This window comes from Tachyglossus aculeatus, chromosome X1 (assembly GCF_015852505.1).
Source record: "Tachyglossus aculeatus isolate mTacAcu1 chromosome X1, mTacAcu1.pri, whole genome shotgun sequence".
NCBI lineage: Eukaryota > Metazoa > Chordata > Mammalia > Monotremata > Tachyglossidae > Tachyglossus > Tachyglossus aculeatus.
This window is the reverse complement of record NC_052101.1, coordinates 86,433,099-86,577,277: the sequence shown is the minus strand read 5'-3', so window position 1 is coordinate 86,577,277 and position 144,179 is coordinate 86,433,099. Positions and strand designations below refer to the sequence as shown.

Below are 144,179 nucleotides of genomic sequence, written 5' to 3'. Positions count from 1 at the left end.
AGAGAACTTGGGGGGCTTGGCTCAACCCAGGACCACCCTTTAATGGATGCAAAAAGGTCATGAGTCAGCCCCTTTGCTTCCTGGCTAATGATGTAGTTTCTTCTTTCCTTCTCTGCCCTTCCCTTGGCAACCTTCAACAGGACCTTTGAATGTTTCGAACAAACAGAGCTCACATCAAAACTGACCATCATACAGCACATTTTTAAACAAAAGTTTAAAAATAATTATCAAAATGTGGCTTGGGATAAACTAATATTTGAAAAGTTCAGAGGCATCTGATAATCATAGTAGACACCTAGGTAGACACCTAAGAAATAATTGAATCAAGTGGTCAAAATGAATTGCATGCTTCACTCTTATACTTAGAAAAACTGACACCAATTATTACTTTCCAAAAACACTTTGAAAATAATATTACATCAAACTGAACATTATTGTCATCAGAGGCTTAAGGGAGCAAAAGGAACTTTCTTTAAATGTTCCTCAAAACCAGAGTCTATGTTGCGCTCATGAAAATACCCCCTAGCACTACTTTAGTCATTTTAGTCATAAAAGAGTTTCCAGAAGTTTTGCTTTCAACATTGATTATTACAATTAAGAGAAATCCTCCTTTATCAGTTAAAGTCTTCTGGAAACATTCATCTTTAGCCAATTCATTTTTATATATGCATGCATGAGATTAAAATTATTAGGACTACATGCAAATGTGGATGAGCACATTAATTTCAAATTTGCAGTCCATGTGTTAAATACCTCACCTCAGGACCAAGAACTGGATAATGCTCAATTCTGGATTTGTGCTGGAGTCTGATTCCATAAAAATTAAGCAGTGGTCAAAACACCAACAGGTAAATGGGATGCCAAGTGTTTGTTTAGCCATTTGTTGCATTTGCAAACAAGGGAAATGAGTAGAATTACTGAAGCAATACTTGTCATGCAAATAGATGTGAATCATGAAAACAAAAGCAAAATAAAACCAAAAGTGTTCAAATAGATGGTTTTGAACCTGTCTTTACCAAAAATACTTTCTTTGGGCATCTCAGACAGAGATTTTGCTTGTATGCTTGCTCACAGAACCCTCTAAATGATCAGCTACTACTGGGATCCACAATAAATGAGATGTGAAATTTTGAGCCTTTCAAGGCACACAGATGCAGAGTTCCTGTTACTTACTTTTTTATTCTCCAAATCAGCAGGGATTAGCAATTCAGGACGTTTCTCTATTACACTAATTTTTTCCTCCAAATGGTTGGCTTTAAAAATCTGAGAGAAAGAAAGGAAAGTGGATGATTTTCTTCATTTTTACCGTCTCGAGGTTATTTTTTTCTAAGCTATTTTTTAGTTAGCTGCCTACCCTTCCTCTAAACTGCAGGGACTAAAGCTATTTAATATAAAAAGATCATAATGTTTTAAGAATGAGACTACCATATTATTCATTCATTCAATTGTATTTATTGAGCGCTTACTGTGTGCAGAGCACTGTATTAAGCATTTGAAAAGTACAAGTTGGCAACACATAGAGACGGTCCCTACCCAACAGTGGGCTCACAGTCTGGAAGGGGGAGACAGACAAATAAACTACTTAAACTCAAAAAGAAATATAGCTCTTGCAAGGTCTGAAGCATAGAATTTACTGGACATGGCCACGGTGGATTATTTCAGGGGTTTTAAGGGCGGCAGTCCTGGGCTCCAGAATAAAGTGTGGGATTAGGAGGATGTAGGCTGTCACACATAGGGTGAAAACCTGAGAGGGAAATGGGTGGCACTGGAGCTGTTCCCTCTGATGTTGTGCAACCCTGCCCAGCTGAACACAACCCTGGGGATGAATCAGCATGTCCAACCCATGCCAGGTGGTTGCCACTGTCCTGCCCGGGCCAGTGTGTCTCATCCCGGGCCGGTGACACAGGATGGTAAATGAAGAAGTAAGAGGGAAAGTTAATAGATATTTATACCCTCTTGGCTTTGTCTGCATCTTCCGCCAAGCTGGGCGCCGTCTCCTGACCTGCCTTGTCAGAGCCGGGTGGGGAGAGGTTTAAGCAATACCGAGAAGAGCCTGGACGTCCTCAAGAGCTTCTGGGGATCGGGTATGGTCGTGGTACCCCCCCCTCCCACTATTCCCCCTTCCCTGGTCGTGCTGTAATCTGTCAAGGGGCGGGGATGGGGTCCTGGAGATTCTGGGGATGGGTGGGGATCAGGTGCAGGCCTGGCGAGCTCTAGCTTTTGTCAGCGGGGATCACTACCCATACCCAGCTGCAAGAAGGGGTGGTGGGGCAAGAAAGCTGCTCTGGCAGCGAATTAAAAATTACAGAGAGTGGGTCAAGGGCAGGGCAATGGTGGCGTGGCCTTACCAAAGAAACAAATCAAAGAGCTCAATACTGGATGCATTTTCTCCCAGGGCAATGATCTTTGCTCCTGGTTAACCATTCAAGTTCACTGATTATTTAATACCATTTATCACTTACTTTTTTCATGAGTCGATGAGATACCGCTGAGTTCTCTATTGTAAATACCTAAAAGAGAATGCTGGGTCGTTGGTCACAAACATTCACTGATCAGAATTTGGAAGATAAATTAGAAAGTTGGCCATAATGAAATTGTTATAAGATCATTACCTAAACACAAGTCGTCTAATCACCAACTAAAGTGTACCTACCCATCCCAGTATCACATTGCTGTTCATACACGCTGCAGAGACTATTTTCCCCCATTTCACAGATGGGAAAAATATCCAGTGAAAACCAATGAATGACAATAATGATGGTATTTATTAAGCATTTCCTCTGTGCCGAGCTCTGTGCTATGGACTGGAGTAGATTCAAGTTAATCAGGTCGGACACAGTCCCTTGTTCCATCCGGGACTCGCAGTCTAAGGAGGAGGGAGAATGGGTATTTTATCCCCATTTTACAGATGAGAAACTGAGGCACCAATAAGTTAAGAGTCTTACCTATGGTCACACAGCAGACAAGCAGTGGAGCCAGGATTAAAGCCATGCTCCGGAGCTGTGCTCGTTCAGCTTTAAGGGACTCCATTAGCTCTCCCCCTCCTCCCTTACCTCGCTGGTCTCCTATTACAACCCAACCTGCACCCTTAACTCCTCTAATGGCAACCTACTCACCATACCCTGAGCTCATCTGTCTCACCACCGACCCCTTGCCCACGTCCTCGCTCTGGCCTGGAACTCTCTCCCCCTTCATATCCAACAAACCACCACTTTCCCCACCTTCAAAGCTCTCCTAAAATCACATCTCCTCCAAGAGGCATTCCCCAACTAAGCCCTCGTTTGCCCTCCCTTCTGCACTGCCTATGCACTTGGATCTGGACCCTCTAAGCACTTGATATTCATCCCACCCTCTGCCCCCTAGCAGTTATGTACATATTCTTCTACTCTGGCATAGCCTTATCTGTAATTTACTTTAAGTTCCTTGTGGGCAGGGATCGTGTCTAGAAACTCTATTGCACTGTGCTCTCCCTAGCGTGTAGGACAGTTCTCAACACACCATAAATGCTCAATAAATACCACTGAGCTCTGCTTAATAATCACAACCCTAAAACTGCCTAAGCAGAAAAACAAGATTTACATTTGGTGCTGGGGGTTACAGTTGTTAAAGCTGTCAACATTACAAAAAATTTCCTCCAAGAAAAAAATGTACCGTGAGTAACTTTGGAAAATGTTTCCATGTAGCTGTCAACCTCAACATACAACTGAACAAGAACAAACAGGAAGAGAGCCAGTTGGTTACCTGTTCTGCTCCTAGACAGTGAGCCAGGACGGGAAGCAGGCTGCCATCACTGATGCAGAGACAAACACTGTCTGTTTTCACCACCTAATGGAAAAACTCAGAAAAGTCGTATCATTTCCCTGAAGATACAGTTTCCCTGAAAATACCATGTAAAGGCAGTCACAATCCAAGGCTTTGAAAAAGAAAAAAAATGGCAAAAAGAAGGGACGTGGATAAAGTCAGCTGTGAAAATGTACGCCTTTTCCCTCAGAAGACACAGTTTAGAAGGTCTTAGTGCAACTGTATCAGTGCAATTCATGGCATCCTCCATGGCTCTTAGGACAGGGCATTGTGCTTTTGAACCTTTTGACTGAAATCACCACAAGCCTCCCAATAGCTCTTAATACTGAAGCGGTACGAGCTAGTAGAAAAAGAATGGGACTGGGAATCAGAGGGCCTGGGTTCTAATACCAGGTTCCACCACTTGCTTGCTGTGTGTCCTTGGACAACTCACTTAACTTCTCTGTGCCTCAGTTTCCTCATCTGTAAAATGGGGATTCATCACTACCCATTCTCCCTCCCCACTTAGGTCATAAGCCCGATGTGGAACAGGGACTTTGTACAACTTGATTATCTTATGTCTAAGCACTGTCTTCCACAGTGCTTAGTACAGTGCTCGGCACACAGTAAACACTTAAGAACCACAATTATAATTATTACTATTAATAATAACAATAAGGCTCACAACAGTAAGCATTTGTAGACAATTTCTTCAAAATGGGTCTACCTTTATGTAACACCTATGCTTCCTTGGGGTTCTGAGATTAGGGGATCCTGCCCAGATTGTGTTTGTCCAGAAACGCTCTGGGCATGTTACTCCCCTCCTCAAAAATCTCCAGTGGCTACCAATCAATCTGCGCATCAGGCAGAAACTCCTCACCCTGGGCTTCAAGGCTCTCCATCACCTTGCCCCCTCCTACCTCACCTCCCTTCTCTCCTGCTACAGCCCACCCCGCACCCTCCGCTTCTCTGCCGCTAATCTCCTTACCGTAACTCGTTCTCGCCTGTCCCGCCATCGACCCCCAGCCCACGTCATCCCCTGGGCCTGGAATGCCCTCCCTCTGCCCACCCGCCAAGCTAGCTCTCTTCCTCCCTTCAAGGCCCTACTAAGAGCTCACCTCCTCCAGGAGGCCTTCCCAGACTGAGCCCCTTCCTTCCTCTCCCCCTCGTCCCCCTCTCCATCCCCCCCATCTTACCTCCTTCCCTTCCCCACAGCACCTGTATATATGTATATATGTTTGTACATATTTATTACTCTATTTATTTATTTATTTTACTTGTACATATCTATTCTATTTATTTTATTTTGTTAGTATGTTTGGTTTTGTTCTCTGTCTCCCCCTTTTAGACTGTGAGCCCACTGTTGGGTAGGGACTGTATATGTTGCCAACTTGTACTTCCCAAGCGCTTAGTACAGTGCTCTGCACACAGTAAGCGCTCAATAAATACAATTGATTGATTGACTGTACCCAGGGTGAGGAAGGGATGGAAAGGGGCCAGGAGAAAGCACTAAGGCAGGGGTCTAACAAAGTTCCATCCCCAAGTCACCTCCTTCTAGACAGTAAGCTCGTTGTGGGCAGGGAACGTGTCTGTTGTATTGTTACTACAATACTCCCTAGCACTTAGTACAGTGCTCTGCATACAGTAAGCACTCAATAAATGCAATTGACTGACTGACTGACTGACTCTCCTATGAGTCTAGGCCAACTACCCCTTTGTACCTCCCTTCTAGTTTTGTCTCACTGCCCTGCTGAGATTAGAAATGAATCCGAAGAGAGATGAGGGGAGAAGGGACTTTGCCATTCCTGACCCCTAGGCAAATTTTCTGGACACCTCAGGGCCCATTTTTCTGCTGAAAGGGCTCTACCAATTTCAAATCAATCCTGTTCCTGACTCCATCCTTTAAGATTCGGGAATGGCACGAAAGTGACACGGAGACCAATTTCAAAACCCTCAACCCATTCCCTAAGGACACAGAGTGAGAGGAGAAATGGTTAGGTAAAACCAGCATCTTAAATTAAGGCCTCCCTTTCGCCACCTCCCCAACATCCAATCTTTCTGTACATAATTAATCCTGTTCAACTAAAACCAACAAAACTAACAACAAAAGTAACTACAAAGGCTAATGAGGGAAGCAGCAAGGCCTAGGGGACACACCACGAGCCTGGTAGCCAGATGGACTGGGTTCTAATCCCAGCTCTGCCACTTGCCGGCTGTGTGACCTTGGGTAAGTCACTTAACTTCTCTATGCCTGTTTCCTCAATTGTAAAATGGGGATTCAATACCCATTTTCCTGCCTTCTTAGATTGGGAGCTCTATGTGGGTCAGGGACTCTCTCTGGACTGCTTAACCCCAGCGCTTAGAACAGTGCTTGACACAAGGTAAGCACTTAGCAAATACAAAATACAAATATCAAGCGCTTAGTACAGTGCTCTGCACACAGTAAGCACTCAATACGATTGAATGAATATACAAAAAAAATGAGTAAGAATGAGTTTATATCTTGTGTGCACCTTTAGTCCCCCAAAATCCAATGCTGCACCATTTAAATAATCTGAAATAAAGGTTTTGAAGCACCATAATCTAGGGCAGAGGTTCCCCAAAATAGAGGGGTGGGATGTGGAGAGGCAGACATGGTCAGGAAACAGGTCACAATGCTGCAGGGTTCATGATTACAGGCAGTGGAGATGAGGAAGGAATAATTTACAAATTTGAATTCTCAACTATCCCATTGATACCCACCCCTCAAAGCCCAAACTGGCACAGAAGCAACTCAAATTGAGAAGCAGAATGGCTTTTTGGATAGAGCACGGGTCTGGGAGTCAGAAGGACCTCGGTTTTTCTCCCAGCTCCACCACTCGTCTGCTGTGTGACCTTGGGCAAGCCATTTAACTTCTCTGGGCCTCAGTTACCTCATCTGTAAAATGGGGATGAAGACTGTGAGCCCCATGGACTGTGTTCAACTACCCCAGTGCTTAGTACAGCGCCTGGCTCATAGTAAGTGTTTAACTAATACCATTAAAAAAAAATTTGGAATTAAATTACATGTACATTTGGTCCTTTGGTCTTGCCATAGTGCATATTTTCATTACCCATTTTGTATTCAACGCATTGGCAGAATTAGACATTCTTCCAACAATACACATCTGTCTGGATACAATGAGACACGGCATAGTACGAAACAGTTGTATTCGTGTGTGGGAAGCAACAGGGATAGGGTGAGTTCTACGGTGTGAACTTTCCATATCTCAGGGTTCCACAAGAATGCAACCCCCTAGCTAGCGATATTAGGCTCCTGATTAACTAGGCAGTCTGCAGGAGAGAAAAGCAAATTTGCCAAACACAGAGAGAGTCTTTAGAAATAACACTTGGTTCACCATGTTCACAGTAAGTTGAAAGCTGCTGAAAATTGAGCTCTGATTAATGGAAAATCTTTTTCCCTCTGGTTGACTCAAAAACCCAAACTTGTGGGTTCCCCACAGCAGCAACTTTTTTTTAAAAAACCCACATTCTTCCACCTCATTTTTGATGCTTGCTCTCCTGTTCCTCCCTTGTTGATCACTGACGTTTACTGAGCATCCCCTTCATAAATACTATTAATACTATTATCAATTAATTGATATTTATTTATATTAATGTCTGTCTCCCCCTCCAGACTGTAAGCTCATTGTAGGCAAGGAATTTGTCTGTTTATTGTTATATTGTACTCTCCCAAGCGCTTAGTAAGTGCTCAATAAATATGACTGACTGACTGAATGAATGAATGAATGAATCACTCAAGAGTTTGGATATGCCTTTGGATACACAACCCCGTTGTTAAGGAGGGCCCAGTGAAGCCTGCAGTTCAACAGTGTGTGTTGCCAATGGCCTTGGGGGAATTGGTTCCCTACATTCCCTCAACTGTTCTACCTTCTCAAACTGCCAAACTGCATAACTGAGAGTGCAGACTGGTATTCTACTGGGATGGCTTCTTTTTGAGACAGTCACAGAGTAAATTCTCGGTATCTGGACAAGGCAAGAAAAGCTAGGCCCCCGAGGAAGAACCTGTAGGGAAAGATGGCAGCACAATCCACTCCCACTTCCCTTATGAGGAAAGCGTGAACTACTCAAGAACACTGATGAGGGGAGACTCACCGTCTTTAAAGCCTGGACATACTGGTCCGTCCTGTTCTGGTCATTGAGCTCTCCAAACCGAGGCCGGTTCCAAAGCAAGTGAGCCTGACATTCACACACTGGGCGCTCTCCGTGGGAGTCACTCCTGATTGCTTCATACCTAATAGAGACATGAGCAATGGGAACTTGCCAGGCACTTTACCCCTTTTATATCTGGTCTAGCATGTTCCATGTCAAATTTTACAGGTCATGCTTGGCTTTGATTACGCAGCAAGCAATTAACCCTACAAGAAAAACCCCACTTCCTGATGGGGAGGGGTTTGGTAATAGTTTGTACCACACTATTATTATGACCTCTTCCAATGTACTGCTTATCATGCATTTCTGCTCTCATACATAATGACCAAACACCTAAACTTTCAACAAACTTCTTCGGGCCCAAAGCCACCTGGGCAAACACACATTTGGCACCAGAATCATGCTTACACTAGCTAAGCTTGATGTTTTTATGGACCAGTAGTAATAATAATGACGGCATTTGTTAAGCGCTTACTACGTGCGAAGCACTGTTCTAAGCACTGGGGTGGATACAAGGTGATCAGGTTGTCCCGTGGGGCTCACAATCTTAATCCCCATTTTACAGATGAGGTAACTGAGGTAAAGAGAAGTTAAGTGACTTGCCCAAAGTCACACAGCTGACAAGCAGCGGAGCCGGGATTAGAACCCATGACCTCTGACTCCCAAGCCCGTGCTCTTTCCACTGGGCCACACTGCTTCCGCTGCTTCATAAACATTCCCTAGGGCCTAAAATGGGAAGTCAATCATTTAATCAACCAATTTATGGCATTTATTGAGTACTTACTCTGTGCAGGGCACTGTACTAAGCGCTCCAGAGAGTACCATACAATAGAACTGGTAGACATGATCCCTGCCCTCAAGAGTCCTTCCAATCAATCAACACTCCATCAATTGTATTTATATAACGCTTACAGTGTGCAGAGCACTGTACTAAGTACTGGGGAGAGTACAGTATAACAGAGTCGGTAGACAAGCTCCCTGCCCACAGTGAGTTTACAGCCTAGAGGGAGATGCACATATTAATATAAAGTACAGATATGTACATAAGTACTGTGGGGCTGAGGGAGGGGTGAATCAAATCCAAATGCAAAGGCGATGCAGAAAGGGGTGGCGAAAGTGGAAAGTAGGGCTCTGTCGGGAAAGGCCACTTGGAGGAAATGTGATTTTAATAAGGCTTTGAAGGAGGGGAGAATGATCGTCTTTCGGATATGAAGTGGGAGGGCGTTCCAGGCCAGAGGCAGGAAGTGGGCGAGAGGTCAGTGGCAAGATAGATGAAATCAAGGTACAGTGAGTAAGGATGACATTGGAGGAGCAAAGTGTGCGAGCTGGGTTGTAGTAGGAAATCAGGGAGGTAAGGTAGGAGGGGGCAAAGCGACTGATTACTTTAAAGCCGACGGTAAGGAGTTTCTGTTTGATGTGTAGGCGGATGGAAAGCAGAGTGAAGTATGGACTGGAGTTTGGAGAGACAGGAGGTAGGAATCCCTTGTCTTCACACTCTTCATAAACACTGACTCTGAACAAGCACAGGGATGCTAAGCTCTGCTCCTCTCTCCTGGGGGAATGGTTACCTGGTTTTCTGCAGGTTGTACCACACACAGTAATCATCACGCTGGGCAGCCAGGTAGAGTGTCTCATCTTGGGCAATCAAATCCTCGCGTGGTAAGAAGTACACACATTGCATCCAATGATCACGCCACTAAAATAGTTGAACACAAAAACAAAATGAACCAAACACCCTGAGAGCTTAACAATAAAAAAGCTGTTTAGGGGAGGTAAATGACAAAAATGAGAAGCAGTGTGGCCTAGTGGAAAGAGCACGGGCCTGGGAGTCAGAGGACCTGGGTTCTAATCCCAGCTCTGCTGCTGGTCTGCTGTGGGACCATGGACAAGTCACTTAACTTCTCTGTGCCTCAGTTTCCTCATCTGTAAAATGGGGATTAACTTCTACTCCCTCTTGATTATCTTGTATCCACACCTGCACTTAGAACTGGGCTTGACACACACTGAGTGCTTAACAAGTGTATTTATAATTATTATAAATTATAAACGGTTACTAGCAACAGGAACAATTACAAAGTCTCTCAAACAGACCCTACCAAAAATTGATCAATGGTATTTATTAAGCGATTACTGAGTGCAGAGCACTGTACTAAGCGCTTGGGAGACTTAGAGAAACAGCATGGCTTAGTGGATAGAGCACAGGCCTGGGAGTGAGAAAGACCTGGGTTTTAATCCCACTTGTCTGATGTGACTGTGAGCCCACTGTTGGGTAGGGACCGTCTCTATATGTTGCCAACTTGTACTTCCCAAGCGCTTCGTACAGTGCTCTGCACACAGTAAGCGCTCAATAAATACGATTGAATGAATGAATGAATGTGTGACCTTGGGCAAGTCACTTAACTTCTCTGTGACTCACTTACCTCATCTGGAAAATGGGGATTAAGATTGTGAGCCCTATGTGGGACAGGGACTGTGTCCAACCCAATTACCCTGTATCTACCCCAGGGCTTAGTAGTAATAATAATAATAATGGCATTTATTAAGCACTTACTATGTGCAAAGCACTGTTCTAAGCGCTGGGGAAGTTACAAGGTGATCAGGTTGTCCCATGGGGGGTTTACAGTCTTAATCTCCATTTTACAGATTAGGTAACTGAGGCACAGAGAAGTTAAGTGATTTGCCCAAAGTCACACAGCTGACAAGTGGCGGAGCTGGGATTTGAACCCATGACCTCTGCCTCCAAAGCCCATGCTCTTTCCATTGAGCAACGCTGCTCAGTACAGTGTCTGACACATACTAAGCACTTAATACCACAATCATTATTATTATTATTACCCCAATTCAACAGAGTTGGTAGACACGTTTCCTGCCCAGAACAAGTTTAAAGGCTAGAGAATGAATAGTATGCGCTATCTCCCCCGTTCTAGTTCAGTCTCTCTCTGAATGGCCCATGGAGGCATGTAGAACGATTAGACAGGCATGCAGGAGCTCATTGTGGGCAGGGAATGCAACTGTTTATTGTTGCATTGTACTTTCCCAAGCACTTAGTATAGTGCTCTACATACAGTAAGTGCTTAATAAATACAATGGAATGAATGAGGAGCCCTGGATGTTAGCTCCAGTCCCAGAACAAGCCAGTTATGTGATATTCCCATCTCACTTAATACCCCTAGGCTATAGTTTTCCCCAATCTGTCACACGTGAAGGAAGATAGCTTCTCCTCCCTGCCTGCTGGAACAAGTGAGACTGCACTTTCAAACCCTTCAGTGAGCTAGCAGGAAGGCCAAGCAAACTCTCTGCTTCTAGGAACCCTCTTCCCTGCAGAAGGGGTCTTGCCTATAAGTTTGTTGCGGGCAGAGAACATGTCTACCACCTCAATCTGCGCATCAGGCAGAAACTCCTCACCCTCAGCTTCAAGGCTCTCCATCACCTCGCCCCCTCCTACCTCACCTCCCTTCTCTCCTTCTACAACCCAGCCCGCACCCTCCGCTCCTCTGCCGCTAATCTCCTCACCGTGCCTCGTTCTCGTCTGTCCCATCATCGACCCCCGGCCCACGTCATCCCCCAGGCCTGGAATGCCCTCCCTCTGCTCATCCACCAAGCTAGCTCTCTTCCTCCCTTCAAGGCCCTACTGAGAGCTCACCTCCTCCAGGAGGCCTACCCAGACTGAGCCCCTTCCTTCCTCTCCCCCCGTCCCCCTCTCCATCCCCCCATCTTACCTCCTTCCCTTCCCCACAGCACCTGTATATATGTTTGTATATTTATTACTCTATTTATTTATCTTACTTGTACATATCTATTCTATTTATTTTACTTTGTTAGTATGTTTGGTTTTGTTCTCTGTCTCCCCCTTATAGACTGTGAGCCCGCTGTTGGGTAGGGACTGTCTCTATGTGTTGCCGACTTGTACTTCCCAAGTGCTTAGTACAGTGCTCTGCACACAGTAAGCGCTCAATAAATACGATTGATTGATTTTATACTCTCCCCAGTGCTTAGTGCAGTGCTCTGCACACATTAAGCTCTGAATAAATACCATTGATGATGATGATGACATGATGAGAAGCAGTATGGCCTAGTGAATACAGTTCGGGACTGGGAGTCAGAAGGACGTGGGTCCTAATCCCAGCTCCGCCAATTGTCTGCTGTGTGACCTTGGACAAATCACTTCATTTCTCTGTGCCTCAGTTACCCCATCTGTAAAACAGCAATTAAGACTGTGAGGCCCATGTGAGACAGGGACTGTGTCCAATCTGATTATCTACCCCAGTGCTCAGAACAGCACTTGACACATAGTAAGCACTTAACAAGTATTATTGTTATTATTGACAGCCCAATAAAGTGCAGAGGAAAAAATGATCAGACTGGGGCTGTTCAGGGACCCCTGCCCACCAGAGCATATGCAGGGGGCTCCAGTATCAACCTGGTGGTTTGGGTAGATCCAGATTGGCCCTAGGGAACAATAATAATAATAATGTTATGTGTTAAGCGCTTACTACGCACCAAGTACTGTATTAAGCACTGGGGTAGACACAAGAAAACTGGGTTGGACACAAGGAAACTGGGTTGGACACAGTCCCTTGTCCCACGTGAGTCTTACAGTCTTAATCCCCATTTTACAGATGAGGTTACTGAGGCACAGAGAAGTTAAGTGACTTACCCAAGGTCACACAGCAGACGTGCGGCAGAACCAGGATCGGAGCCCATGACTTTCTGACTCCCTGGCCTGTGCTCCATCCACTATGCCATGCAGCTTCTCCATTCGAGGGAGGCGGCTCCAGGGTTCCGTAGAGTTTTAGAATGGCTTGCAAGGCTCTAATAATTGTGGTATTTGTTAAGCGCTTACTATGTGCCAAACACCTTATTAAGTGCTGGGGTAGATAAGAGATAATCAGGTGCCCCATGGGGCTTACAGTCTAGGTACGACGGAGAATGGGTACTGAATCCCCATTTGTAGATGAGGGAACTGAGGCTCAGAGAAGTGAACTGACTTGCCCAAGGTCTCCCAAAGCAGACAAATAGCAGAGCCAAGATTAAAACCTAGGTCCTCTGACTCCCAGGCCCAGGCTCTTACCACTAGACCACACTGCTTTTAAAGAGGGCCTGGTGCCAGCCAGGTATCCAGAGTACCTCAGAATTTCCATAAAGACCAGATTCCCTCAACCTCTGTGGCATTCTCCAGATTCCAGTGCTCTGCACCCAGTAAGCGCTCAAGATCAATTGACTGATTGATTGATTGATCTGGACCAGCCCGACCCTGGCTAGATTATCCAGGGCAGTTGCATGCCCTAAGGTGCATTTCCAGAGCCAACCTCAACCCTGGAGCGGCCCCAATGCGAGAAAGTTGTCCCAAGACTTTGAAGTTGAAGCTGGGGTGCCCAACAGCTGAATCTTTGCCACTAACATTAGGCAACCCGTCAGTTCGACTGAAGATGGTGAAATAATGGGCAGCCCCTGGGAGGAAGTTGTTCGTGAGCATGTCTCACTTCAGCTTAAAATTGTGGGCATCAGCAACAGCTAATGACTGAAAGTAATCTGACAAATAGAGCATTAAGTGCTATTTTTCTTGGTAAAATACAGGAAATCGCTCCATTTAAGCACAGCACTATCTGAAAAATAGAGACTGTTCTTGTAATGCTAACACTCATTCCACTGAGAGTTTCAGTAACATAGAACAATTCAAAGACATAAACTGTGAAATGAAAATCCAATCCTTGAAATACTCAGATGCTTAAGTGAGGCTAAGGCTAACTTTCAGAAAAAAAATAACCCTTGATATGAAATAAAATTAGGAATTGGATTTGGGGGGGGGTTAAAAAAATTTGCTTTAATTTGGAATAAAATCAGGTCTAATTTTTTATTTGTCTTTTTTTAAATCTCTCTCTTTCTCTCTCCCTCTCTCTTTTCACCCATCCAGGAGACTCAGGGACAGGATGGCACCAATGCCTGCTACCAGCGGTTAGGCTGATGGAAGAGTTGCTGGTCTTATGCTGCCCAGTCATCTCCAACCTGTAGCGACTCCATGGGCACGTGTCTCCCAGAACGCTCCAACTCCATCTGCAATCATTCTAGTCATGCATCTGTAGGGTTTTCTTGGGAAAAATACAGACATGGTTTACCATTGCCTCCTTCCACACAATAAACTTGAGTCTCCGCCCTTGACTCTCTCCCATACGCTGCTGCCCAGCACAGGTGAGTTTTGACTTTTAGCAGATTGTCTTCCACGCACTAGTCACTGCCCAAGCTAGGAATGGAATAGGTAGGCTTCTGCTTGACTCTCCCTCCCATAGTCGAGACAGGTAGATTAGTCTCTACCAGTAGTGGGCTGGCTTTAGAGGAGCCAAGTGTGCGAGATGGCTAAGAGTGAGACAGGAGTGAGGATAGGTAGGAGGAGAGCTGATTGAGTGTGTTAAAGCCAACAGTAAAGAGTTTCTGTTAGATACGGAGATGGATGGGCAACCACTGGAGGTTTTTGAGGAGTAGGGCGAGGTGGACTAAGCTCTTTTTTGATTAATAACAATAATGGTAATGATGATATTTGTTGAGCACTTACTATGTGTCAAGCACAGTTCTAAGCTCTGGGTGGATACAAGGAAATTGGGTTGGACACAGTCCCTGTCCCACGTGGGGCTCACAGTCCCAATCTCCATTTTATAGATGAGGTAACTGAGGCATCGAGAAGTTAAGTGACTTGCCCAACGTCACAGCACACAAGTAGAGGAGTCAGATTTGGACCCATGTCCTTCTGACTCCCAGGCCTGTTCTCTTTCCACTGCTTCTCATTAGAAAAGTGATCCAGGCAGCAGAGTGAAGCATGGACCAGAGAGGGGAAGCCTGCAAAGAAGCTGATACAGTGGTAATAATAATAATAATGATGGCATTTATTAAGCGCTTACTATGTGCAAAGCACTGTTCTAAGCGCTGGGGAGGTTACAAGGTGATCAGGTTGTTCCACGGTGGGGGCTCACAGTCTTAATCCCCATTTTACAGATGAGGGAACTGAGGCCCAGAGAAGTTAAGTGACTTGCCCAAAGTCACACAGCAGACAATTGGCAGAGCGGGATTTGAACCCATGCCCTCTGACTCCAAAGTCCGGGCTCTTTCCACTGAGCCACGCTGCTTTAGCGTGGTAGCAAACAGCAGCAGCAGAGCTAAATGGAGTTTGGTGGACAGATCTATACAATCCAGATTTCGGGGAGGTTAACCTGAGTTTTTAGAAGAGTGGATTGGAGGACAGAAAACAGGGGTAAAATGGGATAAAACACCAAAAGTCTTAAATAGACACAGTCATTCCTGCTACAAGGTGAGAGCTGCATTCTTGAAAAAAAAGCCCACTAGCTAAACCAAGGGTTAAAGGGGGAAGATGGAATGCAGACAATTGAATCAATTCACTGGAGGAAGTTCAAGGTATCCAGGATTCTGTCTTCCAAGTTTTTTTCCAAACTGTCTGCATAGTTCTGATTCAAAAACATTGTGCAAATTTATTAGCATTTTACAGGGAACTGATCTGCAAAAGCTTAAAGTTCAGGGCTTCCAGTAAGCATATGGGAAGGGTGATCTTTAAACAATTACAATCCAATTCCTATACAATGGCAATGAAGGGATACAGAGATTCCAAGAAGGTTGCATCAATCCATCACTGTTAATTACTGAATGCTTACTGTGTGCAGAGCACTGTAGTAAGCACTTGAGAGAGAACAATACAATAGAGTTGGTAGACATGATCCCAGCCAGGCTGTGACCAATTCATGGCCATAAAGGCATTATGTTCCCCTATTTTTCCACCCATGTTCTATCCAAATTGCATAATGAAAACTGCCTTAGAGTCAAGATGACTCTGTGTGTGTGTGTACATACATGCACATGTGCTTTTAGAGCGAAAAAGACAGGGTTGCCTTCACTTTAAAGACAACACTGCTGTCGATGAGACTGTGTCCATGGGTGTGATTGTCACACTGTGGATTACTTGCACACTGGGCCAATGAAAATGCGGTAGTGTGGCTTTTTTTGGCCCCTTGACAATTCATCCTAATACCTGCTGAGACTCTCCTAGAAAGAATCTGTCCTTTCAGGATCTGAAAATACAGAAATATCCTGAGCCCACAGCCAGGTGACCTTGGCTGGAGCCTTGCCAGATGAAGGTGATCCTAAGGAGGATCTTAAGTCATGGTAGTGATTCAGGGAAGCGGCATGGTCTAGTGGAAAGGGCAGGGGGCTGGGGAGTCAGAGAACATGGTTTCTAATCCCGGCTCTGCTGCTTGCTTGCTGTGTGACTTTGGGCAAGTCACTTAACTTCTCTGTACCTCAGTTATCTTGTCTGTAGAATGAGGACTCCCCTCTCAGGGTCGCACCTGGAGAGTTTCCAGTACTCTACCAGTCACAACTACAGGAGGGAGAGTCAAGCAGAGGCATACCCATTCCATTCCTAGCTTGGGCAGTGGCTAGTGAGTGGAAGGCAATCTGCTATAAGTCAAAACTCACCTGTGCTGAGCAGCAGCGGCATGGGAGAGAGTCAAGGGCGGACACTCATTTACCGAGCGGAAGGAGGCAATGGTAAACCACTTCCATATTTTCAACAAGAAAACCCTATGGATACACTACCAGAACGACTGCAGATGGAAGTGGGGAATTCTGGGAGAGACAGATGTGTCTATGGCGTCGCTATGGGTTGGACACGACTCGACAGCATAAGACAACAACAACAACAAAATGGTGATTAAGATTGGGAGCCCCCATGGGGGACAGGGACTGTGTCCCACCTGATTAGCTTGTATCCACCCCAGTGCTTAGAACAGTGCTTGGCACATCGGAAGCGCTTAACAAATACCACAATTATTATTATTATTACTATTCAGGAAATGGTAAATCATGTCCTCGTTTGATGCTACGACTCCCCCTTCTAGACTGTGAGCCCATTGTTGGGTAGGGACCCACTCTATATGTTGTCAACTTGTACTTCCCAAGCGCTTAGTACAGTGCTCTGCACAAAGTAAGGGCTCAATAAATATGATTGAATGAAAGAATGAAATTCTGGGTGAATAAGGCTAAAAGATCTATAGCACTTCTCCTAAGAATGCAAGTATTAATCCTGCTGTCCTGGCCAAGCCTCTCTAACTTTTGCTAACTCTCCACATAAATTCTACCTGAAGGTCTTTACTTTCTGACCTAACCTGTCGGGGAAACATGGCCCTAGCTTTCAAATTCACCAAGGAAAAGAGGATGGTGGTGGTAATTGATGAAAGGCCAGGCTAGAAACCCAGAGGGGCCTCCAATAAATTTGACCTTCAAATCAAAACTAATTCTACCCTCTCATCTTTTGTTACTTTTGCCAGCAGAATATACTGCTGTTCTAAAATGAGATTCCTGTGGCAGACAATGCCTGAAGTACCCATTCTCAGTCTTTCCGAAGAGGGTGATAGTAAAGAGGGAACAAACCCAGTTAGTCTGTCGGCTTCACACTTGAAAACGCTGCTGCCGCCTAGGATATGGTTTTTCACTAAGTTTAAATGTGGCTGAGAAAAGTGAACTGAGACTGAAAACCCCTTGCATATCGACTGTATGCAACCTCTGACTTGACCAAGGATTAATCGGTCAATATTGGCCCAGCACTCTGAATTCCCAGGCAAGTGTAAACTATGCTTCAATTTCCCACTCTCATTACTTTGACAGTAACGACAGTGCTCTAAAATTGTTAGTCCTTAAAGACCTCGGTCACAGAGAGGTTCAGTGTTGGGCAGTGATGAGAAAATCCTTGTGGCCTAATTGGAGAAATGTAAGGACCACAACACCCAAGATCCACCAGAGTTAAAAAGACAGCTGTTGCAGAAAAAAATGAACATTACCTCTTGTCTCTTACCTGGATATTTGTAGGGTCAGAATGAACCCAGTAGGGAGCCATGCTGCACTTTATCTTCCCCTCGGGGTCCATGTCAATATCCCACCACGACAGAACCACCTGCGCTTTGCCAGATCCTACTGACTCAAACTGAACAACGTGGCAGGCTGGCTTGCTATGGACTTGTTTGCTGAAATCCACACTGTAGAAGAACATTCCATGAGCTCTATTGTCTTTCAAAGCCATAGAACTCCTTCAATCATCTGCACATACTTGCAGTGTCTACTCGCAGAAATCCAGCAACAGAATTAGACACTTAAGTCAAAGAATGACTCACCTTCTCTGTGGCTCCTGCCACCTGGCAGAACCTTTTCCCCCTTATTAAAACAAATCTAGAAGCGTCCTCAAATTCTGTCTTTGAAAGCATACTGCTTTAATTATGCCCACTGCCGATGCAAAAGGACTGGTTTTACTTATTTCTCAAGATATCCGCAAAGGTACCCACCGGCTAACGAGTAACAATGTAATGGGTGTGCTGAGATACCATTTGTAAGGGGCAAGCTGGCTGAACCAGGCTGAAGGGAGACACTGCAATTTATTTCACTAATCACGCAAGCGTCGTTAGTACCTGAACATTGTCAGTACATCACTGAGGATGGTGAAGTCATCCCTTGGCACCTGGTTCAGCTGAATGTCATAGACCGAGGGAGCACCAGGGCAGTTCTCCATTTCCGAAGGGGAGAGAAGAATGCTCTGATTGTCGCCTGTCTGGACGTGAATGGGAAACAACTTATTCCAGGACCACATCCTTCTGGACTCCACCAGTTGAGCATACACAGTTGCCCTATGAGGCACAGCCTCACATTCTGCCTAAGTGTTGGAAAGAAAGAAGGAGAAAGCAAATTCATGTAGAAAATGGGAAGAATAGGCAGGTCTCCCTGCAGGAGACACAGTGAAGAACTGAATAAAATGAGTCAGGAGGACCTGGGTTCTAATTCTGACTCCCGCCACTTGTCTGCTGTTTGACTTTGGGCAAGCCACTTAACTTATCTGTGCCTCAGTTACTTCATCTGGGGATTAAGACTGTGAGCCCCACGGGGAACTCAGACTGTGTCCAACCTGATAAGCTTGTATCGACCCCAGAGCTTAGTATAGTGCCTGGAACACAGTAAGCACTTAAATATCATAAAAAAATTGAGCATGATTGGCACTCACTAATAACTTCTGATGATTAACGAGTCATTCTTTCCCATTCATTCTTTCATTCACTCAATCGTATTTACTGAGCGCTTACTGTGTGCAGAGCACTGTACTAAGCGCTTGGGAAGTACAAATCGGCAACATATACAGATGGTCTCTACCCAACAACAGGCTCACAGTCTAGAAGGGGGAGACAAAAATGATGACATTCGTTAAGCGCTTACTATGTGCCAGGCACTGTTCTAAGCACTGGGTGGGGGGGATACAAGGTAATCAGGTTGTCCCACATGGGGCTCACAGTCTTCACCCCCATTTTACAGACGAGGTAACTGAGGCACAAAGAAGCTAAGTGACTTGCTCAAAGTCACACAGCTGACAAGTGGGGGAGTCAGGATTAGAACCCACGACCTCTGACTCCCAAGCCCGTGCTCTTTCCACTGAGCCACGCTGCTTCCCCATTCACCTGAGAGGCAGGTTTGTATCTTCCCCGTATAAGGAGGAATCTGCATCCCATAAAGACTAAATGACTCGGAATCAGCAGGCATTTTACTCTATTTACTCAAGACTGTAAGTTCCTCATGGGCAGGGAACTTGTCTGCCAGCTGTCATACTGTACTCTACCAAGAGCTCAGTAAAGTGGTCTGCCCAAATGCACACAGTAAGTGCTCAAAAAATGCAGGTGATTGACCATTTTCTTACCTCTACCAGATGCCTGTGGGCGTGTTCATAGGATGGTAACGCTCCCTCCCCAATCAGCTCCGTATCAAACAGCTCTGTTACCAGGATGTTTGCACGACACTGCATGTCTCCATCTGAAAAGCAAAATGAACAGAACCGATAAAGGGCTCTTCATGGTAGAGATGGGACATTCTGGAGCTGCCTTGGCAATGAACTTATAAATTTGTATAAATCACTTAGCTCATCTTCTAACAAATATCACTGGTGAAGGTTTGGGCCCTTTTATTATTAATCAAAATGGTATTTATTAAGTGCTTCCTAGGCACTAAGCACTGGGGTAGATAGATATAAGATAATCACATCAGACCCAATCCGTGTCCCACTCAGGGTTCACAACTTAAGTGACAGGGAGAGTCATGGAGGAGCCTGAAACCCAGAGAGGTTAAGTGACAGGCCCAAGGTCACACATCAGGTCTGAATCAGAGCTGGGACTAGGACTCAGGTCTCCTGACTCTCCACTCCTGCTCTTTCCACTTGACCATACTGCTTCTGAGAAACAAAGAAGGCAAAGAGAAGGTAACAAAGTCTAACAAAGGTTAAAAAATATGTTCAAAAAGATGGGGAGAAATGGAGAGGGAAAGAAAAGAAAGGTAAAGGATGAGCAAGAGAAGCAGTGTGGCCTAATGGATAGAGCGTGGGCCCGGGAGTCAGAAGGACCTGGGTTCTATTCCCATCTCCACCACGTATCTGCTGTGTGACCATGGGCAAGTCATTTCACTTTTCTGGGCCTCAGTTCCCTCATCTGTACACTGGGGATTACGACTGTGAGCCCCAGGTGGGACATGGACTTTGACCAACCTGATTAGCCTTTATCTTACCCCAGCACTTAATACAGTGCCTGACATATAATAAGTGCTTAACAAATGCCATAAAAAAGACAGACCCTCTGCCCAGGAATCAATCAATTGCCATCAATCAAACTCCCTCCCCTGAAATTTCATCTCATCTAGGGAAAAATGCAACTCCCTATTCCCCTGGATACCCATTCTAGGGCAGACCACCACCTCCTACTGCAAGACAGCGGGCAGAGTTCCGAGGTGGTTAACTTCAGAACGATATTTTAATGGAGGGGATTTCAAATTTTCAAACTTTTCCTCATCACCCTGACTTTCTCCCTTTGCTCTTCCCCTCTCCCAGCCCCACAGCACTTATGTACACATCTGTAATTTTATTTTATTTATTTGCATTGATGCCTGCCTCTCTCCTTCTAGACTGTAAGCTCATTGTGTGCAGGGAATGTGACTGTTTATTGTTGTACTGTACTCTCCCAAGGGCTTAGTACAGTGCTCTGCACCCAATAATTGCTATAAATATGACTGACTGAATGAATGAATGAATGAAATTTCTGGGATTAGAAAACAATGATGGAGAACAGCACCATAATGATTAATTATTTCCTTTAATTTACTGTACTGCCACAGCTCTGGGGAAAAAAATTGGGGGTGTATTTTTACATTCTTAAAAATCACTCCATCCTCATCCAGGGAAAGGTGGAGTTTTTTTTTTAACAAAATGGCCCAACATTCTTACCTTGCCCTACAGTAACCTCAGTAGAGTGCTTGTTAATGATTTTAATTTTGTCGCTTAAACCATTTTTCTCCACAATCTTCACAGCAGCATCAGCCATAGGCTTGAAAACCTGGAAACCAGCACAATAAGTAACCAACTGAAACCAGCAACTACTGACAGCAGAGGTTAGGCTACACCTAGTCTCCAGGGGTGAACCTGGACAAGTTGCGAGTACAATGGAAAAAAAATGGGGAACCAGTTTAACTCAAGTTGCTAGAACTCCTGCTTGTGCCAAGAATCAGCTGCCTGTCTCCAGGGCCAGTCCTTGCCAGTGCCAAACTGCATAATAATAATAATAATGTTGGCATTTGTTAAGTGCTTACTATGTGCAAAGCACTGTTCTAAGCGCTGGGGGGGGTTACAAAGTGATCAGGTTGTCCCATGTGGGGTTCACAGTCTTAATCCCCATTTTACAGATGAGGTAACTGAGGCTCAGAGAAGTTAAGTGACTTGCCCAAGGTCACACAGCAGACATGTGGCGGAGCCGGGATTCAAACCCATGACCTCTGACTCCAAAGCCCGTGCTCTTTCCACTGAGCCACGCTGCTTCTGCCAGGTCTGGGGCATCCAGGCCCAGTCCAAGCCTGGTCTTGTCTGGAATCAGGGCTGGAACTGACATTCAGGGTTCAGACACTTCATTCCTTCATTCAATCATATTTATTGAGAGCTTGCTGTGTGCAGAGCGCTGTACTAAGCACTTGGAAAGTACAATTCAGCAACAAAGAGAGACCTGAAGAGATGTCCTGGAACCCAGGTCGTCTGACTTTCAGGCCTGGGCTCTTTTCACTAGGCTGCACTGCTCCTCTAGCAGAAGACTCTTGGGTTGGGGTGGCAGAGGGAAGAAAAAGAATCTCTCAGTCTTATGCCTGGATCCTGGAAGTGTTTTCATTCAATGACCTCCTAAATCATAGTTAGGGTTGGTGTGTGTTTCCCAAGTGTTGGAGAAACAAAACCCAGAAGAATGTTTGTTAGGTTTCTCCAGGGATTTTTCTCTCACAGGGGGCCAGTTGACAATGCCCATCAGGACAGTCCCACATTTATTTACCTTCTATCTCTCCTTGACGCTGCCAACCTCTTCCTCCACCCCACCTCACCCACTCACCAACTTGGTCATACCCTCGACCTCATCATCTCCTACCGCTGCACTGTGTCCACCCTCACCAACTCTGTGATCCCTCTCTCTGATCATAATCTTCTCACCTGCCTCCTCACTCACACTCCTTTCCCCTGTAAATCCGTATTACTCCCTCACAGAGATCTCCGCTCTCTGGACCCCACCCATCTTTTGGAACGCCTCACACCCCACCTCGCCGCCCTCTCCTCTCTACCCAGTCTTGATGATCAGATTACTGCTCTCAACTCTACCCTTTCTACTCAGCTAGACTCGCTCGCTCCCCTTTCCCTTCGCCGCTCTCGCACCACTAACCCACAGCCCTGGATCACTGCCACTGTCCGCCTCCTTCGCTCTTATGCTCGAGCTGCCGAACGCTGCTGGCGAAAGTCTAAACACCATGCCAACCTCGTTCACTTCAAGTTTATCCTTTCCTGCCTTAACTCAGCCCTCTCTTCTGCCAGACAAAACTATTTCTCCTCCCTTATTGACACCCATGCCCATCACCCCCGCCAGCTCTTCCGTACATTCAACTCCCTTCTCAGGCCCCCGGTTCCTCCCCCTCCTCCTTCCCTCACCCCCAACGATCTGGCCTCCTACTTCATTAACAAAATTAAATCCATCAGGTCCGACCTCCCCAAAGTCTCTTCCCCCCTTTCTCCAACCCCCCGGCTCTCAACATTCTCTGCTACTCTCCCATCCTTCCCAGTGGTATCCTCAGAGGAACTCTCCTCCCTCCTCTCAAGTGCTACTCCGGCCACCTGTGCTTCTGACCCCATTCCCTCTCATCTTATGAAATCTCTCGCTCCATCCCTTCTCCCCTCCTTAACTTCCATCTTCAACCGCTCACTCTCCACTGGTTCCTTCCCCTCTGCCTTCAAACATGCCCATGTCTCTCCCATCCTAAAAAAACCCTCTCTTGACCCCACCTCACCTTCTAGTTATCGTCCCATATCCCTCCTACCATTCCTTTCCAAACTCCTTGAACGAGTTGTCTACACGCGCTGCCTAGAATTCCTCAACAACAACTCTCTCCTCGACCCCCTCCAGTCTGGCTTCCGTCCCCTTCATTCCACGGAAACTGCGCTCTCAAAGGTCACCAATGACCTCCTGCTTGCCAAATCCAACGGCTCATACTCTGTCCTAATCCTCCTCGACCTCTCAGCTGCCTTTGACACTGTGGACCACCCCCCTTCTCCTCAACACGTTATCTGACCTTGGCTTCACAGACTCCGTCCTCTCCTGGTTCTCCTCTTATCTCTCCGGTCGTTCTTTCTCAGTCTCTTTTGCAGGCTCCTCCTCCCCCTCCCATCCTCTTACTGTGGGAGTTCCCCAAGGTTCAGTGCTTGGTCCCCTTCTGTTCTCAATCTACACTCACTCCCTTGGTGACCTCATTCGCTCCCACGGCTTCAACTATCACCTCTACGCTGATGACACCCAGATCTACATCTCTGCCCCTGCTCTCTCCCCCTCCCTCCAGGCTCGCATCTCCTCCTGCCTTCAGGACATCTCCATCTGGATGTCCGCCCGCCACCTAAAGCTCAACATGTCGAAGACTGAGCTCCTTGTCTTCCCTCCCAAACCTTGTCCTCTCCCTGACTTTCCCATCTCTGTTGACGGCACTACCATCCTTCCCGTCTCACAAGCCCGCAACCTTGGTGTCATCCTCGACTCCGCTCTCTCATTCACCCCTCACATCCAAGCCGTCACCAAAACCTGCCGGTCTCAGCTCCGCAACATTGCCAAGATCCGCCCTTTCCTCTCCATCCAAACCGCTACCCTGCTAATTCAAGCTCTCATCCTATCCCGTCTGGACTACTGCACTAGCCTTCTCTCTGATCTCCCATCCTCGTGTCTCTCTCCACTTCAATCCATACTTCATGCTGCTGCCCGGATTATCTTTGTCCAGAAACGCTCTGGACATATCACTCCCCTCCTCAAAAACCTCCAATGGCTACCGATCAATCTGCGCATCAGGCAGAAACTCCTCACCCTGGGCTTCAAGGCTCTCCATCACCTCGCCCCCTCCTACCTCACCTCCCTTCTCTCCTTCTACTGCCCAGCCCGCACCCTCCGCTCCTCCACCACTAATCTCCTCACTGTACCTCGCTCTCGCCTGTCCCGCCATCGACCCCCGGCCCACGTCATCCCCCGGGCCTGGAATGCCCTCCCTCTGCCCATCCGCCAAGCTAGCTCTCTTCCTCCCTTCAAGGCCCTCCTGAGAGCTCACCTCCTCCAGGAGGCCTTCCCAGATTGAGCCCCTTCTTTCCTCTCCCCCTCGTCCCCCTCTCCATCCCCCCGCCTTACCGCCTTCCCCTCCCCACAGCACCTGTATATATGTATATATGGTTGTACATATTTATTACTCTGTTTATTTATTTATTTATTTATTTTACTTGTACATTTCTATCCTACTTATTTTATTTTGTTGGTATGTTTGGTTCTGTTCTCTGTCTCCCCCTTTTAGACTGTGAGCCCACTATCGGGTAGGGACTGTCTCTATGTGATGCCAATTTGTACTTCCCAAGCGCTTAGTACAGTGCTCTGCACATAGTAAGTGCTCAATAAATACGATTGATTGATTGATTGATTGTATTGATGTCTGTCTACCCCCCCCCGCCACAGACTGTAAGCTCATTGTGGACAGGGAATGTGTCTGTTTATTGTTGTATTGTACTTTCCCAAGCGCTTAGTACAGGCTTAGTACAGTGCTCTGCACATAGTAAGCTCTCAATAATTACGATTAAATGAATAAATGTCAGGAGTTTTCATGGGCTGGGCCTGGCCTATGGGTCTTATAGGAGCCAGGCCCCTGGAACAGCCATTTCTGCCTGTTGTCTGTCTGTTGTCCAACTAAGCGGTCACGGAGAGGGGAAGAAGGGGACTAAATCTAGAATAGATATTCTTTGTTTCAATTTTAGAAAGGAAAATGGAAAATTTGAATCTGACATTCCTTCCCCCAGCTGCAGCATAAGCAGCCAGACCTACAGAGCAGTCTAGATGGGGAAGACAGACATCAAAATAAGTAAAGGGGCATCAATAGCATCAATATAAATTCATTCATTCATTCAATCATATTTATTGAAAGCTTACTGTGTGCAGAGCACTGTACTAAGCGCTTGGGAAGTACAAGTTGGCAACATATCGGTCCCTACCCAACAACAAGCTCACAGTCTAGAAAGGGGATGGTCTAGAAGGGGGACGGCTGAAACAGAATGTTTTCATTAATTAGTAACTAACGAAAATATGATTTTTTTTAAGTAATGACGTTTTAAAAGACGTTCTTGGTCTTGGAGTTATCTTCCTCTTCAATGACATGCATACTCAGAGATATAATCTCACCATCAGCAGTGTAGTCTTCAAATTATGCTATATACTTAGTCCACAACGTTTTGGTGCTTGGCAAATGCTGATAGCTTAACTGTTTGCTGAAATATAGAATCTAATTGTTTAATGGCAGTAACTGGGCATTATCTCCAAAAACAGTTCAATGCAGTATGTGAGCCAGCTAAATGTTTGAATCAGTGTGCACATATAAAAATCATCCTCGGCTCTGTTATAATGTTTGATACTTGCAGCAGTCAAGGCAGTATTATATTTTGTCCCTTAATAATGTAATCTTATTAAAACTTCTCTTCAAAATAAGAGCCACCCTATTGCTGATTGCTACCTGCCAGGGTGCAGCACTTTGGTGACTATTTAAATACACAAAGCATGGCTTTATTTTTTTTTCATACACAATGGATTGACAGTCCTGAAAATGAAACACATATCCATGGAAATCCAATAAAATTGTGACAGAAAGGAGGCTTACAAGAGTCATGCCTTTTCTTCTCAGAGGAATGGCTCATTTCAGATAGTGTTTATGAATAATTTCCTACAATGATTGTAAGGAATTCAAACACAAAACTACTGCACAACATCGGCTTTGTTTGGCAATGCACAGTACTATCTGTTAGAAACGAATGACCTCGTCTTTGCCTCATCAAGTCTGGTAAGATTGGTGCGATCAGCTTTCCAAACACAAAAAAGCTGATTTTTTTTTTCTTAATGGCATTTGTTAAGTGCTTACTATGTGCCAGGCACCATACTAAGCGATGGGGTAGATACAAGGTTGGACACAGTCTATGTCCCACACGGGGCTCACACTATTAATCCCCATTTTCCATATGAGGTAACTGAGGCACAGAGAAGTGAAGTGACTTGCCCAAGGTCACACAGCAGACAAGTGGCAGAGCCAGGATTAGAACCCAGGTCCTTCTGACTCCCAGGCCCATGCTCTATCCACTAGGTCATGTAGCTTATCTTAGGTCTTATCTCAGGATCCCTTCAAATGACGGGAGGCAGTGACAATGAGGAGAGGAAGGGGAGGAGAGCTGGAGAGAGGTTAGCCCAGGAAGCTTGGGAGAGAAGAGGCAGGTGATGAGATGCACTGCTAAGGGGACTCCAGCTCCTCTACCAAGCCGTGGTATTACCCAGCAAAAGGAATCTGGGAAAAGGCTAAGACCTTATGACACGCCCTTTATGTCACCCCCTGAAGGGAGCAAAAGGCAGATGTTTGTTGGTTGGAAAAGCCTCACCCATATCCACACAAAGTTTCTGAGAAACAACTAACATCCTTGCTGCAGTAACAGAAACAACTTGAAAAGGCACAAGATTCATAAACAGCTCCTGAAGAAGACGTAGCTTCTACTCAACAGACAGCCAATGTACAGTTGTGTCACTCACCTCAACAGCGTAGCAAAAATCAGCTCCCGCTTTAACTGCCATCATAGACAGGAGACCAGTACCAGTTCCAATGTCCAGAACCGTTGCCTTCTGGCCTCTTCCTTTCACTCTACTCACGGCAGCATGAATACCCTGATAATATTTTACATTCTCCAGGAGAGAAAGAGAGACAGGGATTAGTTTCCCCCATTCTAAAACTACATTATCATTACAGCTGCTCTTCCCATTCGAAAACGACACTAATAAAGTTGAAAGGACCGAGATAGGAGCTTAGATGCCCTCTCCACTCTTGTAGACATAAAAAATGGTTTGCTACTGCACTCCCAACACACAGAGCTTGGCACGGTTTAAAGGTTCTTCCCTTCAGACTCCCTGTCAGCTCCGTGCTAGTGTTCAAAGAAAATGTCACTGTGCTTCTGATCACTGCAGCCTGGTACATCTGCTGACGCTCTCCATACTCTACCTCATCGTAGGGAACTGTGGGCCAGATTCTTGGGGCCAAATTCAGTCAGATACGTTAGCACCAAGCCCTAGCCCCCCAGCCTGAGCCTGATGGGCACTGAAATTTGGAGGGTCTGGTCCAACCACAGACTGGCCCAGGCAGCTGGGATAATTGACAAAAGGGACATTGATCCATTCCAATGGCTTGCTCTGTAGGTCTGGCTGCTTATGCTCCAGCTGGGGGAAGGAATGTCAGATTCAAATTTTCCATTTTCCTTTCTAAAATTGAAACAAAGAATATCTATTCTAGATTTAGTCCCCTTCTTCCCCTCTCCGTGACCGCTTAGTTGGACAACAGACAGACAACAGGCAGAAATGGCTGTTCCAGGGGCCTGGCTCCTATAAGGCCCATAGGCCAGGCCCAGCCCATGAAAACTCCTGACATTTATTCATTTAATCGTAATTATTGAGAGCTTACTATGTGCAGAGCACTGTACTAAGCCTGTACTAAGCGCTTGGGAAAGTACAATACAACAATAAACAGACACATTCCCTGCCCACAATGAGCTTACAGTCTGTGGCGGGGGGGGGGGGGGGGGTAGACAGACATCAATACAGATAAATAAATGTGGGACTGTCCTGATGGGCATTGTCAACTGGCCCCCTGTGAGAGAAAAATCCCTGGAGAAACCTAACAAACATTCTTCTGGGTTTTGTTTCTCCAACACTTGGGAAACACACACCAACCCTAACTATGATTTAGGAGGTCATTGAATGAAAACACTTCCAGGATCCAGGCATAAGACTGAGAGATTCTTTTTCTTCCCTCTGCCACCCCAACCCAAGAGTCTTCTGCTAGAGGAGCAGTGCAGCCTAGTGAAAAGAGCCCAGGCCTGAAAGTCAGACGACCTGGGTTCCAATTCCAGCTCTGCCACTTGCCTGCTCTGGGACCCTGGGCGAGTCACTTCACTTCTCTGTGCATCAGATTCCTCAACTGTAAAATGGGGATTCAATGCCTGTTCTCCCTCCTACTTAGACTATAAGCCCCATGTGGGTCAGGGACTACATTTGACCCGATGAATGGAGTTCCAAAATCCTTTGGAGTTTACATTCACTTCACTAACACCAACCCACTCACTGTACCTCGATCTTATCTACCTCGCTGCTAACCCCTCGACCATGTCCTGTCTCTGTCCTGAAACTCCTTTCCTCTTCACATCCAACAGACAATCACTCTCCCCACCTTCAAAGCCTTATCAAAATCACACCTCTTCCAAGAGGTCTTCCCCATTTACGCCCTCATTTTTCCTACTCCCTCGCCCTGGCTCTTGGATTTGTATCTTTTATTCCACCCCATCCTAAGCCCCACAGTACTTACGTATGTACCTGAAATTTATTTTAATATCTGCCTCCCCCTCTAGGCTATAAGCTCCCTGTGGACAGGAAATGTATCTACCATCTCTGTTATATTATACTCTCCCAAGCACTTAGTACAGTGCGCTGCACACAAGTCCTCAATAATTGATTGATTATCACTGATTGATTGACTGATTATCACTGATTGATTGACTGATGGACTTGTATCTACCCCAGCGCTTAAAAGAATTCTTGACACCTAGTAAGCACTTAATAAATACCCTTATTTTTAGTCTTCTAAATTTTTCTCCAAGATACTTCATATCCTGACCACATTCAGTGACTTCTTTTTAAAGTTTGGTAGGGAAGTCTTACGCGACTGCCGCACTCCACCAGGTATGAGCCTGCGGATGACCTAGCAGACCCAGCCGGGCCACTGGGTGACTGCCCGGCACCCCCAAACCCAAGTGAAACTTCAAGAGCACTAAGGACCATGCCACGATTGGCTCAACTGGCTGTGGTAAGAAGAGGAAGTGGGTCACATGTGCTGAGAAGAGGGTGTGGGAGAGAGAGAGACGAGGTAAAGAAAAGGTATAGAGGACAGAGCAAGATAGACTTTGCTGACTGATGAAATACTTGTTCCTGGCTGAATCGCTCCTTCCTGCCTTGCAATATGCCAAATGGTGTCCCTCATCTAGGCTGAGCACTTAAAAGTACTTTCTTGGGGAAGAGAATCTCAGCTTATCTCAAAGGACAACAGACAGCACAGAAAATGCATACAGCTAATTAGCAGAATGTAGCATTCAATTATCAGCTGAAAAGAGAGAGCCATATGTTTGCTTCTTGCACAAACGATTTTAATCTTGAGGTCTACCGACCATTTCACCCATTTCCATCAGGTTAAAGCACTAAGAATGGTGTGGCAGAAGTGTATCTTGCCTCGATCTGCTTAACGACCATGATTTAGGCATCTGTGACTGTCACTGAAGGAAATAACTACAATCATATGAAAGGGAAATCAGAGGAGAGAAATATTTTTTGTTGCAAATGCGGAGGCAATATTTGTAGCATTTTTTTAAATTAAGTTCCAATTCTGGGATGGGAACCTAAAACTTCCTCAGTTGAATTGATCTTTTCCATTGCTTTCCCCACAAAACTAACATTGTCATGAAACTGACTAAACACTATATTTTCTTTACTAGACCCTCTTGGAGTATTCTAGGGTTCCTTGCCTGATATCACTATATCATCCCTCTTCTCCCCAACCTGGCTCCTCTCCCACTGCAACCCATCCTCATCATGGGAGAAGCAGCATGGCTCAGTGGAAAGAGCATGGGCTTGGGAGCCAGAGGTCGTGGGTTCTAATGCCAGCTCCGCCACTTGTCAGCTGTGTGACTTTGGGCAAGTCGCTTCACTTCTCTGTGCCTCGGCTCCCTCATCTGTAAAATGGGGATTAAGACTGTGAGCCCCACGTGGGACAACCTGATTACCTTGTATTCCCCCCCCCCCCGCCCCCCAGTGCTTAGAACAGTGCTTGGCACATAGTAGGCACTTAACAAATACCATCATTATTATTATCATCATCACCAATGGTATTTATTGAGGGCTTATTGTGTGCTGAACACTCTACTAAGTGATTGGGAGACTACAGACCACACTCTTGGCTCCTCTAACACCAACCTACTCAAGGAAGCCTTTTGTTTTATGGTATTTGTTAAGCACTTACTATGTGTCGAGCACTGTTCTAAGCACTGGTGTAGATACAAGTTAATCAGGTCAGACACAGTTCCTCCTTGTCCCACACAGGGCTCACAGCCTAAGTAGGAGGGAGAACAGGTACTGAATCCCCATTTTGCAATTGAGGAACCTGAAGCACAGAGAAATTAAGTGCCTTGCCCAAGGTCAAACAGTGGGCAAGTAGCAGAGCCGGAATTAGAACCCAGGTCCTCTAACTCCCAGACCTGGGCTTTATCCACTATGTCATGCTGTTTCTCTAATTACCTCTCATCTCCCCACCCTACTCTCCTTCCCTTCTGCATCACCGCTGCATTCGGGTTCTAAACACTTTGATACTCACCCTACCTCCACCACCCCTATGTCCATTCCACTCAATCAATGGCATTTATTGCGTCATTTTGTGCAGAGCACGGTACTAAGCGCTTGGAAGAGGACGATACAACAGGGTTGGTAGACACGTTCCCTGCCCACAACGAGTTTACAGTCTAGAGGGGGACACAGACATTAACATAACATAAATAATTTATAGATGTATACAAAGGAACTGTGGGGATGAAGGTGGGGCAAATAGCAAGTGCCCAAAGGGCACAAATCCAAGTGCATATGTGATGCAAAAGGGAGAAAGAGCCAGGGAAAATATGGTTTAATCAGGGAAGGCCTCTTGGAGGTGATGTGACCTTAATAAGATTTTCAAGGTGGGGAAGAGTGGTGGTCTGGCATACACAAAGGCAGGATATGGGAAAGGAGTCGGCGGCAAGACAGATGAGATCCGGACACAGTGAGCAAGCTGGCGTTAGAAGAGAGAAGTATGCAAGCTGGCCTGTAGCAGGAGATCAGTGGGATAAGGTAGGAGGGGGCAAGGAGTTTCTGTTTAATGCAGAGGTGCATGGGCAACCACTGGAGTTTCTTGAGAAGTGGGAAGATGTGGACTGAACGTTTTTATTTTAGAAAAATGATCTAGGCAGCAGAGTGAAAAATCCTTATACTCAACTGCTTCCCCTAGCAGTAATTTATTTTAATATCTGTCTCCTCCTTGAGGACAGGGACCATGCATTCCAACCCCAAAGTACTCTCCCAAATGCTTAGTTCAGTGTTCTGCATATGTTATACACACATGCCAATCAATCAATCGTATTTATTGAGCGCTTACTGTGTGCAGAGCACTGTACTAAGAGCTTGGGAAGTACAAGTTGGCAACATATAGAGACAGTCCCTACCCAACAGTGGGCTCACAGTCTAGAAGGGGGAGACAGAGAACAAAACCGAACATATTAACAAAATAAAATAAATAGAATAGATATGTACAAGTAAAATAAATAAATAGAGTAATAAATATGTACAAACATATATACAGGTGCTGTGGGGAAGGGAAGGAGGTAAGACGGGGGGATGGACAGAGGGACGAGGGGGAGACGAAGGAGGGGGCTCAGTCTGGGAAGGCCTCCTGGAGGAGGTGAGCTCTCAGTAGGGCCTTGAAGGGAGGATGAGAGCTAGCTTGGCGGATGTGGGGAGGGAGGGCATTCCAGGCCAGGAGGATGACGTGGGCCGGGGGTCGACGGCGGGACAGGCAAGAACGAGGCACGGTGAGGAGATTAGCGGCAGAGGAGTGGAGGGTGCGGGCTGGGCTGCAGAAGGAGAGAAGGGAGGTGAGGTAGGAGGGGGCGAGGTGATGGAGAACCTTGAAGCCGATGCCAATGACTGATTGATAGCATCTTTCAATAACAGAAAATTTTAAATATCTTTCTGACATTTTAACTATCCATGCTTAGGTAGTGAGGTCTAGCAGAAAAAAGCCCACTTGCCTATGTGGCCTTTTATGCTGTTTTAGTGTCTTTACTGTTTAATTGCCCCTGGTGTCCGGCTCTGGTTTCCTCCCCCGCTTACATTCCGATAGGGACCCCCTTTAAGGGACAGGGTCCGTGCCCAATTCCCACCTGCACACTCTTTTTCAGAGCTTAGTACAGTACTCTGCATACAGTAAGCTCGTAATAAATATGATTACTACTACTTGACTTCCCTGTGCCTCAGTTTCTTCATCTGTAAAATGTAGATAAAATCTCCATCCTGCTTGGACTGTGTCCGATCTGATTATCTTGGATCTACCACAATGCTTAGCAGAGCATTTAATAAGCACTTAATAAATACTGTCATAATTGTACAATATACAATAGGCACAGGCTAAAAGTCGATTTAAGTACATTGTCCTCCCCCTGGTAAAAGTCTAGGCTAAATTCTTCAGTTAAACAAGTAAGTCCTTAAACCAAGCTATTAGATTGGGAGAAGCATTTTTTTCAGGCACATTACTTGTCTGCTTGGACCCTGTCATGTAAAGACTAATAACTCCTCCACCTGAGTCCCATTCTAATGAAACTACTACAACTGCTATTTTTCATATGCATTCTTTTGTTTCTTGATAACTAGCATGCTATTTTCATTCATTCATTCATTCAATCGTATTTATTGAGTGCTTACTGTGTGCAGAGCACTGTACTAAGCGCTTGGGAAGTACAAGTTGGCAACATATAGAGGTGGTCCCTACCCAACAACGGGTTTACAGTCTAGAAGGGGGAGACAGACAACAAAACAAAACATATGGATAGGTGTCAAGTCGTCAGAACAAATAAAGCTAGATGCACATCATTAACAAAATAAATAGAATAGTAAATATGTACAAGTAAAATAAATAGAGTAATAAATCTGTGCAAAGATATATACAGGTGCTGTGGGGAGGGGAAGGAGGTAGGGCAGGGGGGAGGAGTGGAAAAGGGGGGCTCAGTCTGGGAAGGCCTCTTGGAGGAGGTGAGCTCTCAGTAGGGCTTTGAAGGGATGAACACAGCTAGCTTGGCGGATGTGTGGAGGGAGGGCATTCCAGGCCAGGGGGAGGTCGTGGACCGGGGGTCAACGGCGGGACAGGCGAGAACAAGGTACAGTGAGGTTAGCGGCAGAGGAGCGGAGGGTGCGGGCTGAGCTGTAGAAGGAGAAAAGGGAGGTGAAGTAGGAGGGGGCGAGATGATGGAGAACCTTGAAGCCGAGAGTGAGGAGTTTCTGCTATCTGAGGCACGTTTTTGGATAACATGAAAGCAAAACACACTCCTCAAGAACTCTGGGTACAGGTGCATATTCTCCAGAGAGATGTATAAAAAAAAATAGCTCTCCAAACAGCAAGGGAGTTACTGTCTTACAGACGCCCATGTTCAGGAAAATTTACATCATAGCACTCATCTCATGTCCACAGCCATCAGCATAAGCATTTCTTCCAATACGGCATCGCCCTGATGCCAGAAGAGAGTTTCCTGACTCTGCCATCACGTTCCATCCAAAACACGTTGTGACGTTTACAGATTTATTTTCACCACACCTCACAGATTTGTCAACTGCCAGTCTTCTTCCCCGTATCTAACAAGGAGGGAACACAGACACAAACCTTGCTGGATCATTTTCAAGAGATCCAAGAAAATTGGATGCAGTTCCCAAAGACTGTTGGCTGGTGTTACAAGGAGAGTCTTGTGAATATTGACAGCTGCTCAAAAAAGGGTTAAAAATGTACTAACAGAAGGTAGCTCAAAAAGAGCTGAGAGATTCTGAAGAGGATCTTGCATATTATCTAGTCATCTGGAAAGAAGCCCTGTCCCTAATCTATTTTAATTGTGTTCATTTACCAATTTCCTCAGTACCACAGTGCATCCTGGCACACCTTGTGGGACTCATTCCTTTGCAACTAATCAATGAAAATGTCACGTAGGACAGAATTAAAGGTCTTCTTGAAATCTAGAAAGATTACACCAATTATTTCCCTTCACTCTACAGAAGAGGACATTCTCCTCCCTTCATCCATGCAGAGTACCACACAATCAAGCAGACACATTATGTTTTCCACCTATTTCAAAAGGAGCAAGTGCCCCTTCAGACGATCCATCACTGATTTCTCTACCGAACACATTCAGGCTTTTTCCATAGTTTGAAATATGGCCAATTTCATAAACCTTATCAAGTACCTCAAAACTGCTTTTTGGATCAATATGCTGTAGACTGTAAGCTCATTGTGGACAAGGGACGTGTCTACCAACTCTGTTACACTGTACTCTCCCAAGCACTTAGTACAGTGCTCTGCACCCAGAAAGCACTCAATAAATACTGATGATGATAACGATGATAATGATTGGATCAAATCTGGGTCACAACCACCTGTGAGCCCCACATGAGACAGGGACTGTGTTCAAATCAATTTGCTTGTATCCACCCCAGTGTTTCGTACAGTGCCTGGCAGATAGTAAGCTCTTAACAAATACCATCATTATTATTATTACTATTATCCAGCCCAATGCTTCAGACTGGTTTTCAGCCAGCTGCTTCCACTCCTGGTGGCTCTTAACTCACTTGATTCCAGCCACAGAATAATGGCTGGACTTTCCATGAGGAAATGAAGGAGTGTAGATTAGGTGCAAGGTAGTGCTGGAGAGGTTGATTTGAGTGTCATCGACTTAGAGGCGATAGTTAAAGCCATGTGAGAGAGTCAACTCCCCAAGAGAGTGAGCACAGACTAATAAGAGTAGAAGGTCAGGAACGGAGCTTTGTTGGACACCCTCAGTTAGGGGTGAGAGGTGGAAGAGAAGCCAGTGAATAAAACTGAGAAGGAATGCTCAGTGAGGTAGGAGAACCAGGTGAGGACCTTATCATTATTATTACTATTATTATGATTATTAATGATACTGGTATTATTAATGATACTGGTATTGTTAATGATACTGATATTAATGATATAATGCTACTGGATATTATTAATGAGTGGTACTGGTTTGGTGCTTACTATGTGCCAAGCCCTGCACTAAGAACTGGGGTCAATACAAGATCATCAGGCCTGACACAGTTCCTGTCCCACAGTCTAAGAAGGAGGGAGAACCGGTATCTAATCTCCATTTCACAGTTAAGGAAACTGACATTCAGTGACTTGCCCAAGGTCACATAGCAGACAAATGGCAGAGGCAGAATTAAAACCTAGGTCTCGTGACCCTTTCCATTAGGGCACGCTGCTTCTAGACTTCATCTGTAAAACCGAGGGCTCACAGTGTTTCAAGGAGGAGGGAATGAACAGTGCTTGGTGTCAAAAAAAGCAGAGAGGTCAAGGAGCATTAGGACAGCATAGAATTCATTGGTTTTGACAATAAGGAGGTCCCTGGTGACCAAGAAGAGAGCAGTCTCAGTGGAGTGAAGATTCCAAAACCCCTGCTCTTCACTATCTGCTAGCCCAAAGCTACTTAGCTACACAGTCCATTTCTCATTCTGAATAAACTACTCTCCACCTGAAATGCTCAGGCATGGATTTTGTTGGGTTACAAAAATCTAGCGGAAAGAGAACAAGCACGTGAGTCAGAGGACCTGGGTTCTAATCCTGGACTTGCCAAATGGCTGCTGTGCAACCTTTAGCAAGTCACTCCACTTCTCTGTGCCTCAGTTACCTCATCTGTAAAATGGGGATTAAATCCTACTTTCTCCTACGTAAACTCTGAGCCCCATGTGGGACAGAGACTATTTCCAATTTGATTCACTTGTATCTACTCCGGTGCTTCAAACAGTGTTAACTAAGCACTGAAAAAATTCCATAATAATTTATTATTATTCCTTGAGAAGGCTGGAAGCAAGAGATATCATTTTTACAGTCTCTTCCTGAGACTACTAGCTACCTACTTCTTCCAGCAATTTTACTTCTCTTCTTCATGTACCATCAGAGAAAAAGACTGTGAATTTTTCTAAGTTGGTATATTTGTTGCACTCACTACCAATCCTCTGATATGGTCACTATTTGCTACTACTGTATTCCTCCCTAAGCCATCTTGGAACAGAAAAACCTTATGATAAAAACCCGGCTAAAGAGGTGGATAAATATAATTTTTATGAAAGTCTCTACTACCTACCACACTTCTTCCAGCCAGCTTTACTTATACTCTTTGAGAAGCTTCAGAGGAAGAGGCTGGGAATTTTTCTGAGTTTGTATATTTGTTGCACTCTCTAGCAATCCTCCTTTATGGTCAAAATGTACAATTACTGTATTCCTCCCTAACCCACCTTGGAATAGAAAAACCTTACTATAAAAACACAAATAAAGAGATGGACGAATATACTTTCTACAAAATTCTACGTGATTGTCCTTGTAAAATGCAGCCTAGAGTGCCCTCTGAAGGTTTAACAGAAAATTACTAATTTGGTTTTAAGTAAACATAAAGTACCATAGAGCGACGTAACTGCATTCATGGAAAACACCATGTATTTTGAAATCATATCTTCTGAATTATTAAATCAGTGGGAATCAGGGGGTTAAGTTCTTGCCCTGTCGGGTGTCAGAGAAGCTGGAGACCAAGTGTTAAACCAGGTCTTCATATCCTACTTCTGAAGCAAACTCCAACTGTGGCCAAATTGGGTGGGAGATGAACTAATTTTAGCTTAGAGATCCAGTATCAACCTGGGTTGTGTACCCTCCCTGGGAATAGCTCACCCTTTGATATTGGCATTCAAATTAGCCTAGATGCTCCATTTGATCTCGGTGCAGCTGAGGACTCAACTGTCAGAATGGATTCTGAGAAGGGCACCAGATGTGTCTCTAGGTAATTAGTGCATGCCACCTTTTGGAGAATTTGCATTTTCTGAAGATGTGGTATGACTATGGTGAACTTCCTCCCTTAGAGAAGGTCTTCATATCCCACTTCTGGAGCAAACTCCAACCGTGGCCAAATTGGGTGGGAGATGAACTAATTTTAGCTTAGGGATCCAGTATCAACCTGGGTTGTGTACCCTCCCTGGGAATAGTTCATCCTTTGATATTGGCATTCAAATTGGCCTAGATCTTCCATTTGATCTTGGTGCAGTTGAGGACTCAACTGTCAGAATGGATCCTGAGAAGGGCACCAGACGTGTCTCTAGGTGATTAGTGCATCCACCTTTTGGAGAATTTGCATTTTCTGAAGACATGGTATGACTATGGTGAACTTCCTCCCTGAGAGAAGGTTAATTGTACTAACTATTAAGAAATGTACAAGGTAACTGTATCTGGAACACAGCCAATCACAGGGAAGGACTGGGAAAGGAGGAGGTGGGGGCAAAGGGTCTTGGAAAGTGATCCTGTTCTCCATGTTGGGGTCCAAAGGTTAGGCTCCAAACGGAGTGAGGCGCCTACCCCTTAGCAGCATGAGGACCAGCAGCAGAGGTAGCCTGATACCTGTATGAACAGTGTGGTGGTATCTGTGGTATTCGTTAAGCACTTACTATGTGCCAGGCACTGTACTAAGTTCTGGGATGCACACAAGCAAATCAGTTTGGACACAGTCCCGGTCCCCCATGGGGCTCACAGTCTCAATCCCCATTTTACAGAGCAGGTTACTGAGGCACAGAGAACTGAAGTCACTTGCCCAAGGTCACATAGCAGACAAGTAGCAGAGATGGGACCAATGGTAGTGGTCTAGTTGAAAGTGCAGAACTGGGAGTCAGGAGACCTGGGTTCTAATCCTGGCTCTGCCATTTGTCTGCTGTGTAACCGTGGGCAAGGCACTTAACTTCTTTCTGCCTAAGTCCGCCATCAGTAAAACGGGGATTCAATACCTGCTCTCTCTCCTCTCCTAGACTGTGGGCCTCATGTGGGACAGGGAATGTGCCTTATCCGATACTGTATCTACCCCAGTGCTTAACACAATACAATCCACTAGACAGTAAACTCCTCGAAAGCAGGGATCATGTCCACTAATTCTATTGGACTCTCCTAAGCACTTATACGGTGCTCTCCACGCAGTACAGGTTCAATCATACCACTGATTGATTGACTGACCCATAGCTTAACAAATATCACCACCATTATTATTATCCTATGGGAAGAATTCAAAGGATTATGAGAAGCAGCATGGTGTAGTGGATAGAGCACGGGACTGGGAGTCGGAAAGTCATGGGTGCTAATCCCGGCTACCCCACTTGTCTGCAGTGTGACCTTAGGAAAGTCACTTCACTTCTCTGTGCCACAGTTCCCTCATCTGGAAAATGGGGATTGAGACTGAGCCCCATGTAGGACATGTATCATGCCCAACTTGATTAGCTGGTATCTACCCCAGTGCTTAGTACAGTGCCTGACAGATACTAAGTGTTTAACAAATACCATGAATATTCAAAGGAGGGTGAAACTGGAACCTAAGACACCCCACAAGAGACGAGAGGACTAGACCAGAAAACTCGGTGCATGAGAATACTTACAGGAAAGTAGAAAGGGTCCTGGGGAGTGGGGGAAAGCGTTAGAGGAAAGGAATAGGCAAAGTTTTGGATCAGAATTCTGTTCTATTTGTTGCCTAATTAACTCATTAATAATACCTTCACTTTATTAAAAACTCATTGCGAGGTGTCACATTTGTATCTGCCTGAAGTAGGGGCTCGGGTAGCTCCTGGGGGCCCAGGGGACAGATCTGCCTGGTAAACTGAGGGCAGGGGAAGAAGTTCTTTCTCCCCCAAGCTTCTTGTGGTAAACCCTGAGAGGGACAGTGCCTGGCTAGATTTGAAAATATCCCCTTGACATTCAGAGAGATGCTTGAGAGACAAGGGGGGTGAATTACCCGGGGAACTGGGGTCCCCGGGGAGGGAGCCCCAATTTTGTCCATCCCTGGAAGGGAAGAACTGGAGGGTGTTGGAACCCAGCAGACAATAACAGGGGTCTGTTTTCTCTAAATGACCCTGAGGGCTGTTCTGGATGGGTTTCAGAGCTGAGAAGTCCCTCGCTCAGCACGTGTGGTGACCAATGGCGGGAAAGAACCGACTGCCAGGGAATCTGGGGGTCCACAAGGTGCCTCTCTGGCAACCCATGGTGCCCCACCACATCGACCCTGAGGCTTCAATCCTGATCTGCCTCGCTCCATCCCGGTGGGAAGGACAGAAGCCGTAGCAGCAAGCTGCCGCCACAATAAACAGAACGACAGGAAGGTCGTGACTGTGGGATTCTGAGCCATGGAAGCCAAAAATTCTGCTTTTCCACAGCTTTTAGAAAATAGTATTTTTGTACTCATCCCTGTCCTCATCTTTTATGTTGAGTTTGTGTTCTTACAGATTTATCTTTCCCTACAAGTCTGTCACCAGTGCCTTCTCCCCCAGTTACTCTTAGGGCCAGGGATCATGTTTAATTCTCACCCACTTAGTACAGTGCTTTGTACTAAAGAAGAGTATAATAAAAATTATTACTACTATCATTACTAAAATGGCAGCACTCTAGACTGTATGCTCGTTGTGGGCAGAGAACTTGTATACCAACTGTACTCTTCCAAGGGCTTAGTGCAGTGCTCTGCACACAGTAAGCACTCAATAAACAATGACTGATTATGAGCCTGGAGTCAGAGGAACTGGCTTCTAATCCAGGCTCTGCCACTTGCCTGCTGTGTGGCCTCAGGCAAGTCACTTAACTTCTCTGTGCCTCGGTTTCCACAGCTGCAAAATGGGGATTCAATACCTCTTCTAGACTGTGAACCCACTGTTGGGTAGGGACCGTCTCTATATGTTGCCAACTTGTACTTCCCAAGCACTTAGTACAGTGCTCTGCACACAGTTAGTGCTCAATAAATATGATTGAATGAGTGAATGAATGTTCTCCCTCCTACAGAGGCTGTGAGACACATGTGGGAGAGGGACTGTCCCTGACCTGACTGTATTTTATCTATTTCAGCATTTAGTACAGTATTTGGAACATAATGAGTGCTTAAAAAATACCACAATTATCATCATCAATGGTATTTATTGAGTGTTTAGTGTGTGCAGTACTAAGCGCTTGGGAAAGTACAATACAACTGAGTTGGTAGACACATTCCCCACCCACAAAAGGCTTACAGTCTAGAGGAGACTGTATTATCATTATTATTATTTTAACCCAGAAGTAGAGTGCAGTCTGCTCTGGGGAGAGATAAATACGTTTAAAGGTGATATCACAAACGGCAAGTAGAGAGCAGCAGAGGATAAGCTTTGCAAAAATCCTGCATAAAGCTTCTAGAGGGTAGCAGAGAACCTGATTACAAAGCTGGCAAGGTATTTTTTTTTCCTCCTGAAAGCTGTTCCTTCTCAATGCTGAGCTTCAGAGTTTTTCAGCTGGAGAAAGAAAAATTCTGAAGCCCGGAGATACCGTTCCCCAAGAGGTTACCCATGGGGGAGGAGCAGAATGAGAACTTTAAACAGCCAGAAACGGCAATGGAGGAGACCTCAGTGGCTGCAGAGGTGAACACAGTGGGTGGGAGAGATTTCTCTCATTCACCTCACTCTGGCAGAGGGAAGAGAAAGGATTCCGTCTACTATATTGTACTCTCCCAAGCTCTCACTCGGTACAATGCTCTGTGCAAAGTGGATTGTGGGCACCTTGAGGGTAGGAATTGTGACTACTAATGCTATGGCACTCTCCTAAGTCCTCTGCAGAGTATTGTACCCTCCCAAGCACTTAGTACAGTGCTCTGAATTCCTGAGCAACCCCCATGCCCCATCTTCCTGGACTTGTTGCATTCTCCCAAGCACTTAATACAGTGCTCTGCACACAGTAAGTGCTCGATAAATATGACTGACTGACTTACTAACTGGAGGGATTTTTTGGAGAATTTTTCCCCAGACAGTTCTAGGGCTTCGGAGCAGCAGACGGATATCAACCGAGGGGGTGCTGAGTGGTGTTCGCTGGTTATGGGCAGGGAATGTGTCTGCTAATTCTGTTGTGTTGTACTCTTCCGAGCTCTTAGTACAGTGCTCTGCACAGGATAAGTGCTCAATAAATACCACTGACTGACAGCAGCAGCTGGAAAGCATGACTGCCAGGAGCAAGCTGATACTGAGGATCTGACTGCAGGCCAGCAGGGACAGCTTGAGGTAATGGGGTGTACACTGGGGCCATGCTCCACAATGCTCTTGGATGGGCAGGGGGAAATCTGAAATAATAATAATACTAATAATAATGATAGTAATAATAATAATGGTATTTCTTAAGTGCTTACTATGTGCCAGCCACTGTACAAAGCTCTGGGGTGGATACAAGCAAATCAGGTTGGACACAGTCCCCCTGTCCCATGTGGGGTTCACGGTCTCAATCCCCATTTTTCAGATGAGGTAACAGAGGCCTAGAGAAGTGAAGTGACTTGCCCAAGGTCACACAGCGTGACCACAACATGCCCCACACTGAACTTCCTGATTCGTTCATTCATTCATTCAATCGTATTTATTGAGCACTTACTGTGCGCAGAGCACTGTACTAAGCACTGATTCCTTGAGCATCCCATAGGGCTTGTCCTTGGGGGGGGGGGGGGGGGGTCCATCAGAGATGGGGACACCAACGGGATCAGCTCCACACAGGGAGGGCTTGGCTGAGAGCAGAGAGGCTGAAACTGCTGAGTTCAAACAGCAGACAGTCCTAGAGGAAGGAGTAGGTGTAAAATCTACCGGCAGTATTGAAGATTCTCAGGTGCGAGGGGGCTTCACCCCTGACCAGACTGGAAACCAGCCTTCACTTGTAGTGGGAGGTGTGGAAAAGCCGGTACTTGGTCGGGGGTGTACTCCCTTGATTTTGGGGAGGGCTGAGCACCCACTAGCTTTATCCTTCAAGTCCTGAATGGGGGTTGGGGTGCAGGTGCTCCACTCTTCCCTCAAGTGATTAGCATAACAAAGGCCGCTGTCAGTCAGTCAATCGTATTTATTGAGCACTTACTGTGTGCAGAGTGCTTGGGAGAATACAATATAAAAGACATATTCCTGGCCCACAATGAGCTTACAGTCTAGAGGGAGCTTCCAACCTGCGCTGATCAGGCAGATGAGAGAGGTGCCTCGATTTCATTGCTGGGAACAAAATCGCCTGACAACTGAGCAAAGCAAACCCCTCAGGTAAGGTTACCTGGAAGCCAGGGTTTCCCCAGGAGACCCCAAGAGAAAGGGGTGAATAGGCCTAGGTCTACCCAGGGCCCAAAAGAGGAAAAAGGGTTTTGCAGATTCAGAACAGAAGCAGAATCCGCTGGGAAGCACGGATTTGTTCCAAGCCCACAGATGAAGGACTAGACTTGGGAACACCTCTCAGGACACAGGAAGAATGGTCAACCGTGGGCCCCCCCCCCCAAAAAAAAAGGTTTAATAATAATAATAATAACAATAATGGCATTTATTAAGTTCTTATTATGTGCAAAGCACTGTTCTAAGTGCTGGGAAGGTTACAAGGTGATCAGGTTGTCCCACAGGGGGCTCACTGTCTTCACCCCCATTTTACAGATGAGAGAACTGAGGCCCAGAGAAGTGAAGTGACTTGCCCAAAGTCACACAGCTGACAAGTGGCAGAGGCGGGATTTTAACCCATGACCTCTGACTCCAAAGCCCGTGCTTTTTCCACTGAGCCATGCTGCTTCAGGAGCAAGGATGAGGGGACCCTGCAAGAAGCAGCTTGGCTTGCAGAGCAGCAGCACCGGGGAGTGAATCACTTCTTTCAGGGAAGCGGTGGCTATGGCTATAGTACAGTGCTCCGCACACAGTAAGCGTTCAATAAATAAAATTGAATGAATGAATGGCCTCATAGGTATTGGAATAAGTAAGCGTCCAGGACAGGGATCCCTCCTCTTCCCAAACATCCTGAGGGAAGAGAGGTGTCCACGCGGGGTCACTGATCCAAACATTCACCAGGGAGCGGAGATCCCTGCAGGGATTCTACACGCATCACAGCATGCAATCACCAGAGGACCACAGTCCTTTCTCCCCAAGCTTCCTGCAGCCAACCACTGGAGGGAGGACAACTGGCTAGAATTTTAATGATCCCCTTGCTGTTTTTTGGAGATAGTCTCTGAGGCGAGGGGTGGATGGGGCAACCAGAAAGGATGCAGAAGTGGGGTTCGCTAGGCCCACCACAACTTCTTGCTAATCAAAGAGTAATTCTTTACCAAGTTATTTTCCTTCTATACTCACTCTGTCTTTGTCGTGCAGCATATCTGCATAGGATGATCTAAAAACAAACAAAAAAGCCAAAAGAGTTAGAGGACTTTGGCACATAGAATCCATTCCAAAACCAATTAGAAAACAAATTCCCCATTTGGACTCTCCCACCCAAGGTTCCTGAGGGCACGGCAATGCACCTTTGTAAGCTGCAGAGAAGTAGAGAAGAATGAATGGCCTCATAGGTACTGAAATAAGTAAATGTCCAGGACAGGGATCCTTCCTCTTCCCAAACATCCTGGGGGAAGAGAGGTGTCCAGGCAGGGTCACTGATCCAAGTCTTCTTTACAGTATGTTCCCTCCATCCCCTCTTACTCTTCATTTGAAGTAAGCACAGATATTTTCTCAGGCACAGACCCCCAAAGCCAACAGAAGTAAAGGCATCCACTCCGGTGGGGGGGAGAGCCCTACCCCCATGGGACCGACACAGAGGAGAAAGCCAGTAACACTTCACCAACAGCTTTGGGGGTAGAATGGGCAACTTTAGCTAGCTTGGTCCCAGCCCCGGAGCCCAGTGAAGACAAGCCATGTGTCCACCTCACTCCTGCTCTGTCAGCACAGACAGTCTGAGGGATGCTCCGGGGACAAAGTGAGTACTGGAAATCCAGAGCTCCTGCTCCACTTCCCAGTGCAGATTAAGCTCTCTGGGTTGGTCTGTCTGCCCCTCTAGACTGTAAGCTCCTTGTGGACAGGGAATGTGTCTACCAACTCTGTCATATTGTACTCCCCCAAGTGTTTAGTACAGTGCTCTGCACACAGTAAGCATTCAAAAAATGCCTTTGACTGATAGCCATAATTTACTCATTTGGATTGTCTGCCCCTGCCTCCCATTTAGACTTGTGGGCAGGGAACGTGTCTACCAATTCTATTGTATTGAACTCATCTAAGTGCTTAGTACAGTGTTCCACACACAGCAAGCACTCAATGAATACCACTGATTGACTGATTGAATAGAGGTGATAAAACACATAATAGATGCTCAATGAATGTCAATGGTTAACATCAGGAGAGCTACCATTTCAGCTATAGCGAGAGACGCTAGGTGATCTTTTAGTGTCCTTTGCCACGACCACCACCAATTTATTCAAAGTCCCTCAAATCTACTCCCGGGCTCCTTTCTGTTCTCCAGAACCAACATTGTTTATTCATCCTCTTTTCTGTCCTACCTCCTCTTGGGGTCACAGTGAAGCTTGGACAAGGAAGTTTACAGATCGAAGTCTTCTTTGGTATGAAAAACACCCTGGGACCCACACTAATCCTATTTTATGATTTTACATAATTTATGAGACTTCAGCAGTCCTTACAGAAACCAAAACAAAATGCATTTCAAAAGATGATTGGCTTTTTCCATTAAGAGCAGGCTTACCCATAGGCTTTTAAGTAGATTTGTTTTGAATTTGTGACTATATATACCAAAGAATCTCACCCCACCCGTGTTCTAGGTTGTGGAATTCCAAGTGGACTTTACAATCTGTGTGGAATTTGCCAGATTTGCCACCTGAATGATAATAATAATGATGGCATTTGTTAAGCGCTTACTATGTGCCAAGCACTGTTCTAAGTGCTGGGGGAGATACAAGGTAATCAGGTTGTCCCACGTGGGGCTCACAGTCTTAATCCCCATTTTACAGATGAGGGAACTGAGGCACACAGAAGTTAAGTGACTTGCCCAAATTCACACAGCTGACAAGTGACGGAGCTGGGATTAGAACCCACAACTTCTGACTCTGAAGCCCGGGCTCTTTCCACTGAGCCACGCTACATCCCCCCAAATCACTAACCAGGTACCCTTAATAAGCATTCGCGACAAAATTCACCAAAAAGGACATGTATGAAGCAAAACTGACACCTTTTGCAGAAAAATATTCAAAAACACAGTCTATATCTTGTACTGATGCCCAAAGCTTTAGGGTTTACATTCAGAAAATAAATCATGCTATGTTGCAACCATTGGGACTACATTATTAGGACTAAAGTATATTCCTCTGTTACCTTGCGATTTCTTGATGGTAATCATAGTGCTCATCTTCCTCTAGCCATTCCACGGCTCCTGTCGTTGGATTTGCTCTTCCACAGAAGACTTTCATGGCAACGACCACAAGTTTGGTTTACAGTAGCAATAGCAGTAGTTTATGCGTGGAAAAGCTGGGTTCAGTGGAGGGAGCTTCGGAACTGGATCAGCTGCGAGAAACTTAACCCTACATCCCCCTCCCCCCCCGAAAAAAAAAGAAAGCAAAGAAAAATTAATACAGTGGAAAATATTTTTCAAATTTTAAAATACAATGCCTATTTCAACACTAACTGGTCAATCAACAGTATATCTAGTTGTCCTTCATATACAAAGTAGACACCACTGATGGTGAAGTTCACCTATGAGTGAGTATACGTGTGGCTGAAAAGGCCAATGCGGGATCCACGGTCCTGGCCACATTGTTTTGCTTAATGTTTGCAGTGCCTGGTGCTGTTTTCTCTTTTGGCTACTGGTCTCTCCTTCCAGACGAAGGTTTTATTCAAAGACCATCACTCTCTTCTTGATAACAGTGTGCCACACAGGACTGTCCTCAGCAACTAACTCCCGGTTTTCAGTTGGGATGTGTCATTGTTTGAGGCTTTGTTTTACCAAGTCCTTAAAACGCTCCCTCTGCCCCCCTTGCTTTCGGTTTCCCAACTCCAACTCTCCATACAGCAGCTGTTTGGGCATCCTGCTATCACTCACTCTCTTCACGTGTCCCACCCAGCATAGCTGTGTTAAGATGTGCATAGCTTCGATGCTAGGAGACTGACTACATTCCAGAACTTCATTGTTCATGATTTTGTCTTGCCATTTGACATTGAGTGTGGGCCGCTAAATGACCCTAATGGAACTGCTCAAGGAGCCAGATATGGCACTTGGGTGGAGTTCAGCCCTCACAAGACATAGAGAGGGCTGTACAACACTACAGCTTTGTAGTCCTTTAGTTTGATCTGGTCAATCGTATACAATCATGCACAAGCAATAGAATTTTTATTGAGCACTGTATTAAATGCTTGGGAAAGTACAATGGGATTAGTAGATACAATCCCTACCCTTTCTATCTGGCAGGGGAGACACACATTATAATAAATTACAGATAGGAAGAAGCCAAAGAGTATAAAGATATGTACATGGTGTAGCAGGGGCATAGTGTATGAGTACCTGATCTCCTGGCCTCCAGCATCTCCTCTCTCCAGTCCATACTTCACTCTGCCACCCGGATCATTTTTCTAAAATTAACGTTCCGTGCACATCTCCCCACCCCTCGGAAACCGCCAATGGTTGTCCATCCTTCTATGCCTCAAAAAGAAACTCCATACCACCGGCTTTAAGGCACTCAATCAGCTCATCCCCTCCTATTTAACCTCATTAATCTCCCATTACAACCCAGCCTGCACACTTCACTCCACTAAAGCCAATCTACTCTCAGTACCTCGATCTCGTATCTCTCACCACCGACCCCTTGTTCAGTCCTCCCTCTGGACTTCATATCCAACGGACCACCACTGTCCTCATCTTCTATTCCCTACTAAAATCAGATCTCCCGCTATTGGGTAGGGACCGTCTCTATATGTTGCCAACTTGTACTTCCCAAGTGCTTAGTACAGTGCTCTGCACATAGTAATCGCTCAATAAATGATTGAATGAATGGATGAATCTCCTCCAAGAAGCCTTCCCTGAATAACCTCTCATTCCCCCACTCTATTGGCCCTCCTTTCTGTGTTGCCTGTGCACTTGGGTGCTACACCTTAAGCACTTTGATATTCACCCCACCCCCACAGCATTTATGCATTTTTCCTTATACTCTGCCACTTCCCCTATGTGTACTTAATTTTAATGTCTGTCTCCCCGACTGCATTCAATCGTATTTACTGAGCGCTTACTGTGTGCAGACCACTGTACTAAATGCTTGGAAAGTACAATACAGCAATAGAGACAATCCCTGCCCACAACAGGCTCACAGTCTAGAAGGGGGTAAGGCAGGGATCATGTCTACCAACTCTGTTGTATTGCACTTTCCCAAGTGCTTAATACAGTGCTCTGCACACAGTAAGTGCTCACTAATTACCACTGGTTGATTAGTATCCAAGGGCCTAGGGGAAACAGAAGTGGCAGTTGAGGGAAACATAAGGAGAGGATAGGAGAGATTAATTAGAGACAGCATCCTGGAAGAGATGTGCATGGAGAAGCAGAATGGCCCAGTGGAAAGAGCACAGGCCTGTGTGTGAGTTAAGTGACCTGGGTTCTAATCCTGTCTCTGCCACTTGCCTGCTCTGTGACCTTGGGCAAGTCACTAAACTTTTCTGTGCCAGTTTCTTCACCTGTAAAATGGGAATTAAATACCTATTCTCCATCCCCCTTAGTCCATGTCCCACATGGAGCTCAGTCTACGTCTGACCTATCTTGCATCTACCTCAGTGCTTAGCCTAGTGCTTAGCCCATAGTAAACATTTAAATACTACCATTATTAAGTTCATTGTTGTCAAGGAACATGGCTTACAACTGTTACAGTCTACTCTGCCAAGAGTTTAGTACACTGCTCTTCACAAAGTAGGAGCTCAACATATATGATTGATTGATTATTATGTGATTTCAAAAGGATTTTGACGATGGGGAGGGTAGTGGTCTACTAGATCAATCAATCATATTTATTGAGCGCTTACTGTGTGCACAGCACTGTACTAAGCGCTTGGGAAGTACAAGTTGGCAACATATAGAGACAGCAGTGGGCTCACAGTCTAGATGGGGGAGACAGAGAACAAAACCAAACATATTAACAAAATAAAATAAATAGAATAGATATGTACAAGTAAAATAGAGTAATAAATATGTACAAACATATATACATATATACAGGTGCTGTGGGGAAGGGAAGGAGGTAAGATGGGGGGATGGAGAGGGGGAAAGGGGGAGAGGAAGGAGGGGGCTCAGTCTGGGAAGGCCTCCTGGAGGAGGTGAGCTCTCAGTAGGGCCTTGAAAGGAGGAAGAGAGCTAGCTTGGCGGATGTTGGGAGGGAGGGCATTCCAGGCCAGGGGGAGGACGTGGGCCGGGGGTCAACAGCGGGACAGGTGAGAACAAGGCATGGTGAGGAGATTAGCGGCAGAGGAGCGGAGAGTGCGGGCTGGGCTGGAGAAGGAGAGAAGGGAGGTGACGTAGGAGGGGGCGAGGTGATGGAGAGCCTTGAAGCCCAGGGTGAGGAGTTTCTGCCTGATGCGCAGATTGATTGGTAGCCACTGGAGATTTTTGAGGACGGGAGTAACATGCCCAGAGCGTTTCTGGACAACGACAATCAGGGCAGCGGCATGAAGTATGGATTGAAGTGGGGAGAGACACGAGGATGGGAGATCAGAGAGGAGGCTGATGCAGTAGTCCAGATGGGATAGGATGAGAGCTTGAACGAGCAGGGTAGCGGTTTGGATGGAGAGGAAAGGGCGGATCTTGGCAATGTTGCGGAGCTGAGACCGGCAGGTTTTGGTGACGGCTTGGATGTGAGGGGTGAATGAGAGAGCGGAGTCGAGGATGACACCAAGGTTGCGGGCTTGTGAGATGGGAAGTATGGTAGTGCCGTCAACAGTGATGGGAAAGTCAGGGAGAGGGCAGGGTTTGGGAGGGAAGACAAGGAGTTCAGTCTTGGACATGTTGAGTTTTAGGTGGCGGGCAGACATCCAGCTGGAGATGTCCTGAAGGCAGGAGGAGATGCGAGCCTGGAGGGAGGGGGAGAGAGCAGGGACAGAGATGTAGATTTGGGTGTCATCAGCGTAGAGATGATAGTTGAAGCCGTGGGAGCAAATGAGGTCACCAAGGGACTAGATGAGGTCACTAGACGTGAAGGGAGAAAGAGTTTCAGACAGAAGGGAGGGCATTAGCATGAAGTAGGCAGTGAGAGAGGCAAAGTAAACAGGCTAGCTTGAAAGGAACAAAGAGTGCAGCCTGGGGTGTAGTGTGAGAAGAGAGTGGGTGAGGAGTGGACAATTATTAGAGGGCTGAATGAATTTTAGAAAACTGGTGACACTTCTGTGAGAATCTAAATGATTTGGGCTGCTTTATATAATAATAATTGTAATATTTGTTCAGGGCTTAGTAATGTGCCAATCACTGTACTATGCGCTAAAGTAGATATGACAAGTGCCTGGGCCAGCGTGGTGGATGAAAATGCTGTGGAGAAACCACCAACAGGATATGGTGACATACTAAATATAGGGAATAATAATAATGGCATTTATTAAGCGCTTACTATGTGCAAAGCACTGTTCTAAGCGCTGGGGAGGTTACAAGGTGATCAGATTGTGCCATCTGTCAAATGGGAATGAGATACCTGGTCTCCCTCTCTAGTCTTCCCAAGCGCTTAGTACAGTGCTCTGCACACAAGTGCTCAATATGGTTGAATGAATGAATGGTCTCCATGTGGAACAGAGACTGTGTCTGACCTACTTATCTTGTATCTATTCCAATGCTTAGCACATAATAAGCACATAACAAATACCACAGTTGTTATTTCCGGTCCCCTCACCAGTTGGATTGTGGGCCTGTTATCTGGATTATTATCCTAGAATGGAGGAGAGGCTCTGGGAGGGAAGATGAGCTCCGTTTTATACAAATTAACTTTGAGGTGATGGTGAAGAGAAGAAGGAAACTTGCAAAGGAGAGAAGTTGGGACTGGTGCTTAAGGCAGAGCTGGGTACAAAGTATGCTCTGGACACATGCAATAACTAGGGGTGAAAATCAATCAGTTATTCTGCACTTACTGTGTGCAAAGAACTGTACTACGTGACTGGGAGAGAACGAGAACGATACATGGTCCCTGCCCACAACAAGCTTACAGTCTACAAGGAAATACAGACATTAATATAGAGTACGGATATGTACGTAAGTGCTGTGGGACAGTCGGGTGAATAAATGGTACAAATCCAAGTGCATAGGTGATGCAAAAGGGAGAAGGAGTAGGGGAAATGAGGGCTTGGAGAAGGTGGGAAGAGTAATCATCTGTCAGATTAATTTATTCATTCATTCAATCATATTTATTGAGCGCTTACTGTGTGCAGAGCATTGTACTAAGCACTTGGGAAGTACAATTCAGCAAATAGAGATAATCCCTCCCCACAATGGGCTCACAGTGGAAGTTCCAGGCAGGAGGCAGGATGTGGGAAAACAGTTGGTAGCATTAGAAGAGCAAAGTGTATGTGCTGGGTTGTAGTGAGATATCAGTGAGGTGAGGTAGGAGGAAGCAAGGCCCCTCCTAGCCTCACAGCACTTATGTACATATCTGTAATCAGAGAAGCAGCATGGTCCAGGGGAAAAAAACCCGGGCTTGGGAGTCAGAGGTCGCGAGTTCTAATCCCGGCTCTGCCACTAGTCTGCTGTACGACCTTGAGCAAGTCACTTAACTTCTCTGGGCCTCAGTTCCCTCATCTGTAAAATGGGGATTAAGACTGTGAGCCTGGTGTGGGACAACCTGATGACCTTGTATCTACCTCAGTGCTTAAAATAGTGCTTGGCACATAGTAAGCACTTAACAAATACCATAATTATTATTATTATTTATTTGTTTATATTAATGTCTTTCTCCCCCCTCTAGACTGTAAATTCATTGTGGGCATTCAGGAATGTATCTGTTTATTGTTATATTGTACTCTCCCAAGTGCTTAGTACAGTGGTCTGCACATGGTAAGTGCTCAATAAATGATTGAATGAATGAATGAGGATGATACTGTTAAGCACTTACCATGTGCCAGGCACTGTTCTAAGCATTGGGGTAGATACAAGCTACTCAGGATGGACACAGACCCTGTCCCACTTAGGGCTCACAGTCTAAATCCCCATTTTACAGATGAGGTAACTGAGGCACAGGGAAATTAAGTGACTTGTCCAGGGTCACAGAGCAGACAAGAGTTGGAGTCAGAATTAGAACCCAGGTCCTTCTGACTCCCGGGCTTGTGCTCCACCTGCTGTGCCATGTTGCTTCCCCAGGTGATTGAGTGTTTTAAAGCCGATGATAAGGAGTTTCTGCTTGATGTGGAGGTGGGTGGGCAACCACTGGAAGTTCTTGAAGAGTGGGAAAACATGGACTGAACGTTTTTGAGGAAAATGATCCAGGCACCACAGTGAAGTGTGGACTGGAGTAGGGAGAGATTGAAGGCAGGGAGGTCGACGAGGAGGCTGATGGAGTAATCAAGATGGGATAGGACAAGTGCTTAGATTAACGTGGTTAGCAGTGTAAGGGTGGTGAAGGATGAAGAAAGGGGAGGAAAGTAGTCATTCCTTCAGTCCTATTTATTGAGCGCTTACTGTGTGCAGAGCACTGTTTTAGGCACTTGGGAGAGGACAATAGAGCTATAAACAGACACATTTCCTGCCCAAAATGAGCTTACAGTCTACAGGGGGAGACAGACATTAATAGAAATAAATTACAGATATGGACGTAAGTGTTGTGGGGCTGGAAAGGGGGAAAAGTAGGGATGGGGGAGAGTAGAGAAAGGGGCAGGGGGAAGGGTGAGAAGCACCGTGGCTTAGTGGAAAGAGCCGGGCCTGGGAGTCAGAATAATAATAGTAATAATAATTATGGTATTTGTTAAGCGCTTACTATGTGCCAAGCACTGTTCTAAGCACTGGGGTAGATACAAGGTAATCAGGTTGGCCCAAGTGGGGCTCACAGTCTTACTCCCCATTTTACAGATGAGGTAATTGAGGCACAGAGAAGTTAAGTGGCTTGCCCAAGGCCACACAGCAGACAAGTGGCAGAGGTGGGATTAGAACCTACGTCCTCTGACTCCCAACCCGTGCTCTTGCCACTAGGCCACACTGAAGGTCATGGGATCTAATGCCGGCTCCCCCACATGGAGAAGCAGCGTGGCTCAGTGGAAAGAGCATGAGCTTTGGAATCAGAGGTCAAGGGTTCAAATCCCGACTCCACCAATTGCCAGCTGTGTGACTTTGGGCAAGTCACTTAACTTCTCTGGGCCTCAGTGACCTCATCTGTAAAATGGGGATTAAGACTGTGAGCCCCCCGTGGGACAACCTAATCACCTTGTAACCTCCCCAGCGATTAGAACAGTGCTTTGCACATAGTAAGTGCTTAATAAATGCCATTATTATTATAATTATGTCTGCTGTGGGACCCTGGGCAAGTCACTTCCCTTGTCTGGGCCTCAGTTACCTCACCTGGAAAACGGGGATTAATGACTGTGATGATGACCTTGTATCTACCCCAGCGCTTAGAACAGTGCTCTGCACATAGTATGCGCATAATAAATGTCATCATTATTAATACGGTAAGAAAGTTGGAGGGGGCTAACCTCCTGCCCTCTCAGCCTTGAGCTGGAGGTAGCACACTACCACCCACAATCACAAACCCCGACCCGCGAGCCCTGAACTTAAGCAGAGCAGCGCATGCGTCAGGTTTGCTTCTCGCGCATCTGCGCGTTCTATCGGCAACTACCACAGGCCGCGCGCGCCACAATCGCCTCACTCACCTCTCAAAACCGTCCCCGACGACTTGGGGGAGCCGCCGCCATTTCCCGGCGCCGCTCTACCCGCGTGGCGCAGAGGGCTCGGATCGGGCAGAGGCAGCAAGAGGGCGGGGAGGGGGTGGCCGAGCGCCAGCCTGGCCTCCTTCCCGCCCCGCCCCTGAGCCTTAGAGGCGGTGCTACGAGCGGGCCGGCCTCCCGACGACCGAGGTCTCTTTCCGGCGTGCCCCGGCACGGCAATGGCAGCGGCAGCGGAGGAAACCTCCGCCGTGCTGCGGGTGAAGCGGAAACGCGGAGTGGACCCGGCCGAGGCGTTGATTCTATCGTGTAAACGACTCCGGAGTGAGAGCGAAGCCGGCCCAGAGGCGGGGACTTCGGCCAAGTCTCCGGGAAAGGAACCGGTGGAAGACCATGTGTTTAAACTGGCGGCCACTTTGTCCTCTCAGGTATCCTGTGCCAGCCCCCGGGGTCGTCCTGGTGTCACTCACTTCTTGATGGCTGACCTCGTTCCCGCAGATTTGCCCTGACCCCAGTGAGATGCCCCCATGACCTCGTTCCCTCAGACTTACCCTGACCCCAGTGAGATGCCCCCATGACCTCGTTACCTCAGACTTGCCCTGACCCCAGTGAGATGCCACCCATAACCTCGTTCCCTCAGACTTGCCTTGACCCCATTGAGATGCCCCCATGACCTCTATCCCTCAGACTTGCCCTGACCCCAGTAAGATGCTCCCCATGACCTCGTTCCCTCAGACTTGCCCTGACCCCAGTGAGATGCCACCCATAACCTCGTTTCCTCAGACGTTTTTGTGTTATTTGTAAAGCGCTTACTATGTGTCAAGAACTGTTCTAAGCATTGGGGCAGGTACAAGTTAATAGAGTTGGAACGGTCCCACTTGGGGCTCCCAGTCCAAATAAGAGGGAGAATGGGTATTTAAACCCCATTTTACATATGAGGCAACTGAGGCCCTGGGAAGTGACTTATCCAGCATCACACCGCAGACACTTGATCGAGTTGGGATTAGAATCCAGGTCCTCTGACTCCCAGTCCTGTGCTTTCCACTAGGCCACTCTGCTGATTTGTTCCGCCCTCAATGAGGTGGTTGTGCCCCTGAACTGTAACCCTTCATTTACTCTATCAATCCTCAGCCATCTCCATTCAATCAATCAATCAATGGTTTATTTAGTACTGTGCTAAATGCTTGGGAGAGTACAACACAATAGAGTTGGTAGACATGATCTTTTCCCTCAAGGATTTTATAATCTAATGAGGGAGACAGACACTAAAATAAATTGACACCAAAATAAATTATGAGTAAGGGGAAAAAGGGATGTGTGTGTGTGTTTGTGTGTATACATGTATATGCAATAAATGGTATTATTGAGTGCTTACTATGTGTAGAGTACTCTACTAAGCATTGGAAAGAGTACAGAACAACAGAATAAACAGACACATTCCCTGCCCACAACAAGCTTAGAGTCTATGAGTTAGTGCTTTAAGTAATGGGGTATGCAAGATTTGTTTGGTCTCTCTGTCAACCCTCTGCTCAGGTTCGTTCATTCATTCAATCATATTTATTGAGCACTTACAGTGTTCAGAGCACTGTACTAAGCACTTGGGAGAGTGCAGTATAACAATAAACAGACATATTCTGTGCTCACAATAAACTTACAGCCTAGAGGGAGAGACAGACATTAATATAAATAAATAACAGATATGTACATAAGTGCTGCAGGGCTGTGAGGGGATGAATAAAGGAAGTAAGAGCCATGCAGAAGAGAGTGGGAGAAGAGGGAAGGAGAGCTTAGTCAGGGAAGTCCTCTTGCAGGAGATGTGCCTTCAGTAAGGTTTTGAAGTGGGGGAGAGTAATTGTCTGCCATGCCCACTCCTCTACCTAGAGTTCCCCCTTCACATCCTGTAAGCCAGTGCTCTTCCCATTTTCAGTGCCCTTCTGAAATCACATCTCCAAGGGGCCTTCCCTGGTTAATCTCTCATCTCCCCATCCCCCTACTGCCACTCAAGAACTTCTGGATCACCTAAGCACTTGGGTACCCCACTTCTCCCCGCCCCCCCAAAAAAAGTTCTGCCCTACCTGTAATTTATTTTAGTATCAGTTTCCCCCACTAAATTGTAAGCTCCTGAGGGCAGGGATCATGTCTATGCTTAGTATATAGAGTAAATGCCCAATAAATATCATTGATTAAGATGTGCCTATGGGCTAAGGAAGACTGAGTTCTGAATCCTTAGCAAAAAGGTGCTGAAGTAGAAGTTAGGGATACAGTAATTATTATAATTGCAGTATTTAAGTGCTTACTATGTGCTCAGCACTGTACTAAGTGCTGCCAAGCAAATCAGGTTTGGACACAGTCCCTCTCCCACATGGGGCTTACAGTCTTAATCCCCATTCTACAGATGACTTAACTAAGGCACAGAGAAGTTAAGTGACTTGCCCAAGGTCACACAGCAGGCAAGAGTGGCAGAGGCAGGATTAGAACTCAGGTCCTTCTGACTCCTAGGCCTGTGCTCTTTCACTAGACCAAGTTAGCTGTGGAAGGCCTCGTAGGGGAAATATGATTTTTAAAAAAGGCTTTGAAGATGGAGAGAGCAGTGATTTGCTTCATATCAAGGAGGAGGGAATACCAGGCAGTATAGGGTGATGTGAACTAGTGGCCAGTGATGGGAGAGAGTGTAGTGGGAGAAGAATTGATCAGTAAGAATGTAGGAGCTGATAGAGTGTCTTTAGGTTAGGACTTTCTGCTTGATATAGAGAGGGATGGGCAAGGGAGGTTTTCGAGGAGTGGGGAAAAGTGCAAAATGGCAGGTTAGAAAAATGATCTGGGTCGCAGAGTGTATTATGGACTGGAGAGGGGAGAAGCAGGGAGGTCAGTGAACTGTAATAATAATAATGATGGCATTTATTAAGTGCTGCTGTTCTAAGCGCTGGGGAGGTTACAAGGTGATCAGGTTGTCCCACGAGGGGCTCACAGTCTTCATCCCCATTTTACAAATGAGGTAACTGAGGCACAGAGAAGTTAAGTGACTTGCCCAAAGTCACACAGCTGACAATTGGTGGAGCCGGGATTTGAACCCATGACCTCTGACTCCAAAACCTGTACTGTTTCTACTGAGTCATGCTGCTTCTCTGTACATGTACATTATTTATATTAATGTCTGCCTGCTCCTCTAGCCTGTAAGTTTGTTGTGGGCAGGGAAAGTGTATACCAATTCTGTTGCACTTTCCCAAGCACTTAGTACAGTACCCTGCACAAAGTCAGTGATCAGTAAATACCAGTGATGGATTGATTGAGGCAGTAAACATCTCAGGTCCTTTCCCCTTCCCAGTTGGATCCTAAAGCCACTTTTATCCTTGCCTTAGCCTGTGGTACCAGTTCCTCATGCATTCATTCAGTCAATCATTCAGTCATATATATTGAACGCTTACTGTGTGCAAAGTACTGTACTAAGCACTTGGGAGAGTTCACTATAACGACAAAGAGACACATCCCCTGCCCACAACAAGCTTACAGTCTACAGTCGCGACATCATTTATGAAAAGTAGTCTGAGAAAATGAGACTACCCCTGTGTTCAGTGATGTGCTTATTCAGGTGGTTTCCTAGAAATCATCTGGTTCTGTCTCATCTTCAGGATTCCATGAAAAGCTCACATTAATAATAATAATAATAATTGTGGTATCTGACTGCTTACTATGTGTCAAGTACTGTTCTAAGTGATGGGGGTAGATACAATGTAATCAGGTCGGGCATAGTACCTGTCCCACATGGGGCTCCCAATCTAAGTAGGAGAGAGAACAGGTATTGAATTCCCATTTTGCAGATGAGGAAACTGAGGCACAGAGAAGTTACATGATTTTCCCAAGGTCCCAGAGCAGGCAAGTAGCAGAACCGGGATTAGAACCCAGGTCCTCTGACACCCAGGGCCAGGATCTTTCCACTAGGCCACGCTGCTTCTCTATATAATATAATAATGATCGAAGACTGAACGTCTACGCCAGAAAGGCTGCAGTTGGTGTGGCACAAACTCCAGACTTCAGTACTTGGATTCAAGGTCTATGAAGCTCAGTCAATCATATTTATTGAGTGCATACTGTGTGCAGAGCACTGTACTAAGAGCTTGGGGGAGTACAATATAACAGAGTTGGTAGACATGTTCCCTGCTGACAAGGAACATACAGTCTAGGGGAGGAACCTTAAATTGACATTGCCTGTGTGAGATGAGTGATCATTCGTTTTGTACCCTCATATTTGACAGTTATTTAGACTCAGGGCAGTGAAGGGCAACTCGTCTCTTTTAGCCTCACTCACTATATCAATTCCTTTTCCACTCCCTGATGGTTCAGTTTGGGCCTTGGCCCCAGAGAGTCTGTTCTGCACTGAAATGGGCCTAGATCATCCCCAGAATGTCATATTCAAATGTTTGTTGATGCCCCACAGGGTGCTTAAGGTTCTTTGAATGCATGGATCAACTGGGACAGGCACAGTTTAGATGTATGAAAGTCTAGGAAGTTCAGAAAGGTAGGTTAACTGTGTTCTAATATGCAGAGGTGAATCTGCTTCCCCAACTTGCTGTCTCCCTCTGTTCTTGACCACCACCTCCCTTGCCCTTCTTGGACCCTGCTCTCTTTCAGCAGTCCTCTTCCTTTCCCAGCCCCAAACATACTTGAAACATGAGAGGCAAAAACTCAGACTATCAAACAGTGCAAATACACTGGTAAACAAGACCAAAAGTAGCCCGAATAAACTAGATATGGTTAGGAGGGGCCAGATAAATGAATGTGTACTATAAAACCATAGGTCTTGTTTTCCTAATAGCCATGCTCCATTGGTTCAGTTTAACTGCAGGAGTAAGTTATTTAATTCATTTCTTTCTCTCTGCCCCTTAGAATGAACCTGTTAAAAAGTGTGTTCAAGAAGCTATTGCCCGAGAAAGAGCAGCAAGTCTCTTACGCCCATCTTCTGGAAGTAAACAAAGAATCCTTAAGAGTCTCCAAGTTTCCCAGAAAATCAGTAGGCAAGAACGCCGCTATCGCCTCATCTCTAAGCACCGGCCATACTGCATGGAAGAAGAAATGGCCCAACTTAATATAAGCGATAGCGGCAATTCTAAAAATGATGAAGTGGATTCGGAAAAGGCAGAAGAGAAGACAGAAAAAGAAAGTAATGTCGCAGGTGCTAGCTCAACCCATGATCAAGAATTTCAGGTGTTTGACATAATTCATGAAGAAACAGAAGACTCAGAGGGTGGAGCGGCTGCCTTCAAGGTGAGTGATGGGTATATAAAAAAATAAGCATACCAGACTTTATATTCTTTCAGAAATACTTTTCAAACCTTGAAGGTTAGGAATGCCAAATTGAACTCTGACACTGAATCAGTAGAAGAATTTCTCAAACTCTATACCTCAGTTCTCCATACAAACTATAAAAACTTCTAACCCCACCCCAGTAAATCTCCCTTTTAGAAGCAGTATCAAGCTAGGTCCCTGAGATGAAGCTACCAGATATATGAATTAAAAGCCAGCATGAAGAGCTGTAGGCCCCATGTAGTGGTCTTACCCCAAACTAGCATAGGGTCTTTGCATCTCTGAAAATTCATGGTATATAATTGAATCTGCCCCTCTTGTTAGTGTGTAAAAAATAGTAGCCCCTATTGCTTGAAATAGGAGTTATCTGAGCATAAACATGTAACAAAACCATCATGGCTTATATTTTAACATCTGTCGTGGCTAATTCAGAATTAGCATCTCTAAAAGTGTGTGAGACCTTCCTATAAGTGGCACTGTGTGACTTTCCTATTTTTGGAAAAAGGCAGGATCTCACATGGGCATTGCAGCAAGCTTGAATGTGTGCCTTTCTGGGACTGCTAGGGTTTGTATTCACAGCATATGAAGAGGTGCATGTGACTTCATCTTGGTTGCATGGCTTTCGTAGGAACCATGCCATCTTGCCCCAGCCCACTTCCGTATGCCCTGACACAGGCCCAACGTAGGACTTTAGAGTGGTTTTACAAGGTAGAAGTACGCTCTACCCTTTAGGAACTATAAGGCAATTGGACAGTATTGAATAATTATGCTATATTTACACAAAAGGATGAGTCATATTGTATGATGATACATGGGTGTGTGTGTGTGTGTGTGTGTGTGTGTATGTAAACAGTGAGGCGTCAGAGCACCCTGCATGTTCTGACTAGTAGTAGTATTCTTTGAGTTTATTCTGTAGAGCCTGGTACTAAGTAGTTGGGGGTGAATAGTAAAGTTAGTAAACATGATCCCTGCCCGCAAGGAGCCTACAATTGAACAGGAGAGACAGATCCTAGAATAAGTTACAGGTAGGAGAGAGCAAGAGGGGGTAAAGTAGATGTACATTAAGTGCAGCGGAGGATGTGATTACCCAAAGGCTTAGGTGATGCAGAAGTGCTGAAGTGGCAGTTATGGGGTAGAAATAGGGTGGGGAGATGAGAGAAGGCCTCCTAGAGGTGATATGATTTTTAGAAGAGCTTTGACGATGAGAATGAGCAGTGGTCTGTCGGATATGAAAAGAGAGGTAGCTCTGGGTAGAAGGGAGGGCATGAGCAAAAGAGAGTGAGATAGACTAGAATGAGGCACAGTGGTTGGCTTGAGAGAAACCAGGCATGTAAATTGGAGTGTGGGAAGCATACCGTGGAGATGATCTGGGGCTAGGGGTGTGTGAGATTGACAGAAGTCAAGGGAGTTGGGTTTGGTGGAGACAGCAGAGTTGGGCTTAGATTGGGGCATCAAGAGGGGAGGTTGGGTAGGGAGTGCAAATGGGGTAAGGTGATCTAGGGTAAGTGGAGGGATTCACAAGATCGAAGGTCTCAAGCGAGAGAAGGTGGGATTTTAGAAACTGTTTAAGTGAAGGAAAGGGGCATTGGAATCAGCCTGAGTTTGGAGGTGGGGAATTGGATGATTTGATAAAGGTACATTAAGGAGAATATGCCCAAGAGGAGGAAACAAGGAGTGAGGTGAACAGGGCAGTTTGAGGCAGAGCATAAGGACCAACACCAGAGTATGATAGGAATCCCCATTTAAAGGACATTTGGCATCTTGGTCACTAACCATTTCTCTGCAGATCACATTTTTGCTGCCTTTGGCTGTTCACAGGTATTTGAGCCAGAGCCGATACTTTGCAACTCAATGAAGATGCTGCGTGAGAGCCTTTTAGCTGCAGATTGTAATACAAGGCCACAGGACGAAGAGGAGGATTTTGAATATGATATTTATTATAGAAAGACCACAATTCCAATCTGGATTGATGGTGTCCTTTCTGTCCGCCGATACAGCGAAGAGTGTGAACTGGTAAGAATGTGTTTATAAATCTGCTTGTGGAGTCTTGGGTCAAACCCAAATGCGGGAATGGATTCGTTCCCATAAAAAATCGGCCTTTCTTTTTTTTTTTCTTCTTTTTCTCTAAGCTACCCTAACCCAGACCAAAAAAAAAGTTTGACAGTAATTTAGGACACTTTACATATCCTGGGTATATTGCAAAAGGATTTTTTATAGAAGATAAGCTTTTTTATTATGAAACTATTACAACAAAATTATTTTAAAAAGAATGCTTAGCATAGAATTTTAAAAACCTTATGTGATAAGGCCTTACACTAGTTTAGCCCCTGTGAGGCTAAGTCCCAGGGGTAATCCAAAACTGTAGTGGTGGTCATAAGCCCCAAGGAGGTAAGAGGGACTCTCAAGTGCTGGCCCAAAGGGAAGGCCTGTTCGCAGGAGATTTAGGGATTTGCCCTACTACTTCCATACCCTTTCCCCACTTAACAGCATCTGGATCCATTTTCTCTTGGTGGCATGCTTGCCGCCATCACCACCACATAATCTTTCTCCCCACAGCCTTAGGGTTATGCCAGACACCATCTCTCCTTACCCTGCGTGGACTTACTTGGTAACAACAAGCCGTGGCCCCCGTTGCCCTTACCAGAGAAGTGCTATGTGTGACTTTTCCCATGCTTGCCACTTTGAGGCAGGTTGATGACTACACATGCATCCCTGGATCCAAAATTTTGTGTATACAAATGAAAGTGTTCAAAGTAAATTTTACAAAATATTGCCCCCCAAAAACACATGGTGTCAGCATTGATCAGTTATAGGTAGAAAAGGATCTAAAGCCTCTCATAGCTTTCTTTGCTCTCATCTTTGTTCAGTATGTTCATTTTGCACTCTAGCCTGTGGCAATAGGGTTTTGAGTATAACATGAATGAAGCTGTGATAATAGTAGTGATTTATGTTAAGCACATATGTGCCAAGTGCTGTACAGAGCACTGGGTCAGATACAAGGTAATCAGGTTGGATGCAGTCCTAGTCCCACATGGGGCTCACAGTTTAAGTAGGAAGGGAGAACAGGGATTTAATCCCTATTTTATAGATGAGGAAATTGAAGCACAGAGAAATCAAGTGACTTGCCTAAGATCTGAGAGCAGGAAAATGGGGGAGTCACAATTAGAACCCAGGTCCTCTGAGTCCCAGGCCCATGCCCTTTCCATTAGAACACACTACTTCTGGTCCAGAAAAGTATTTCTTCCTCTTCCAGACTTCTGCTGTCTTCTGGCTACTGGTCTGTAGGGGTTGCCAAGAGGAAACAGCACAATTTGGTTATTGCCAAATGAAAAATCAGGTCCCTAGTGGCAACCTACTATGACTGCTCATGTCAAAACTACCTGTCGAAGGCTCAAAACAGTGACTTATTTTGATTCACACAGATAGATGAGCAAGAACTCGAGGAAATTTTTGACGATGAGGATGATGAAAACAGTGAGGACAATTGGCGCAACGAGTACCCTGATGAGACCATTTTTGAAGACGATGACGACGACTCAGGTGTGTCGTGTCGATGTGCCTCTTGACTCTCAACATTCCTGCCTTTGGGGAAGGAGACTAGAATCCCCTCTGTAATGAGTAGGAGGGCAGTTCTGGGGTAGTCATCCCAGAACAGGAGGGGGTCTTTAGATCTTCTTCCCTTTGTGGGATCTGTATAAGGTACTTACCTAATCTGTGCTTCAGCAAAGAAAAATCACCCCTGTGGTACCAGGAGGTTTTTTAAATAAACAGTAAAATGTAAATGTTGTTTCTCCCTAGGCTCTGATGAAGAGTCTAGAAGTCACAGTGATGAGGATGAAAGAAGTACCCAAAAGGAGATGTGGGATAAATACCATTGTGCTGAGCTCAAGGACTCTGACTCAGACTCTGTCCAAGAGTTGGACCCTGATTGATGGCAACCAAGACCACTTACTGGAGTATTTTCCAGGTCGTGTGTGTATTTTCTCACCATCCTCCAGAAAGAGTTACATTTGCTTTTTCCCCTCATACATTTGAAGTTAAACAGTTCTTGGAAAATAAATAATTTGAAAATCAGAATTAGTTTCAAGCTACACAGAGGTCCAGCCCCAAAATGTCAGACACTTTGGAATTCTCACTTCTGCTAGCTGGAACCCATTATCAGATAGCGGCGGTAGTTTTTCCTCTCCAAACTTACCCCAGGAAAATGCTCTTTTCGGGGACCTTACTTTAACCACTCTTTCCTTTTAGTCCTCTCCTGGAGAGGCTGTCTGAGCTCTTTCAGAGGGCGATGTGAACCAATAAGGAGGAGGGGATTAGTTTTCAGTCCACCAGCTGTAGTGAGGCTCAGGGAAAGGAAGCTATTTGGCCTCCTAGGAAAAAAATTATTTTTTTCCAAAATTCAACTTCTGGGGGTGGGGAGGTTCATTTTGCCACTTTGTAATAGAAGTTGGGCTCCCTCTACCAAAACAGTAGAAGTGTGGGCTGCCAGAGTGCTAGAGTCAAAAGAACAGGACCTTAAGGAAAGGATCACATTTTGCCAGCCCTGGGACACTCCACCTGTAGCTGTCAGTAACATTTCTGGCCTACACCTGTTTATAAAATCACCTAAACCTGCAGAGAGAGGAGAGCAGAATTTGGTAGCGTTCAGCCTTTAACTGAAACCTTTAAACCCCTTTTTGTCTGCCAGTTTCAGAAATTTACATTTCCCAAGTGTCTACACAAGTTAGATGCCATAATAATTATTATTAATTATTACTAAAGAAACTAAGAAAAAAACTCAGAGTTTGAGCCCCACATCCAACTTCCCCTTCTCTTTTTTCCTCTTGCTTCTCCCACCCAAAAATGAGTCAGAGGCAGTCAAATTCATTCTATTACATAAAGTCAGAAGAATAGATAAATCCACATGACTTAGATGCAAGACAATAACTATATCCCAGCTAAGGAAAATTGTGTGTAGACAGTCTATTATAAAAGGATCCCTAAATGTAATTCTAATGAAAAGGAATTTCATTTATTCAGTAGAGGTTATTAAACACCAGCTGTGGGCACAACACTATTCTAAGCTCCAGGAAAAGGTACACACATGAGACAGACATGACCTGTGGTTCCCCAGGGACTCAACAATCTAAGGCAGAGAGAGTTGGCCATGGAAACAAAAGTTAAGGTCTCGTGTTGTCCTTGTATCCTTACTCTGCCTGGCTGTTGAAGGGGCTGATGAAGTGCTAATGGCACAGGAGCTTGGCACTTTCTATCCTGGGTTGAAGGCCTCTATGGTACAGTGTTCAAGGGCCTGGCTAGGGCTTCTGGTACCAGACGTTAATTTCCAGGTGAATTTATGCACTAAGTGTGTTATATTAAAATGAACTCTCTTTACTCCTTAGTTCCAACCATGGCTACTTTTGATTCCTATTTGAATGCTCAGAACCAGGATCGGAAGCATCAGGTAAAGCTGACTGACAGAGAGGGACAACCACATAAATGCATTTAAGAAAATGACAGAAGCTTTCAATTCAAGGAATGCCAATCTAATCTAATCTAGAGAAGCAGCATGTTTTAGTGGAAAAAGCACGGGCTTGGGAGTCAGAGGCCATGGGTTCTAATCCCAGCTCTGCTGCTTGTCAGCCGTGTGACTTGGGCAAGTCACTTAACTTCTCTGTGCCTGTTACCTCATCTGTAAAATGGATTTTAAGATTGTGAGCCCCACGTGGGACAACCTGATTACCTTGTATCTATCCCAGCGCTTAGAACAGTGTTTTGGCACATAGTAAGCGCTTAACAAATACCAACATTATTATCATTATTAATCGGAGAACATGATTTCTCGGCCTGAAAGACCCCTCCGAGCATTAATTTACTCCGGTTTAGTCATTGTCCGAAAACCAAAGCTAGAGGTGAAACTGCCAAAACAGTGAGAAAAGTGGGAAATAATGCCCGGCCTGTCACTAGCTATAATACAAAAGAAGTACAGGTAGACCAGTCTTCAGGTAGAAGAATGGTTTTAGATATCCTAACAGTGAGAAGATAGTCTGTTAAGACCACCTTAGGTAACAATTTTTTGGTAATTCGACTGTTTCCAGCATGGAACAAACCCTCGTGCAGTAAGATAAGGTAGTTAATGTAGAAGCGGTTAAAGAAAGCTTCAGCAACAATTCCAGGTGCCAAAATAATAGGTGATGTATATTACAGTCTTAAACCCACAGTTTAGAGCTCTTGCCGCTTTGTACTATGAGCTTTGCTCTTAGCTAAGCAGCTTGGTCACCATCAAAAATAGACCCGCTTTGGGTAGTGATACGACTAGCTGTATGAAAGATGTGTGACTGAGTCACAGTGGGCTGTAGAGGTAATATTATTAAATACCTATTGGTGCCTAATTGTGCAGGGAAAAAAAATGGGTGAGAATTAAACTCCGTCCTGGACCCAGAAGGGCTCACAGTGTAAGAATAAGGGGATGGGGTCGTGACAGACGCATAAGGAAAGATGAAACAGCCCCCAATACAAGGACAATGATAAATACAATGAGAGCATTAGGGTACCAAGACTAGGCTAGAGAAGGTACCAGTTTCTCGTGACTTACAGGGTGAAGGAGAACATGGCGATGCCCTGCCACGGTCTTCACCCTTCCTTGGCTGGAGCAGGGGTTGATAGGAAGTCCTGATGGCATGAGGGAAGGGCAGCTTCTTTCCCAGGCTACAGGCCTTGGTGATCCACTGGGAAAGGACAGATAGGGGCAAGCTGGCCGTCAGGAAGACAACAAAAAAATCCTACTTCTGGAAGACTTAATTTGCAAATTTTTTTGCACAGGAGGCCATTTTTTTCTCCCCTTGACATGGGCCAAATGCCCAGGGGGTAGGTAGGGCAGGAATTAGAGCTAGAAGAAGTACAAGGAAGATAGAGCTGACTGAACCTCCCTCTTGTTCAACTGCTGTTCAACCTCTCTCCTCCAGGATTCTATGTCACAACTCAGACTTGGGACACTAAAGTCCTCTGTGCACTGCCCAAAGATATGGACTGTCGCTTAGCCTAATGAGGGTGGAAGGTGAGGTGCTTGGCATTTCTAGGGGCACCTGCAGTTTTAATAAGTCCTTGGACTTGCCTTTCTGCTGCACAACATAGAATTCAACTTAGTGCCCCTCAAATGATGAAACACATGTCTACAGAATTGGCAATCATTATTTGGGGACAGTTGCATTCATTCTCACAATAGCTTTGCTCCCAGCTTTTACTGAACCAGTATGCTCTCACCTTCCCCTCCCATCCCTCCTATCCTGTTCCAACCCCACCAAGTTTCTCTCTCATTCACCCACAGAACATGGCACACCAGCTCTGTTGTGCCACTGCAGGGAGTCAACATTGTGTGTGAGCAAAGCACTGTACTAAGCTTGCACTGTTGCTGACTTGTACTTCCCAAGCGCTTAGTATGGTGCTGTGCACACAGTAAGCACTCAAGAAATACAATTGAATGAACGAAAGACATTGCTGGGGGCAGTCCAAATAGATACTGTGGTGCCTCTACAGGGAGAGTACCCAAGACAACCTGGGATTGGGCCCCCTTTGACACATTAGATATGTACATATCTGTAATTTATTTATATTAATATCTGTCTCCCCCTCTAGACTCTAAGTTCCTTGTGGGCAGGGAATGTGTTTGCCAACTCCATTACATTATGCTCTCCAAAGCACTTACTACAGTGCTGTACACACACTAAACACTCAATAAATCCAGTTAATTGATTGATCAGTGATTATCCCAGGCTCTCCCAGAAAACGTGGTAGTGACAATTGAATGATACCTGTGCAGACTCCACCTTCTCTCCCCACACCACCACTTCCAGGCAGCCCAGCAGCTGCTTTCCTTTCCCAAGCAGAGTGGAACCACTTTGCTTCCCCGCAATCTGCACCCAGTCAGCTCAGCTATTCCCCCAGTTCCCCCTTTCTGCTTAACGAGTCCTTTTATCATTGCCTGACCTCCACCCTTATCTACTCAGCCCACCCACCCCTCTGCAACCTGAATCTGATGCTCCTGCTCCCCCATCCCCTTAGCTCACGTGGGACTTTGCAGTCTCTCACACACACACACATACATAATAATAATAATAATTATGGTATATATATATATATATATATATCTCCACAGGTCCTTGAGGGTAGGGAACATGTCCTGTGCTTCTGTTGGACTCTTCCAAGCATTTAGTACAGTACTTTGCTTTCACTAGGCACTCAATAAATTCCATTGACAGTACAAAAGTACAAAGGCTATGTCTAGCTACACATAAAGAAATAAAGACTGCACTGTTGCCTGGATACAAGTAATATGTAAAATGCACAATGTTCCTAAGCTGCTTTAAAAGAGTGGTTTAGTTTCCTTGGGAGGTGACTTTTCTGACCCAATTAATCTTAGGATTTTCCAGTATAGAAACCAACATGATTAAAAAATACTTAGTGTCCCATTCACTGGAGCCCCTGAAGGGTCCCTAGCTGGGCTTATGCATTCATTTAGATTTTGACAATCTTACATGGCTGACTTCACAACTTCATAAAAGTTCTAAACTCAAGTGGGGATTAGAGCTGTGGAAAAAAGATTTCAGAGAACAACAGCTGCCCTACTAGTCCCCAGAGAAACAACAAACAACAAAGTAAAATTGTAAAAACTCTCATTCATTCATTCAATCCTATTTATTGAGTGCTTACTGTGTGCAAAGCACTGTACTAAGTGCTTGGAAAGTATGTAGACTGAACTCCTTAGATAAAAATTACATTATAGCAAGAAATAAACTAAATAAAAAGGGGAAATTTTGGCTGATGGAGAATAAATAGGACCATCCCAGGAACTTCGAGTTAAACAAAGAAGTGTCAGTGGTGCACATAAGAGAAAAAGGGGAGCTGTCTGAGTGTCTGACTGCAGTTAAACAGCAGGTTTGGAGGGCTCTACCCCAGGAGGGACATAGAATCATCTTCAAAACGCTCTTTGAAACCGTAGTGTTGAATATGGAGGAGGAGCATGGCCTAGTGGATAGTGCCTGTGCCTAGGAGTCAGAAGGACCTGGGTTCTAATCCTGATTCTGCCCCTTTTCTGCTGTGTGACCTTGGGCAAGTCACAACTTCTCTGTGCCTTAGTTACCTCATCTGCAAAACGGGGATTGAGACTGCGAGGCCCGTGTGGGACATGGACTGCCTCCTACCTCTCTTGCATCTACCCCAGCACTTAGTACAGTGTCTGGCACATAGTAAACACTTAACAAATACCATAAAGAAAGAACTAATCTTGTCACCTAGACCGGGGGCTTTCCACCGTTTTTTATAATCTGCTCTCCAACACTGTCATGGTTTCATCTGAAATATCACTGTCAAACACAGAGAAGTGCTCACTAGAATTGGAACTGTGGAAGTGGAGCAGTAACACATACAGCAGGTAAGAGACATATGTCCTCCTCACCTGCTCAGACTGTGGCCGCTGTACTTCTTTCTGGGCACCCTAAGATTATGCCTTGCTAAGGAGCTCACCGAGAAGCAGCTCAGTAACTTCCAAGTAACTCAACTTCCAGTAACTCAGCTGAACTTCCAAGGAAAGCTGGTAGCCCTGGTTGAAAACCTCTAACCCAAACAGCAAATGAATCAGCAATGAGGCCATTAGAGGGCAGTAATTTCCAGTGGTTAGTCCTACAGTGCAGCTTGATCATTACAGATTCTCTTCGGAGCTCAGCCCATGGCCAAACTTCTGAGTGGAAAAAAATAGGGCATTGGACCAAAGCTGAGGGATCAACTCACACAAACAACAGGTTGACAGGCAGAAGCTGGGTTACTTTGAGAGAGATTAATGAGAAGTCCCAGGCTCAGGATGCCAAGTGAAGGTAAACTGGAACTTTGGCATTTGGGAGTCCTGTTTGCTGCTGCTGACATTCGGGGCTGTAATAGCTTAAAATGCTGTGTTAATTGGATTGATGTGTTGATGCCAGGAGACCCCGGGTGAGCTGGGAAGCTGAACTATTGGGGCATGACTCCATAAACTTTAATGCCAGCTCAGCAGAATTAGGTTGGTGCCAACATTAGGTGTGTTCAATCCAGATTTAAGTTAAAAATAAAACAAGGAATTTCTAAAGGAAAATTTCTTTTTCAAAAAATAAGTCTGACCCACACAATCCTAACTTTTAAAATTAGACTTAAGATCCCCCTTTCTAAGTACTGGAAAAGCTCTAAAACCTTAAATTCCTTTTTTAATACCAGGCAGTACTGAATGTTAACAAAAATTCAGCCCAAGCACAGATCACATGTGCTATCCCAGGACAAGATGCAGTAGGAACTGTTGTAAAAAGGCCTATGGCTGGCACAGTGTTATTCCTCCCCGTGCCCTTCACTACAACCACTAAAACCACCATATAGGGTTTAGTGGCTTGCAGGTGCTAAATGCTCCATTACTATCCCACTTATCCTGAAAGCAACAGCAAACATTTAAAACAAACCTGAACTACACTGTTTTTTTGGGAGACACATATCCCCACAAGTCTCTAACCAAGGTTTCATTTTTTTTTCCTCCATAAGACTACTGGCTTTCAGACCAAACACCAAATGCATCCGTCTCTCCTTGAGCACGAGATAAACATGCTTAACAAAGTGGCTCAGTCTGGTGTCATGGTCACTGAGCTCTGACTAAATAAGCTCTTTCTATGAAAGGGACTATGAATGCCCCCGGGGGTTCAGGCAGGAAATGAAATGGAAATTACAGCACAAATCCCAAACCAACAAAAACCATTAGGAGGAATAAAACCCAGGTTGCTTTAGAATAATAATGATGACCTGAATTTGAAGTGTACTTTTAGTTTTCCAATCAACTTTTACATCAATGATCTCACTGTAGCCTTACAACAACCCTGTAAGGTAGGATAGTAAAACTGAGTAGCGTAGCTAGAGGGGCAGAAAGGGAAAGTGTCCATTTATTGTTATATTGTACTCCCCAAAGTACTTAGTAATAATAATAATAATTGTAGCATTTGTTAAGTGCTTACTATGTGTCAAGCACTGCTCTAAGCACTGGACTAAATACAAGGTAATCAGATTGTCCTATGGGGGGCTCACAGTCTCAATCCCCATTTTACAGAAGAGGTAACAGGCATAGAAGTTAAGTGACTTGCCCAAGGTCACACAGCAGACAAGTGACAGAACCAGGATTAGAACCCATGACTTTTGACCCCCAAGCCCGTGCTCTTGCCACTAGGCCATACTGCACACAGCAAACAATAAATACGATTGATTGATTGAATGAATGAATGAATGGAAACTACCTTGGGTTAGGGATTCCTTCTCCAAGGCAATTTATCCAATGAACGTCCTCAGCCAACAGTGCAACTCATGGCTACAGTTTGTTCCTTTAATCAATCAGTGGTATTTATCAAGTGCTTACTGTGTGAAAAAACCCTGTACAAAGCACTTGAGAAAAAATAATAATTGTGGTATTGGTTAAGCACTTACTATGTGCCAAGCACTGTACTGAGCGCTGGGGTAGATACAAGTTAGGTTGGACACAGTCCCTGTCCCACATGGGGCTCACAATCTTAATCCCCATTTTACAGATGAGGTAACTAAGGCACAAAGAAGTGAAGTGACTTGCCCACGGTCACACAGCAGATGACTGGTGGAGCCAGAATCAGAACCCAGGTCCTTCTAACTCCCAGGGCCATGCTCTAACCACTAGGCCATGATGCTTCTGTAGCAATACAATAGAGTTGGTAGGCATGAACCCTGCCCCAAAGAGCTTGTCCAGGAATGTACTAAAATGGGGGTGGAGGGGTGTAATGACATCAGTTGTTCTAGGTGACCCCTGAGGTGGAGGGGGAGGATACTGAACTCCTTGTCTTCCCTCCCAAACCCTGCCCTCTCCCTGACTTTCCCATCTCTGTTGACGGCACTACCATCCTTCCCATCTCACAAGCCCGCAACCTTGGTGTCATCCTAGACTCTGCTGTCTCATTCACCCCTCACATCCAAGCCGTCACCAAAACCTGCCGGTCTCAGCTCCGCAACATTGCCAAAATCCGCCCTTTCCTCTCCATCCATACTGCTACCCTGCTCACTCAAGCTCTCATCCTATCCCGTCTGGACCACTGCATCAGCCTTCTCTCTGATCTCCCATCCTCACGTCTCTCCCCACTTCAATCCATACTTCATGCTGCTGCCCGGATTGTCTTTGTCCAGAAACGCTCTGGGCATGTTACTCCCCTCCTCAAAAGTCTCCAGGGGCTACCAATCAATCTGCGCATCAGGCAGAAACTCCTCACCCTCGGCTTCAAGGCTCTCCATGACCTCGCCCCCTCCTACCTCACCTCCCTTCTCCCCTTCTCTAGCCCAGCCCGCACCCTCCGCTCCTCTGCTGCTAGTCTCCTCACCGTCCCTCGTTCTTGCCTGTCCCACCATCAACCCCTGGCCCATGTCATCCCCCCGGGCCTGGAATGCCCTCCCTCTGCCCATCTGCCAAGCTAGCTCTCTTCCTCCCTTCAAGGCCCTACTGAGAGCTCACTTCCTCCAGGAGGCCTTCCCAGACTGATCCCCTTCCTTCCTCTCCCCCTCATCCCCCTCTCCGTCCCCCCCATCTTACCTCCTTCCCTTCCCCACAGCACCTGTATATATGTATATATGTTTGTACATATTTATTACTCTATTATTTATTTTACTTGTACGTATCTATTTTATTAGTATGTTTGGTTTTGTTCTCTGTCTCCCCCTTTTAGACTGTGAGCCCACTGTTGGGTAGGGACTGTCTCTATATATTGCCAACTTGTACTTCCCAAGCACTTAGTACAGTGCTCTGCACACAGTAAGCGCTCAATAAATACGATTAATTGATACAACACAGTGTGAAGTGGAACAAGGGAGAATGGTGATGTTTCGGGAGCTGGTTATGATTGGGACCTGGGAAGGACGAATGCCTTCTCCAACAATCCCATCCAGTTATGGCCACCACTCTCCCGGAAAAGGGGCAGCAAGGCATCATAGGAGGGATCTGAGGAAGAGTGCACCATGGGAGCTCAACTATCTAGTCCAGCCCTGCTGGGAACCGCAAAGCAAGCAGGGAGATGTTCATTCCCATCTCTCTTTTTATTGAAACAAAAGCTCAACTGTCTACCAGGTAAAGGCAAGGACTGTGCTAAGCAAGCAGGTTCCTGTCTCTAGTGATCCCTACGGAATGCCCTCCCCTCCTCAAATCCACTAAACCACTCCTCTCCCCACCTTTGGGGTCCTCCTAAAAGCCCCCTCCTCCAGGAGGCATTCCCCAACTAATCGCCGGCTTTCTGGTCTTCTCATACCATCAGCCACCTTTAGCACTCAAGTAGAGATTTATTTCATTCGTTTAATTTCTTTATTCATTCTTGGTTTTTGTCTTCAATCAATTTGTATCAGTGTTTTAATTCATGTTCTTAGGATAGATATACAATTTATGTCTGCCTGTCTCCCCGATTAAAACTGTATGCTCCCTGGGGGCAGGGATCGGGTCTTCAACCTTTACTGAACATTTCCAAATGCCACGATCAGTGCTCTGCACACAATAGGCAATGAGGAAATACAAATGAAGAGAACTGTGTTACCTTTCCTTCTGAGCGGTAACATTTTTCAACAAATGCAATCAAGTTTGCACATCAGAAGAGACACCACTCATTCAAGCCAAGAAATATGGCTCTAGCCCTCACCCCAAGTTCTTTTCTGTCCTCCAGAGTCCCTTCAGGTTCGCCTGAACTGGATTCTTCTTTTTCTCTGCATGTAGCTTTTTTTGGTACTCAGTTCCAGGGGGCTGCAGCAGACATTATTGCAGATGAACAAAGGAGCCTATTGCCCAGGAAGGGACAGCCTGGGGCCTTGGCACCAGAGTGAGACAGAGTTCAGCAGGGAAGGGCATCAGTGGTGGTTTTCCGAAAACAGATCCACCGAGGTTTCTGGTTTGTCTCTCCCTTGATCATCTCCACTGTGTGTCACTAGCATCCAAAGGAGAGAACACCAGCAGCTGTGATAATGCCCCCACAAACTCCTGAGCTCTGCTGCTGCTGAGAGAAAGAGAAAGATAAAGAGAGAGAGAGAGGCACTGCCCCTACGCATCCTTAAAAATCAATGCCTTTCAGGAATTAGAGCTGCTATTACAGCTTACTCCCATTTAAGGCAGCCCCCGCAAGCTTCCCCATAGCAGGGCTCTCTCCTATGAGGTAAGTAACAGAAACATTCAGCGTCAGAGGCAACTGACTTGGGAGAACTCCAGGACTCTATGTGAGTATCCCCAGCCAGAAGGCTTCAAGAATAAAAAAAGAAAAAAAAAAGATTATCACTGCAAAACACACGTAAACATCACATTGGGGGCTGGAGTGTAATCACGTTTGTACAAATGTGCACACAAATCTGTACATGAGTGTTACATGGACACACACATATCCATGTGTATCTAGATACTCATTTTACATGAATGTGAGACACTTTTCAGGTCTGACTTTTCAGGTAAGACTTGACAGCAATTGAAACAACATGTAAAAATTTGTTTCATTCGAGGGTAAAAGTTCCAATCTAACCACTTTGTGAGAACGGATTTCAGCCCTCAGCTAGGCACAACACAGGCCAGGGTGGCAGAGGTGGCACCTCTTACACCACCGTCAGTCACCCCAACAGTGCCCAGGGGTGCCTCTAGAGGCCTCGGGAAATTTGCTCTAGGGATTTGGGGGATATTTCCAAATGGTACCCAGCATATAAAAGGCACCAGACGCATGAATAAAACATAACTATTACAAGACCAGTCACATTGGAGAAATAATTTCAATAAATAAAGGGCCAGCAAGCTCCCCTGCATTTGTGACCTAGGGACAGACAGAAAGCCAGAGGCTGGGAAAAGAAGACAATGGACCTTGCCTTAGAGCCCTTAGGTCAGGAGTTTGGACTTGGCCAAAAGAATCCCAAAGGCAAGAACGAACCCTCTTCTGAGAGTTCCTGCCCTTGGTCCCCTGGCCTCAAATTTGGAAACAGTTAGCAGCAGTTCTTAGCCGGGGCCTCCCCTTCTGACCTCTCTGCCCACCTTGCCAGGGTGTGGCAGCTGTGCACATCTGAAAATGGGCTGACTGCAGAAGGAAAGCTCCCAGGCTGGATGGTCCCCAGCATAGTTTTTACATTATTGACCGTCCTGGCCTCCCAAAGTTTGCTATCCCATGTGCCTGACCATTCAGTTCCACTATCACCCACTGGACCACCTCCCCAACGTGTGTGCACACACACACACACACACACACACACACACACACACACACACACACACACACACACACACACACACACACACACACACACACACCCCTACCCCCACCCCCACCCCCAAGCCTGACTGACAGAGGCCCGTAACCAGCCTCACCCAAACGACAGGGAAGAGTCCTCAGGTTCTGGATTCCTGACATCAAAGAGGTCAGCCAAAGGTGAAACTGACAACACTCCATCTCTAGTTTAGGGGAAAAGAGGTCCCATAGATACTGCAGAGTGTCCAGGCACTCAACAACAAACTGCTTTGGCTGTCCTTTTGCTGCCCTGTTTCCCCATTATGCATCATCTGTTCCACTGAGGAACTGGTGTCTGACCCGCCTGTCTGCTGGTGGGGAGGGTGGGGGGAGGGAGAACACTTTTTTTTGCTTCTAGTTGGATTTGCTGTCGGCTTTCTTTTCTTCGCCCGGGTCCATTTCTGTCAATACGCAGTAACAGAGCAGCTGAGTGGCTCGAGTGATGGCAGCTAAAGAGGAAAGGCAGAATGGGAAATCAGTATCTCTGTATCCAATGACCAGTGACAGAAATGGCATCTTAACTCCATCAAAAGACAGGAACAAATGGAGTTTTTCCTGTCTTTGTGGTAGCTGGCTTCTGGGGGTGAGGAAAGAAGGGAAAGGGTGAGAAGGTGGTGGGTATCAGTAAGTGAAGGAGTCTGGGTCAACTCCAGCTCCAGTCATGGATTTCACCCCTCTGGGCCTCAGCACTTCATCTGCGTAAAGGGGACATCCCACACAGACTAAAAAGGCAATGGGTGAGGTGTGATTTCATTTTGAGCTCATACATAGGGCATTCATAGAAGATGGCATTGTTACAGGGAAAGTAACCCCCAGGGATGACACTTTTCCTAAGTGCAGGAAGTAGGCAAAAGAGCAGCTATTTATCAACTCTAAGTTAGATTAAGCAAACAAAAAGGCACATTTTTTCCAAAATGGCTCATCCCCATTAGTCTTTGGCCAAAAGACCAAGGACTGCTTACCACATTCCAACAGGGAATTCAGGCTCACCTGACCTCTTCCTCCTCAAGAAAAGCTCTTCCCCTACCCCCACCAGACTCCCTGTTCTAGCAAAGAATGCAGAAACCCCCCTATCACTCCAGAGAGGCTTACCTATAAGCTTTCTTATAAAGGGAGGCCTTCTGGAAACGGGCAAATAGACTCCCAAGAAGTAGACTGGAACGCCAGACAGAGCGATGGCTATGCCGATCAGGGAGTTAATGGTGTCACTGTAGAGAGGAACGATCACCAGGAACACAGAGCATAAGCAGAAAGTGATCGGGAAAAACAGGCTCAGCTGAAACAAGAGGAAGAAACAGTGAGCTAGCACTCTGACTCTACTGTTCAGACACACAACACATTCATGCAGAGCCCTTGAATGATCATGCTGTCCACATTCAGGCCAGAAGCTTCCACACCACCTCTATAAACCACCCTGGGCAGTGACTGGCTCTTAAAGCACTGTCAAGAGAAGAGTGATCCATGTGCTCAACCACAGGTTGAGAGAACTTGGATGAGAGAAAAGGGCAGGATCAGATCTGGCTTCCATTCCATATACCCACAGAAGTTGGATTCATTGAACATTTCACATGCCACATGCCTTCCTTGGTTGGTTGGGGTTGAGGGGTGAAGAGGGAAGAAAGAGGCAAGGAGAGAAGAGTGAGGGAGTAGAGGGTGGGTGAGACAAGAGAGCAGACAGCCTCAGAATCCCCACCCCAACCTTGCCACCTGCACTCACAGCCCTGCCCCCTGCAGGAGCAGAGGATGGATGAAAGACTGACTTCAAAAACTGGAGCGCTGGTTAATTATCTGAGATGGGAATGAGATCAGGAGATGGGGGTGGGTGGGAGAGAAAAGAGCAAGGAAGTTTACCCTACTGTGCTGAGGAACTTGCTGAGCAGCACTTGTTTTATATCTCAAATGTTTAATGTTAAATTGTTAATTATTTCTTTGTTGGCCTCTGGCCCCAGATACACCCAATCCTCTTATACCGCAAGGATTGCATTCTTGAAAAACCCCACATTCAAAGGTAATGAAAACGTCTGTGATGGCAGAACTGACTATATTTGTTTCTGCCAGTTGTTTCCATTAGGTTTAGCCCTTGGAGTCCCATGTGGGAGTGGGACTGTGTCTGATATAATAAGAATAGTTGTAGTTATTAGGTGCCGAGCGCTATACTAAGCACTGTTGAAAATACAAGATAATCATGTGGGACACAGTCCCTGCCCACACAGGGATTACAGTCTATGTGGGAGGGAGCAAGAACTTAGTACAGTGCTTTGCACACAGTAAGCACTCAATAAATACAATTGAATGAATGAGCAGGCATTAAATCCTCACTAAAGCTGAGGAAACTGAAGACAGAGAAGTGACTTGCCCAAGATTCCACAGCATAAAGGTGGCAGACCTGGGATTAGGCTCCAAAGAAGCTGATTCCCAGGCCCGTGCTCTTCCCACTAGGTCACAATGATCTGTATCAACCCCAGCACTTAGCACAATGTAAGTGCATAACTAATACCAGAATTGTTCTAAGGGACCAATCTTCTTTTGCAGCATCTAGTCCAGTGTTCTGCCAGAGTAGGAGCCAAATCAATCCCGCCGATGCTGGTTTTGTGACAGTGTGTGATCTGAAAATCCAGTGATGGCTTCTGACTGGGGTGATGGCCAGGGAGGGGTAAATGTTCCCAGAGGCCCCCCTCCAACCTTTGACTAAGCTTTCCTGGCAGTACTTTGCACCAAGTCGAGGGGTAGAAGAACAACACACTGACACATGCCAGTCACTTGGTGGCTGGGACATCCCTTCTGGGTACCCGCACCATCTCTTTCTGGAGAATCCTCACCTTGAGAGGCCTGGGCCGATCCGGCTCCTTCCAACGAAGGTATAGCTGCCCAGCGATCGACAGACCCACAAAAAACCAGTAGCTGAAACTGAAGTAGTTGATGAGCAGGAAAACATCTTCCACAATCAGGTAAATCAGGGCCATGCCACACTGTGGGGGAAAAGGGGGCCATGAGTCAGAGTACCACAAGGAGCAACCCCAGGCCAGGAGAACCTCCTTTTCATTATTTCCCACTTCCCATTAGAGATCCCTCTCACTCAGCACTTTCCACGCCAGTGCACCAAGGTTTAGGCCTCCCCACAGCCCCCACCATACCGGTTTTTCACCTATTTGAGCTGAAAATGTAATTTCCTCTATAATAATAATAATGATGGCATTTGTTAAGCACTTACTATGTGCAAAGCGCTGTTCTAAGTTCTGCCTCTATATTTCTGGGGAGACTATTCCATAAGCCAGCAGCTCTCCTCACAAGCCCCGATCACTCTTTATATTCTGTATCACCTGTCCTGCCTTTGCTTCCCACTGCTAGGCTACAATTCTTCTAATTGGAGTTTCAAGGAGTCACCCTTTGGGGACCCCAGCTTAGCCAGTTAGTCCATATTAACTCCTCAAAACTTCCCCTGTTTTCTCTCACCAGGCCTGAGGGAGCCAAATCTACTGATTCTCCCAGCACAGGAAGAGGGGGCTTGCTCCAGGGTACTATGGCTCTTGGGTTGAACAGCCCCCAGACTAATCAATCATATTTATTGAGCACTTATTGTGTACACAGCACTGCACTAAGTGCTTGGAAGAGTACAACACAATAATATAACAGACACATTCCCTGCCCACAATTGAGCAGTAGCATGAGAAGCAGCACGGCCTAGAGGAAAGAGCACAGGCAGAGTCAGTGGTCCTGGGTTCTAATCACAGCTCTGCCACTTGTCTGCTGTGTGACCCTGGGCAAATCACTTCACTTCTCTGGGCCTCAGTTACTGCATCTATAAAATGGGGATTAAGACTGTGAGCCCCATGGGAGACAGGGATTGTGTCTAACCTGATTATCTTGTATCTACCTCAGTGCTTAATGCAGTGTCTGGCTCATAGTAAGCGCTTAACAAATGCCATGAAAAAAGAAAAAAACACATTTTCTTTGCCTCAGAGCAATGTGGGGGATCAAGTTAGATTTGAATTTTGTTTCCTAATAAGAGCTGAGTGCTGACCTCCTTCACAATGGACTTCCTTTGCTTGACAAGAAAGTGAAAGACCTGAACAACCCAAAGACAGTATTAGAGCCTCAGCCAGCATACCGCTCCTTAATAAAACCTCAAACTCAAAATAAGCAGATGTTATTGGCAGCCACCCCCTCCACGGGAAAGTGTGGCACCAACCCATCCCAGATTGCTGATTGTTTTTTTGTCTGGGGCAGTGACCTGGATGGCCCCATTCTCAAACCTGGCCGAAGGAATAGCAGCAACTCACATTGAAAAGGAGTGCGGGCACCGGAGTGAAGCGTTTTATATGGATCATGGACAGCAGGTCAGGGAGGTGACCTTCACGGGAGCCTACAAAGAAGAGTCTGCCAAAAGGACAATAAATGAGGTCAGGTGGATATATTCACAAACATTTAGACAACTGAGCATCACACACACACACACACACACACACATCCATGCACCCACAAATACACACACATAGGAAAGAGCACAAAGCTCTCTGCATATTTCAACCTATCATGACCCAAACCTCACTCTGAAGTGATTTTTCTCTTGGTGGGAATCCCCAGGTCCCTGAGGTCATCAGAACTATCTGGCAAATGTAACCCTTTTGTGATGCAGCGGCCCCCATCAGCCACCAGGCCTGTTTGCCCTTGAACTGGTTTCCTGCTGTCATGGCCACTGAATTGATAGTCGTAAGAGCTGCTCTATTGTTCTCACACTGTTTGTGTTTCAGAGCAGCAACAGTAGCAAGGCTCTACACTGGCTCTAGAAGGCCATTACCAGCTGACTTGCCAGTGGAAGCCCTTGGGCATTCCAAACAAAAACCAAAAAGTTCATAATCTTCAGGGGTTCCTGGGACCTAACCCCAGAAGCAGCATCTAGGGTCCAAATGTGTTTACAAGCTTTCAAGCCCCAGTGTGGATGTGTGGAGAGGACTAGGAAGAAATGGAAGAAGAGAAAAATCAGTCCTCCATTTTGGTTCAGGTCACTGCAAAGCCCCTCAGTCCCTTCCCAGCAAATCTGCAGAGAGCAGCTAAAACGATAAGCTCATTGTTTTGCAGTAAGCACGGAGAATATACCCTCCAGGTCAGCAGTGAGCATGGCTGGGTCACATCCAAGTCAACGAACCGTGCAGGCTGGGAGGTAATGAAATAACAGGTCTGGCGGGTGGCCCACTGAATTAGAATGAGCTCCATATGCTCACTCTCACCCTCTTGGACATGTTGGGCAAGTACAAGTAATGTAATGAAGTCAGAGGGTCTGGGAAGGGTTCCTTAAAAGTTAAGTTTCAGTCCTGCAGAGAGAAAGGCCAATTCTAGGACACTTGAGGCCATCGGCACATCAATGGAGAAAAAGACCCAAAAGGAGCTTGTGGTGTTGTCCGTGGAGAGGCGTGGAGATGAACTACCTCGATGATGCAAAGATGGACGCATTGAGTCCTCCAAAACACGAAAAAGCCACCGCTATTGGGATCGTCCAGTTGAATACTCCAAAGGCCTTGTCAGCAAATGTCTGACAGATGAAGAAAGAAAGAAATGTTAACATGCCAACAAAAGACAAGACGGACATGAGAAGATCATTGCTACAAACGCAGTCATTTAAAAAAAGATTTGAAAAATATTATGACAAACCTTAAAAATAGCAGTTATTACAGTACCATCCACTGTGGGAGCCTTGAGTTTTAAGGCTGGTCAAAGGAGCCTCAAACAGTAACAGATGAAATCTACTACATGGAAACCTTATATCAGGGGGCTAAATATCTACTAACAGATGATTCTCCACATACATACAGCAAACATCAATGTGGAAAATATTTGCATAATGCTTTCACTTGCTTGCTTTTCAACTCTCTTAAATCATTCCTTCTTCTAAAAATGATCACCGACTTGCTGTGTAGTTTTTGGACTTTCTTAGACTGGGCCTTCTGACTTCTTTTTCTTTTGTCATCCTCACATTTCACCAGACCCAGCCTCACTGCCCCAGCTTCCATTATTGTCCCAACTCTGTAGAAAACCTGACCCTCACAACAGCTGCATCCTCTCAGAGTTCAACTGAGGTCCGTCACATCATGTTATTTTTTAGATTATTTAACCAAGTGTCATGGTAGAGCTAGCAACAGCTGCTTCTACCTAATGGTTCTGAATCTTAGCTGTGGGTTTGCTGCTGCTCACCACTTACCCTCTAACAAATAAATGGGGAGCTCTTATATGGAACGGAGAGCCCATCTAATTAGGATAACTGAGCAGGGGCTTGGCTGAGGGACCGAGGGTCAGTGCCAAAGCCAGGAAGTTCAGTGGCTGAAGCAGGCAGATGGGGAAAGGGCTTCTGGGTCCCAGGCAATGACAAAAGACTAAAGCGTGAGAGAAGAGATCATGTAACCAAAAAGAAGCCTGATTGAAGCGAGTCAACAATCATTCTATGGGTCTGAGACCAATGGATTTGGACCAACTTTAAAAGGTTCAGGTCTAAGACTGGTCAGACTGAGTGGCCTCTCCTCTTATCAGTGGTACCAGTGGGACTGGGCAACCAATCTATTTCAACGAGCCCAGATCAGTTCAAGGGATCTACTTGCGGATGTGGACTCAACTTTTTGGCAGGCCCGGGATGGCCAACCATATAATCAACTGACTCAACTGCTATTGTAACACAGAAGTGGCAGATACTTCAAGAGGTCAACTGGTCCAGTCCCCTACCTCCAGGCAGGAGAATGTTTTAAACCATCCGAGATGGACAGATACCTCTCCTTGTTTGATATTCTCTGGGGATGTGGCCCATGAAACCTCCTGTAGCCTATTCTATTTTGCTTCCCTGACAGTCTAGGTGTTCTTTCTTATATCCAACTGAATGCTCTCTCGTTGCAATTTAAGACTATTTTCTCTTGTTCAATTATCCTGTTGTTTGTTTTCAGCTCCTCTCTCTCTCTCTCTCTCTCTCTCTCTCTCTCTCTCTCTCTCTCTCTCTCTCTCTCTCTCTCTCCTAGTGACTTTAAAAGGAACTGGGAAGGTCACTAAAGTTACACTTTCTGGGCCATTAATAATAATAATAATGGCATTTATTAAGCGCTATGTGCAAGGCACTGTTCTAGGAAAGTGAAAGTTCAAGATGGGATTTGTGAACAAGTACAAGGGCACTTATCCTTTCGACAATAAACTGGCTCTAGTCTGCCCTGCAATCTTACACTTTTTGCTGGTGGGTTTCTGATTGATTCTCTAAGTTCTCTACTGTGCCACTCTGCTGGCTTCCCTGATTCCTCAGAAAGAAGAATGAAGATCTGGCCCCACCAACAGGTCCCAGCAGAGAACTCTCTAGAGAGGTGAGGGCCTCTCTACTGGGGCCTTTCTCCACCCAACCAGATTATTTTGCTCACCTAAGCAGACCCTGAAAAGCAAGTTGGAAAACTTGAGAGGCTAAAAGTGGCCTCCTTGCCTGGGATAAACAGCAGCTCATCCCCCACTGGTCAGGAGACGAAAGTCACCTTCCCAAAGAGAGCAGTTGTTCCAGATACCCAATGATGTATTTTGTCCTAATGCCTGGGAATGCTGACAGATGCACAAAGAGGGAAATCACATCCTAACCATAAAGTGCCAGAACTGGGTGGAAAGGAACCAGAGTGTCTCAGAAAGTAAAATTCACCGTGACTTTATGCTATGGAGAAAAAGGCGGAGGGAAGGAGAGAAATAAGGAAGAATGAGAAGAAGGCTGGGAAAAAGAGAGAAAGAGTAAAATGAAGAGATAAAGAGGGCGAGAGATTCATATTCACCAAGTTAATGAGATGATGTGCCCCCGCCGTGCAAAAAAAAAAAAAAAAAAAAGGAAAAGTTGTTCTCTGGCTTGTCTTCCTCTATTCTATCTCACTTCTAATGAATCATGCAGAAAAGACCCCTGCAAATTCCCAGGATCTACTGGAATAGGGGCCAACTTTTCATTTTGAGCATGGGGATAAAAAGGGGTCAGGGATTATGGCAGAGGAGGGTGAGGACTGGGAAAGGACAGACATCAAAAAGCTAATAAGCCAGAAAGCCTCTATTTGGGTCTTTGCAAGCCCTGATGGAAAACTCTCAAGTCTTTTCAGAGATCTGGGGTGAGCAAGGCTGGGAGTCCACTGAGTTGGCTGGCACATAGGCCTCCTGGTATATTTTCCTTTCACAAATGCAGGTAAACCAGAATGAAATTGGATTACTGAGAACCCTAGTGGATGCTAGCCTCCTCTCCCAAACCAAAAGTCCAAGCAGTACCAAGAGATGCCTAAAGCATCTGCCGTATCCTCTGTGAATTTTTTAATAAATGAAACTGCTTACAAAACTAGTCAACAAACCTATATAATCCTCAGAAGTCCTGGAGGAATGTAACAGATGTGTTTTTGAGAGTGCTACAATCACCAAACACATATAATATGTAGCAGATGCAACAGATGTAACTAAGCAAGTTCCACTCAGCAAAAGTCCACCCAAAGATGGGCCAGAAGCAGGCCAGGTCAAGTCAGAAGACAGTGCTCTGTGGGAGCACCTTATAAACAGCCATTTAATTGGGGGAGGAGGGAGATGCACTGAGATGCAGGATGCTAGCACTTCCAGCAACACTAAGCCTAAACCTAGATGGGGATGGAGAATTAACTGGTAGAAAAGGAATCCTAACAATCATCCAGTTCACCCCCTGCCTTTAAGCAGAATCCCATCTAAACCAACCCAGCCTGAGGCAAGTATATTCTGTTCTTAAAAATCTAGAAAGAGTCTTCAAGCTCAATTAGTAGCATTCTCTCAGTAACTCAACGCAATTCCAGAAAGTTCTTCCTTATATCTAATCCAAATCTCTCATGTTGCAACTTATACCCCTCCAGAACACTGGTCACTAGCCTCTCTCTAATAATGCCCCACGATCTTGAGTAGCATCGTGGGCCCCCTTAGCCTTATTTTCTGCAGGCTAGATAATCCTGGGTCCTTTAGACTTTCCTGGTAGATCTCAATTTTGAGCTCTTTTGTGCCCTTCCCTGACCCACCACCAAATTGAGAGGTCTATCAGCTATTATGAGATTCCCGCCACAATCCTCTTACTGAGGGGAGGTAGGGACTCCAATGTATGCACCCCTAGGTAACAGCATGTAAGTAAAATACAGGCATTCTGGGGACCTTAGCATCTCAGTGCAACAAAGCAATTACATTCTGACTAAAGAAAAGATATACCTTTTGAGTTTGGAATTTTCTCTTCCAAGTAGGGGAAGGAAGACCTGGAAGAGGTCATATAAACTCCACCAGCTTCCCTCCTCCCCTATTCTCCATCATCCCCTACTCCTGCTCCTTCCCCTCTCCCCCACTCTCCCCAGCCTACAGCTGCCAAGTGAGGGAAGGGCCTCAGGGCAATCAGGAAGCATGGCCTGGCATACTTTTATAGGGGAAAGAAGTCCCTGTTTATATAGCTTTAAATATTTTTTAGTTATTTGAGACTGAATGACAACAAAAACTACGGTTGTCTAGTGAGGCAGAATACACTGAAGCCTTAAGACATGTGGGACTGGGAAATTTTTTCAACCTGACTGTATATCAGCCCTGGACAGACTCAACCAATGAGTACAGGAGCCCCATTTTTCCTCTCTCCTCTCCAAGGGGAAAAAAAACAAAACCAACCTTCCTCCCCCTCCCACCATCCACCACAAAAAAATGGCAAAAGTATTTCCTCCACGTCTTCTAGAGTTACAACATATGGTCTGGGGCTGAGACAAAGCATGTCCTGTGGGTAAATCCTTAGGGAGAAATTTTAAAGGAAGAAATTCCAAAAGCTGGCTTACAAATATTTTCCAGGGAAAAGAAGACAGGGACATGTCAAACGTACAAACATATACACCTGGGAATTTTCCATCTTTGAAGAAGTTCAGGACTGTGCTATGCAGTTTTTCCTTATCATACAGGATTTAAGTACCAAAATGTACCTGCTATTAGATGCTTCCTTGCTACTAAACAACCTCTAGCTAAACACCTATGAATCTGCTTTGGAATACATAGCATGCCTTGCACCTTAGCACCAAAAGGTCTTTGCCAAACCTGAGTCCACCAGCTTGATTTTACCTGGAAGGAAGCTGAAGCCCAGGATGGTCAAGTGACTTCTCCGGAGTCACTTAGTCCACACATCAGTAGCCCAGCAGCAGCATTAGAACACACACAATAAGTGCTACTGCTACCTACTGTTTACACCATAATTCAGAAGGGCCAACCAAAACAGATTCCTAGAAAAAACAGAAAACAGCTCTTCCACCAAAGACGAGCCAGGCTTGAAATCTGTGCCCGCCAACACAGGTCTGATCTCTTGCATCCATTCCCTCCTGGAGAAACGGCATATCTTGAAAAACATTCTTGGGAGATCCCAGAAACCATGTAGGCTTTTTACCCCGCACATCTCAATGCTGTCAACAGGAAGCTATAGTGAATTTTCTAGAGTTGAACTGAAAGATGATAGCACCCCAGGGCCTTGAGCGCTTAGCTCTGAGCCAGAGACTAGAAAGCCTGCCACCATAGTGCTTAGGATAAAGGGAACAAGGCTCCAACAATCACTGGTGACCGTAATTAAATGAGGTGGGGTGGCAGGGAAGGAGACAAGGGGAAGCTGAGGAAAATCTATCAGCATTCACTTGGAGGACTGAGACTACGCAAACCTCTGGAGCTAGCCCTCCCAACTCCAACTCCACCTCACTTCACCTACCACTGCCTGGGCTACATTCTGGAGGTCCTGAGGCTCAGAGGTATAAAAAGCAGTGGCGAAGGAACTGGGGTGCTTGCGGGCATGTGTGGAGGGTGACGGTACGCCTACCTGGAGGCAGCTAAGACAGAGGCATTTAGTCCGCCATAACAGGAGAAGGCCACTGCTAGGGGGATGGTCCATTTCATAAAGCTCAGCGTTTCTTCTGAGAACGTCTGAAGAGCAAGAAGCATTACAAAATTAAACAACCATTCTTCCAGGGCTTTGACAAATTCTACATCAGTTTGGTCCAACTACACGTTGCTCTGTCAGCGGAGAGTTGGAAAATGAGATGGCTACAAGGTATTGTAATCATTGTGCCTTGAATCTGTGCTCATCCTAGAAAAATGGGCATGAGTGACTCTCCACATACCCTCTCCTTGAATCTCACCTTTCCTTCTGAACAGGCTTAAATATCAGAAATCTGTTATTCTTTGGATAATGAATTGATCAGGAATAGAAGCTTTTGAACGATCTCTGACAATGGCATTATTAAAACAATGGGATTTTTTTTCATTTCCCAATCCAGTGCCCCACTGGGTGTTTACTGCCTGATGTACTGCCAATGAGTGTATACCAGGAAAGCTGTGGGTGGATGTCTCACAGGTTTGGAGTGTTTGCTAAAGTGTTCCTGGTCTGTACTTTATGGTGCCAGGCCAGTTCTAGAGCCTCCATGGCCTCTGGGGGTTCAAATCCATGGAGAAGCTGGGGGAAAAAAATCAACTCTGCTGCTCCCCTAGGATATTGAGCCCAGTCTGGTTGGCCTGGAGATTGAATCCAGAACCCAATGGGGGTTCTGTTTTGCTGAAGGAGCATCTTCTTCCTCCTATCCCCAAGTGGATTAAAACTTCAGTTGGAGCATAGAACCAGCCATAGGTCTGGGGAAAGTGGCTTGGAATACCCATTAGCCTAGTCGGCACTGGCTGCTATTCACAGGGGAATGTGGGGTAGTCCAGTGGCCAGTAAGTACATTTAGCTGCCGGGTTGCTGTCTGGGTTTTATATTTAAGCACACAGATTGCCTGGCCTGCTATGGATTTATCAGCCAAGCTCTTCAGGACGATGACCCTGTGAAAGGTGAAACGTTTTGTTCCACTAGGGGGCCGAGGCAAAAAGAGCTGGGAAATAAGCCAAAGCCTCCCCAAATTTCAGTGTGTTTCCTCCACGTGGGATTGGCCTGTTATTTTGAAGGACCCTCCCACTGTCTTCTGGGATGCTTGGCACGATACCAGTCACTTCACTCGGAGTGAAGAGGGTCTTGTCCAACTGGGACTGATATTATCCAGCAGGCCAAAGGCAACCTTACTGGACAGTCTGTGATTTCCAGATTTCAGGGAGCCTACATAATGATGCATTAACAGAAGGAAAGCTTAATAATAATAACTGTGGTATTTGTTACATGCTTTCTATGTGCCAAGCACTGTTCTAAGCACTGCGATAAATACAAGATAATCAGGTTGGACACAGTCGCTGTCCCACGCGGGGCTCACAATCTAAGGGGGTGGGAGGACAAGTATTTTAGCCTCATTTTACAGTTGAGGAAACTGAGGCCCAGAGAAGTTAAGTGACTTACCCAAGGTCACACAGCAGGCAAGTGACAGAGCTGGGATTAGAACCCAGGTCCTCTGGCTCCCAAGCCCAGTGTCTTTCTACTAAGTCATGAGCTTGAGAAAAAAGGGAGCAATGATTTGAAATGCCTGTTTGAAGAGTAATCTGCTCTTAACTTTTCATCTCTTGCCTATCTTTCATTCATTAAGTACAGTCTCTTATACCCAGTCTCTGTATAGCTGGAAAACTCAGTCATCTAGACTGCAGAATCTGGATATCTGAGCAATGGGTGTACTTGGTTAAGATAACCCGCTGCAGGGACCTTGGAGTCAGCAGCCTGACCCTTGGGGAAATCTCAAGGGGATCCCTAAAATACCTCAATGTATATATGATCCTGATCTCCAAACAGCAGCTGAGTTAGGTTTAGGTGGGACCCCAAGAGAGTCCCCCTAAATCCCAACAATAATAATAGTAATAATAATGACTGTGGTATTTGTTAAGCACTTACTAAGTGCCAGACACTGTATTAAGCACTAGTGTAGATACAAAATAGGTTGGACACAGACCCTGCCGGATCAGAGATAGTGCTTCACACATAGTAAGTGCTTAACAAATGCCATAATTATTATTATTATTATTATTACTATTATTATTATTATTATTATTTGACCTCAAGAAACTCCTAGGGCCAGGCAGTTCCTCAATTATCTGGAGAATTGGAGTAACCAGTCTAGTTTCCAACCCATGCATCCTGAAGAATTAAGTTTACCGGCCTCCCTGCCCAGCAGAATGCACCTTAGGGGAATTTTAAACTGTTTGCCTTCCAAATGAGAACTAGGAAAGTTTTTTCCTCACCATTAGTCTCTCATCTTTTGAATATTACTTTCCAAAAGTGAATGGGGAGACTAACGTTTAGAATAGCATAACTAAAACAGATGAGCCCCACTCCGCCCTCACAGCCCCCCCACCCCAGCCCCTTCTTTCTGCACACAATACACCTGCCCTCGATCCCTGACACAAATCTGTGAGTGCTGTGTGTTCCCAAAAATCCCAGTGCTGTTTTTATAAAAAGGATCTAAGCAACCTGTTTATCTTAGATGCACAATCCTAAGGTAAGAAATGGAGGGTTCTTGAACAGGCAATGATAGGGTTTCAAAGATTTCCAGACCATTTCAACTCATTTCTAGCTCAAGAAAGCATAAGCATTAGGAGAGGTTTTCAGTCTGACTCACTGATTAAGAGCTATGATGAAACCACAACCGTCATTTGGGGGGAAAAAAGAAAAAAGCCTTGCCAGGAGCAGGTAAAAGGCTTCAATTCCCTTTCCTATTGTTTGCCATCACCCCATTTTGAAGCTGTACAGTCTTCAAGATCACTCTTCACTGCTCCCACGCCTGGAGTGGCACTCTGAGAAACTCTTTTCTGTTAGAGGAGCAGCAGCACGAGAGACATGTTTGAGGGCCTTCAAGCAAGATGGAGGGTGAGCAACCCCATTCCTCTCTTGGGAGAGAATCTGATTCACAATTCGGCTCCCAACCCCTTTCCCATGATTCGACTCATCTTCATTCAACGAAGAGGGAGGGCCATGTGCCCCATGAGTCAGAACAGTAAACTTTGTGAGGGAATGTACGTATTCCCACAGTAGGATAAAAACCTGGTTAACAGAAAAGGATGGGATTCCAGGGCACACATTGGGAAAGTTGCTAATGGCAAACGGAGTCTTCCTGTAGACTCAGGTAGACAACACTGGCCATCCGGTGTGGAGAGAGGAGAGACGGGCTCGGGCTGTTTTCCATAATAGTGCAGTAGTGCTGATGCCCAGAGCAGACAGGAGAACTTCAAATACTACTGCAAGAAGCATTCCTCAACATTCTTCCCAGTGAGCAAGGGGTTACATGAATGATGGAGGAGGAAATGATGATAAAGCAGAAGTTAACAGAGAACAATTCATGAAAAGTTGAAAGGAGTTTTACTTTAAATAGGACAAAGGGCAGATATTTAAAAAAAAAGATAATGGGAGTTGAAGTGGAGATCATAAAGACAAACAAGTCTAAACTCCCATTTTTTTTTAAACAGACCACTGAGAGGCTTAAAAGATGATTGCTTCTGGGTAGCTGCAGCCTTTTCAGAAATAAACCGAGAGCTATGCCAGCAAAAAAGGATTTGATTTCACAGCCAAGACCTGGATGCATGTAACACAACGTTCTGCTCTAACCCAGCCCATCAGTATTATCAAAACCATGCCCGTAGTGAACAGAGAATATAGGATTCCCAATATCCATCTTGAGGTGAGACCTACTAAAAATGGGAAAACAATTTAGCATGAAAGGTGCAGAAACCTTCCATTACCTCTGGCTCTGTACCCTCTTATAGTATTATTGAAAAGGCTTGTTGAATTGGATCGCCCAAAAAGGGAAAGAAAAACAGCAGCCAGGCTTACTTGTAGGTTAAGAATTCGATAACCTCCTGAAAAGAAACTTGAGGAAGTTGAAGTTTACAGATGTGTTAACGAACTTCCCAAAAGAGTGATGGAATAAATGAGCATCGCACCAGAATAAGAGCTAGGATCCAGCAGGTGGGTGAGTAAAGTTAAATGGGATTCTTCCATTTTCCTTAAAGTTTCAGCAGGGCTTCAAATGCTTCAGGGGGTTAACAGAGAGGAAACCTCATCTGATATTAGCCCTCAGATGATCTCATTCCTATGAAATGTATGTGGTTGCTCAAAAATCACATATGCTCACGTAAGACGACAAGTACGCACATGCACTCAATGCCAAAAAAGCAGATCAAGAACTCCACTGCAGAGGTACAATAAAGTGTTCCTATTGGCAGGCAAAAAACAGCTGAACACAGTGGATGCTAGGAACAGAGATTGGCCGGGGTGGAGAAACAGAGGGGAAAGTGTTCAGGATTTGGAACCATCTCCCACATCGCTAAATTCCACTTCAAGTACTGCAAACAGTTAAAAGGTACAGATTCTATCAGAGAAGAGTTCCACAAGGAGGTGCTTGGATTCCAGAGCTATCATCTCAGTGGGTGGGTCTGTCTCATGGGAAAAGTGGGGAGGTTGCCATATTAATAACCACTTTGGTGAATGAATTGAAAGCCACCGCTATTAAAGATGTGCTGGCCAGTTTGAAGAACTCGATTCTTCTCTGCCCTGTAATTTTATTAGCAGGATGACCAACAGAAAACATGGCTTTGCTTGTTCCACCCAATAATCCACATTCTGCAGGGCAACAAGACATTACACTTTATGCAAGCCTTTCAACTGATGTTATGATGATTATAGAACATCCTTGTTTCTATGGGAAATCAGAGAAATTTTGCCTAGGGGCTAAAGTTAGTTTCTTAGCAAATTCAGTTTATTGAAGTGGGTTTATTACAAAACAGTAAGTCGGCTGTTCAAAACTTAACACCATTAAAAGCTTTCTACATGAATTTCTCTTTGTGATATATACTGTAGTATGTGAATTAATCAATCAATGGTATTTATTGAGCACTGTGTGCAGTGCACTGTACTAAGTTCCTGGGAGAGTACACTATAACAGAGTTGGTAGAATGAACTACTGAGGTGGTATTTGACAAGCAAAGATGACCACAGGAATCAGCGTCCAGTATGCTTATGGAAATAGGGGAAAAGCTGTGGTTCGAGTGCAAAACCCTGCCCTATTTTTGCTGTTTTTCCACTTGGGAACAAATAAGAAAAGAAGTAGTACTGTGCTCAACTGCAGAGGCTAAAACAAAAGCAATATACAATATTCACAGCAGTTTAAATGTCTTGATGTATCAAACCAAATGCCAGGATAGCCATAAGGAATATTTTACTCACCACAGCCACGGCATCACTGCCAAAGACAGCTCTGATATCCAGCACTGCATAGTAAGCAACATTGGTCAAAATATAGATGATTGTCACTATGGGCATAGAAATTGCAATAGCCAGTGGCAGGTTCCTGATGAAGCAAACACACAAAAAGGAATCATTCTACAGTTGACTGTTTCAATGGAATAAAAATAAATTTAAGACCCAGGATGAAATCATTAAAAAAAAAATGCCGTTGGTCTTTTGGTCCCATTTATGGAACTAGTCAAGTTGCAGGCCCCTAGGCCATTAAAGTAACCACCTCTTCATTTCAATCATTTCCAGTGGGGACTTTCTTTCTAATATTAGGACAGTGAATCAACCCCAGCTCCCCTTCAACAAACCCTGATTTAAAGGCACCATAAATGTTGTATAACTAAAGCTAAGAAGCCCTGTGAGACTGAAAAGTTCACACTGGGTAGCCTAGTTGGCATTCTCCAACTGTAATTTCAGTTATGCTGTAGTTTTTGCCAAGAGAACTGTATGTACCAGAATGACACCAGCCTCTAAGCAGAGCCCTCTAAGCTCTCTACAGGATCAGGGATGCTAGGGCAAAACTGAATGCAATATAGCTCTCTGATTAATTCTCTCGGGATCAGGATTTCCGAGCTGGCCAATGGTAATCTGTTTCTCTGCTTCCATAGTGGAAAGCAGACCCAACAAGTAGCCACTTCTGTGCTAATAATAATAACTGTGATATTTGTTAAGCACTTAACTCTGTGCCAAGCACTGTACCAGTGCTGGGGTAGATAGAGTATCAGGTTGGACACAGTCCCTGTCCCACTTGAGGCTCACAGTTTAAGTAGAAGGGAGAGCAGATATTGAATCCTCAGTTTATAGATGAGGTAACTGAGGCACAGAGAAGTGAAATGACTTGCCCAACCAAGGTCATAGAGCAGGCCAGTGGCAGATCTGGAATTAGAACCCAAGTCTTCTGACTCTCAAGCCCAGGCTCTTTCCACTGGCCCACACTGCTTTTTACACTGCTTTCCACTAGGTCACTCTGCTATTAATCCCAATCTTTACAACAGGACTAAAATAGAGACAATTGCCCCACTTTGCAGCTCAGTTACACAACAGTGCTGTAAGAAAAGCCTCTCAATCTGAAAAGAGGATACTGCAAGGAGAAAGGAGGGAAAGTTTCTGAAAGATACCTCTGGTGCTTCAAATCCTTTTTCAAAAGGGGCTCTACCGAATGTACACCTGGAGTTTTTGATTGTCTAGGGGAAAGGAATTCCACATCCCTGTAACTGCAAAAACCTAGCCACCTGCCAGTCAGGAGCCCCAAAGAAAAGGAGGAATCCCAGTGGATTCACTCTCATGTATCTACATCCTCTTTCCACTCCTCCCCCTTCCCCCCCAACCCACCGCCGAATTTACACACACACACACACACACACACACACACACACACACACACACCACCCCCCCACCCCCAAATCTTTCTCAACCTCACTGCCCCCAGGTTCCTCCTAAACCAATGTCCAGGCTTCACTCCATACTCTAATATGAGATTATTACTCTTCATTTTCTCCAACTATAAAATGAACATAACAATCAAAACGTGTCCCCATTCCCACCTTAGAAGATACTGTAAAAAAGAAATAAGTTAATGCTAGAGAGCTGTCAGCATTGATGGTTCAGTAGTGGAATCTTCGCCTGCCACGCAGGTACTGCAGGTTTGAGTCCAATCAGTGCAACTATATAGCAAAGCAGCATGGACTAGTAGAAGGAACCCGTGCCTGGGAGTCAGAGGACCTGGATTCTAATCCCGACTCTGCCACTGGCCTGCTGTATGATATTAGGCAAGTCGTTTCACTGGGCCTCAGTTTCCTCATCTGTAAAGTGGGGATTCGATACCTGTTCTCCCTCCTACTTAGGCTGTGAGCCCCATGTGGACTGTGTACAATCTGATTACCTTCTATCTACCCTAGGACTTAGTATAGTTCTTGGCACATAGTAAGCACTTAACAAATAACCATAATTATTAAAGAGCCATAAAATTACAAGAGTACTGGGGAGGGCAGTAGCGTTTTCAAAATTTTACTTATGAGACCCCATGACATGAGAGTCGTGGTGGTTTCTTGAATGGCTCTCAGCCAGGACTAGCAAAACCTAGGCATGAAATGACTTCCAAGCAGAAAAATGTGGAAGTAAATCATCGACCTTTCTTGCTGGCTTGGCAGAAAACTCCCACCAGGAATATTATTTCTGTGGATCATGCAAGCTGTTAGATTGTGAGCCCCTTGAGGGACAGGAACCATGTCTAATTCCCACTTGTGTGTTTTTTCTCAGCGCTTAGTACAGCACACAGTAAGCATTTCTGTTTAAACAATCCACTCTGAAAAGTCACCAGTTGGTAAAGAAAGGATAATTCTCTTGCCCTTTCTACCAGCCAGACATCCAGTACTCACTGGACATGTGTTAACTGTAAAACAACCCACCACCCACCCGTGTTCAGGGTTAACTAGGTCAATTAATTACAAATTCCCTCCTTTACCTTTCTGGATTTTTGATTTCTTCTGTTACAAAATTAAGGGTGTCCCAACCTGAGTAAGAGAAGAGGGCAGAGTATAGGGCAAGAGAGAGATCTCCCATGTCCCAGGATGATCCCTCAAAGGAGTCCTGAAAGTGATCCGTATGTCCTATATGGGAAGAAGAAAACACCAAAAAAAAAAGTAAACCAGTAGGATCGAAAGAATGCCACGCATCCTAGAATATATGTATATATATAAAATGTATATATATATATATATATAAATCTCAAAATATATAAGGTGGTAATAAGAACTATAAAAAACCAGCCTCAGGAAACTCAAAATTATGCTGGCAATTTTAAAGTACAATGAAACTCTGTTCTGCTGCCCTTCTAGTTGACATTACAACATTCATTGACAAACCAAAATAACCATTTCCTGTCAACTGCTACAAAGCACTACTACTATTCATCTACCTTTCCCCACAACACATGTTCAAGAACTGTCCCATGGATATGATGAATCACTTCTACCTGTGGACAAAACGCTTGGCCCTTTTCAACCACCTCCTCAATCCTGGAAAACTCCAGCAATTTGTCAAAACAAATTCAAGTGTCTGATTAAAATTTCAATTCCCCTTGTTTTCTTTTGGCAGTGAGTGGCTTTCAGGAGTTTTTCTGTTTTGTTTGTGTAAAATCTCATACCTTTCCCTACCCCACTATTCATAGGCATTGACACTGCCCTACTCGCTTCATGTTTAAAAAAAGTGGGGGAGTTTAGCCATTTGGCACCTGGCCAGGATTTAGTTCTCCAGAGCAGCTCAATGCTGCAGCTCACATGAAATTTGCTCCATCAAGTTCCCAGAGAGCACCAATTCCCAATCACCTCATCAGGCCAGAGCCAACAAACAGAGCAATAGGTATGAGAATGCAACCGTTCAGGTGTAAATTAGATTTTTCAATCTTAATAGTGTTTTTTTCTGTTTGTGCCATTTTGTAGAAAAGTAAACACATCTTTGGGATTTTGCAGTCTTCCTGCATTACTTCTTATAACCCTATTCAGTGTTCAAGTGTCACTCTGCGATGCTCTGCAACACTAATCTGACGACACACCCCAAGCCCCGCAGATCCTTCATAATTCCTTTTTATAACCTTAACTGACTCTAAAAAAAAATCCTGCTCCATGGTGACAGATTTTCCCAGTGTTGTGGATGGGAATTAGGCATTTATAAGATATATGTAGGAAAATGTAAAGGATGGGAGGTTGGCTGTCTATATCTGACAGTTTGGAGAGGGTTTTTGAAAAAACAGAAGAGTGACAGCTCAAAGTGGTTTAAGCATTGTGTTTGGTAAACTGGGATACCGTGAAAAGCAGGGAGCTTGGTAACAAGCCCCATGTCAGTGAGTGGGGAGCCCTGGTGACCACACTTTGGAGGAATACCATGTTTTCTTGCTCCCTTACACTATCTACCATGCCCTTGTGAAGTGCTTTGAGATTCCATAATGAAAGACTCTGTAGGAGGCAGTGGGATCGCATAGAAAAAGCATGGGTCTGGAGTCAGGAGACCTGGGATCTAGTCCCAGCTCTGACCCTGACCTGCTCTCTGACCCTAAGCAAGTCACTGAACCACGGGGCCTCAGTTTCCTCATATGTTAAATGGGGATAAGAATATCTGCCTCTCCCTACCTCACAGAGATGTGAGGAAAAAGTGAGATAATTAATGTGAAAGCATTTTGGAAAACAGAAGTGATAAACACGGATATTTTATAGCTGACCTTCAAACTTGAAGTCACCACTGACAGTGAAATTCACCTAAGGATGTGGTTTGGCTGAAAAGGCCAATGAGAGACCCATAGACTCGACCACACCACACACAGACAAAGTCTGCCCTTGGTCGTGCTGTGATGTTTATTGCTTAACCGTGCCTGGTGATATTTTTTGCTTTTGCCTCGAAGTTTCTGCTCCAAAAGAGCCGTTCCTTTCTTGATTGCAGGGTGTTGTCTTTTTGTTTTCCAACTCTGGCTCACCATGGAACAGCCATTTAGGCATCCTGCTTTTGTTCATTCTCCTTAACAAAGCTGCACTGGGTGGCATGCATGAGGTGAGAGCATTCCTTCAATCACATGGTTTGTGATTCTAACTTGCCATTTGATGTTGAGTAGTGCCAATATTTTTATCATCACCATCAAGATGGCAGACTTGCCACCGCAGCTCATGAGTCCATTTCATGGGAGGGGCTTACTGCCCCCACATGAGGTTCTTTACATCCTGTTCAGGGAAAACCCTAGCAAACAGGAGCAGAGTGCAACAGGATATGGTTATGGAATCCATATTGTATCTCACCAATTACCACTACTTTCATGTCCCACTAGATAATAGTGCCTTCTCAGATCCTCATCGCTGAAGAGGAAGTAATTATGCTGGGGACTGCCCCCGAAAAATATACAAGGAAATAAATTGGGCTGCAAAACTGGCTTCCAAAAATAAGGGAATCCTGCCTCAGCAGCACAGTTAACCTTATTTGTGCATGCATGACCCCAGGTCAACACCACAAAGAGGCCAGTGATGGGAACCGCAGGAGGGTAAGTTTTATAAACTGCCACAGCTGCAGGAAATCAAGCACAGAGACTTTCCAATTCCTGAAAACAAAATTTGGTATGGTTGATGAACACCTACAGCATAAAATTAGATTTCCCTGTTGTTCCCAAGGGAAAGAATCTCTGACACAGATACTGCTTCAAATACAATCTGGGAAGGATCATTGCATTTTCTAAGACCTTGCCTTGCTGCACTCAAGATGAGCATCAAAGGCAGAGAAAGTACATCAATTTGGATTCCATTATGAATGATCAATTCAACCTCTGAAAGGGTCCAATTCAAGAAGCATTTGGAGAATTTGGAAGCCAAACATCCACCACTCCCCAGTCTTTCAGAATAAGCTTACCCTGGCACAGTTTAACAATCCCCGTTACGATGATGGCAATAAGGGCAAGGACTTTGGCATAGGTGAACACATCCTGCACCCGTGTTCCCCATTTAACATAGGCACAGTTTACAAATGTTAGGAGACCTAGGAGAGAAAAAAACATGGAGGAAAACAAGAAGTTAAGAAGTTGTTGTGCACATGACATTTCATTTCTTATCCTTTCCACTTAGCCGAATTAGCCTACCTGGCCATGACTCAACAAAGCTAATCACTGACATGAAATAGCAATCATGAGATATTTTTTAAATTAACTATTGCATTGTGTAACAGGGAAACCTGTACTGCACATAAGCAAAAATGGAAATTTCAAGACTCAGATGTGATGTCTCCTCCACAGAATGAGTGAGGAAAGACTCTCCAATTTTCACCATGTCAGAGGATTCTTTCCTTGGGGATTTTCTTCCACCTCTGCTCCCTTCCCAAGCTGAGACTCCTAGCCCAGACAGAGAGAAAGATTGAGGTCGATCCAATTGAAGGGAGTTAGCCGGCTGAAAGCTTACCCCCTCCTGGATGAATTTAAGGGTCTGGTAGGTTAAAGTGCTAGAGGTAGGAAAATTACATGAAAGATGAACTATCGCCTTGTTGAATCCTCCCCACAGCCACACTGGTCTGAGGCAGTGCCACTCACAGGAGGGTGCAGGGATGGGTTATGTCTATTGTCAGCCCCAATGCAAGATCCCTCCTCCTACCAGATTGAGAAATGGGGGCTAGAAAGGAGGAGGGAGTGGCAGAGGCATTCCCTTTAATGGGGAAAATACAACTCCCACATCTCCATTGGATTCGACAGTAACGGTGTATTCTGGAACTGTGCCTTCTCCTCCTGGTCCCTGGTTCTGCTCAAATGGCAATAATCCTGGAGGCAAGAGAGAGTGCTTCCCCATCTAGAACCTAAACCATTGTCTTCAGAGAACCATATAAGACTTGTTCTTAATTTTGCTGGCCCAAATGCAGAGCTTTCCGTCTATTGTACCTACTCTGCATTGATCTGGCCAGCGGGAAAGGCTAGCTCTCAAGCATCCATTTGCCACTTACCAAAAACTGAGCTGGAAAAAAGATGGAACATTTCCTTTTTTATTTCTAGAGTGTGGTTCCAAATAAGGCCGTGCAGGAGTTCTTGTTGGAAAGAATGATGAAACTCATATCAATTAACTGAGAAGAGCAAAAGAGGCCCCTTGGAGAGTAAATAAGCCTTGCCCATGATCTCTGTGGAGTTCGGATATATTTATGTATTTACTAGGTAAATGACCAATCAAGCTATTTTTAATTTAAACGTTAGCTGTTAGATCCAAACGTATGCACAATCCCAAAGGCAACTGAACTTTGACCAGATGGATGGTAGACTGATTTGTTAGAGAAAATGGGGTGCAGGACCATTCCAACAGCTCTTAGCACCTGGAGCAGGCAACCTACTTGTATCCACATTCCTGGATGGGGTTGTCCATTAAAAGCTCTGTCATGGAGGGAAAAATTGTGGGGCGGAGGGGGCGGGGAGGGTTCAAAAGACTTCAGCATGCAGGATGGATTTTCAAGTCCCACGCTCAAACATATTGGTAAAATTGGAATCCGAGCCACCTTAACCTCAAATATTTAAGACTTACCAGAACAGCATGGCTGGCTGCTTTAAATGGCTGCCAGATGGCTCTATGCACACATCTGCTAAATGTGCGTGTGTGTGTGTGTGTGTGTGTGTGTGTGTGTGTGTGTGTGTGTGTGTACACACACTAGCCCCACGATGCATTGCCCCTTAGCGAGAGATTTTCAAAACCTTCCCTATTGGCTCAGAGTCCCAGGATACATTAGGTACTGCTATCTTAAAAATTCATGAATTCAACTGGGGTAAATATAAATGAGTAATCTGAGAAGCTCGAGGGGAGGGAGGGAAGAGGACATAGGAGGAGGGGAGAAATGGCTTAAGTTTAGCTTGAACTCTATTGGATTTGTCTTGGAGTTGATTCCACCTAGCCCTGCAAGCTTGGATAGAACACAGGATCAAGAGATTAACAGGCCTAATGTTACTCTAAATCTCCAGTGGCAGTTCCCCAACTGAGTCTCCATCCTTCAACCCATCTACCAAGTCTGAATATTGCTAAAGGGGAGCCTTATTCTCCTCTACCCCTGGCCTATCTTCAAAGGTCTTAGTTTTCAATCCCTAGCTCCTTCCTTCTGAGAGAGTTGTCCTTGGGTTTGAGGATCATGTTCCTCATAGTGAGTCCGCATCTGTGTCATTGAAAATCTCTCACACAGTCTGTCCATGACAATACAGTTGGACACCAGGTTTTCTGGCCCCTGGCCATTTGGATGAACTTCGCTCAGACCTCAATAGTTGAGGGACAAGGAATATCCTATCATCAGCAGAATATGCTCACATGTTGTTTTTGCAGGAGTGATGAAAGTTTGCACTGAGTTATCCATACTCTCTCACCTGTCTCTCAGCACACATTGCAACATGGCTGACAGAGGGAATGGGTGCAGTCTGTAGCCAGGGAAGAGAGTATCCTGAGACTTTACCAGTAGCAGACACCACATTTTGCCATCACTATCAGTGGTATTTATTGACCGCTTACTCTCCTGTTCTCTTTTACCGCCTATTACAACCCAGCCTGCACAGCTCACTCCTCGAATGCCAAGCTACTCACTGTACCTTGATCTCGTCTCTCACTTCCCCCCTCCGGCCTGGAACCCCCTACCCCATCTTAACCGACAAATCACCATTCTCCCCATTTCCAAAGCCCTTTTAAAAAAAAAGCACACCTCCTCCAAGAAGCCTTTCCTGACTAACTTATTTCACTATCCTATTCGCCGTCCTTTTTGTATCGCCTATGCACATAGGTCTGAACCCCTTAACACTTGGATACTCATTCCACCTCCATGGCACTTAGATACATATCCTTATACTCTGCCATTTCCCCTATCAGTAATTTATTTTAATGTCTGTTTCTCCCTCTAGAGAGTAAGCTCACTGTGGGCAGAGATCTTGTCTACTAACTCTAGTATAGTCTCCCAAGCACTTTATACAGTGTTCTGCATACAACAAATGCTCGATATATATTACTGATGGATTGATTACTGTGTGCAGAACACTGTACTAATTGCCTGGAAGAGAACAATACAATAACGTTCATAGACATGATCCCTGCCCTCAAGGAGCTCAAAGTCTATGCCTCTTGACAGCTGCTGCTCCGATGAGGAAAGACATCGCCAAAACAATGTCCATCTCCATGAGCTGTCTTTCATTAGGCCTTACATCCTCAGCCCAGAGCTGTGATATTGAATCCACACCCATCCAATCCATGTATTTAAAGTGATGCCATCCTCTCTGGGTGATGACTGTTCTCGTTATCATGCAGTACCCCAATTAGAAGGGGAAGATATGGACGTGACCCTGGCAGAGAGTGAAAAAGTCAGGTAGAGAAGGTTAAAAACCTACTGTGTTAACCCCTCACTCAGCACCACACCAGCCAGGAAGCCCAGAGTAGAGGAATTGCGCTTGCCCAGAAACCCCCCTATTTGGATTGGGTCAATGGAAGAACACACAAAGAGGAATGGCTTACCCTATGTACAGGCCCTCTTGTTGCCTGAATCCACTTTATACGCTATTATTGAGTGAGAACAAAATATTGATCATTTGAAATGATTCAATAATGAGAGTGCCGGTTGTAGATAGTGAAAGAAAGGGAAGGAAAAAAAATAGAAAAATGCCCATATTAGCTAAGAGGCATGTTGGTGGCAATGCTCCCCCAAAACTCGTCTTTGAAGCTCTCTCCCTGGCCCTGAATGTTGGTTGAATGGTTTGAAACTCCTGGAATGGGGAAGAAGCAGCAGAAGGAAGGATGGTTTAATCTTGGAGTGATATATTCCAGCCTGGCTTTCTATGGCAAAGACTGCTACCACCACATTAGCTGAAAACTATGTTTTGTAGCCTTGGGAAACCATTTTTAACCAAGTCAACTGCACTAGCTGTGTATCACCTTTTATACCGCAGCTCACAAAGCTGTCCCAAATTTACAAGATTTACAAGCAAATACTGTACTCATAGTCCAGAATTACACATTTGGGTCACCCTATCCCAGGGTCTGCTCAAGGCCACAGAACCCATGTGACAGAGGGAAAGGGACATGAAATGGAACACATGCTTCCCTTTATGCTCTGGGAAGAGGCCCCACCCACATTGGGAATGATGACTATGATGGGGACCAGTGAGGCTGTACCTCCTCATGTTTTGGGCCTACTCCTCTCTGGGCTCCCAGGAAAAATGAGAAACTCCAGCAAAGACATGAGTAGATGAGAACGCCAACACTAGCCTCAACTTCCACCACTGTTATAATTAAAATAATAATAATAATAGTTTTTGTTAAGTGCTTACTACGTGCCAAGCACTGTTCTAAGCACTGGAGTAGCTACAAAGTAATCAGGTTGTCCCACGTGGAGCTCAAAGTCTTAATCCCAATTTTACAGATGAGGTAACTGAGGCCCAGAGAAGTTAAGTGACTTGCCCAAGATCACACAGCAGACAAGTGGTGGAACCGGAATTGGAATCCACGACCTCTGACTCCCAAGCCTGTGCTCTTTCCACTGAGCCATGCTGCTTCTCATGGCCATGGCTGCTGAAGATGGGGCTGAAGAAATGGTGGTGGAGGCCTGGAGCCTCCAGTTTTAGTGGCCATGATGTTAGCAGCAGATTAATAATGTAAATACATCCCCTCTAGGCTGTAAACTCTTCTGGAAAAGGCACATGTCTACCAACTCTGTTATACTATATTTTCCCAAGTGGTTAGTACAGTGCTCTGCACGTATAAAGTACTCAATAAATGTTGTTGACTGACTGATCTCCTTCATGGCTTGAATGTTTATCTCCCGGTCTACTTCTTTCATTCAATCTATTTATTAAGTGCTTCCTGTGTGCAGAGCACTGTACTAAGCGCTTGGGAAAGTACAATGCACCAATAAAGAGTGGCAATCCCTGCCCACAACAAGCTCACAATCAAGAGGACTGAGAAGCAACATAGCCTGGGAGTCAGAAGGTCATGGGTTCTAATCCCAGCTCTGCCACTTTTCTGCTGTGTGACCTTGGGCAAGTCACTTCACTTCTCTGTGCCTCTGTTACCTCATCTGCAAAATGGGGATTGAGACAGCCATTCGTGGGACAGGTACTATGTTCAAACCAATTTGTTTGTATCCACCCCAGCGCTTAGTACAGTGCCTGGCACATAGCAAGCACTTAAATACCATAATTATTAGTAGTACTTCTTCCAAATCCCAGGCAAAGGCCAGGCTAATTAATTCCTAAAAGCCAACCCAGAAAGTGCAGCACAAGGAGGTAACCAGGTTCCAACTTTACTAGCTGACTTCTCGTCATGCTATCCCTTGGATAGCTGCCACTGAATGCACCCAACCTACTATTAAATTTCAACATTAGCTTGCAACCTTGTGCCATGCTATTACTGTGATGAATTAATCCGTTTCAGTTATTACATAACAAGAGTGACTATAAGATTGAACGGTCAGCTACAGACCTTTATTTTTATGCTTTTCCCCTAGTCTTTTTACACAGAAACTTTTACTATTTGGGTCCAGCTCAAATGAGTTTGCATCTTGTCAATCAATCAATCAATCAATCGTATTTATTGAGCGCTTACTATGTGCAGAGCACTGTACTAAGCGCTTGGGAAGTACAAATTGGCAACACATAGAGACAGTCCCTACCCAACAGTGGGCTCACAGTCTAAAAGGGGGAGACAGAGAACAGAACCAAACATACCAACAAAATAAAATAAATAGGATAGAAATGTACAAGTAAAATAAATAAATAAATAAATAGGGTAATAAATATGTACAACCATATATACATATATACAGGTGCTGTGGGGAAGGGAAGGAGGTAAGATGGGGGGATGGAGAGGGGGACGAGGGGGAGAGGAAGGAAGGGGCTCAGTCTGGGAAGGCCTCCTGGAGGAGGTGAGCTCTCAGCAGGGCCTTGAAGGGAGGAAGAGAGCTAGCTTGGCGGAGGGGCAGAGGGAGGGCATTCCAGGCCCGGGGGATGACGTGGGCCGGGGGTCGACCGCGGGACAGGCGAGAACGAGGTACAGTGAGGAGATTAGCGGTGGAGGAGCGGAGGTTGCGGGCTGGGCAGTAGAAGGAGAGAAGGGAGGTGAGGTAGGAGGGGGCGAGGTGATGGTGAGCCTTGAAGCCCAGGGTGAGGAGTTTCTGCCTGATGCGCAGATTGATTGGTAGCCACTGGAGATTTTTGAGGAGGGGAGTAATATGCCCAGAGCATTTCTGGACAAAGATAATCCGGGCAGCAGCATGAAGTATGGATTGAAGTGGAGAGAGACACGAGGATGGGAGATCAGAGAGAAGGCTGGTGCAGTAGTCCAGACGGGATAGGATGAGAGCTTGAATGAGCAGGGTAGCAGTTTGGATGGAGAGGAAAGGGCGGATCTGTCACACTCAGAGGCCTAGGGTGGATACATTAGGTAAGACAGCCAGTATCAGGGACAGGCATCAACAAGCAGTGTGGCATAGTGGAAAGAGCACAGGCCTGGGAGTCAGAGGACCAGGGTTCTAATCCCAGCTCTGCCCCTCGTTTGCTGTGTGACCTTGGGCAAGTCGCTTCAATCAATCAATCAATCGTATTTATTGAGCGCTTACTGTGTGCAGAGCACTGTACTAAGCGCTTGGGAAGTACAAGTTGGCAACATATAGAGACGGTCCCTACCCAACAATGGGCTCACAGTCTAGAGGGGGAGACAGAGAACAAAACAAAACATATTAACAAAATAAAATAAATAGAATAGATATGTATAAGTAAATTAAATAGAGTAATAAATATGTACAAACATATATACACATATACAGGTGCTGTGGGGAAGGGAAGGAGGTAAGACGGGGGGATGGAGAGGAGGACGAGGGGGAGAGGAAGGAGGGGGCTCAGTCTGGGAAGGCCTCCTCTGTACCTCAGTTTCCTCATCCTCAAAATGGGGATTCAATACCTGTCTCCCTCCTACTTAGATGGTGAGCACCATGAGTCAGAGACAACTCAGTGGAATAAGACAAGCAATTAGTACAGTGCTCTGCACGCAGTAAGTGCTCAATAAATAGGATTGAATGAATGAATGAATGATAAGACATGACCATGTTGGACAGAAGCTGTGACCAACCTGATTAACTCATATCTAAGCCAGCACTTAGAACAGTGCTTGATACATAGTAATCACTTAAATACCATAGTAATAATAATTACTCTACTGTAGGTCCACTGTTGAAAGTCACCTTGGGCCTTATCCAATAGAGTATTCATGTCTGCCTCATTTATTTTTGGCCTCTCTAGTTGCAAAGATTTTTAATGTTTGTTACCCCCGTTGGAATGTAAGAAGGTCCTTGTGGTCAAGGAGCAGGTCACTTCATTATTCTGTACTAACCAAGTGCCTGGTACAGTGTCCCGCAACAACTGGACGGTAAATAAAATATGCTACCACTACTACTACTATTACATTTGGCCCCACAACACAGGGCCAAGGAGCCAAGACCTTTGACATTCTCACAAGCAACTGGAAAGCCTGTAACAACATGGAAAACTTGTGTAGGACATCTATGTTTCCTTTCTGATGATACTCGACACACAAACAATTATCAAGCATACCCAAAAATGCAAAATCCCGCAGACATCCTGGGAAGGGCTGAGATTCGTGAAGTAATGGTTTCCAAGAGCCAAAATGTACTGCTACTCAGAATGTAAAATCATTTCCCTTCCAACCCAAGGCTAGGAAAGACAGCTAGAACACATAAAGAGAAGCCAACAGGGTTAGCAGCTTATGAGACAGCCTCGCAGATGAAAAAAATAACACAATGGGCTGAAATTCCTCTGCCTCTCCACATAATTAATAAGATTTCAAGACCTTGGTACTTGGCTACACAAGGCCCAATTCAGGATGCTGAAGTGCGCTGATAAACCTTGAAGCTCTGGGGGTACTTTTCTTCTGTCAACAAGATACCAAATCCCTTAATCAATCAATTCATCAATCAGTGATATTTATTTAGTGCTTACTGGGTGCAGCACACTGTACTAAGCGCTTGGGAGAGTACAGTAGAATTAGCAGGCACGTTCTCTGCCCATAACGACCTTACAATTTAGAGGGACCAAAGGCCACCAGGAGGACTCGTTTCCCCAGTAGGATGAGGGTTGGATTCCCCTGGTTTTTGTGAAGGGCCGTGATGTCTCTAATTCAGCTATTAGTTACAGGTTGAAAAGCCACTAACCTCCCTGTCCCAGAAATTCCCAAACCACAATGTCATCTTTGACTCCTCTCTTGTCTCTCACCTTCCATATTCAGTCTGTTTCTAAATCTTACCAGGTTTTCTTCGAAAATATCTCTCAGATCCACCTTTCTCTCCACCCTTATGATCACCACCCTGGTTCAAGCTTTCATCATCTCCTTCAAAGACTACAGTACCAAGCCTTCTTTCTGCATGCACATCTATTTTATACTCTGGTGCCCCAAATCATCTTTCCAACACGCCATTCAAAGAACATCATTCCACTATTCGAAAACCTCCAATGACTACCCAACTCTTTCCACATTAAACCAAAATGCTTGGCCATGGGATTCAAGGATCTGTTACATCCCAGCTTGAAAACTTCACTTATTATTATTATTATTATTATATTTGTTAAGGTACTTACTATGTGCCAGGCACTGTACTAAAGTGCTGGGGTAGGTACAAGGTAATAAGGTTGGATATAATCCCTGTCCCACATGGGGCTCACAGTCTCAATCCCCATTTTACAAATGAGGTAACTGAGGCACAGAGAAGTGATTTGCCCAAGGTCACACAGCAGATACGTGGCAGAGCTAGGATTAGAACCCATGACCTCCTGACTCCCAGGCCCGTGCTCTACTCATTATGCCATGCTGTTTCCCATTGTTCCAAACTCATCTTTTCCCTGTACATCCAAGTACTTAGTATAGTGGTCTGCACACAGTAAGGCCCCCTTCTCAGGATCACAATTGGAGAGTTTCCAGTACTCTACCAGTCTCAACTATGAGAAGGAGAGTCAAGCAGAGGCATAGCCATTCCATTCCTACCTTGGGCAGTGGCTAGCAAATGGAAGGCAATCTGCTACAAGTCAAAACTCATCTGTGCTGGGCAGCAGCAGCATGAGAGAGAGCTGAAGGTGGAGACTCAAGTTTACTGCATGGAAGAAGGCAATGGTAAACCACTTACATATTTTTACCAAGAAAACTCTAAGGATACACTACCAGAATGATTGCAGAGGTGGGGAGTTCTAGAAGAGATGTGTCCATGGAGTTGCTATGGGATGGAGATGACTCAACAGCCTAAGACAAGACACAGTAAGGACTCAATAAATGCTGGTAGGTTATTGACATCTCCCTCAGCTCTCCTGCCTCTAACCCTGTGCTCATTCCCTTGCCATTCTGAGACTCCATCCCTGCCTCAAATCTGCCAGACTCCGTTGCTCCCCACTTGCTAAGACTCCTGAAAATCCACCTTTTCTTAGAGACACTCGCCCTGGTCCTATCCCACGGGCCACTCTTAGCACTTGTGTATAACTGGTCTTAATTATTCCATTTACCTCTATGTTCTTACTGTTTCCAGTTGATTTTATGGATACGATCTATGTCTACCCAACCTTCCCGCTAGATTCAAGACTCCTTAAGGGCAGGGGTCATGCCTTTTACTCTTATTGCATGCTCCCAAGCACCTAGTCCAATGTACTGCTGAGAGTAGAGATTCAATGAATACAAATGAATGAGTTTGCAGAGACCAGGTGAAGAGAAGGTCTGAATTGCCCCATGCAGACAACCGTACTAGATAAATTCAGGCAAAAAACAACAACAAAAATCAACCAAAGAAGAAAAACCACTTGGGTGCTTAAATGATCCATTTGGGCTGTCAACAGGAGCAAATCCACCTTCCATTTCACTTCAGCTGTGCAGCCTCAGAGGAGGCTGTATTTAATTGATGATATGATATCTGTCCCTCTGGAATGGAAAGAAGCCAGAAAAATAGGTCTTAAAATAAACATGGCAGGATAATTACTTGTCAGGGCCCCTCAGTAAAGCACTAGACCTGTGAAAAGAGAAGAACTTGACCAGACTAAGCGGGTTTCAATTTCTTCAGTAAAGAAAGTAAGTCCCTGATCTCCGGGTAGCCTGAAACGAAAGTGCCAAGGATCCCACTAGGAAACTGGCCAAGAACAGCTCAGTGGACCAACCCAAAACAGCAGGTGAGAGTTAGATCCTGCTAACTCCAGGCCTGACCCCTCATACTGCTTCAAGAGTCTGACTCAATTTCAACTGCTTCAGAAGAAAATAAATAAATAAGCCCAGAACACAGTAAACACTGCAGAAAATGAGAAGCCACCTGCCATGTGTCTTCCAAAGGCACATTTTGGCCAGATAATCTACAGACTTGGCAGGACTGGATCAGGCTGACAGCCCATTCATAACACCACTAAAATAAAATCACCCCAACAAAAACAAGTCACTAGATTACTTTCCTGACTTGCTCGAAAAAAGAACAGCCCAGAACCTCACATTCTAATCTATACCAAGTACTTTTTGGACTTAACATCCCACTCACTCATAGCCATGAATTGATAAAGTTTATGCTTTACTAACGATGAAGAGCTGCTACCAGAAGACAGAGGTCTGCTTGTAACTACATTCAGTAGCCTAGAAAATAAATTCTTTTGAACTTATCCACTCATAAAAGTTTTTCCAACATCAGTGAACATCAAACGCAATCAAATGGGGACCCAGGGCAGCCTCAGATAAAGGACACAGGAAAGGGCACAGGACGAAGTCAAGAGATGTGGGTTCTAAGCCACTCGTCTGCTGTGTGATCTTGGGCAAGTCCCTTAACTTCGCTGATCTTCAGTTTCCTCAGCTGAAAGAAGGGGAAGATACCTGCTCTCCCTCCCTCAAACTGAGCGCCCCATGTGGGACAGGAACTGTATTTGGTCTGATTATCTTGTTTCTACCCCAGAACTTAGTACAGTGCTTGCAATAAGCACTTGATAAATACCATCATCATTATTATTATTATAAGGAAAGTTCCAGTGTGGGGAAGAAGGAAGATAATGAACTCAGATTTCCTATTTTAGTAAAACATTTATTTGAGCAAACTGTGATTTCTCTCTTGCCTTTGGCCTGTAAGTCTATGTTCATTTGTACTATTGGTTTAGTATCTGCCTTTGAGAAATGAGTAATGTGGAATTATGGGCCTCTAGTATCCACCAAATATTTGCACCACCCCTCCCCCACCCAGTGTTTAATTAAATGGGAAAATACTTGCTGGTACATTTGAAGGGACTTCCTGGATTATGTCCAGCTCAGGAGACTCCCCAGTGCTTGATCCCAATCACTTCCAACACCCTGATCCAATCAGAAGATACTCCAGCTTTCCCCTGGCAAGGCCTGATGACAGAGGAACAGCTCAAGGTGCCAATGTTTCAGGTTAGGTCTTAATCAAGGTACCAACAGTGTAGAATTAGGCCCCAAGCAAGCCTCTCCACTGGCTCCCACCTTGGAGAGTTGTCAGTTTCTTCAAAAGACATCATATTTCCAAAGCTTTCTCTCTAATAAGGGCCCTGGTATATTAAAGTAGATTTACATTATTTCTGAGAACCATATCTATTCTGATATTCCCAAACCCTTCCTCATGGTTCCAAGTATTTGAAGAGATGATGGGGAGGGAAGAATCTGCCATCTCAGCATGCAGGTCCAAATGGGGGGGGGGGGGGGAATTTAAGAATCCCCATTATTGAGGGTTGTTAGAAGATTCAAGAGGTACTTATGAAAGGACTGCATGGAAGAATGCTTAGTAGATGATAAGGAAGTTGAAAATGAGAATTTTCTCTGCAAAACAACTTGAAAACCAAAAATCAGAAAGGACTTTCCCCAAAGCTGGGAGGAAATCAAACACTCAAATTGCAAATAAGACTTCTGATTACCATAGGACCTGCAGTCTAGGAACACATGACTGTTGGAAGTTTCCTTTTCATAAAATAATTAAAGGTTTCCCCATGACTGAAACACACTTTGCAACTGGATAGTCACGTTATCAAGGAGCACAACAAAAGAGCCCTCAAATATACCCTGTAAATAAAACATTCTGATTTATCCTCTAGAACATACAGTGAAATGCTGATCCCAAATTTTACAAGGGGGAAAAAAACAAAACTTCAACTTCTAGGATGCATAGTTTAGGAACTGTCCAAAGTCTAGAAGCATACCAGTCTACTCTTCTAGATCTCTTTGTCTCCAAATTGGACACTCATTCAAATGGGCTCAGAATGGTATTTCCATGGACAGCCAACTTTGCTACAGCTGAGGTGGTCAAAGATGGGGGGGAGGGGTGATGTAGGGGGCACCTTTGGAAACCAAAAGAATGACTCTTGCAGTTGATTGAACATGTCAAGCAGTAAGCAGTGACCAGATCACTCTGGATTGACATGGTGGAATGAGGTTAAAGTCACTGACCTTTCCTCCTAAGGCCCACCTTGATGCAGAAGGGGCAAGTAATGTAGTTTCCAATCCAACTGAAATCCTGCCTTTCCCTTAGAAATCCAACATTCTATTCCACTATAAGTAAAATGGTCACAAATCTCAAACTAACAACAGGAGGCCTACACTAAGATGAGATTAAGCTCTACTCTGGCCTGGGGCTCCTGTACTACCAATGTCAGAAGTGAAATTGTAGGACAGCTGCCAGGACAAGACCCAGAATGCTCAAGGCAAATATTTTCCAGTTTATTCAGGGCAAGTCCTGGCTACGTGAGCTGGCACACTACTGTGCAGAGCAGCAATAAACAGGCAGACCCTACACTGTGGAATCCCAAGAAAGGGATAGTATCCATCTTACATTCCTCAAAAGCAAGTGAAAAGTGACTGTACAGCTCGATGCTCAAATTCATTAATGAGAAGCTTCTTGTAATCATAATAATAGTATTTATTAAGCACTTACTATGTGCTAGACACTGTACTAAGTGCTGAAGTAGATACAAGAAAATTGGGTTGGACACAGTCCCTGTCCTGCATGGGGTTCACAATCTTAACCCCCATTTAACAGATAGGAAACTGAGGCCCAGAGAAGTGAAGTGACTCGGCCAAAGTAACACAGCAGACAAGTGGCAGAGCCTGGATTAGAACCCAGGTCCTTCTCACCCCCAGGCCCGTGCCCTAGGATCATCCATAATGGAACCATGTAGAGACTCACAGATCTCTGCTTAACTTCTTCCTTGGCCTATTCCTCTCTCTCCCTCAGGCCAGATGATTGAAAGATCCTGCTAAGTACGATCTATAATTTAAGCCTAGCTAAGGTTCCCAAAAGGAGGATACTCACATAGAAGCTAGAAATTGACACACAGCAATTATTAGTTATGGTTGGCAACAGCAACATTGCCAAGATCCGTCCTTTCCTCTCCATCCAAACTGCTACCTTGCTGGTTCAATCTCTCATCCTATCCCGACTGGATTACTGCATCAGCCTCCTCTCTGATCTCCTATCTCCTCCTGTCTCTTCCCACTTCAGTCTATACTTCATGCTGCTGCCCGGATCATCTTTGTGAAGAAACACTCTGGGCATGTTACTCCTCTCCTCAAAAATCTCCAGTGGCTTCCAGTCAACCTACACATCAAGCAAAAACTTCTCACTCTCGGCTTCAAGGCTCTCCATCACCTCGCCCCCTCCTACCTCACCTCCCTTTTTTCCTTCTACAGCCCAGCCCGCACCCTCCGCTCCTCTGCCACTAACCTCCTCACTATACCTCGTTCTCACCTGTCCCGCTGTCGACCCCCGGCCCACATCCTCCCCCTGGCCTGGAATGCCCTCCTTCCGCACATCCGCCAAGCTAGCTCTCTTTCTCCCTTCAAAGCCCTACTGAGAGCTCACCTCCTCCAGGAGGCCTTCCCAGACTGAGGCCCCTTTTTCCTCTCCCCTCCCCACAGCACCTGTATATATGTTTGTACAGATTCATTACTCTATTTTACTTGTACATATTTGCTATTCTATTTATTTTGTTAATGATGTGCATCAAGCTTTATGTCTATTTATTCTGATGACTTGACACCTGTCCACGTGTTTTGCTTTGGTGTCTGTCTCCCCTTTCTAGACTGTCAGCCCGTTGTTGGGTAGGGTCCGTCTCTATATGTTGCCAACTTGTACTTCCCAAGAACTTAGTATAGTGCTCTGCACACAGTAAGCGCTCAATAAATACAATTGAATGAATGAATGAACAGCATCTGGGCTCAGGACAGCCAGCACTAAACCTGGGATGGTCTGTTATCACCAAAATGCTTTGGACTATTCTTTAAGACTTAAGCTTTAGTTACTACTGGATGTGATGTGAAGGAAGTTCATCTGCTTCAACTGTTTGACTAAAGGTCTTTCAATACATGCATACATAAACACATGAGGAGATGTCTCCACCTATGTCAAGTCTATGCCTTCAGGTTTGTCTAGAGATCAGAGGGCATATTGGGAAAAGTTGGGGAGAAAAAGAGGGAGGGACGACCAGGCTGGTCTCGCCTTCGGAAAACTGTGCGATAAATGTAAGTGTGTCACCCTTCCCCACCTACACCACGAGGCACTCCACAAAATATGAAGCTACAGTGGAAAAGCTTGCTAACATTTTGTGTACCCAATTACATGGCTTGAAACTAACTTTCAGGGTGAGGGGAAGAACCAGATGTGGGCCCATAACAGCGGTAGTTGCTGATTAATTGCAAAATGCCCATGTGAAAGTAGCATGCCTAGTGGAAAGACCACAGGTCTGGGGGTGAGAGGACCTGGGTTCTTATCCCAGCTCTACCAATTGCTTGCTTTGTGTTCTTAGGCAAATCACTTGACTTCTCTGTGCCTCAGTTTCCTCAATTGTAAAATGAGGATTCAATATCTACTCCCCCTTCTGCTTACATTGTGATCTCCATATGAGAAAGGGATTGTATCTGACCTGATTAATTTGCATTTACCCCAGAGCTTAGAACAGTGCTTGACACATAGTAAGTGCTTAACAAATTTCATAATAACACTAGAGTGAGGAGGGCAGTTGGAAGGGAAGATAACAGCAGGACAGAGCTAAGTCTAATTAAGAAATATGTGCTCAAGATAATGATACCAAGATAATGATGCCAAGTGGCTACTTGGTGTCTATTTGCTCCTACTAACATTGTCCATTGTTGTCTTATGCTGTTGAGTCGTGTCCGACCCATAGCGATGCCATGGACACATCTCTCCCAGAACTCCCCACCTCCATCTGCAATTGTTCTGGTAGTGTATCCATAGAGTTTTCTTGGTAAAAATATGGAAGTGGTTTACCATTGCCTCCTTCCATACAGCAAACCTGAATCTCCGCCCTTGGCTATCTCCCTTGCCGCTGCTGCCCAGCACAGGTGAGTTTTGACTTGTAGCTGATTGCCTTCCACATGCTAGCCACTACCCAAAGTAGGAATGGAATGGCTATGCCTCTGCTTGACTCTCCTTCTCATAGTCGAGACTGGTAGAGTACAGGAACCTCTCCAGGTGAGACCCTGAGAGGAACATTGTCCATTAGCCACATCTAAAATCAAATGGGCTGGCCTATTTCACCTCCTGATGTCCCAACAATCTCATAGGACATTGTTGGAAGCAAATAGAATTGTAGTAGTAGTAGTAGCAGCAGCAGTAGCACTTACTGAGGACCTACTTGGTGCAGTATACTGTACTAGTGCCCTACCCACAAGGAGCTTAAACTCTAATGGGGCAGATGAACATAAAAATATTTACAGCTAAGGGCGGTCAAAATGAATGCTAAGGAGGGTGTGAATAAATTCATACGTGTTAGAGTTAGCAGAAGGGATGCTATGGCTCAGGGTGCTGGGAAATTAATCAGGAAAACCTTGTTGGAGGAGGTGGGATTTTTGGAGGGATTTCAATGTGGGGAGAGCTGGGGTCTGTCTGATGTGGGAAGGGAAGGAGTTTCAAGCCTAGGGAACAGCATGAGCAAGGGGACGGAGGCAAGAGAGTCAAGAGTGAAGTACAGCTAGGAGGAATAAAGACAAGTGGGTTGGGAATAGCAGGTGAAGAGAGCAGATAGGTAAGCTGGGGCAAGATGGCAGAGAGCCTTGAAGCCAATTGTGTGGAGTTCTTGTTTGATGAGAAGAGACAAAGGGAACTAGTGGAGGGTTCTGAGGAGAGGAGCGATGTAGGCCAAGCGCTGCTTCAGAAAGATGAACCCCAGAGCAACATATAGTCTAGACTGGAGAGGAGAGAGGCTGGAAGACCAACTAGGAAGCTGATGCAATAGTCTAGCCATGGCAAGTGCTTGTACCAGGTTGGTAATAATAATAATAATAATAATGGTATTTGTTAAGCACTTATTATGTGCCTAGCATGGTTCTAAGCACTGGGATAGACACAAGGTTCTCAGATTGTCCCACGTGAGACTCACAGTCAATCCCCATTTTACAGATGAGGTAACTGAGGCACAGAGAAGTGACTTGCCCAAAGTGGGGGAGTTCTACAGCTAACAAGTAGAAATCACGACCTCTGTCTCCCAAGCCCATGCTCTTTCCACTAAACCTTGCTGCTTCTCTGTTAGCAGTTCTGATAAAGAGGAAAGGGAAGATCAATCAATCATATTTATTGAGCACTTACTGTGTGCAGAGCACTGTACTAAGTGCTTGGGAAGTACAAGTTGGCAACATATAGAGACAGTCCCTACCCAACAGTGGGTTCACAGTCTAGAAGTGTCTCAAGTGCGACACAGGCCTTGTCCCTCAGAGGGGTCCCAGTCTCAATCCCCATTTTACAGATGAGGTACCTGAGGCACAGAGAAGTTAAATTCATTTATTCATTCGATCGTATTTCTTGAATGCTTACCGTGTGTAAAGCACAGTACTAAGTGGTTGGGAGAGTACAGTATAACAATAAACAGACACATTCCCTGCCCACAACGAGCTTACAATCCTGAATGACTTGCCCAAGTTCACACAGAAGACAAGTGGCAGAGCCAAGATTAGAACCCAGGTCCTTCTGATTCCCCAGCCCAACTCTATCCACTAGACCTGAGCATCTCAATGTGGAGAGACCCCAGACCATCTGGCACCTTGGCACTTGGCGGGGGGGGAGGGGGGGTGTTCCCCACCCATTGGGCAAGTATTCATCCTATTTCAGACCACGGGGACAGCCCCGTGTCCAGATGACCCATCCATTAGCCATGGACCACCTGTCCAGTTTTTGACCGCAGGGACAGATCGGCTTTCAGCCAGTCTGTAATAACAACGGTTGTATTAGCTAAGCGCATACTATCTGCCAAGCAGTCTGCTAGGTGCTGGGGTATATACAATTCTATCAGATCAGACAGTCTGAGATGAGTAGGAAAACCAGCAGGATTTGTCAGTAGACAATGTGAGTCAAATAGTAATGAATAAGGATTGTGACCTAGCGGAGAAAGAGCATGGACCTGGGAGTAAGAAAAACCTGGGTTCTAATCCCAGCTCTGCCAATTACATACTGTGTGACATTGGGCAAGTCACTTAACTTCTCTGTGCCTCAGTTTCCTCAGCTGTAAAATGGGGATAACTGTTCTCCCTCCTATTTAGACTGTGTGCCCCATGTGGGAATGGGACTGTCTGACCTAATTAATTTGTGCCTACCCCAGTGCTTGGAGAAGTGTTGACACATAGTAAGCGCTTAGCAAATACCATTTTAAAAAATGAATAGTTGAGGATGATACCGAGGCTCCACCAAGGTGGATAATGGTGATGTTGTCGACTGAAAAGCGGAAAAATAGAAGGAATGAGTTTAGGGGGAAACAATGAGGAATTCTATTTTAGGTATGTTGAGTTTGACATCTGAGTGGAGATGTGCTCGATGCCAGAGGAGATGTGGGGTTACAGGTCAGTTGAGAGATCAGGATTGAGGTTGATTTGGGTGTCGACCACAGAGAGGACATAGCTGAAGCCATGTGAGAGGATGAGGAGAGAAAGAGAGAGAGAAAGAGAGATTAAGTATAGAGCAAGAAGAGGACCCAGAACAGACAGGGCCTTAAGGGAAGTCCATAAGAGGATGCGAGACAGAGGAGGAGCCGACAAACAAAACTGAGAATAAAACCACTGAGACAACATCTTTTCAACCTCCTTAGCCTTGAGTAGAGCCAGTATGACTGAACACACCTGTGTGTGTCTCTGGAAGGCCAACGAACAAGCTGGGGAAGAAGGAAAGAAGTGAGAGAGAGCAAGTGTTGGGAAAAATAGAAGGATAGATGTCTATCTGAAGGCAACGGTAGAGATGCCACCAAAAATGCCTCAAGAACTGCTCAGTGACACAAGTGCTGTAGATCTGAAATGAAATACCACTGCGGAATACTATTCTTTTTTCTAATATATTTGGGCTGGAACTCCCTCCCAACATCTCCACCAAATCATGTCTGTTTTCTACTTCAGACCACTACTTAAACACTACCTCCTCCAGGAAGTCCTCACAGAGTAGCACTCCCTTTGGCTCTTGAGCATATACCTCAGCTCAATAGTTATTTGTTATTTAATGTTTGTATCATTCATATCTTTGCATTTTACTCTTTGTGCCTGTCCTCTCTCCCTAATTAGACTGCAAAGTCCTCAAAGGCAGGAACTTTTCCTTCCCTTTCCTCTGCAATCGCCAACCAACACTGTTGTATTGTACTCTCCCAAGCACTTAGTACAATACTCTGTACATGGTATGTGCTCAATGGATACCGCTGATTGATTGAATTGCCCACAATGCTTAGAGCAGGGTTCTGCATGCCAGGGATTCTTGATATAAACTATCACCATCTTACATATTAGGAAGCTTTTACATGGTGCATAATAACGGGTTTCTCTGACAAAAAAATGGCAACATCAGAGTTGTTCCACCTATAATCTGGGTAAAAGGAATAGGATCATTTAGCTTTGTCAAGTGCCATTCGAGCCCCCCTCAATGTGTAGCAGGCAACTTCTCCTTGATTGAAAACAAGATCAGGAACAACACTATTCCAGCAGGGTTTCTGCCCTCTTTACTAACTGTCCGTAATTAGAAGTTGCTCTGCTCTTAATTACTTTTACTTTATCAAAGAAACTCTCTTAATAGCCTATTTTTAACACTGTGGATATAACGCAGAGTACTGCCAAACATTGTGCAAACAGGGCTACGGAGAGGATAAATTATAATTAAGTCCTTCTGGCAGCCCAGCTAAAAAAGCGGTGGGAAATTCCATTTCTCCATTGGAACGGAGAGTTCAACAATACTCTTTGAATTTAAAGTGTTTTGCTATTTCATATATTGTGTTCAAAAGCCATCCATCAGGATTCTGGTCACACAAATGGGAAATCCAGTGAGTTTCAAGGATGAGGTCACTGTCTCTGACCCTGATCTGTTGGAACATAGGGAGATAGCTGACATCTCCCACAGAGACTCTAGTCCAGTGCTTGTTTACACAACCTAACCAGAAAAGGCTGAAATACTAATGTAAAAAAAATGTGCACTTTTTTCCTCAAAGGGGTGACTTCACCCAAGATGCTGTTACTGAAGCCAGTAGGGAAGCAGAGGCAGGAGAGGACAGATGTGTGAACACTGAATTGTTTAACTGAGCTGAGAGGGTTTTTTCCAGGAGCAAGGGCTGCTTTCTGGATCCCATTTCCACTTTCCAGACAGGAGTGGGTGGCTTCCTTCCCCCTCCCCCAATGCCCAGCTCCCTTCCCAACAGTTTTGTAAGGTGCCTTTACATTGGCTCCAGCTGAGGCTTGGAAAGATATCAGGTTCCATCTTGGCAAGCCCTAGAATGGAGGTTTTAGCTCTCATTCCCCTGGTTATTCCAAAAATGATTATAGTTATAACAGGAATAAACTGGCCTCACCTACAAAGTTCCAAGCCCGGTCCTCGCCCCACCCATTATCTAATGGACCAGACATGAAGGGTGATATTTCCAGCAAAGAGGGCACATGGATGGCAAAGCCAAAACCAGGGGTGTGCTAACTTTGATACTTGCCAAGGAGACCTACCTTCAGGAGGAGAAGGAAGGCAGACACAGCATCCTCACTGCAACCTCCTCGAGAGCTCCCACAGCTGCTGGGGCTTGGCAAGAGGAATAGGGAGCAGACAGCCAATGGCTGTGGTTGAAAATGCAAATCGCTGCTCCCACCCTGATCAGCTGGGGATTGGTTCAGTGCAATAGGAAGGCAAAATGAAAGCCACTCACCACTCCAGCATGTCTAGGATATCGCACAACCCTGAAGTCTCTCTTGATAAAACACTCTGTTCTCTTCCTACCCCACACAGTTTCCCCTCTCTGGCTCCTGGAAGCTACAGAATGGGTCAGGGGATGTGGTGGGGGAGACAGACCAGAACTCATTGTACAGTCTCTCAGTGGAGTGTTAATGACACCACCCAGAACTATAATGGCAGCCAAGGAGACTGCCTACTGCCAAAAAGCCACCACAGCACTGCCACCCCCCCACCGCCTCAAATACTTACAGATACAAGTTGCCGCCAGGAAACGGCATGCTACGTAAGGGGGCTCGCAGGAAGGGAATACAGGCTGGACAATGTAATTAGCAAAGGTTATGGCGATGACGGCCTGGCTCGTCGGTTCAATGATCAAGAGCGAGGTCCACAAGCGGATAAAAGCTATGAAGCCTCCAAACGCCTCCAAGATATAGGCATAGCTGGCCCCTGATTTAGTGATGGTCGTCCCAAGTTCGGCATAGCAGAGGGCTCCGATCATTGAAAAGATCCCCCCAATGGCCCAGACCACCAGCGACAGGCCATAGGATGCGCTGTTGATGAGGACGCCTTTCGGAGAAACAAAAATCCCCGAGCCAATCATGTTGCCCACCACGAGGCTGATTCCATTCAACAGCGAGATCTCTTTCTTCAGCTGCAATGTTTCCTGAGGTCCCTCTGACAGGGTGCAGCCTCTAACTGAGTCAGGCCTCTCTGCTTCCTGGATGTGGCAGTATTCAGTCATAAAGTTAATATTTGCCTCTTCTGCCATGGTGGATTTCCTGAGTCTTCTCCTCTACAGCTTCAGTTATAACCTGCAACCAAATAATAAACACAACTGAGTCTGTTAGTGTAACAAAATGAAATTGTAAGTCTCTTCCCATCTTCCATTCCCAAAGGCCCAAAATAGAAGGTGGCTTCCAAGGCAGCATTCTTCTCATCCTTGGCTGGGACAGGGGAACCGATGCCATTTTTCCCCTCCATATGGCATGGCTGTTTGGAAGGGGTCTCATTTCTAGGCATTAGAATGGCAGGTAGTGCAGGATGATGGCAAAAGAACAGGCCAACATGTTCGACCTTAGAGCAGCATTAACCTGGCGATGACATTACACCTCTAGCTCAACCTCCTAGTGGGGCTGTGAGGATGAAAGAGATGATACTTGAAGCGCTCTGAACTTCCCAGAAGGAATTAACTCAGAAGTGTTGCAAAGGTATTTCTTTGACGTCTCCTAAATGAACCTGACACACTTTCTCTAAGCAAATGACTGGGGCCAGGTTCTCAATCTGCTCACCATTTCTCTAATCAAGCAAGAGTATTTATTGTGTGCTTGAGTATAAAGCTCTGTCTGTTCTCAGTGCCTTGGAGAGAACGATAGAGCTGGAAGACATAATAATAATAATAATAATGGCATTTATTAAGCACTTACTATGTGCAAAGCACCGTTCTAAGTGCTGGGGAGGTTACAAGGTGATCAGTTTGTCTCACGGGGGGCTCACAGGCTTCATCCCCATTTTACAGATGAGGGAACTGAGGCCCAGAGAAGTGAAGTGACTTGCCCAAAGTCATACAGCTGACAGTTGGCAGAGCCGGGATACGAACCCATGGCCTCTGACTCCAAAGCCCGTGCTCTTTCCACTGAGCCACGCTGCTTCTCAAGACATGATCCCTGCCTTCAAAGGGCTCATAATCTAGTGGACTGCTCATCCTTCATCCCGGGGGAATCTTGTCCCATCAATTCTAGCCTTCTAGATCTAGAACCCACCTCCTCCTCTTTCCCACTTTAAAGAAGCAGATTTCCCTAATGTTGGTAACCTCTTTCTTCCCAACCCTGCTGAAAGAACCAAAAATTGGCCTCTCTTCTAAAGCGACTAGAAAAGCTGCAACCAGCTGATTCAGAACTATGATTTATGGCTTGGACCTTTATTCCAAGAGGCCCTGGTTATTTCTACACAGGGAAAACAAAATAAAAGTTGAAAATTTTCATTCATTCTGGCTTTTATCTTAACTGTGCTCAGGATAACTGACTTGTTGGCCCAAAAATATTAGGATAATTTGATACTAGAACTTTTGATTACAATTCAACAGTGAAAAGGGAAAATGCTTTGGGCTAAAGATGTACAGCTGGGGAGTCTTTTTTTTTCCCATGAGATTGTTTTCTTTAGTCAAGACTGATAGTGCTGAGCCCATTATCATGTAGAACACAGTCTCAGCATCATTGTTGACTGTTCTACACTACACTCACTCTCCGGAAACCTACCCAGTCACACGGCTTCACCCCTATGAGGATGACTCCCAAATATATCTCAATAGCCCCAAACATCTTTACAATCTCATATTCCCTCTTGTCACCAGGATATCTCCACATGAAAGCCCTTACACTCAATATAGCAAAAACTGAACTCATCTTTCCTTCAAAACCCACTCCTCCTCCTCCTAACTTTCCCACCATGGTCACACAACACCACTACCCTCCCTGTTCCAAAGGCTCACAAACTTGATGTCAACTTTGACCCCTCTCGGTCTTTTGCTGCACAAACTCAGTCCTCCTCTAAATCCTGCCAGTTTTTCCTTCTGCCCATTTCCTCCTCCTTACTCTCTCTCTCTCCCTTGGCCCATCTAAGATGACCAGATTTCTGGTTGCTTTACTCCTCTCTTTATCCCTTCTTTTCTGTCCCCTCCTCTTTGTCTTTTCTGCCCCTTCTTCCTTCTATCTTTTTTTCTTTCTTTTTCCTTCCCCTTCTGTTTCTGTCCAGCTCCAGCTCTAACTTTCTGGCTTTCCTGCTTTTTCAACCCTGCTCCCTGGCTCTTGCCTCACCTCCTGGCCCCTGGCCCACTTTGAGTTCCCCCAAATTCTGGCCACCGCAATGTAAACTGTGAAGGGAAAAAGCAGGTCCTCTGTGCAATGCTACACCCACTAGTTGCCATGTCTCCTCCATGAGAACTATTTTGGGCAATTGCCTGAAAATATGGAAAAGGGTTTCAGGCCTCGTCACTGCAGGTGACGTGGGTGATTGTTCTCACTCAACAAGTACGGGCAGGTCTCTGGGAAGTGGCAGAAAGTCAAACCATCAACATAAAAATGGTGAGAAATTGGTTAGAGAGATGCAGCAGCTCTAAGAACTAAAAGCAGGGTGCTTGTCTGGGGTCCAGGTTTACTTATGGAGTCCTAAAATAATTAAATCCTCCATTTTAGATCAAGCCATTGAAAACTCTCGAATTGCTAACCTTCCTCAAAGAGTATAATTACTGGCTTTGAAGAGAATGTAATTCCCGCAACACACCAATACTGCCTGTTTAATTTAGCTATCATATCTGGCTCTGAAGACTATATTTGCTTAACTAGATTTGGTTAGCCTTAGCATAATGTGTGGCCAAATCAATGTTATCTGATGATTTCTCAGTGCACATTAATATGTAGTGTACATTTACTTTCTTGGAATTCTTGGAGTTTTGTTTTTTTTCTGCAAAGTGGAAGATAAGTGAAAATTCTAAAGAATACTTTCTTCATAGACATAGGAATGACTTGAGAAAAGTCAGACCAGTGTTTCTGAAAATAAGCCACTGAGTCAAAAAGGCAAGCATTATACCCTTTTGAGGCTTTTTGTTTTTTTCTTTTTTAAAATCTGAGACTATACTTCACTCTGGCAGGATAGGAACAATTTAGTATCTCCACTCAAGAAAATCCTTCTTAATTCCCCTTTCCTCCCTGCAAAAAATCTGTTGTTTTCCCAGGTGGGTTATTCTTTCCTTCTGCCCTTGCTAATCACTGCATTGGATTCACCATTTTCAACAGTGAACAACTAAGTAAAAAAGGTTCATCTGTATCTGTTTTCACATAACTGGCCCAACTCTGTAATCAACTAGTCCAACAGAAAATTCAATTAGTCCAAAATTAAGGTTAATTCATGCCACTACTCATTTCCCCTTCTGTTCATTACACTTTCTGAAGCCCTTCTAGAGGCAAGCCCCAGGAACTGGAATCATAAAGCAAAAGGCAAAAGAGACAGTCCTTTGTTATGTACTGAGGAGCAGCATAACTTAGTGGAAAGAGCATGGGCCATGGTGTCAGAGGACCCAGGTTCTAATCCCAGCTCTGCCACTTGTCTGCTGTGTGACCTTGGGTAAGTCACTTAACTTCTCTGTGCCTCAGTTCCCACATCAGCAAAATGGGGCTTCAATACCTGTTCTCCCTCCTAGACTGTGAACCCCATGTAAGGCAGGGACTGTGTCTGACAAGATTACCTTGTCTCTACCCCAGCACTTTAGAACCTGCTTGACACATAGTGCTTGACACATAGTAAGTGCATAACAAATACCAGAATTATTCTGGGATTAGCTATCAGGCTTACCACATTTTGCACTCAAACAACTTTTCAACTTCATAAACAGGCCTCTCTCTCTGGAGTTAGGACTTCAGCTACATTGGAATGCAGAGTGTTTATATTACATCCAAAGTGGTTCCGGTTGCGACGGGAGGGTGGTGCGGGGGTGGGTGGTTGGCAGGGGGTCTCCTTCTTAGCTACGGACCAATCTTTTTAAAAGCTAGAGAAAACAAAACAATACTAATGAGAGTTAGGAAAAGCAAAGCTCTTCTTTAAGGTAAAGAACTGCAAACTCACTGTGTCGATTGGCCTGATTCACAACTTGCACTATAGTGGCCGGTAACCTGGGCCCATATTGGACATTCCAGTTTTCAGTCCCCATCCAGCACAAACCCAGAACTGGACACTTTTAGGTCCTTTTTAAAGTTTTTGGCAGCACCGAGTCTCCCTTGGAGTTTGGGGGCTCAGATGCAGTGCCTGAGTCCACATGGGCCAAGGAGGGGAATGCAAAGGCACTGAAGTGTGGGGTCCAGGGTTTCTGCTGGAGAAACTCTCCTGGATTGTACGACATGAGATGTACTTCCGCAAAATGGCACGTGTCAGCATTACATTGCCTCATGTGCGCTGGTGTAAATCAGGTGTTGTCACAGGTGCATCCTTCCCCAGCATTTACAAGGGTTGTCAGTGGACATCCTCCCTCTCACACTTCCTAGAATTTCACTCATTACCTTTGCCCTTCCTGGGCCATCCCCAAATGTAGCTACCTAGAAAACGGAATATCAAGTGTTCTGCTTGCTCTAACAGACTGTGAGCCCTATTTGGGACAGGGACTGTGTCCAACCTGATAAACCTGTATCTACCCCAGTGCTGGACACAAAACCGTTTAACAAATATCATTTTTAAAGTCCTCTAGATGGTAAGTTCATTGTGGGCAGGGAACAAATCTGCTAACTCGGGTGTACTGTACATTCCCAAGCGCTTAGTACATTGTTCTGTGTATAAGTGCTCACTAAGTACCATTGATTGAAATATGACTGATAGTAAGCAGCGTGGCTTAGTGGACAGAGCATGGGCCTGGGAGTCAGAAGGTCATGGTTCTAATCGTGGCTCTGCCACATGTCTGCTGTGTGACCTTGGACAAGTCACTTCATTTCTCTGGGCCTCAGTTATCTCATCTGTAAAATGGGGATTAAGAGTGCAAGCACTATGTGGGACAGGGATGGTGTCCAACCTAACTTGTATTTACCCCAGTACTTAGAACAGGGCTTGGCACATAGTAAGTGCTTAGCAAGTACTATAATTATTATTATTAAGCACAAGAAATACCATTGCTGATGATGATGAAGGAAAGGATGGGGATGTCAGCCTGTGGAAACTCCTCACAACTGCAAGGTGCATAGGCAGGGGGATGATCCTAAACTGCAACCATCAATCAGGGGTGGAGTTGCAAGACCTCAGGGGCATCATGCTTCTTATTTCCCCTTTGACTTATTTCCACTTCCTTTAAGCCTGAAATTGGCAGGGATGGGGGGCGGCAGTGTTGGGAAGATGCTTTAACAGGCAAATATTGTATAGTAGCCTCAGTGAGAAATGAAAGCTAAAAGAAAGTAAGACGGTTAACATGTTATTTCAATTAGAGAAATCAGGAAATGTGATAGATTCTCACCAGGCCACCATAAAAATACAAGAATAGTCTCAAGTCTGCTGAAATGCAGCAGAGGGTTTCAGGCCCTATTGACAAAGAAGTAGGAAAGCAACCCACCTGATCTCTCCCTACCTTAGGCCTTGATTACCCATTGATTATTCTGCAGATAAGTAAGGCCCTTCTTATGGAGGCCAAATTAATCACACAACATCAACAGGTGAGCTTCAGCAACTCCCAGGAGTACAGACTTAAAATCAACACCATGTCAGAGGCAGGTACTGGCTAGCTGTTGCTAGCCACAGTGCCAAAAAGTCTCCCTATTGCTGCCAGCTGTAACTTAGCCACATAATAATAGCAATAATAATAATGGTATTTACTAAGCACTTACTATGTGCAAAGCACTGTTCTAAGCCCTGGGGAGGTTACAAGTTGATCAGGTTGTCCCACGTGGGGCTCACATTCTTAATCCCCATTTTACAGATGAGGTCACTGAGGCCCAGAGAAGTGAAGTGACTTGCCCAAAGTCACACAGCTGATAAGTGGCAGAGCTGGGATTTGAACCCATGACCTCTGACTCCAAAGCCCGGGCTCTTTCCACTGAGCCATGCTACTTCTGTGTTTACTATGTGCTAAGCACTGTACAAAGCACCAAGTTAGATACCAGTTAGCACGCAGAGAGTCGCTTTCCCTCTTGGGGCTCACAGTCTAAGTGGGAGGGAGAACTGGTATCAAATCCTCATTTTACAGATGAGGAACCTGAAGCACAGAGAAGTGAAGTGACTTGCCCAAGGTCACAGAGGAGACAAGTGGGAGAGCAGGGATTAGAACTCAGGTTCTCTGATTCCCAGGCCCATGCTCTTTAGGCCAAGCTGCTTCACTTAAAAGAACAAGATTTTCAATTATTTTGGTCTTTACTCATTCCACCCTGCCCTCATTCCAACTCACTCTGCCCACCTTAAAACCTGTGCCCCCAAGACTTAAGTGAGACTCCCCACAACAAGCCACTCCCCACAGCAAGCCCCACTTTCTAATCAATCCATGGTATTTGTTGAGCACTAGTAGCACTTATGTGTTCTCTAAAGTGCTACTTTATGTGTTCTCTAAACCCTGAATTCACTACTTTAAAAAAAAACCACTTATCCCACCCTCTTTGCCATGGCGGTCCTATCCAAACCCTCACCTTGGTCCCCCCCCCAAGTCCTGAGGTGGTGATAGAGACAGAACCAGACTGCAGTGCGTAAGGATAGTCTTTCCTATCCCTACTAGGCCCTCACCCCTCAGGAACCAGAAACAGGGACACACACAATTAAGGCATCCAGGAGGGGATCATCACAGGCAGGGATGAAAACAAGTGCAGGATCAGTAATTTTTTTTCACTCAATCATTGTTATTTATTGAGCACTTACTGTGTGCAGAGCACTGTACTAAGTGCTAGGAAAAGTACCATTCAACAGTGTTGGTAATAACAGTAATAGTTGTGGTATTTGTTAAGCACTTACTAAATGCCAAGCACTATACTAAGCATCAGGGTAGATACAAGATCATCCGGTCCCGCAGTTTAAGTAGGAGGGAGAACAGGTACTGAATCCCCATTTTACAGAGGAAAGAACTGTGGCACAGGGAAGTTAAGTGACTGCCCAAGGTCACACAGCAGACAAGTGGTAGAACCAGATTAGAACCCAGGACTTCTGATTCCCAGACCTGTACTCTTGCCACTAGGCAACACTGCTTCCCCAGGTAGGCGTGATCCCTGCCCACAAGGCGCTTATGGTCTACAGAAGGAGGTTACAATCTACAGGATAATCAGGCAGGATAGGATTGGGGATTCGGGGCAGGAGACACACATTTAAAGAGGTCAAGCTGATTGGAGATTGAAAGAGAAGAGGGGCAGATTAAGAAAAAAAGAATGGTTTACCTGACTTACAACTGGCATCTACAGAGTGAGGGCTACCATCCTGGTGGGGGACAACTAACCAATCCATCCCTCAAACATAAAATCTCAAAATCCAAAGCCATTAGATCACCTCACCTTTCCTTCTAGAGATTGCATGCAGCAGAGTTAGAGTTTTAAACAGTGCTGATTTCACTTAGAAAAGTGCAGATGCCTTCTAGAGCTATTACAACTAATTTTTGGTCTGTGTCTTTCCTGTCCAGGAGGCCCAAGACAAAAAGAAACCACATCAACTAAACTAGTAGCAGGTACATTCCCACACAACCTAATCCAAGCTACCAGACTAATTGAGTAGTCTGGGTTTTATCCAGTGGGGGTTGGGCAGGGAGGGGAATGGAGAAAGAAATGAATTCCAGATCCTTCCCTTCCCCCATTAGTGAAGGCTCAATAGCCAAATTCAACTTCTATAGAGGTGGAGAGAAGGGATTTCAGAGACAAACTGAAGCTGCAGTTTCCACCCAACAAACTCAAGGGTATAAGCATAAATCAGCCTTGCCAATTGTCAGGCTGCCTTGGAAATAGTAAAATGGAAAGGGATCAGCTGTTCTGGAAGCCCCACCTGTTCTCCCGCAAATGATGCAAAGGCAAAAACCAAAGGGGGAAAAAAAGCATATTTCATCCCCCCAGATGCCAATATTAGACAAGGGAAATGGAAAACAATGAAGCTACCAACCCCTTCTTTCAGATCTTTCCAGTTTGGCAGGCTGCTGAAGTTACTCACAGGTGGAACAGGAATCCTATGACACGAGACTTGGATTTCCTTTGCCCCTCCACCAAAACGGACCAAAATCATACAAGTAAGCATGGAGAAGTGGCCTTCAAAAGGCCTTGGAAGGAGAAGGGAACTTGCAGTTCATTTGGATTACCTCATCTAAAAAACCCTCAGAGCAAAATAAAAACCACTGATGGAATTTTGTTGTCCTCCTGCTGAAGGGAGGAAAAGAAGATGAGTGGAAAAGGCAGTTGCGGGGTAGGCAGATTGTAGGTGAAATCTGGAGAGTTTAAGTGCCACTTATATTAGCAAGCCACCAGTTTTCAACCATTAAGTTTTTGATCTCTACATGGTGTGGCATCCCTGACAACTCCATACAGTCATTTTCCACTCTCAGGTGTGTGTGTGTGTGTGTGTGTGTGTGTGTGTGTGTGTGTGTGAGAGAGAGTGAGAGAACGAGAGAGACATGTATGATATTCTCAAATGAGTGGCAAAAGCTGTCCTTCCCAACTTCTCCTTTCACAGTCAATTCAGCATAGCCAGGTAGGTAGAGAACCAATTAATTAGGTCTTGGGATTTCCTATAGAAGACCTACCTTGCTTTCTCACCAAGTAGATTTCTCCTTTGCTTTATAAGTCCTCGGTGATACCTGGCAGCCTGGATGATCAGATATTGAACTAGGCTAAGGAGAAGAATTGGTGGGGGAATTACCATCCAGGAGATCTTTAAGGAAAGAATAGACAATCACTGGTCCGGGTTGGTTTAGCCATTTACCTGCCTGGAGGCAGGGGGCTTAAGTTCTCTTCTAGTCCCAGGATTCTACCCCTAAGTGTTTGATTAACAAAACCTTGGGGCCAAGGACAAAAGACCAAATCAGAACACACATGATGAAGGAATCAAGTAAGAGAGTTGTCTCAAGTGGAAGGGAAAATGGGAAAGGGAGGGAACGCTGGATCAAAACAGGAAGATTTTTCCTGGCAGTGGTGAGGTCCAGCTTTTTGTTGTTCCAATACAAAGATGGAGAGCATGCACCACTCCAAAGGTACAAACAAGTTTTCTTAGGAATGGAGAGTTGCCTTGCCAATTAAAATAGGAAGTTTGGGGGACTCACTCCCAACTTTCATTGCAAGTCCAGAATCCCTAAAAGAGTATGTTCACAGTTCTTCCAAAAGCATGCAACTGACCTTTGAATTACAAAGCTATTCCTTTTTTAATGGTATTTGTTAAGCACTTACTATGTGCCAGGCACTGTTCTAAACTCTGAGTTAGATACAAGGTAATCAGGTTGGACATCAAAGGCTCACAGTCTTAATCCCCACATTACAGATGAGGGAACTGAGGCACAGAAACTAAGTGACTTGCCCAAGGTCACACAGTAGATTAGAACCCAGGTCCTTAATAAGAAATCCATCAAAGAAACCCCATGGCAAGTGACTGCACAGCCTCTGAATCTCTACCCAAGCTGAGTGATCATTGGGTGGAATCTAGAAACCTGAATTGGTTGGTGTGGTTTCAACTGAGGTGTGTGACAAAAACCCCATCCTCTTCCCTTTTTCCATGCAGGAGTGATCTAGACCAGGGGTGGGAATTGCTCCTCATGTGTAGATTACTGAAGAGCCAGGGTTGTTAGATTATAAATTTGGACAGGCAAACATTTTCAGGTTTGGGCACTTCAACTCTGATGCAATCTCCAGCCAGTTTTCCACCTGTGGGTATTTTTTTTTCCTCCATCACACCCTGCAGCCAAACCATTCTTGACATAAGCACATTGTGTTTGTTCCCAACTTTCTTATTCTTAGGTTTCCTTGATTTATTTCCTAATATTATGAATGGTTTCTTTCTTTCCTTTGATATATACTGAGGGTGTTATTTTAAATCCAAATTAGATCCATGAGATCCTTTGGGAAACAGTCCTTGATTAACTGTAAGATTTGTTAATAATTACAATAACTAGTATCCTGAGCTCACTGACCACCCATGTCTCTTCCCCTTTATTGCTCTCTCTTTTTCTTTCTGCCAGTAATATACAGACTCTCTCAAACCTGCCAGACTCCCTCTCACATATTCACACACTCACTCTCTTCCACTTGTATTATCAATCAATCGATGGTATTTATTGAGGACTTATTATGGAAAGAGCTACTAAGTGCATGGGAGAGTACAATATAACAGAATCAGTAGACACATTCCCTGCCCACAAGAGCTTACAGTATAGTGGAAGTTGCAGACATTAAAATTAATTATGGATATGTCCAAAAGTGCCATGTGGCTGGGAGGGGGGTAAATAAGTGTTTAAAGGATACGGATCTAACTGCAAGGGCAATGCAGAAGGGAGAGGGAGTAGGGGAAATGAGGGCTTAGTTGGGGAAGGCCTCTCGAAGGAGAAGTGATTTTCATAAGGCTTTGAAGGTGGGGAGAATGGCAGGCCATTGTATATGAAATGGGAGGGAGTTCAGGTCAGAGGGAGGATGTAGGGAAGGGGCTGATGAGGAGATAGAAGAGATCAAAGTTCAGTGAGTAGATTGGCATTAGAGGAGTGAAGTGTGCAAACTGGGTTATAGTAGGAGAATAGCGAGGGGAGGTAGGAGGGGGTGAGTTTGTTGAGTGCTTTAAAGCCGAAGGTCAAGAGTTTCTGTTTGATGTGGAGGTGGATGAGCAATGACTGGAAGTTCTTGAGGAGTGGGGAGCCATGGACTGAACTTTTTTTCAAAAAATGGTCCAGACAGCAGAATGAAGTATGGACTGAGTAGGGAGAGACAGGAGGCAGGGAGGTCAGCGAGGAGGCTGATGCAGTAGTCAAGGCAGGATAGGATAAGTGCTTGGGTCAGCATAGCAGCGGTTTGGATAGAGAGGAAAGAGTGGATTTTAGTGATGTTATGAAAATAGAACCTACAGGATTTGGTGATGGAATGAATGAGAGAGATGAGTCAAGGACAATGCCGAGGTTACGGTCTTGTGCAAAGGGGAGGATAGTGGTGTTGTGTCCACCCCGTTTTTCCCACCACTGTAGACGTTTTGGGTGGGAAGATAAGAAGTTCTGTTTTGGGCGGTTAAGTTTGAGTGTTGGTAGAGCTATTCTGAATGCAGGAGGAAATACAAGACTGCAGAGAAGGAGAAGGGTCAGGGCTGGAGAAGCAGATTTGGAAATCATCAACATAGAGATGGTAGTTGAAACCACAGGAGCAAATGAGTTCTCCAAGGGAGTAGGGGTTGATGGAGAATCAAAGGGGACCCAGAATTGAGCCTTGAGGGAGTCCCACAGTTAGAGGGTGGGAGGCAGAGGAGCCCGAGAAGGAGTGGCCAGAGAGATAGGAGGAGAAATAGGAGAGGACGCTGTCAGTGAAGCCAAGGTTAGATAATGTTTCCTGGAGAAGAGGGTGATCCACAGTGTCAAAAGCAGCTGAGAGGTGGAGGGGGATTAGGATGGAGTAGAATCCATTGGATTTGGCAAGAAGGAGGTCACTGGTCACCTTTAGAGAGGGCAGCTTCTGTGGAGTGAAGGGGGCGGAAGCCAGATTGGAGGGGGTTGACAACAGAGTTGGAGGAGAAGTGGACGAACGGGTGGTGGGGGGGATGTAGACAACTCACTCAAGGAGTTTGGAGAGCAATGGTGGGAGGGAGATGGGGTGATAACTGGAGGGAGCCATGAGGGACAAGGGAGGGTTTTTTTTTTAGGATGGGGATACATAAGTATGTTTGAATGCAGTGGGGAAGAAGCTATTGGAGAGTGAGCAGTTGAAGATCATGATCAGGGAGAGAAGAAAAGAGGGAACAAGTGTTTTGATAAGGTGCTAAAGGATAGAGTCAGAGGTGCAGGTGGAAGGAGTAGTTACCCACCCTCTACTTGCTCACCTAGCAACATGTCTACAATTGCCCTTCTCATCTTCCCACCCAAATCCTCTCCCCCTCCTGGCTTTTCCATCTTCCTTATCCCAGAAGCCCGCAACCTTGGGGTTGTCCTCGACTCCTCAGTGTCCTTCAGCTCTCATATTTAATCAACAACTAAATTCCTCCAGTTTCCCTTCTCTTCCCCTCCACAAGGTTTTCCAGATTTACCCCTTCCTCTCCACGCAAACAGCCATCTGTTATATCACAATTAGAATATCGCATCAGCCCCTTTACTGGTCTCCCAGCCTCCAGCCTTTCCCCCTTCAGTCTCTATTACATGTTGCTGTTTCAGATCATCTTCCTTCAGAGTTGCTTGGCCATATCTCTTTGTTGTCTTCGTTTCTCAACACCCTCCAAGGGTAACCCATTTCCCTCTGCCTCAAGCAGAAAATCCTTACCATTAGCTTCAAGCCTTTCCACCGGCTTTACCCCTCCTACACATCGGCTCTCTTCACCCACTACTTACTCCTCAGCTACATAAAGACCATACACACTACCTTTACTGGGTCAGACCAATGATCAAATCAGGTGGTTATTCTTGTCTCTAAAACAGAGATACTAGGGTGCCTGGAACAAAAGTGAGCTGGTTCCCCTCTTTGACATTCGTCCTCACTGTTAGGACAACCCTAACAGCCCAACTTTTATTTCTAGTAGCCGATTAGAAATCTCCTATCCCTGAATTTGTCCAAGCCCATCTTGATCCTGCTCGTATTTTCTGTCTGCACAACTTCCTGCAATAACTAATTTCATAAACCCACTGGGGGAAGAAAAGGATCCTTTTGTTTATGCTTGAGAGAGTGCTTTCTTTTCCTGGAAGTGAGAGATTTGGTGGATGGCACTGTGGTCTGAAAGGGGATGATCAATCAATCAATCAATGGTATTTATTGAGCACTTGAGTGCAGAACACTGTACTAAGCACTTGGGAAAGTACAACAGAATTGGTAGACATGATCCCTGTCCTCAAGGTGCTTACAGTCTACAGAAGGAGACAAATTAAAATGGATTACAAATAAAGGGCAGTGTGGTCTAATGGAAAGAGCATGGGTCTGGGAGGCAGGAGACCTGGTTTTTAGACCCAGCTTTGCCACTGGACCACTGTGTGACTTTAAGTAAATCACGTAACCTTTATGTTTGTTTCCTCACCTGTAAAATGAAGGTACTAATATCTGCTTCTTTCTGCTTCCCAGGGATGGTGTAAAGACAAAATGAGATCATCAGCGTGAAAGTCCTTGATAAAAATAAAAGCTTGATACAAATTTATAGGATTTTTAATTTTATGCATAATGTTATACATAACATTATGCACATATACAGTCTTCTAGACTGTAAGCCCGTTGTTGGGTAGGGACCGTCTCTATATGTTGCCAATTTGTACTTCCCAAGCGCTTAGTACAGTGCTCTGCACACAGTAAGTGCTCAATAGAAACGATTGAATGAATGTATACTAAAAATGAAAAGAATTATTCCCTGTTTGCTTTATCCACAGGCACATGCCAGATTGTGAAGGCGCTTCTTCTTTGCTGTTTCCTCTGAAAGCAAAGGGATCTTGAGGGGCAACAAAAACAAAATATCGAAGGGGGAAACAGGTCCTCTCTCATCTCTCCTAGCCTGTGAAGACCAGTGGGTGAAAGGTTCACTTTGAGTCCCATCTCTTCTTCCTCCTCATTCCATTCCAGAACTGATCACCATCTATGGTACTTATTGAGCGCTCACTATCTGCAGAGCACTGTTCTAAGCACTTGGGAGTGTGCACTACATTTATTTTCTTCTCATTCTACTCCCTCTTATTTTTTCCCCTCATTCTTTTTTCTCCCTTTTTCCTTGTTTTCTTCTTCTGTGGTTTTGTTTCCATTTGTTTTAATAGCAAGAAATATAAATATATATATGCATGTATATATAGTTATATATCTCAATATTAGGAAAGTGTTATGTACATGTGCTTTCACATGTGAACATGCAGGTTGAGAAGCAGCGTGGCTCAGTGGAAAGAGCCTGGGCTTCGGAGTCAGAGGTCATGGGCTCTAATCCCTGCTCCGCCACTTGTCAGCTGTGTGAATTTGGGCAAGTCACTTAACTTCTCTGGGCCTCAGTTCCCTCATCTGTAAAATGGGGATTAAGACTGTGAGCCCCATGTGGGACAACCTAATCACCTTGTATCCTCCCCAGCGCTTAGAATAGTGCTCTGCATATAGTAAGCACTTAACAAATGCCATTATTATTATTGTTAGGTGTATTTGAATGTGTGCACTAAAGGGTCTGTGTGTGAGAATGGTGGGGTTGATTACTGCCAGGACTAACTTTTTGGGAGTGGGAGATTTTGTTTTCTTGTATTCATGGCTATTTGGGGCAGCACCCTGGGCATGCTTCCAACGGGCCACCGAACCAGCTCAGGTGTAAAATTTGGGGCCTCCGGGTTCTCCTTCAATTATGAGTCACTTCAATAGTGTAAACATGCTGCCGAGTGGCATAGAACCAGCCACAGAACATGACTAAACAATCCCAGCTGGACCTGCAGGCGCCGGTACTGACTGAGCCATGGGTGATAACATCCCCAGCTTCCAAATGTTGGGTGCCACAGTGAGGCCGAGTGGAATGGCCTGGCTCTACTATACTTACCAGCCCGGGATATTTCGGCCTTAGATGTCATTGTGTTCAAAATCAGTTCTTTTAAGTGGTCTTGTTTCCAGAGTTTTTTGTAATTGCTGTGTTGTCTAACTTTTGGACCGCCTTATGTCACAGGCTGAGGGAGGTGTGGAGCTACCAGGATCAGGCAGTTTTGAGATGCTCCCACAAACCAGACAACCCAGGGAAAGTAGGAAATCCCCAACAGCCGGGGCCATCTAGCAAAAACTGCTAGAGCCAATGCAATTTGTGGCTCATCTCAGCAACCTGAAGGTGGACCCAAAAGGTCATGGTTGCAGGAAGTGACTACTCTGCATAGGGAATAGCAGCCCTGGAGAACACAAGGGACATGAAATATCACTAAATGAAAAGGGGCATGTGTTGATTTGAGGGGGTCTCTTCTACCCAAGCCAGACAATGCCAGGGCTCAGGACTCAAGGATAAGGATAACAGAGTGGAAGCCATGTAAAACACACTTCTGGGCACGAATGAGGACATTACTGCACACATGTGTGTTCTCGGGCCACTGGAGTTCTGGCAGTGGCCCAAGAAGGTCTGAGCCAGGAAAGGCCACAAGCACATGCCACCTGCCCACTGCTCAGTCCAGGAGTCAGACTGAGGACAGTGGGCCAGGTCCAGTGTGGCTGGGCTCTACACACTCAGACTGAGAGCCTTAGGAGAGTGATCTTAAGGATTTTTCTAAAAAGGATACCATCCAACACTGAGATCCACTCCCAGTCCTCTTCCTGACTGCATGAAATACGAGCCCTTCACCCTAAGTTTTTTGCCACCCATAAAACACCTTTATCACTGTTTGAAAGTTCACACCCGGTAAAAATCTCCAAGGCTCTTGGAAAAAAAGAAGCTGTATAATTACAGCCTCTACCAGATGCTTTATCAGGTACTTTCAGTGCAAGCTTGTCATGTTCCAGTAAAGGCTACTTGTCAACATTTCCATCTTAGTGAAGAGGAAACCTTGAAAGAATAGTACCATTAACAAATGGAAAGCTACAAGAAGGTTAAAATAATACATAACCAAGTGGAGGAATTCATATTTCTTTCCAACCCAAGGCTGTTTATTTGGCTGTCCTGATCCACTTGAAAAAGGATAGGAAAGAATAAGTCAGGAGACCCTGGCCTTTCTTATCTTGAGATAGATTGTAGCTTTCTACTTTCTCCTTGCCATCTGCATTTCCAGCCAGTCAGTCAATCAAGGAACACATTCATGACAATTTCTCCCAAGAAGCAGGCAGCTCTAATGATTCACTTGATAAAGTTTCAGGAACCAAGCCAGGTTTTCCCGTTACCCCATACACTGGAAAATCACCAGCCTGCCACCCTTCTGAGCTTGGTCCACATAGGCCATAAGAGCTGAAGAATGGAAGGGGCCTTGAAAGCAAAGGCAGTTTCTCCCAGTTTGCTCGTCATGCACTGTCGAGCCAGAAGAATTCTGAAGTCCCATAGCTACCCTAAGCCCTCATTTTCTCTTCTCCCACTCCCTTCTGCATTGTCCTTACACTTGGATTTGTACCCTTTATTCACCAAACCCTCAGCACCAGAACACTTATATACACAGCCATAATTTATTTATATTAATATCTGTCCCCCTCTCTAGACTGTAAGCTCTTTATGGGCAGGGAACGTGTTTACCAACTTTGTTGTATTGTACTCTCCCAGAATAAACACTCAGTAAATAACATTAATTCATTAAGTACATGCTGAACTAGGCACTATGCGATTGAAAAAGTCCAGCTAAGAGTGCACATGCCAGCACCAGTCATTGACTCACTTGAGCTGCATTTGGTTCCATCCCCAAACTTGGTGGTTTTCAATCAATCAATTAGTAGCCATCTACTGCAGGCAGAGCACTGTAACAAGTGCTTGGGAGAGTTCAATATAATAGACATGATCCATGCCCTCAAGAAGCTAAGAATCTAGTTACCACGTTGATGCTGATTGGAATGTGCTATTCTTATGCAAAAAATAACTAGGTGAGACAGATGGGACTGGTGAAAAAGAGGTCTGACAAAATGCATGTTTCCTGCCCTGTTGCCATGAGCTAGAGGCTTGTTCACCTAGAACAGGGACTTTCCCTGCCAGAGTTGCTGCCAGGAAGGGGGAGGTTGGTGGAAGGTGGGTGTGGAAAGGAAAGACGAGTGTCCCAGATCTGCATTTCCAAACTTTTGGAACAGACATTGGGGATGCAGCATGGTCTTAGTGGAAAGAGTGTGGGCCTGCCTGGGAGTTGGAAAACCTGGGTTGTAATCCTGGCTCTACTACTTGTCTGCTGTATATCCTTGGTCAAGTCATTTAAATTCTCTGGGCCTCAGTTTCCTCACCTGTAAAGTGGGGATTAAATCCTCTGACTTAAACTGTGAGCCCCATGTGGGACAGGGTCTGTGATCAACCTAATTAACTTATATCTAGCCCAGCACTTAGTAGGGTACCTGGCACATAGTATTTAACAAGTACAATTTAAAAAGAAATAAGACTTTACCACTGCTCAAGAGGTTGTCTTGTTTGACCCCCTGCTTCCAGGCAGGTGACTGCCCAAACCAGCCAAGGGAGGTGATGGTACATGTTTTAACTTAGCACAGTGCTTTGCACATAGTAAGTGCTTAACAAATACCAACATTATTATTATTAACTGAAGATTTTAAGGGATGAAGTGTCCACTATTTCCTTCAGTAGTCTAGTCCAGTGTTTTATTAGCCTGACACCCAATCATGCTTGTGTCCAGTCAAACTTCCTCCTGCTACAATTTAAATCCATTTCTTCTTGAAGATTTGGAGAACTGGTCAATACCCTTCCCTTCAACACTTCACATACTTAATGATGGCTATGAAGTTAACCCTGTGACTTGGCTTCTCTAGAAGGGATGAAAAATCTCAGTTTCTTTCATCTTTCCTCATAAGACTATTTTCCCACACTTTTCCATCAGTTTTGCTACTCTTGTCTGGACCGCTCCAACTCTCCACATTCTCTTTAAAGTACAATCAATCAATCAATCATATTTATTGAGCGCTTACTATGTGCAGAGCACTGTACTAAGCGCTTGGGAAGTACAAATTGGCAACACATAGAGACAGTCCCTACCCAACAGTGGGCTCACAGTCTAAAAGGGGGAGACAGAGAACAGAACCAAACATACCAACAAAATAAAATAAATAGGATAGAAATGTACAAGTGAAATAAATAAATAAATAGAGTAATAAATATGTACAACCATAACCATACAATGACCTGGCATAGTATTCTAATAAAAGATTCTAACCACTGCAAGGAAGAGCAGAATGATTTCTGTCCAACTTTTACATATCATGCTCCTAATAGGAACCAATATCAACAAGTATTTTTTGGGCACCTACTGTGTACAAAGTGTTGTACTAGACCCTTGGGGAATATACAATAGAAGAAAAAAACACAGTCTCTGCCCTCAAGAAGCTTACAATTGAATGGGGAGGCAGTGGGCATAAGCATACCATGTTTAAGAGTGTAACCCCTCTCTCACTGTAACCCAGCCAGCACACTTTGCTCCTCTAACACCAACCTATTCACTGTGCCTCAATTTTGCCGCTCTCACAGTCAACTCCTTGCTCACAAACGCCGTCCTGTCTGGAACTCCCTCCCTCTTCATATTTTTTAAATGGTATTTGTTAAGTGCTTACTATGTTCCAGGCACAGATCTGGATCCAGGTAAGTGGGGGGCTGGTAAAAGATAATCAGGTTGGACACAGTCCCTGTCCCACAAGAGGCTCACAGTCGTAATCCCCATTTTACAGATGGGGCAAACAGACACAGAGAAGTGAAGTGACTTGCCCAAGGTCACACAGCAGACAAGTGGCAGAGCCGGGATTAGAACTCAAGGGCTCTGACTCCCAGACCACCATTCTCTCCATCTTCAAAGCTTGGCTAAAATCATATGTCCTCCAGGAAGCCTTTCCTGACTAGCGTCTCATCTCCCCACCCTACTCTCCCTCCCTTTTGTGTCACCTATGCATTTGGGTCCCTACACCCTAAGCACTTTTATACTCACCCCACCCCCATGCCAACAGCACTATGTACATCTCTCTATACTCTGCTTCTCCCCCTATTTGTGATTTATTTTAATGCCTGTCTCCCCTCCTAGAGGGCAAGGCTAATGTCTATCAACTCTACTGTATTCTCTCACAGGCTTAGTTCAGTGCCCTCCACACAATAAGCGCTCAATTAATGCCATAATTGATTGGTAGAGAATAGATGCAAACAATAGAAACAAATGAATAAATAAATCAACAGATAAATATGCAAATGCAGGAGTGGTTGATGGGAGGGAAATCACAGGATTACTCAGGTTTGGAAGGGACATGGTTTAGAAATTGCTCCTTTAGCCACATTGTTCTCCAGCTGATTGTTATTGTTTTCCTTTTTTTCATTGTTCTTCCCTTTCGGTTATTTTTGTCTTTCCTAATAAACTGCATACAATCTGTATATCTATGTATACAGAGAAGCAGCGTGAGCATGGGCTTGGGAGTCAGAGGTCATGGGTTCTAATCCCAACTCCACCACTTGTGTGCTGTGTGACTTTGGGCAAGTCACTTAACTTCTCTGTGCCTCAGTTACCTCATATGTGAACCCTATGTGGGACAAGCTAATCACCTTGTATCTCCCCCCCCAGCACTTAGAATAGTGCTTCGCACGAAGTAAGTGCTTAACAGATGCCATTATTATTATTATTATTATGTATAATAATAATTAGAGAAGCAGTGTGGCTCAGTGGAAATAGCATGGACTTTGGAGTCAGAGGTCATGGGTTCAAATCCCAGCTCCACCAATTGTCAGTTTTGTGACTTTGGGCAAGTCACTTAACTTCTCTGGGTCTCAGTTACCTCATCTGTAAAAATGGGGATGAAGACTGTGAGCCCCCGGTGGGACAATCTGATCGCCTTGTAACCTCCCCAGTGCTTAGAACAGTGCTTTGCACATAGTAAGTGCTTAATAAATGCCATCATTATTATTATTATTATGTATATAGTGTCCTAGAGTGTTTTATCCTAGAGAATAAAACCTTAGGAACACGTGTCCTCGCTTTAACTCCTGCTATTAAATTAGCGGATGAGCAAAATGAGGATTTAGAATGTCAATCAATATCTGTCACTCTCTTTCATGAACTCTGTAATGCCTTCACACAAGGTGATTGTGAGACTAAATGAGATGATAGATATTCAAATCATGGAGTTGCTTGAAAGAAAAGTGTCCTATAAACTCATTACCACAATTCTTCCTAAAGAGAGGCAATGTTAAAATCACTTTAAACTGTAAAATACCCCATCAGCATGTTCCCTTTCCAGCTGCAATCACCAAACTGTTTACTCAAACGACTCCATCAACAGCAAACATTTGACAGAGCTTTTGCAGAAGAGAAACCAGAACTGTAGCATTTGATGCAAACACCTTTGCAAATGAAGTAGGAAAACACACATAATTAGAAAAGCCTTTTGCCAGAGGAGTCCTTCCCTGGAAATAGTCACATGACTGATGTATACTTTAAGGCATCCACAAAAAAATCCGGCACATACTGCCAGACATTGCCAAGGGGGAAGGAGAGGGGGAGAGGGAAGGGAAGGGGCAGAGGGAGGGGGAGGGGCAGAGGGAGGGGGAGGGGCAGAGGGAGGAGGAGGGGCAGAAGGGGAGAAATCTGCCATGCCTCAACAAAAGGAAGTCAGGAAAGGAAAAACCATTTAAACGAAGTTTGTTGAAGTTTTTAGACGAAGGCCAAAGGGAGAAAAGAGCTGGAAAACGCCACAAATGACAGGGTGGCTGGCCCAGTGACTTAGCCGGTGTTTTCAGCCTAAACAGATGAAGCCTAAGAAATTTAAAATGTAGAACTAAGTGTGTATCTGTCTCTTTGGGGGTTAATCAACCTTTTGTCTCCACCTCCAATTCTTCTCGTGATGCCTGGCCAAGAGCTAGAAATATGTTTTTCCCCTTTCTGGCAATCAGTTGGCTGTCAGTCAGAACATTTATCTGGCTCTGACTAATGGTTTCATCATATATGATTTTCCTATGACTGATTTAAGTAATTTTCTTCAATTCTAGAGAACAACTGAGTTAATAATAATTCCACCAAACCCCAAATATAAATAACGCTAACCTACTCACTGTGCCTCAATCTAATCTACCTTGCCCACACCCTGCCTCCAGCCTGGAGATCCCTCCCCCTTCATAGCCAACAGTCCACCACTCTCCCCACTGTCAAAACCCTCCTAAAACCCCATCTCTTCCAAGAGGCCTTTCTTGACTAAGCTCTCATTTTCCCTATCTGCCCTCCCTTCTGCATTTCCTATGCACTTGGGTCTGTCCCCCAGAAACACTTTGATTTTCACCCTACCTGCACTGCACTGTACATATCCACCTGCAATGTATTTCAACATCTGTCTCTCCCTCTAGTCTGTAAGCTCCCTGTGGGCAGGGATCTGGTCTTGGATCTGTACTCCTTAAGCACTTGATAGTCACCCCCTAATCAGTTCCAAAGCACTTATGTACATGTTCTTACACTCTGACATTTCCCTGATCTGTAATTTTTTTAATGTCTATCTCTGCCTCCCCCCAACCACAAACTGTAAGCTCTATGTAGGTAGGGGCCATGTCTACCAACTCTGTTGTATTATACTTTCCCAGCAAGAGCTCAATAAAGTCGATTGATTGATTGACTCCTAAAGGTGGGCTATTGGTGTAAAGGGCAGTCATTGTTCTAGGGTTAAGCCCAAGTTCTGGAAACATGAGCAACACAGTTCTTCATGTTGATACCACCATGCCATCATTGCTATTTCTGCCCCAAGCTTGTCTATAATGCACCGACTATTGTTTCATCAATGAGTTGGAGGAGGGAAGGGAAATTAAAAAGAAAAGGAAAAACAAAACAAACAGATGGCACAATCGGTACACAGGTTTCCAGGAAAGACACACATCAAAGAGTTTGAAGTAAAAGAGTGGCACTGAACTAAGAGCTGGCAACCCCCACCGATGAGCTATTACTTACTGTAAATGGTACTTAGGGTATAAACATAATCTTGGAGTCATGTAGAGTTTCTTCCTCTCGTGTCTTCTCAAACCCTGTAAGATAGGAACTGAGTCACTAAAGCCTCTTGGGTCATTTCAACTGTGATCCCACAGTAAGGAAAATATCATCATCATCATCATCAATCGTATTTATTGAGCGCTTACTATGTACAGAGCACTGTACTAAGCGCTTGGGAAGTACAAATTGGCAACATATAGAGACAGTCCCTACCCAACAGTGGGCTCACAGTCTAAAAGGGGGAGACAGAGAACAAAACCAAACATACTAACAAAATAAAATAAATAGAATAGATATGTACAAGTAAAATAAATAGAGTAATAAATATGTACAAACATATATACATATATACAGGTGCTGTGGGGAAGGGAAGGAGGTAAGATGGGGGGTTGGAGAGGGGGACGAGGGGGAGAGGAAGGAAGGGGCTCAGTCTGGGAAGGCCTCCTGGAGGAGGTGAGGAGGTGAACATTTATTTCGTATGAACAAAATGAACATTTCTTTGGCCAAACCAATCTCCCTCATCGTCATCAATGGCAATTAGCAAGTGCCTACGGTGTTCAGAGGGGAAGCACTGTTGTACTTGTGGCTTGGGAACTTTCAATAGAAGCAAAAGCCCACCCGTGCCCGCCCCTCTATTCCACAAAGTTCATCCCTTGGAAGGAGGCATCAGCTGGTGAGACCATCCTGATCTTAGAGGAACAACTCACCCTGACTCCATACAGTAAGGCAGGAATGTCCAAGGAGAGAGCGCCAAAGACCCCTGCTGCATCGGTGAGACCTCTCTTGAGGGAGGTGAATGGTAACTCGGGTCTATTTAAAGGTCCATCCGATAGCCCCCGCCTCTCCAGTCAAGTCCTGCCCTCCTTAGCAACTATAACAGAAGGCAAAAAAGATTTTCTGAGTGGGGAGTTCCTGCCCAGCTTGCTCGGGCACCTAAGGACCAGCTCTCCTAGGATGAACAATGGGAATTCATTCATTCATTCAATCGTTTTTATTAAGCGCTTACTGTGTGCAGAGCACTTCACTCAGCGCTTAGAAAGTACAATACAGGAATAGAGACATCATTTCCCTCCCACTACCTCCCCTCGCCCCCCACCCCCTCTGAAAAAAAAAAGAAAAATCAGAGAGTGGGGGGCTCAAAACAGATAGGCCAAGAGATTTTATTTCAACTAAAGTCTAAGCCTGGGCAGCATTGCCTCATCGCCACCCTATGGGAATGCAGTGAGAGTCAGCTTCAGGCATCCAGTGAGGGAGACTGCAGAGATCCTGAACCAAGCCCTGTCCACGCTTGCCGGTCTTTATTCGCTGGGGCAGAGACGGACCTCGGTAGTGCTGGGCTCGGGGGTAGGACCGTGTTTCTCGGGGTCCCCCACCGGGTTGCTCCCTGCATTGGTTGTAAAAAGCCTTTCACCTTCAAATAGGCTCTCTCCTTGGCTATTCGGGAGGTGGAACAACTACCACCTCTTCTCCATACGGCCTGCCTGGGACAATGTCTGCGGCGACCAGATCCCGGCGAAGGCACATGGATAGTGGGGCTCGTGGGCTCCGCGGGAGGCGTGCGGGAGCCAGCTCCGCAGCCCCTGGAGAAGGTCGGAGAGCCGATGGAGACAAAGCCGAAGAGGGAGGCGCAAGAGCTGTCCGACTCTACCCCGCCCCGGGGGCTGATCTTGGATCCAGTCCCTCGCCTGACCCGGCTCAGCAACTGCTGAAACGGAATAGCCGGGGGGGGTGCCTTGGGAGGTCCCACGGGGACGGACACCAGAGAGAGCCGCGGGCGGGGCTGGGCCCGGGGGACACCCCTGACAGTGATCGCCGGGGACCGAGACTGGCTACGACGGCCCCGTCGCACAACGGAGACCACCCCGAACCGCCCCGGGGTCCCCTGTCCCTCTCGGGATCGCTCCACCGCGGAGCCCGTTACCTCCGCATGGCCCTGGCCGCCTCCGAGATGCTCCGCCGCCGCCGCCAGCTCCTGCTCCTCCCTCCTACTGCTGCTGCCGCTGCCGCCGCCGCTCGGCCCCTCCTCCCGGATCCCCCTCCTTCCCTCCCCTCCCCTTCCCCGGTCCACGGGGCACGTGATGGCGGGAGGGCGGGGACGGTGACAGGTGCGGGGGGCTGGCTCCCGGGACCGGCCAAATCCGCGCGTCACGAGGCGACATGTCGCGACAGTCCCCAGTCGGGGCTCGGCGCGCAGCCGTGCGCCAGGGAGAAAATCGTCCTCCTGCGCGGCTCCCGAAATGTCGTGACCCAGATTCGGTATCGGTGCGGCCAGTTCATTCCCATACTCGGCCCATTACCAGCCGTGCTCTTGAAGACACAGCAGGGCGCAGCGCTGCACCTTGTTTAATCGACCCCTGGGTCCCTTCGCATCCGTTATCCAATTTTATTCACACCCGCCGTGCTGCTTATTTTGATCCCATTTTAGAGGTGAGGTAGTAACAGGCTCAGAGAGGGAAAGTACTTGGCCTGGGTCACACAGCGAAGCCAAGCGGGGATGGAACGAGAATTCCACTGTAGTAATCCCCGGGGAAGTGATAACTGGGGAATTCCCCAAAAGAGGGACTATCAAGTAAGAGCAGATGAACCAGGCTTGAGCCTGGGGAGTCCTCCTAGTTAGCAAGTAAGGCAAAGAGGAGGACTGACAGAAAACAATCAATCAATCAATCGTATTTATTGAGCGCTTACTGTGTGCAGAGCACTGTACTAAGCGCTTGGTAAGTACAGGTTGGCAACATATAGAGACAGTCCCTACCCAACAGTTGGCTCACAGTCTAGAAGGGGGAGACAGAGAACAAAACCAAACATATTAACAAAATAAAATAAATAGAATATATATGTACAAGTAAAATAAATAAATAGAGTAATAAATATGTACACACATATATACATATATACAGGTGCTGTGGGGAAGGGAAGGAGGTAAGACGGGGGAGGGATGGAGAGGGGGGTGAGGGGGAGAGGAAGGAGGGGGCTCAGTCTGGTTCCAGTTGGTAGGAGCAGGCCAGTATTATGCTCTTAAGGCAGCAGTCAGGAGTTTCAAGGAGGAGAGGATGGTCTATAATTATGTGTCAAAGGGAACAAAGAGATTCAGAAAGATCAGGACAGAGAAGGGACCCCGGGATTTGGATGGAAAGGGGTCATAGTCATGATTTATTTATTTATTCTAATGTCTGTCTCCCCTTCTAGACTGTAAGCAGGTTGTGGGTAGGGAATATGTCTACCAGCTTTGTGGTTCTGTACTCTCCCAAGTGCTTGGTACAGTGCTCCACACACAGTAAGTGCTCAATAAATACCATTACTTGATCGATTGATGAATTTTGCAAGAACAGTTTTAATGAAGTGGTCAAGGTGAAATCCAGTCTAAAGGTCCAGGAAGAATTGTATAGGCAGGAGATGGAAGCCTGACACCCATGCCCATCACCCCTGCCAGCTCTTTCGTACATTCAACTCCCTTCTCAGGCCCCCACTTCCTCCCCCTCCTCCTTCCCTCACCCCCAACGATCTGGACTCCTACTTCATTAACAAAATTAAATCCATCAGGTCCGACCTCCCCAAAGTCACTTCCCCCCCTTCTCCAACCCCCCGGCTCTCAACACTCTCTGCTACTCTCCCATCCTTCCCAGTTGTATCCTCAGAGGAGCTCTCCTCCCTGCTCTCAAGTGCTACTCCGGCCACCTGTGCTTCTGACCCCATTCCCTCTCATCTCATGAAATCTCTCGCTCCATCCCTTCTCCCCTCCTTAACTTCCATCTTCAACCGCTCACTCTCCACTGGTTCCTTCCCCTCTGCCTTCAAACATGCCCATGTCTCTCCCTTCCTAAAAAAACCCTCTCTTGACCCCACCTCACCTTCTAGTTATCGCCCCATATCCCTCCTACCATTCCTTTCCAAACTCCTTGAACGAGTTGTCTACACTCGCTGCCTGGAATTCCTCAACAACAACTCTCTCCTCGACCCCCTCCAGTTTGGCTTCCGTCCCCTACATTCCACGGAAACTGCCCTCTCAAAGGTCACCAATGACCTCCTGCTTGCCAAATCCAATGGCTCATACTCTGTCCTAATCCTCCTCGACCTCTCAGCTGCCTTCGACACTGTGGACCACCCCCTTCTCCTCAACACGCTATCTGACCTTGGCTTCACAGACTCCGTCCTCTCCTGGTTCTCCTCTTATCTCTCCGGTCGTTCTTTCTCAGTCTCTTTTGCAGGCTCCTCCTCCCCCTCCCATCCTCTTACTGTGGGGGTTCCCCAAGGTTCAGTGCTTGGTCCCCTTCTGTTCTCGATCTACACGCACTCCCTTGGTGACCTCATTCGCTACCATGGCTTCAACTATCATCTCTACGCTGATGACACCCAGATCTACATCTCTGCCCCTGCTCTCTCCCCATCTCTCCAGGCTCGCATCTCCTCCTGCCTTCAGGACATCTCCATCTGGATGTCTGCCCGCCACCTAAAGCTCAACATGTCAAAGACTGAACTCCTTGTCTTTCCTCCCAAACCTTGCCCTCTCCCTGACTTTCCCATCTCTGTTGACGGCACTACCATCCTTCCCGTCTCGCAAGCCCGCAAACTTGGTGTCATCCTCGACTCCGCTCTCTCATTCACCCCTCACATCCAGGCCGTCACCAAAACCTGCCGGTCTCAGCTCCGCAACATTGCCAAGATCTGCCCTTTCCTCTCCATCCATACCGCTACCCTGCTCATTCAAGCTCTCATCCTATCCCGTCTGGACTACTGCATCAGCCTTCTCTCTGATCTCCCATCCTCGTGTCTCTCCCCACTTCAATCCATACTTCATGCTGCTGCCCGGATTATCTTTGTCCAGAAACGCTCTGGGCATATTACTCCCCTCCTCAAAAATCTCCAGTGGCTACCAATCAATCTACGCATCAGGCAGAAACTCCTCACCCTGGGCTTCAAGGCTCTCCATCACCTCGCCCCCTCCTACCTCACCTCCCTTCTCTCCCTCTACAGCCCAGCCCGCACCCTCCGCTCCTCTGCTGCTAATCTCCTCACCGTACCTCATTCTCGCCTGTCCTGCCATCGACCCCCGGCCCACGTCATCCCCCGGGCCTGGAATGCCCTCCCTCTGCCCATCCGCCAAGCTAGCTCTCTTCCTCCCTTCAAGGCCCTACTGAGAGCTCACCTCCTCCAGGAGGACTTCCCAGACTGAGCCCCTTCCCTCCTCTCCCCCTCGTCCCCTTCTCCATCCCCCCCATCTTACCTCCTTCCCTTCCCCACAGCACCTGTATATATATATATATATATATATATATATATATATATATATATATATATATATATGTTTGTACATATTTATTACTCTATTTATTTATTTATTTATTTTACTTGTACATATCTATTCTATTTATTTTGTTAGTATATTTGGTTTTGTTCTCTGTCTCCCCCTTTTAGACTGTGAGCCCACTGTTGGGCAGGGACTGTCTCTATATGTTGCCAATTTGTACTTCCCAAGCGCTTAGTACAGTGCTCTGCACACAGTAAGCGCTCAATAAATACAATTGATGATGATGATGATAGGTGCAGACATCCTGGTCAAGGAATTTAGCCAGCAATGGAAGATGAAGGATGGCAGTAGCTGAATCGAAGTGGAGAATAGAGACGGCTGCTCCAGAATGGGGAAGATCTGGACAGAGGAAGGAAGACTTGTTTACTGACAGAAGGGAAGGAGACAGTGATGAAGCCAGAGAAGGGGATAGAAGCCCAGGAATGAGATCATTCATAAAGTGGGAGGTTTTGGGGGTCTATCTAAAGTACCAGTGGAGGTGTTGGCAATCAGGAAGGGGCACTTGAGGAGAGAGCTTTCAAAGTGGGGAAGGCAGCAACTGGTGAAATTAACATCTAATAATCTTGATTTCTATTGGTTCTTAGCTATGCAAGCACGGTTAAAGAGAAAGCAGACAGTGGGGGTGATCCAAGGCTTGAGGTTGGGTGGTCAAGTCCCACAGAGGGATAGGGTTTCAATGAGGGAAGGAGGATGGGGAGAGGCCAATGAAAAAAGGAAGGAGAAATGGTCTGAGTGAATTGGGTTGATTTTGAGAGACTGGCTGTCATAATAGGAGTATAGAACTAGTTGAGCAGAGGGGGACATGGCAAGATCACAAGCTATTATGGCGAGAGAAAGAAAGAGAAAGTCCAGATGGAGATGGAAAGTTAGAGATGCAATCTCAGAGAAGCAGATGAATAGTAGAGGCAAAGGTCAGTGGGATCCGGAAGAGTCAGAGTTGTCCAATCAATCATTATCATGAGTGCCTATTGCATGCATAGCACTATACTGAGTACTTGCGAGAGCACAATAGAGTTAGACACAATCTCTGCCCTCAAAAGCCTTATAATCTAGCAGGTGAGACAGATGCTTAAATAAATTAGTTGGAAGTAACAGACTA

At 45.4% G+C, this 144,179-nt stretch overlaps 3 protein-coding genes and 2 non-coding genes across 9 annotated transcripts in view; 3 read left to right on the top strand and 2 right to left on the bottom strand.

Moving 5' to 3' along the window:
* PRMT7 (protein arginine methyltransferase 7) overlaps nucleotides 1–53,263 on the bottom strand; it is a 75,565-nt gene extending 22,302 nt beyond the window's left edge. Inside the window, exons 1-13 of one of the 5 annotated variants that reach the window (XM_038772339.1) lie at nucleotides 53,115–53,263; nucleotides 45,624–45,829; nucleotides 43,605–43,641; nucleotides 27,150–27,299; nucleotides 21,272–21,380; nucleotides 19,703–19,815; nucleotides 18,432–18,673; nucleotides 17,825–18,005; nucleotides 9,540–9,667; nucleotides 7,915–8,053; nucleotides 3,742–3,825; nucleotides 2,463–2,510; nucleotides 1,174–1,263 (exon numbers count right to left, since the gene is read on the bottom strand). In XM_038772339.1, the coding sequence (XP_038628267.1) occupies nucleotides 1,174–1,263; nucleotides 2,463–2,510; nucleotides 3,742–3,825; nucleotides 7,915–8,053; nucleotides 9,540–9,667; nucleotides 17,825–18,005; nucleotides 18,432–18,673; nucleotides 19,703–19,815; nucleotides 21,272–21,380; nucleotides 27,150–27,299; nucleotides 43,605–43,641; nucleotides 45,624–45,718 (1,416 nt within the window). In that variant the 5' untranslated portion in view covers nucleotides 45,719–45,829; nucleotides 53,115–53,263. Of the gene's footprint in view, nucleotides 1–1,173; nucleotides 1,264–2,462; nucleotides 2,511–3,741; nucleotides 3,826–7,914; nucleotides 8,054–9,539; nucleotides 9,668–17,824; nucleotides 18,006–18,431; nucleotides 18,674–19,702; nucleotides 19,816–21,271; nucleotides 21,381–27,149; nucleotides 27,300–43,604; nucleotides 43,642–45,623; nucleotides 45,840–53,114 lie in introns of all 5 variants that reach the window. The other 4 variants (XM_038772342.1, XM_038772341.1, XM_038772338.1 and 1 more) reach the window with 4 other exon arrangements.
* Nucleotides 16,302–16,439, top strand: LOC119920202. The gene has a single exon (XR_005447961.1). It is a non-coding gene; the product is annotated as a small nucleolar RNA SNORA7 (small nucleolar RNA).
* On the top strand, nucleotides 53,206–62,504 carry SLC7A6OS (solute carrier family 7 member 6 opposite strand). The gene is made up of 5 exons (XM_038772347.1): nucleotides 53,206–53,554; nucleotides 58,011–58,388; nucleotides 60,246–60,440; nucleotides 61,850–61,967; nucleotides 62,226–62,504. The coding sequence occupies exons 1-5, from the start codon at nucleotides 53,348–53,350 to the stop codon at nucleotides 62,357–62,359; spliced, it is 1,032 nt and encodes a 343-aa protein (XP_038628275.1). The 5' UTR covers nucleotides 53,206–53,347; the 3' UTR covers nucleotides 62,360–62,504.
* Nucleotides 62,505–73,773: 11,269 nt separating this feature from the next.
* On the bottom strand, nucleotides 73,774–139,739 carry SLC7A6 (solute carrier family 7 member 6). Its single transcript, XM_038773063.1, has 12 exons — nucleotides 139,697–139,739; nucleotides 138,483–138,646; nucleotides 137,737–137,810; nucleotides 115,827–116,389; nucleotides 95,292–95,417; nucleotides 92,371–92,515; nucleotides 89,838–89,961; nucleotides 79,141–79,244; nucleotides 77,995–78,091; nucleotides 76,534–76,683; nucleotides 74,807–74,990; nucleotides 73,774–74,163 (listed from the first exon to the last, which is right to left on the bottom strand). The coding sequence occupies exons 4-12, from the start codon at nucleotides 116,344–116,346 to the stop codon at nucleotides 74,069–74,071; spliced, it is 1,545 nt and encodes a 514-aa protein (XP_038628991.1). The 5' UTR covers nucleotides 116,347–116,389; nucleotides 137,737–137,810; nucleotides 138,483–138,646; nucleotides 139,697–139,739; the 3' UTR covers nucleotides 73,774–74,068.
* On the top strand, nucleotides 104,321–104,458 carry LOC119920060. The gene has a single exon (XR_005447829.1). It is a non-coding gene; the product is annotated as a small nucleolar RNA SNORA7 (small nucleolar RNA).
* Nucleotides 139,740–144,179: the final 4,440 nt, after the last annotated feature.

Excerpts from the sequence above, each read along its gene's own strand:
- SLC7A6OS (XM_038772347.1), top strand. The coding sequence starts at position 53,348 with ATGGCAGCGGCAGCGGAGGAAACCTCCGCCGTGCTGCGGGTGAAGCGG. Across the intron at positions 60,441-61,849 it reads ACAGCGAAGAGTGTGAACTG|ATAGATGAGCAAGAACTCGA; the intron begins GTAAGAATGTGT and ends TGATTCACACAG. Across the intron at positions 61,968-62,225 it reads AGACGATGACGACGACTCAG|GCTCTGATGAAGAGTCTAGA; the intron begins GTGTGTCGTGTC and ends GTTTCTCCCTAG.
- SLC7A6 (XM_038773063.1), bottom strand. The coding sequence starts at position 116,346 with ATGGCAGAAGAGGCAAATATTAACTTTATGACTGAATACTGCCACATC. Across the intron at positions 78,092-79,140 it reads TCCATCTTTGCATCATCGAG|ACTCTTCTTTGTAGGCTCCC; the intron begins GTAGTTCATCTC and ends TCCTTTTGGCAG. Across the intron at positions 74,164-74,806 it reads CTTTATAAGAAAGCTTATAG|CTGCCATCACTCGAGCCACT; the intron begins GTAAGCCTCTCT and ends TTTCCTCTTTAG.